At 45.9% G+C, this 113612-nt stretch overlaps 1 protein-coding gene across 1 annotated transcript; it reads right to left on the reverse strand.

Moving 5' to 3' along the window:
- Nucleotides 1–1265: 1265 nt before the first annotated feature.
- On the reverse strand, nt 1266–97193 carry LOC311102259 (unconventional myosin-XVIIIa-like). The gene is made up of 38 exons (XM_084143538.1): nt 97112–97193; nt 96819–96925; nt 95606–95782; nt 94764–94974; nt 92193–92335; nt 92000–92100; nt 91769–91832; nt 91478–91622; nt 75736–75909; nt 75445–75535; nt 74970–75162; nt 72912–72998; nt 70807–71108; nt 70494–70680; nt 69606–69813; nt 69358–69467; nt 63506–63571; nt 60820–60948; nt 48004–48147; nt 45991–46080; nt 45641–45760; nt 45087–45198; nt 40990–41117; nt 34839–34993; nt 33582–33705; nt 31086–31286; nt 30762–30872; nt 30453–30557; nt 30112–30258; nt 29703–29816; nt 27115–27231; nt 26472–26555; nt 16993–17130; nt 14035–14220; nt 13662–13801; nt 12679–12723; nt 7733–7852; nt 1266–3696 (listed from the first exon to the last, which is right to left on the reverse strand). Exons 3-38 carry the CDS (start codon nt 95711–95713, stop codon nt 3525–3527), a joined length of 4872 nt encoding a protein of 1623 aa, XP_083999664.1. The 5' UTR covers nt 95714–95782; nt 96819–96925; nt 97112–97193; the 3' UTR covers nt 1266–3524.
- Between the last annotated feature and the right edge of the window lie 16419 nt (nt 97194–113612).

Here is a 113612-nt window from a genome sequence, read left to right on the forward strand (position 1 = left end):
CCTACTCTCCTGTCCCCATCTTAACCTTCCATTCCCTACTCTCCTGTCCCCATCTTAATTGAATATTGACTGCTTGACAGATTCGATCTTGCTCCTCCCCCAATGTAAATCCAATGTCCTTCTAGCAATTTCCAGAACAATTTCTATCTTGTCAGCAATTCTCAAAGACCAGACAATTATATAACAGTGCTATGATAGAATAAGGCCCATCATAAAAATATTGCTCATTGACATTCTTCACAGTGTTCTTTTATCAAGTTAAAGTGTTCCCCTATATAGGTCCATGGAGAGTTATATCTTATGTGCTATGTATTGTAGCATTTCAAAGACAATTCTGTGTGTGAATGAAAAGTACAGTACGATATAGTAGGGTTGTATCACATTTAGTGCTGAAGGACGTTGTGCGACCACTTTTCAAACATAGTAAACTACAATGAGAGAGACCATGATTGAGTGGCTACTTTATAAACTAGCGTGCAGTAGCCCTGTTGTAGAGAACATGTATTGATTCTGAACAATGGTATTTGGAAGGTGCAGGATTAAAAGGTCACCTTGGCAATGTGGGCGTGGCTGTCATATTTGATAATGGTGGAAAGGGGAGATGATTATTTCCGTTAATGGTTATCTGTTGGGAGATACAGTAATGTAATGCTACAGTGGGCTTCTTCCCTTTTGTTCCTTGGTGATAGCAGTAATTGGCTATCTGCTGCGCCGTGCTTCTAGTTACATAGGGAGGTGACGATTCTGTCAAACACTAACCAGGATGGAACCTTCATCTTTTGGTACATACAGTAATGGTAATGAAGTACACATAATTACAATGGGCTTCCAATTGTTCAGTTCAGTACTCCGCTATCTGCTGTGCCTTGCCCCTATAGTTACGTACAGTAGGTCTAATGTTAACATAATGGTGGAATCTGATGACATTTTCCGTGGTGGTTGTGGCGTCTCCCACACAGTAATCAAGGTTTCCCTGCTAATAGCTGTTGTGTTGTAGATTATGAAGAAAGCACTATGCTTGGTAGACTAAACAATGTAATAGTGCCGGGTCTCTCCTTTGCTGTATAGTGAATCACTCCATTTCTCCTCGCACTGAAAACCATTTGCCATGAAAACGTACACAAGAGAGGGAACAGATTTCTTTGAAAACAATATAAAGGCCATATTCAATATGAACATGTGTTCCTGTTTTGAAAGGCCTCAGAGTCAGTGATAGTGTTGACATTTCTCAAACCTGCAGAAAACATCAAATTGGATGCATCAGAGAACAGAATTAATTTTTTATTTTCCTTTCATACATTTTTTTCCACAGTATGCCCTCCAGAAATGTTAAGTGCGAGACTATTTTCTAATGTGCATATTTAAGTCTGAAAAGAGAGCTTGGAGGCTGAAACACCAATGCAGAAAATATCAAACAAAAACCCACAGAGAAAATAAAATTACAGTCTGGAGTCATTTATTTACAATATATTAAACTGTAATGCAAAATTATTACTCATAACAAGTGGTCATTTTGTTCAATAACTAAAATAAACGAAACTATTTTGAAAGCTAGCATGAATCAGTACAGATATTTATATAAATATTAATGTGTACAGTCAGCATTGTTATGTTAGCTCATTTCTTTGTTTTGCCTGGTGTTTTTATGATGACTCAGGTTTAAGAGTATCATAAAACGAGATCATAAAACAGTTTAAAATTCCTTTTAAAACTCATGTTGACTGCATAGAGCAGGGTTTCCCAAACTTGGTCCTGGTGCCCCCCTGGGTGCACGTTTTGGTTTTTGCCCTAGCACTACACAGCTGATTCAAATAACCAACTCATCATCAAGCTTTGATTATTTGAATCAGCTGTGTAGTGCTAAGGCAAATACCAAAACGTTCACCCAGGCAGGCCCCAAGACCGAGTTTGGGAAACCCTGGCATAGAGAAAAAGGTGATGTGATAGATGTGTCTTTAAAAAAACGCTCCAAACTTCTCCCTTCACCAAGAGTATCAACAAAATCCTTTCAGCCCCACTTGCCATGTACAGATGGATAATAGACATTTTGGAAGGCCTGCTCAATTCATTAACGCTAATTCATAAATACTAAAGAGACAGCCAAAGGGTTCAATGTAACACCAAGCAACCGTAAAAACATGGGTCTTTAATATCTTCCTGGTTAAACTGCTGCACTGTTATAAAGGGTAGCATTGGTTCAGGACAGAATACTGATGAATCCTACATAACAATTAGGCTTCAGAGACACTGAAAAGGATTTGAATGCATTATATCCAGATTACAGAGTGGTGATGCAACACAGGAGGATTTAACATGCTGGTTGAGGACACCCAATCCTCACCAGTCAGAAAAAGAAGACGTGTGTGTGTGTTGTAGGAGATAGAAAATAAAGGCAAACCACCATAAAGCATGGTGTTGAATATCGTTCCCTTTAGAAAGCAAAGCACATCAAATGGAGAAAAAAAAGAGTGAAAAGCATGAGAACAACCACAACCACAGAGAAAATAAAACAGCTGAGCCAAAGACTCTCACCCCAAAAGCATTTCTGCAAAGTACTTAGTTCAATTCAAGTTGAAATAAAATGAGACAAGGCATTTCATAGGGTACGCTACGCTCGAACCTCCTGGAAATTCATTTTCTTGATGGCAGGACTCTCAAAAACAAAAGGATGAAAAAAATAAGAAGAGAAAGGCCTAAACTTTCATCACAAAGCAGTTTGGTGCTGTAGCTCTCTTCTTCCCCTGGTAGGAAACATTATTCTCCTGCTAAAACCAAACAATAAAAAACAATCAGATGAACAGATGAAAGCGTCTTCTTTTGGGGGGTGGCGGAGCTCGGCGCTGCAGCCAGAATCTAAGCACAGCTGTAGAGGACCCTACTTACTGTATATCAATGGAACTCCCAAAAAGAAACTCTGGGCTTTTTACCAGGACTCAGCGTTTATAAGCAATAACACTGTGTACACACATACTTGCAACAAAGGCTTTTTTGGTACTTATTTTCTTTCTGGTCCCCCGATGCAGTGATAAAACACAAGGGAACATAACTAGTTATTTGGCTCAGTTACAACCATGATGATGATAATAGAGTCTAGGAAGGAGGAGACGATGGCGCCAGCCAAGCAGCAGCTGTCCTCATGCAGCCAGCAGAGACAAGCCATTATTAATGGAGGCGCTGTTCAACTGGAGGGGTCAGATCCAAGATGGAGACATTGTCACATATGACTTGTGAAATACACCAAGAGAGGGTTTTGCACAGTGGAGTGGAGAGTGAGCGAAACCATTAGTATTGTGTACTGTACATTGACGTACTATGGCACCTTTTGTAGATCTTAGCAATGCAAGCTGCTTTGTAATAGTAGAATAATAATGATAGTAATAGTATCATTGCCATGTTGCAGGGTTAGAAGAACAGTAGAGTGTTTGTGTGTGTGAGTGTGTGATGACAGCACAGTGAGTCCAATCGTGCGCCACTGGGGCCCTCTCAACATGCAAGATGTGTTGGCTGGTGTGTGTGTGTGTTAACTACGTTGTCTCAGAGGGCTTGTCTTTGCTGTCACTGTTGTTCAAGTAGCTGCCGCGTGTGTATCTGGAGCGGTAGGACCCTCGGGACACACCACCTTCTGCTTTTTCTTCTTCCTCCTCCTCTTCTTCTTCGTCAGATTTGTCAAAGCAGAACCGTCTTCGGCTAGGAGGACTGGAGGGAGAGAGAAAGAAATAATCAAAGACAGGCCCTGAGATAGTTACACAGTGGGGCATGATCATTACCAAACATTGATCCAATTTTCTTATCCTTTATGTAATGTTCGACATATTGTGCTTCAACCAACTAAATGTACACAAACCCATGCACGGATGCATACTACCGTACCTCTAGTAATAAAACAAAATTAGGTCCGTTTGTATTCCATTTTTAGACACAACTTATTACACAGAGAGAATGTGATGGATTATGGTTCTGGTTTGTGGTTGAATGAATCTGCTATGCACTGTGGCTTCCTCTCCAAAAACAGAAGAATGGCACACCTACACTGCACTGCCTGGCTTCACTTCAAGTGTAGGACAATCAAATACCATTCAGTTTAAACAAAACACCAGTTACCCTTTTATTCACTCTAATGACTTCTAATCAATAGATAAAATCTTCCTCATGAATCGTCAGTAGAGCATACTCTGACGTACCCTCTCTCTGTCATTAGATATTCTACCTGCCTACTGCTACTGCGTGTTTGAAGCTGATTTAACATTCAAGCCCACTTAAATTATGCAAACCTAGGGTTAATTACTGTAAATCGTGCAACTTAAATGTACTTGCTGCTTGTGTAAATCGATGCATTGGGTCTAATTACGCCCAGAGTTAAGGGGTTGGAGGGGAAAATCTATGGTGGCCATCTTAATTGACGACTCCTGGTATTTTCCTATTTCCGGCGCCATAAATCACGCTGAAGTTTGGGTGGAGAATTAGCGAGCAGCACTACAGCTACACCCACGTGAGCTTAGTCTTTTCCTTGGCTCTAACCCCCATGCTGCTAGGCTAATCAGCATTGTAATGCATCCACAACACGCTTATACCCTTCTCTCTCTCTCTCTGTCTTTCTTTCCCCCGAAAATACCGTAAGGGAATTACAGCAGTGCAAAGCAATGTCACAATAATTGCCATTGAAGAGATGTAAATTCAAATTGCTTTCAGATGAGCTCCTGTGAATTAAGGACCTCAATTACCTCAATTAGTATTTAGGGATTGAGAGTGCAATTAAAAAACAAAAATGTCTTGAGATGAACCGAGTGAAATTCTACATTTCTACAGTAATGTTGAAGCCCTAACAGGAATAAGTCAAGTAAGTCAAAGTGATGTATCATTCATAACACAACTGACGTTTTCAAAAGGTGACTGGATATTTGGGTTAGATTATAAAAGGGGGGGGTTGGTCCATTGAATGTGAGACTCAGCAGGAGAGGATTGACTGAGGTACCTCTCTCTGTGGTTAGCCACATCACACCATGCAGTAGACACACTCCACACCAGGCATCACCTACTGCAAGCCTCAGTCACTGTCTGGTCTGTACAGATACTTCATCATCAGGTTGTCCACTTTCTTCTTCCTACTCTTCTCCTCCTTCTTGTTAGGAGGGGGCTGCCCCTCAGCAGGTGTCCCAGCCTCCCTCTCCCCCTCTGGACTAGAGGCCTGGCGGCCAGGGGCTCTCTTTACACTGTTGGTGCTTTTGTAGGAGATTGTGGAGGCACCAGAGCTGGAGCCAGACTCTGAGTCAGATGATGAATCCGAGGATGAGGAAGAAGAAGAAGTAGTCTCCTTTTTGGACTTCTTCTTGGACTTCTTCTTGGACTTCTTGCCCTTCTTCTTGGTGCTGCCCTTCTTGCTGCGGCGGTCATCATCGGAGCTGTCTGACTCGGAGCCGTGGCTCCTCTTCTTCTTCTTGCCTTTGCTCTTCTTTGCGCTGCGGCTGTGGCTGCGACTGCGGCTGCTCATGCTGCTGGAGGACCTCCTACAGTCCACGGCCGAAGCTGAGCGTCTCAGACTGCTGGTGCTGCGCCCGCTGTCCACCTCCCGGTCGCCTCTCCCCCTGACGCTAAGCACACTCTTCCTGTCATCCTCTGTGTCCTCCTCTTTCTTCCCTGCCTCGGCCTCCGAGTCTTCCAGGCTGGTGCGTTTGAACTTGATGGGTTTGAAGTTGAGCACCTCGCTGATGGCCTTCTCCAGGTCGGGGTCCAGGTAGTTGCGGTGGCTGACGGTGGCCGGCTTGACGTCCGAGGTGTCAGGGATCTCGTCATCATCTCTGAAGGAGGAGCGAGCACGTGGCGGGGGCATGGACAGGCTGCGTCCTGTGGAGGAGTGGGGGCTGTAGGCCGAGGAGCGCTCGGTGAAGGCCACGCTGTGCCCGTCCTCCATGTCATCAAACTCACTGAGGCGGCAGCTGCGGAAGTCAGATATGCGTGAGTCAGCACGGCTCATGCTGCCAGGGCTCCTGCCCCCAGAATGGCGACTGAGAGAGGGGCTGCTGGGGCTGCAACCGCTTTTTCCATATGACTCGTCCATACGGTGTGCGGAGGTGCTGCGGCGGCGGCTCAGGGGACTGGACATACCCAGGCTGATGGTCGACTTGGTGTCGTCGCCTGGTCTCAGGCCACGGCGCGTGGTGGCGACAGTGGCCCTGCTGGGGGCCATGGAGGACACGGTGGACTCTTTGTCGAAGTCTCCCCAGCGGCTGTCCATGCCCTTCCTAGCCCTGCTGGTGGCTTCAGTGTAGGCCTGGGAGATAACCGAGCCACGGTCATCATCGTCCCCAGTCTGGGACTTCCTCCAGGAGCTGGAGCTGACTGAGTAGGAGTCATCCTGGGGTAAGGAGCCTTTGGGCTTGGCCTTACGAAAAGAGGTGATAGACTCCTGGGAGTCCTGGTCCTTCTTGAGGGAACTGAAGAGGGAGCTGTCATCCCCTTTACCTCCGATGGAGTCATTGATGTTGGAGCGCTTCCTGTAGCTCAGGGAACTCATCACAGACACCGGCCTGCTCTGATCTACCTCTTTCTCTTTGCCCTCTTTGTTCAACTCTTTCCATTCCTTACCCTCTTTCCACTCTTTCTCTTCCTTTGCGTCTATGTTTACGGCAAATCTAGAGAGGACAGAGAACCGTTCATGTAGATGGATATAGTGGAAGAGGAGGAAGAGAAAGAGAGAAAGAATGATAGATGGAATTACAAACTTAAAAGGAGAGAGATTAATGATACTTAAAACAGGAATAAGATGAGCAACAGATTTAATTCAGTAGGAAGAAAGTAAAGTAGATAGAACAATTATTGAAATGAATGTGGGGTAGAGAATGCCTTTTTGGATTCACAACTTCAGCACAGAAAAAAAACAAATAAGACAAAACACAGACAAGACATGTACTGACTGGAGAAAACACCTGTGCTGTCTTGTCCTAACCAATTTCTTTATGCAAAATCAAAATCTCTGTATTGAACTAGGTTATTATGGGATATTCATTTGAATTTGATGTGTGTAAATGTTACACTGAATTCTAGTCAAGCATCTCATTGTGGTTAAATATGTTGAGTGATTCAGCAAGAGAGCTGAACACACACTTCCCGTGTGTGTGTGTGTGTTGTGTTGTGTGTGTGTGTGCACATCTTAACCAAAACACAGAACTGAGATCAAGGAACTGAGCTCTCCTGAAGGAAGGGAGGGAGTCCGTGGGGACACACAGTCAAGAGAGATTTAAAAACTCTTAAAAGTTGTTCAAACTTGTGAGCGTCTGAAGTGGGGGTGTGGGACAGTTCAATCTTCTGGTAAGGAGACAAATCTAGGGCAATCGAAGCTGTCAGCTGGCAGATACATCCATTAATCTTAGGAAGAGGGGAGAATGGGAGAGAGGAGGGGGGGTAGGTATGCATACCAGCTGGCCACCGGGCATGTCGATAACTCTGCCAGGGAGGCGGCTGTCATCAAGGCAGTGACAATAAAAGACAAAGAGGCTGGAGGAAACACCAGTAATAATAATAACACCCCCCTATGTCTAGCCAAGTGTTCCCTTCCAAGTGCTATGCTGGATGGACCACGTAAAATCCTGATAGGGGGTGACTGGATACTAAAACCAGTTTGGGCTGCTTTGTAAGCAGGGGGAATGTGTGTGTGTGTTTGACAGTTGTGAAGATAGGACCCAGTGGTGAAGATAGGGGGATCCAGGGGGATGGAGGAAGGGGGTGCCATACTGACCTGGAGCTCTTGAGGCTGCCGTCATCTGAAAGGTTCTTGGTCGAGCCTTTGTTTTTGGACAGCCAGGACTTGACCCCGTCCACACGGTCTTCCACCTCCGAGTCAGATGAGTCTCCCTCACTGTGTGGCAGGGAGGGACAAAACACAACGTCAGTGGGAGGAGAGAGTAGAGAAAAAGAGAGGTGGGGAAGAGCTGAAAGAGAGTGATGGAGAAAAGGTATAAAGAGGAAGCAAGAGAGGAGATTGAGGAGGGGTGAGAGGAGATTGGGGGAGGGGTGAGAGAGGAGATTGGGGGAGGAGTAAGAGAGGAGATTGAGGGAGGGGCGAGAGAGGAGATTGAGGGAGGGGTGAGAGAGGAGATTGGGGGAGGGGTGAGAGAGGAGATTGAGGAGGGGTGAGAGGAGATTGGGGGAGGGGCGAGAGAGGAGATTGAGGAGGGGCGAGAGGAGATTGGGGGAGGGGCGAGAGAGGAGATTGAGGAGGGGTGAGAGGAGATTGGGGGAGGGGCGAGAGAGGAGATTGAGGGAGGAGTAAGAGAGGAGATTGAGGGAGGGGTGAGAGAGGAGATTGAGGGAGGGGTGAGAGGAGATTGGGGGAGGGGCGAGAGAGGAGATTGAGGGAGGAGTAAGAGAGGAGATTGAGGGAGGGGCGAGAGGAGATTGAGGGAGGGGCGAGAGAGGAGATTGGGGGAGGGGCGAGAGAGGAGATTGAGGAGGGGCGAGAGGAGATTGGGGGAGGGGCGAGAGAGGAGATTGGGGGAGGGGCGAGAGAGGAGATTGAGGAGGGGCGAGAGGAGATTGGGGGAGGGGCGAGAGAGGAGATTGAGGAGGGGTGAGAGAGGAGATTGAGGGAGGGGTGAGAGAGGAGATTGAGGGAGGGGTGAGAGGAGATTGGGGGAGGGGCGAGAGAGGAGATTGAGGGAGGAGTAAGAGAGGAGATTGAGGGAGGGGTGAGAGAGGAGATTGAGGAGGGGTGAGAGGAGATTGGGGGAGGGGCGAGAGAGGAGATTGAGGGAGGAGTAAGAGAGGAGATTGAGGGAGGGGTGAGAGAGGAGATTGAGGGAGGGGTGAGAGAGGAGATTGAGGGAGGGGTGAGAGAGGAGATTGAGGGAGGGGTGAGAGAGGGATGGAGTGAAGTTGAGGAGAGAATGATGAAGGGAAAGAGAGAAAAAGACAGGGAGAGAAAGAGGGGGAGAGAAGGATTCTGTATTGGAAGTGTTAGTGAGGCAACTGAGGAGGATCACATATTTTATTTTGGGAGAGAAGACAGAAGAAAACCACATGCACTAGATCACAGGAGCCCTAGGAAACACACACAGACACGGTCACACTTGTTGTCACTGTTAGGAGTGTTATCACTGTGGCCCTGTGGTTAGCTGGCAATGGGGCACAAAGAGGGCTCAATTCCATTCACTCTGATCCAAAGCCACTCCAGTTAAGGCGGCGCATAAGGAGAGAGACCAGGAATGGGATGAAGTGGAAAGTGAAGAGAGTAAGGCACAAAATGAAGGGATTTTCACTTTCCTCTCTCTCACTTATCTATTCCCTCCACAGTCCCCCAAAATTGCAGTTGAGCTCTTGACAAAATGATTTGGTGCACAGCTTGGTTGCTGAGCTGTTTTCTCTCTAAATTATCATTACTGCGTCGACAGCCTACTGCGAAGCGTGAGGAGAAATGGAGGGTTGTTCGAAATTTGACACGGTTGAAAAGAGCATGACACTCATTAAGTGCCGCAGAGCCCAATGCTCATGTGGTGCTGCGAAATTAAGCTGTTACAGCTTAATAATAAAACAGAGACATCGATTGGGGGGGGGGGGGGGGGGGGGTCAATCTCCACTACTGCTTTTAAAAACCTTGTCTTGCTGTGGAGTAGAGAGAGCAAATAGCGTTTTCTTTTTCTGCACTTAATCTGGCCCACCACCACATTCAGTAGCTACAATTAAAATCGTTAAGAGGCAGAGATACAAAAGCCTCCCCTTATCGCAGAAGGATCTCATATTTAATTATGGGTTCGGTCATAACTAGCCCACTCTGTTTTAAACTGTACAATAACATCAAATACTAGGCACTAAGATGGCAGTGTTTAGAAGGGAAAGAGAAAGGAAAGGTTGGGAGTCGAGATAAAAGCATTTCTCTAGGAGGGAGGCTGTAATTAACTTTGCAGGCCATGCCTGGCCTATTAGACAATGTGGGGAACGTCAGTGAGAATTGTTATTGTGACAGAGTGAGCGGCTGGCTGGCTTTGGCACAGAGGCCTTGTCAATAAGGGTGTAAACAAAGAGTGAAGGAGCCCTGGGAAAAAGGAGCTAACGTTAGCTAACCGGAGCAGACAATTCCAAGGCTGTTTGCTCATCTCCTCTTGTTGGGCTTTGCGAGTCAACACCTCCCCAGCCTCTTAAGATTAGTTTTTTATCCGTTCACTTATCTGGCAACATACTGCTTTAAAGAACTATCGCCGCTCCAGGAATACTAAGAGCACTGATGTTGCTTTGAAGAAAGAAAAAAAGGAAAAGCTATATTGTTTTTGAAGAATCTTTTTTGGTATTTTATTCTCTTGACCCTGATGACATCGCTTGCGTTCCCCAGGGCAAAATTACACTAGCTGTCATTTTGCAAAATCAATGCCGAAACCCTCTGTACAAAATAGTCAAAAATCCATTACTTCATGGAGAGAATTTCCTTAAGCACTAATTTTTTTTCCATTTATACAGGTACAATCCTGTTGAGATTTAAATATTTTGGGGGGGTGAGGGAGACCTGTCCTCTACTTGAAGGATGTGCATCTCTTTCCACATGTGCATTTTGTCCAAGGAGGAGCCACTGGGTAAATGGAGGTGATGTATTCAGATCACAGAGGCCTTCCCTCCCCGGGCCGGGGCCAAAACAAAACCGACGGGACGATGGGCCCTTTGTAATCGAGCGCTTCACACATGGTGTCACACACGATTTATATCCTTGACCGCCATACCATTAATTAAGCCGTGCCGAGAGCCCAGGGGAAGCAAACAAACACAGAGTGTGGAGGGAGACATTAATTGTCTGTGACAATCTGCCTCCAGTGGTTGTACATCTCTGTTACACACTATTACATTCATCATTAGCTCCTATGGATCCTCTTCTGCTCCCTCTGCACTGCTCCTCCTTGGTGTCCCTGGGTCTTACAAGCGTCTGTGTTGATTCCCAGAATATTGGGACTTTTATTAGGCAACTCAGCCTAGACAGCAGCTCCCTATGGGGCTTCAACACAGCCAGCCAGGCATACGCATCTGTTCAAAACCTATTAAGACACATATACTGGGAGCATTGCTGTGATCTCCAATACCAGATTAAAAGGGGAGATTGTGACGCAAAGAAACCTCTCTGACTTTCTTTCATCCTGACGTTGTTCATTTAGTATAAAATCACTTGGCACCTTTTTTGTGATCGAACAACGACAGACATGGGTTACATTTCCAATCAATTTGCAAACAGAAATTAAAACATAGCACGTTGAAATAACTAAATCCTGTGTCAATCAATAGTCTCCAATTATTCGTATGTATTGTGTACATGCCCATTCAACAAAACATTGTTATCAAATCAGTAGCTATTATTACTATTACTGCCTAGTACTGAAAAACATAAAGAACATGGTTATTATGATTCAATAACAAAAACCCTGGAAAGAACAGCTGGGGTCTCCCATCCAATTACTATGTAAAAAACATGAATTTCCCAACACCGTATTCTCTACTGTAATGTACCAGTGTTGTACAAGCCCATCATTAAAGGTAGACTCAGCGAAATGACGTTGCCACGAGCAGCACCACAGATAATGAGATGAGTGAGATGCAAGACTTCGCTCTCAGACAGTCACATACAGTATCTGCGCATGTGCACGGGTTCGTTTCATTCTGTTCACAGTGTGGCATCTACGGGACCAAAACAGCAGAGAAGTTTATCCTCATGCTTCAACACTCTTAATTGGTTTGGAAAATGACCCACTATGCTGTTTACTTTCTGCATCTACGTCATATCGCTGAGTCTACCTTTAACATTCAGAACCCTTTCTGCTTTAACAAAAAGCAGCACTTTACAATACTGCTTAACAAGGGTTTAACAGCTGAAACGGCAGTGACTGCTGTGAGTGAACATTGACATGGGACTGGAATGGCCCAGAGCCAGAGGTTAACACTGTGTGTGAGCCACTTTCCAGACTAGCAGAGAGCTTTTTGTAAGACATTTGAGGTTTCTGCATTATATAGTGAGTGTAAAAGATTGATGAGGAACACACCCCTCGTCTTTCCGTCGTCGGAGGCAGACAGTCACATCTCACATCCACCCCAGAGCAAGGCTCTGAAATATTCAGTAGGCCATGAGAGCGGGGGGTTGCCGCTGGGCACAGAACACTGTTCAAACAAGGCACAGTGGTGTCCAACAGACCCCCAGAGGTCCAAGAACCGAGCCCTGTGGGACACCACAATGACTGACCAGTGGGGCAAGACACTTACCCAGCGATGGATGCTTACTACACCAGTTAGATATTATATGTTACATCTGTTACCCTCAGTTGAAGGGGTTACTGGATGAATAACCACACGTACACTCTGGGGAAGGGGTTGTTTCATGCTTGGTTTAGAAAAGCATGTTGTCAATGGCATTCATGCAGTTCAACATGTGGCATCATGCAGTGAAGTGTAGAGCAAATTGGGTTATGGGGGAATAGATGAGCCCTGGAATAATGATGCAGTATCACTGAGCTTGTTCGTTGAATGGTATCCCATAGTTAAGTCCATATGCAGTGACATATGAACTATGCCATAAGTCATAAACTTGAACTTATATGAGATGGCTTGAACATTGACAATAGATCTGCTGCTTGATATTGCATCTTTTCCAATGAAGGGCAACAGGCTATTCCAAAACCGTGCTTAAAATAATGTCAAACACGAGCTCCAGTTCCTCACGTTTTGTTCCTTCTTTTCTGATACTTTGTCACCATGTCTTGTAAACTGGTCATGATGAAGGATGACAGACAGAGACACAAAGAAACAAAGAATACAAACACAAAACAAACAAAAGAAAAGTGAGACCGGAAGTAGGTAAGTAGTCCAGTAAACCAAAAGAACGTGATGATTAGGCTAATGCTTGAAGGATCTACATCCTAAATCATTGTGGATATCACGGCTGATGTTATGGTGGTGATGATGACGACCATAGAGATCCTATTCAATTACTATTATTCTAATTCCTAATTCTATGATGATGACCCTGTTGTTCTATTAAAGATATTTCCTCCCAGAGGGAGAGATTCAACCACTGCATATTGCACGCCACATATGACTGTAAGTCGCTTTGGATAAAAGCGTCTGCTAAATGGCATATTATTATTTATTATTATCATCCTGATCCACATCCTGTTACTGTGTGGAGAAGAAAGAGTACACAGTATACTCAAACCTGTTTTACAGAGCTATTTACTGCTGAAAGGCCTTCTCCCCGGGACTGCACTCATAAACAAACAAATAAACAAACAAGGCTCGGCAGGAGCGAGTACATAAATAAGGAACGGGAGGAGACAGAACTCAATTTCATTGATGTAGCTTTAGCTAGCCGCCTATCTCATCGAATACAGGAAACAGAGTAATATTTCCCCCCAAAAAATGCCAGAAAATTAAGCCCAGCATTTTTCAGGGCATAAATCTTTCAGTGTGTGAATAAGAAATGACGGCGTCGGGGGAGAGTTCTGTCTGATTGCTTTATCCAAGGCCTCTTTCAATGGAACATCCATCTTCCAATCTACAGTTTAACTGTGTAACAGTAGCTGCTCTCTATGCTGAGTGTGTGCTGACTAGCCTATACTTGCTGTCATGAGAGGACAAGAGGTAAATTAATCAATTCTTTCTATTAAGTGAATGTATATGTTCGGCCACTAAATAGACAGCTATACCTGTTGATGAGGTCCTCGTTGTCGTCACTCTCCATCTCGTCCTCGATGGCGGCCTGGAGGTCACCAATCCTCTTGAAGGCTAGTTTAAGGTCCGCCTGCAGGCTCTGATTGGCTGCCTCCAAGCTTTCAATATCCATTTCCTGTTGGAAGAGAGTGAGACACTCTAAACTAAGGTCCCAGCATTACACCTACATCTGACAATTTCTGAAGTCTCTTTGTCAGTCTCATTTCCCTAAATGTCTACTACTCCTGAACAAAACAAGGTTGATGGGAACTGCAGCCGTTATTTCATATCTTCAAAGTGCGCCACTGTAAAAAGCCAGTCTGTACACTGTCCCAGTCGGCTTGGCCCATTTGTGACTTTGGGTCTTACCAGCTCATGTTTCTTGCGGCTGGCCTCTCCCTCCTTCTTGGCCAGCTCTCCCATCTCCTCCTTGATATCTCTGATCTGTCTCTGGAGCCGCTTGTTCTGCTCCTTCTCCCGAGTCTCGCTGGTGCTGCGGTGATCCCGCTCCTCTGTTAGCTTCTCAAGGTTCTCCTTCAGACGGGCAACCAGGCTCTGAATGACCAACAGCAGGGACCATGTTAGAAGAACCACTGCACTCACAGTCTATACAGTATCTGGCACAGGCGAGAGACCTTATCATACATGCAGCTATGAGAGATGCTCCATATCTAAAAGGGGATTCAGTTGAGGAAAAACCTACACTTACTTGCATTTGAGATATTTCCCCAAATAAGGGCAAGAAACTGGGCATACTCATTAAACAGCCTACCTGCAAAACATAGTTCTGCTACATACTGTATTTGCACCACAGAGGAATTCTCCAGCATTTCTTACGAGCACTTATAACAACTTTAATGCACTAAAAAGGCTAAATCCAGCCTCCATACCAATACTAAACAGCCAACTTTGTTAAAGTATACCATTAGCCTTCAGCCCCTCCATGTTTCACACTGTGAGTTCTGCTCGCTGTCTGCTAAGATGAGATGTATCCAGCCACTCACAGTGGTTTCAAATGCCATGCGTAGCAAAAAGACATGGCTAAACACGACCTTAAAACCCCTTATAACTCTGGATGTACAGTGAGGGAAAAAAATATTTGATCCCCTGCTGATTTTGTACGTTTGCCCACTGACAAAGAAATGATCCGTCTATAATTTTAATGGTAGGTTTATTTGAACAGTGAGAGACAGAATAACAACAAAAATCCAGAAAAACGCATGTCAAAAAAGTTATAAATTCATTGCATTTTAATGAGGGAAATAAGTATTTGACCCCCTCTCAATCAGAAAGATTTCTGGCTCCCAGATGTCTTTTATACAGGTAACGATCTGAGATTAGGAGCACACTCTTAAAGGGAGAGATCCTAATCTCAGCTTGTTACCTGTATAAAAGACACCTGTCCACAGAAGCAATCAATCAATCAGATTCCAAACTCTCCACCATGGCCAAGACCAAAGAGCTCTCCAAGGATGTCAGGGACAAGATTGTAGACCTACACAAGGCTGGAATGGGCTACAAGACCATCGCCAAGCAGCTTGGTGAGAAGGTGACAACAGTTGGTGCGATTATTCGCAAATGGAAGAAACACAAAAGACCTGTCAATCTCCCTCGGCCTGGGGCTCCAGGTCCCCCTGCTCAAGAAAGCACATATACAGGCCCGTCTGAAGTTTGCCAATGAACATCTGAATGATTCAGAGGAGAACTGGGTGAAAGTGTTGTGGTCAGATGAGACCAAAATCGAGCTCTTTGTTATCAACTCAACTCGCCGTGTTTGGAGGAGGAGGAATGCTGCCTATGACCCCAAGAACACCATCCCCACCATCAAACATGGAGGTGGAAACATTATGCTTTGGGGTATTTTTCTGCTTAGGGGACAGGACAACTTCACCGCATCAAAGGGACGATGGACGGGGCCATGTACCGTCAAATCTTGGGTGAGAACCTCCTTCCCTCAGCCAGGGCATTGGAAATGGGTCGTGGATGGGTATTCCAGCATGACAATGAACCAAAACACATGGCCAAGGCAACAAAGGAGTGGCTCAAGAATAAGCACATTAAGGTCCTGGAGTGGCCTAGCCAGTCTCCAGACCATAATCCCACAGAAAATCTGTGGAAGGAGCTGAAGGTTCGAGTTGCCAAACGTCAGCCTCGAAACCTTAATGACTTGGAGAAGATCTGCAAAGAGGAGTGGGACAAAATCCCTCCTGAGATGTGTGCAAACCTGGTGGCCAACTACAAGAAACGTCTGACCTCTGTGATTGCCAACAAGGGTTTTGCCACCAAGTACTAAGTCATGTTTTGCAGAGGGGTCAAATACTTATTTCCCTCATTAAAATGCAAATCAATTTATAACATTTTTGACATGTGTTTTTCTGGATTTTTTTGTTGTTATTCTGTGTCTCACTGTTCAAATAAACCTACCATTAAAATTATAGACTGATCATGTCTTTGTCAGTGGGCAAACGTACAAAATCAGCAGGGGATCAAATACTTTTTTCCCTCACTGTATCTTTCCCAAAGCTGAACAATGCTTAACCAGTCTTAGATGGTCTTTGTATTATTCCAGCCAGTGGAGAACATCGAAAGAGAGGGATTCTCGGAGAGAGTTTTACTTTTATTTGTTTATTTCTTTGTTCTTTATTTATAGATTTTCAGATATAAGAACAGAAACAGAAAAACCCAAACCCCTCCCTCCCTCCCTCCCTCCCTCCCTCCCTTTTAGTTTTGAGTGTAAAAAGTTAAAGCAGTGTGTCTGGAACATTGCTGGTAATTACAAGTCTAAAAGTTGCCAAAACAAGCAAAGATGCATTTGTCAGTGAGGCAGAAAATTGATTAAAATGTTTCCCTGGCTGTGTGCGAACAGTAACCTTTATCCTTCACTTAAACGTTTGTCCCAGAATGTAATTTGAAACTGACAGAATAACAAATTATTAAATTATATTGTGGAGTGAATAGAATAGAACAGAGCAGAAGGTGTTTTCTAACTAACTGTGATAACAGTCCGAGCTAGAAGAAGGTTATGTGAGGCTGAACCCAGCACTGAGTGGGCAATACTTGCATGGTATAACAGAGGGGGGTGGAGGTAGTGGGAGTCAATCGTCCTGAGGAAATGTTTTTCATTTACTCCAAAAAAAGTAGCCCATTCATCCCCTGGGCAATTCTTCAGCCCTAACCTTCCACAAACACACACACACACACGCACGCACGCACTCACACACACCCACCCACACTCAGGCACTCACGCACGCACACACTCGACAGGCCGCCAGACGCAAACCAGCGCTCCTCCTCTAGAAAATCCCTCAACCCCCTGATTGCACTCACCTCCAAGCGTTTGACCTGCGTCTTCTCAAACTCCATCTTGGTCTCCATCTCTCGGATCTTGGCCTCCTGCCTGCTGACCAGAGACTTCTCCACCATAGAAGTCTCCTGGAACTCCAGCTGGCTCTGCAGTGCCGAGAGCTGAGGGAGTGAAACACACGATTAGGAACACACACACAAGGCAGAGTTTTAGAATGAACAACATACTGTACCAGCAACAAACTGATATCATACAGTATTCAGACCCCTTGACTTTTCCAAAATGTTGTTACGTTACAACCTTATTCTAAAATGGATTAAATTGTTTTTTTCCTCATCAATCTAGACACAATACTCCATTATGACAAAGCAAAAACAGGTTTTTAGAAATGTTTGCAAATATATATATACACACTTCCGTTCAAAAGTTTGGGGTCACTTAGAAAGAAAAGCAAATGTTTTTGTCCATTAAAATAACATAAAATTGATCAGAAATACAGTATAGACATTGTTAATGTTGTAAATGGCTATTGTAGCTGGAAACGGCTGATTTTTAATGGAATATCTACATAGGCGTACAGAGGCCCATTATCAGCAACCATCAGTCCTGTGTTCCAATGGCACGTTGTGTTTTAATCCAAATTTATCATTTTAAAAGGCTAACTGATCATTAGAAAACCCCTTTTGCAATTATGTTAGCACAGCTGAAAACTGTTGTGCTGATTAAAGAAGCAATAAAACTGGACTTCTTGAGACTAGTCGAGTATCTGGAGCATCAGCAATTGTGGGTTCGATTACAGGCTCAAAATGGCCAGAAACAAAGAACTTTCTTCTGAAACTCGTCAGTCTATTCTTGTTCTGAGAAATGAAGGCTATTCCATGCGAGAAATTGCTAAGAAACTGAAGATCTCGTACAACGCTGTGTACTACTCCCTTCACAGAACAGCGCAAACAGGCTCTAACCTGAATAGAAAGAGGAGAAAAAAATAATAAAAATAAAAAGAGGAGTGGGAGGCCCTGGTGCACAACTGAGCAAGAGGACAAATACATTACAGTGTCTAGTTTGAGAAACAGACGCCTCACAGGTCCTCAACTGGCAGCTTCATTAAATAGTACCCGCAAAACACCAGTCTCAACGGCAACAGTGAAGAGGCGACTCCGGGATGCTGACCTTCTAGGCAGAGTTGCAAAGAAAAAGCCATATCTCAGACTGGCCAATAAAAATTAAAGTTTAAGATGGGCAGTGAAATATCATATTCACATAAGTATTCAGACCCTTTACTCAGTACTTTGATGAAGCACCTTTGGCAGCAATTACAGCCTCGAGTCTTCTTGGGTATGACGCTACAAGCTTAGCACACCTGTTTTTGGGGAGTTTCTCCCACTCTTCTCTGCAAATCCTCTCAAGCTTTGGATGGGGAGCGTCGCTGCACTGCTGTTTTCAGGTCTCTCCAGAGATGTTCGATCGGGTTCAAGTCCGGGCTCTGGCTGGGCCACTCAAGGACATTCAGAGACTTGTCCCAAAGCCATTCCTGCATTGTCTTAGCTGTGTGCTTAGGGTCGTTGTCTTGTTGGAATGTGAACCATCGCCCCAGTCTGAGGTCCTGAGCGCTCTTGGAGCAGGATTTCATCAAGGATCTCTCTGTACTTTGCTCTGTTCATCTTTCACTCGATCCTGACTAGTTTCCCAGTCCCTGCCACTGAAAAACATCCCCACAACATGATTCTGCCACCACCATGCTTCACCATAGGTATAGTGCCAGGTTTCCTCCAGACGTGACGCTTGGCATTCAGGCCAAATAGTTAAATATTGGATTCATCAGACCAGAGAATCTTGTTTTTCATGGTCAGAGTCCTTTAGGTGCCTTTTGGCAAACTCCAAGCGGGCTGTCATGTTGTCACGACTTCTGCTGAGGCTGCCTCCCCTCCTTGTTCGGGCAGGTTTCGGCATCACCGGCTTACTAGCTACTGCCGATCCATTTATCAACTCTCCATTTGTCTTGTCTTCAATCACACACACCCGGTCCTTATTACCTCATTAGTCATTGTATACAGTGGGGGAAAAAAGTATTTAGTCAGCCACCAATTGTGCAAGTTCTCCCACTTAAAAAGATGAGAGAGGCCTGTAATTTTCATCATAGGTACACGTCAACTATGACAGACAAAATGAGATTTTTTTTCTCTCCAGAAAATCACATTGTAGGATTTTTTATGAATTTATTTGCAAATTATGGTGGAAAATAAGTATTTGGTCAATAACAAAAGTTTCTCAATACTTTGTTATATACCCTTTGTTGGCAATGACACAGGTCAAATGTTTTCTGTAAGTCTTCACAAGGTTTTCACACACTGTTGCTGGTATTTTGGCCCATTCCTCCATGCAGATCTCCTCTAGAGCAGTGATGTTTTGGGGCTGTCGCTGGGCAACACGGACTTTCAACTCCCTACAAAGATTTTCTATGGGTTTGAGATCTGGAGACTGGCTAGGCCACTCCAGGACCTTGAAATGCTTCTTACGAAGCCACTCCTTCGTTGCCCAGGTGGTGTGTTTGGGATCATTGTCATGCTGAAAGACCCAGCCACGTTTCATCTTCAATGCCCTTGCTGATGGAAGGAGGTTTTCACTCAAAATCTCACGATACATGGCCCCATTCATTCTTTCCTTTACACGGATCAGTCGTCCTGGTCCCTTTGCAGAAAAACAGCCCCAAAGCATGATGTTTCCACCCCCATGCTTCACAGTAGGTATGGTGTTCTTTGGATGCAACTCCGCATTCTTTGTCCTCCAAACACGACGAGTTGAGTTTTTACCAAAAAGTTATATTTTGGTTTCATCTGACCATATGACATTCTCCCAATCCTCTTCTGGATCATCCAAATGCACTCTAGCAAACTTCAGACGGGCCTGGACATGTACTGGCTTAAGCAGGGGGACACGTCTTGCACTGCAGGATTTGAGTCCCTGGCGGCGTAGTGTGTTACTGATGGTAGGCTTTGTTACTTTGGTCCCAGCTCTCTGCAGGTCATTCACTAGGTCTCCCCGTGTGATTCTGGGATTTTTGCTCACCGTTCTTGTGATCATTTTGACCCCACAGGGTGAGATCTTGCGTGGAGCCCCAGATCGAGGGAGATTATCAGTGGTCTTGTATGTCTTCCATTTCCTAATAATTGCTCCCACAGTTGATTTCTTCAAACCAAGCTGCTTACCTATTGCAGATTCAGTCTTCCCAGCCTGGTGCAGGTCTACAATTTTGTTTCTGGTGTCCTTTGACAGCTCTTTGGTCTTGGCCATAGTGGAGTTTGGAGTGTGACTGTTTGAGGTTGTGGACAGGTGTCTTTTATACTGATAACAAGTTCAAACAGGTGCCATTAATACAGGTAACGAGTGGAGGACAGAGGAGCCTCTTAAAGAAGAAGTTACAGGTCTGTGAGAGCCAGAAATCTTGCTTGTTTGTAGGTGACCAAATACTTACAGTGGGGGAAAAAAGTATTTAGTCAGCCACCAATTGTGCATGTTCTCCCACTTAGAAAGATGAGAGAGGCCTGTAATTTTCATCATAGGTACACGTCAACTATGACAGACAAATTGAGGGAAAAAAATCCAGAAAATCACATTGTAGGATTTTTAATGAATTTATTTGCAAATTATGGTGGAAAATAAGTATTTGGTCACCTACAAACAAGCAAGATTTCTGGCTCTCACAGACCTGTAACTTCTTCTTTAAGAGGCTCCCCTGTCCTCCACTCATTACCTGTATTAATGGCACCTGTTTGAACTTGTTATCAGTATAAAAGACACCTGTCCACAACCTCAAACAGTCACACTCCAAACTCCACTATGGCCAAGACCAAAGAGCTGTCAAAGGACACCAGAAATAAAATTGTAGACCTGCACCAGGCTGGGAAGACTGAATCTGCAATAGGTAAGCAGCTTGGTTTGAAGAAATCAACTGTGGGAGCAATTATTAGGAAATGGAAGACATACAAGACCGCTGATAATCTCTCTCGATCTGGGGCTCCACGCAAGATCTCACCCCGTGGGGTCAAAATGATCACAAGAACGGTGAGCAAAAATCCCAGAACCACACGGGGGGACCTAGTGAATGACCTGCAGAGAGCTGGGACCAAAGTAACAAAGCCTACCATCAGTAACACACTACGCCGCCAGGGATTCAAATCCTGCAGTGCCAGACGTGTCCCCCTGCTTAAGCCAGTACATGTCCAGGCCAGTCTGAAGTTTGCTAGAGTGCATTTGGATGATCCAGAAGAGGATTGGGAGAATGTCATATGGTCAGATGAAACCAAAATATAACTTTTTGGTAAAAACTCAACTCGTCGTGTTTGGAGGACAAAGAATGCTGAGTTGCATCCAAAGAACACCATACCTACTGTGAAGCATGGGGGTGGAAACATCATGCTTTGGGGCTGTTTTTCTGCAAAGGGACCAGGACGACTGATCCGTGTAAAGGAAAGAATGAATGGGGCCATGTATCGTGAGATTTTGAGTGAAAACCTCCTTCCATCAGCAAGGGCATTGAAGATGAAACGTGGCTGGGTCTTTCAGCATGACAATGATCCCAAACACACCGCCCGGGCAACGAAGGAGTGGCTTCGTAAGAAGCATTTCAAGGTCCTGGAGTGGCCTAGCCAGTCTCCAGATCTCAACCCCATAGAAAATCTTTGGAGGGAGTTGAAAGTCCATGTTGCCCAGCGACAGCCCCAAAACATCACTGCTCTAGAGGAGATCTGCATGGAGGAATGGGCCAAAATACCAGCAACAGTGTGTGAAAACCTTGTGAAGACTTACAGAAAACGTTTGACCTGTGTCATTGCCAACAAAGGGTATATAACAAAGTATTGAGAAACTTTTGTTATTGACCAAATACTTATTTTCCACCATAATTTGCTAATAAATTCATTAAAAATCCTACAATGTGATTTTCTAGATTTTTTTTTCTCATTTTGTCTGTCATAGTTGACGTGTACCTATGATGAAAATTACAGGCCTCTCTCATCTTTTTAAGTGGGAGAACTTGCACAATTGGTGGCTGACTAAATACTTTTTTTCCCCACTGTATTTTCCACCATAATTTGCAAATAAATTCATTAAAAATCCTACAATGTGATTTTCTGGATTTTTTTTCTCAATTTGTCTGTCATAGTTGACGTGTACCTATGATGAAAATTACAGGCCTCTCTCATCTTTTTAAGTGGGAGAACTTGCACAACTGGTGGCTGACTAAATACATTTTTTCCCCACTGTAAGTGTTCCCTCTGCTTCCTTGTCTGTGTGGGTGATTGTTTATTGTGGAGGTTAGTGAAGCTCGGTGGAGCTCGTGTATTTTGTATTGACGGGAGTATTTCCCATGTGCCTTCTATTTTCCAGTGCGCCTGTTTTGTGCCCTGGAGTGTGTTTGACGCATTTCTGCGTAAACCTGTATTTTGCGGATTAAAGCCTGTTATTCTGTGATTTACCCTCCTGCGCCTGACTCCTTCAACACCACCTCATCACACATGTGCCTTTTACTGAGGAGTGGCTTCCGTCTGGTCACTCTACCATACAGGCCTGATTGGTGGAGTGCTGCAGAGTTGGTTGTCCTTCTGGAAGGTTCTCCCATCCCCACAGAGGAACTCTGGAGCTCTGTCAGAGTGACCATCGGGTTCTTGGTCACCTCTCTGACCAAGGGGCCCTTCTCCCCCGATTGCTCAGTTTGGCCAGGCGGCCAGCCCATGAAGAGTCTTGGTGGTTCCAAACTTCTTCCATTTAAGAATGATGGAGGCCACTGTGTTTTGGGGGACCTTCAATATTGCAGAAATGCGTTTCCCAGATCTGTGCCTCGACTCAATCCTGTCTCGGAGCTCTACAGACAATTCCTTCAAGCTCATGGCTTGGTTTTTTCTCTGACATGCACTGTCAATTGTGGGACCTTATATAGACAGGTGTGTGCCTTTCCAAATCATGTCCAATCAATTGAATTTACCACAGGTGGACTCCAATTAAGTTGTAGAAACATCTCAAGGATGTTCATGGAAACAGGTTGCACCTGAGCTCAATTTCGAGTCTCATAGCAAAGGGTAATACATTTGCAAAAACTTCTAAAAACCTGTTTTCACTTTGTCATTATGGGGTATTGTGTGTAGATTGATGAAGATTTGTATTTATTTAATCCATTTTAGAAAAAGGCTGTAACGTAACAAAATGTGTAAAAGGGGTCTGAATACTTTCCGAATGCACTGTATTAATACTGAACAAAAATATAAACGCAACATGCAACAATTTACAGATATGCATCTGTTGGTCGCAGATACCTTAAAAAAAATGGGCCTCAGGATCTCGTCACGGTATTTCTGTGCATTCAAATTGCCATCGATAAAATGCAATTGTGTTTGTTGTCCGTAGCTTATGCCTGCCCATACCATAACCCCACCGCCACCATGGGGCACTCTGTTAACAACGTTGACATCAGCAAACGGCTCGCCCACACAACGCCATACACATGGTCTGCGTTTGTGAGGCCGGTTGGATATACTGCCAAATTCTCAAAAACGACGTTGGAGGCGGCTTATGGTAGAGAAATTAACATTAAATTCTCTGGCAACAGCTCTGGTGGACATTCCTGCAGTCAGCATTCCAATTGCACGCTCCCTCAAAACTTTTGACATCTGTGGCACTGTGTTGTGTGACAAAACTGCACATTTTAGAGTGTTATTTTATTTTCCCCAGCACAAGGTGCACCTGTGTAATGATCATGCTGTTTAATCAGCTTCTTGATATGCCACACCTGTCAGGTGGATGGTTTATCTTGGCAAACGAGAAATGCTCACTAACAGGGATGTAAACTAATTTGTGCACAACATTTGAGAGAAATAAGCTTTTTGTGCATATGGAACACTTCTGGGATCTTTTATTTCAGCTCATGAAACATGGGACCAACACTTTACATGTTGCGTTTATATTTTTGTTCAGTGTATATTATGTTATCATATATGAATGCAACAGCCTACAGTAATAGTGCTAATGTTCTCAGAACACTAGTGTTACAGCCCACCAATGCTGAAACACAACCTCCACACAACTGGTGATCTATATCCACACCAGGGCCTTAGGCCTGAGGGCTACTCTCTATATCCACACCAGGGCCTTAGGCCTGAAGGCTACTCTCTATATATGTATGAAAATGTATGCACTCACTAACTGTAAGTCGCTCTGGATAAGAGCGTCTGCTAAATGACTAAAATGTAAAAAATATATATCCACACCAGGGCCTTAGGCCTGAGGGCTACTCTCTATATCCACACCAAGGCCTGAGGGCTACTCTCTATATCCACACCAGGGCCTTAGGCCTGAGGGCTACTCTCTACATTGACACCAGGGCCTTAGGCCTGAGGGCTACTCTTTATATCCACACCAGGGCCTTAGGCCTGAGGGCTACTCTCTACATCAACACCAGGGCCTTAGGCCTGAGGGCTACTCTCTATATCCACACCAGGGCCTTAGGGCTACTCTCTATTTCCACACCAGGGCCTTAGGCCTGAGGGCTACTCTCTATATCCACACCAGGGCCTTAGGCCTGAGGGCTACTCTCTACATCGACACCAAGGCCTTAGGCCTGAGGGCTACTCTCTATATTCACACCAGGGCCTTAGGCCTGAGGGCTACTCTCTATATCCACACCAAGGCCCGAGGGCTACTCTCTATTTCCACACCAGGGCCTTAGGCCTGAGGGCTACTCTCTATTTCCACACCAGGGCCTTAGGCCTCAGGGCTACTCTCTATTTCCACACCAGGGCCTTAGGCCTGAGGGCTACTCTCTATTTCCAAACCAGGGCCTTAGGCCTGAGGGTTAGTCTCTATTTCCACACCAGGGCCTTAGGCCTGAGGGCTACTCTCTATTTCCACACCAGGGCCTTAGGCCTGAGGGCTACTCTCTATATCGACACCAGGGCCTTAGGCCTGAGGGCTACTCTCTATTTCCACACCAGGGCCTTAGGCCTGAGGGCTACTCTCTATTTCCACACCAGGTCCTTAGGCCTGAGGGCTACTCTCTGAGCCATGCACCTCTGTCATTGTTCTCTCCCCTGAGTGAAAAGTTGAAAACACTTCACATCTCTACAGGGGTTCCAGATCCAGATCAACCTTCCTCTTTAGGAGTAGCCCGGCATCTCTCTACAGAGCGCTTCAGAATTTTAACATAGTTCAGACCAGGATAGGGCTTCAAACACCAGACATCGTTACAGGCATTTCATTTATATTATTCAAAGCGTAGAGACGTGCCCCAGACTGAATTCCTTTTCATTCTTTCTAAAAGTTGCTCCGCTGTTTCAAAACAGACAGAAACTATTTGCTAGGAATAGTAATTTCCAGAATATTGACTTTGGGATGTGTGTGGGCGGTCAGACGAGGCCTCTTTGTTTAATCTGAAACCAATAAACTAACATCTAGCTTTATGCCCGCCAGTCCAACTCAAGTCTTTAAATAGGCCTAAAGTAATCTTCAAGGAAAGAAAAGTTGACCGTTTTAAAACATACTGACTATATAATTATTATTATTATGTATTTCGAGGTGAAGTGAAAGAAACTGTCCTTTACAAGCTCCTGTATGAGGGAGCCCCTGGGAGCACCGTGTACGTTCAATAAGATGACAGCTTCCCTGTCATAATGACTGACTAGGTATCAGAGAGAGAGTGGAAGAGAGAGAGAGAGAGCGTGAGGAGAGAGAGCGAGAGAGAGCAGGGGGGGAGAGAGAGAGAGGGGGCGAGAGCTAGTGGAAGAGAGGGGGGGAGAGGCAGCTAGAGAAAAAGGGGGATTTGGACACGGTCCTCTTAGCCTGATGATCATAGATCCCCCATCCCCCTCCCTCTCAGCGACAGCGGGGATAATTGTTTTCCGAGGCCAGGGTCTCTGATGGTTATCTCCAGATTGGAGCACCACACCGTGTGTCACGCTACAACAAAATGTCCCATGTCTGGGTGGGATCACGGGGCAACAGACAGAGAGAGGTAAAGGTATTACAGGCTTGATCCCTTGCAGGGTCACCTTGATTTGATGTTGACAAGAACAGCCACACAGACTGTGACCACACTACACGACTCTACAATGAAATCACTAGGACTGAAGGGTGCATATGCTAAAGCTGTGGGCTACTAAAGCCAAACGTCACAGCCTGACTGGGCACCGTGACAGACAACAGTCAGACAGACGTTCTCCATCTTCAACTGTCAAACGGAGTTGACCAATTCTGTTATTCTGATACACATCTTTCAAAAATGACACATTGATTATACCATGTCAATCATTTGTAAGGACTACCATGCAAAGAGAGGGGATAGAGGTGGAGGAATTTAAATTCCATGAGGCAGATGACTTATGTCAGCAAGCTAGTCCTGCTCAATGAGTCCCATTATGTTGTTATAAGTGCAGACAAAGCGCTGCATTAGGATAGGATAGCCCTGTCTATTCCCTATACCCTCCCGGCTAAACAACTGTGTTCCAGTGAACTGTACCTTCTCCTGGACATCCTGCTTCTCCTTGAGGGCCTCCTCCAGCTGGGCTTGTAGGTCAGAGATCTGGGCTAGGTTCTGAGTCGACTACACGTACGCACGCCCGCCGGCCCGCCCACACACACACACACACACACACACACACACACACACAGAGAGGTTAGCTACTGGTCTGTCTGATCGGTTTAACACTAAGTTATCTCTACAGTGTACTGCATGATGTTTACTTTAGTATCACAGTACAACATAATATATTCATTCCCATTTTGTCTACACAGCCAACAGATTGATAAACAACCATAAACAAACATATTGATGGGGACAATGTCACAGGGATATCTTTTTAAAAGCAAGAGCAAGGAGGGGAGACATCAATACATCTAATTTCAATGTGACCGATGTGAAAGCACTTCTTAGAGATTAGGGACGGGATACATTCATTTGGAACTAGTGGAAGCGGATCACTCATATTTCCACCAGTGTCAGACAGAGCTCAATTTTCATTTCCACTTGATAGCAATCTGCTCTACACAGATACATTAACACTAATGGAGAGCACTAAGCTGGTGCCAAATACTACTTACACCATTGAAATAACGCAGAATTACCCTCGCATTGTGTGTGTGTGACTGTGTGTGTGTGTTACCTGGGCGACAGCTGACTTGTGCTTCTTCATGAGCTCGTTCATATCCTCCTGGTCCTCCTCCATACGAGACTGCAGATCATTCTTCTCCCTCTGCAGCCTGCTCAACTGCTCCTCCAGCTGAGAGAGAGAGACAGAGAGAGAGAGAGAGAGAGCGGGAGAGAGAGATATAAAGAATGTGTAAAATAGGATGCTGACTTCTGTAACTGTACATTCAATATTGTGAAACGGATATTGATGAAGATTTTTCAGTAAACTATTGGATAAACAAAGTTAATCACAGACATGACGAACATATAGTCAGAATTCTCTGTTGCTGGGCAAGAACTTAATTGGTTCCTTTCACTGGGTTTGTGTGTGTGTGTGTGAAATGGGGATCTGACCTCGGGTCGAATTCCTCGCTCTTACCTAATCCATGGCTGTCCTACTTTATCAGAGACTGAAACCAGACTGTTGCCTTTTGCCTCTCTCCTCAAACAAAGTCCTGAGAGCGGAGCCAGAGTTGAACAGAGTTCAGACTAATCATGAGTAATTACAGCATGACGGGAGGGGAGAGAGGAGTTGGGTTTGGGTATGTTTGAGAGATTGAGTGTGGACCTGTCATGTCCAACAAACAATCTTCAGGTCAAGCCAGGGTTGAACAGAGTTTAAACTGAACGTGATTGTTTTTGCATGACAAGGGCTTGATTGATTGTACTACTATTGTTTCTAAACTGAAGAGAAGTCAAATGTAGCCGCTATCATAGACTAAGGACGTGGGCGGAGCGGTCGAGAGGGGGAAACTGAAGATAATGATGGGGGAACCTAAGAGGGAGGGTCTTTAAGCTAAGATGTATGTGAATATGACTATATAAACGGAGAGCTGAGAGGTAGACGGGAGATGCTTTACAAATCATCTCGGCTTTTGTCTATTTGTAATAAAGTCTATCTTAATTCTACAAAAACTCTGAAATACTTTGATTCTTTGATTAGTATAAGGCCAAACTTTTCCACATCAATATTGAGCCAACCAACTGACCCTAGAATAATATTGTTTCAGGATATATTCACGATTTACTCCATATGTTATAAACCATAAGAATGCTTAGCAGTACAATAGAATCTTACAGTGGAGGCATATTACCCCTCCCACAAAGACTCTCCTCTGATCATGGGCTAACACACTGTCTGTTCCCAGTCATTATCAACCTAGCCAATTAGCGGCTAATGCTAGCAGGGTGCTCCTAACTGACTTCAGTGGGAACGTCAGAGGCGTAATCCCATTTCTATAATTACTTCAACAATGCAGAGAGGTGCAGCAGGGAGATGAGCGGGGCTGGGGACAGTCAGGGGATGTATTAATACATGATGAATAATGTGGATATCAGAAAAGGCTAATGAATCCATTAGTACATAGCTGAGGGATGAGAGGACTTGTAAAGCACGCTGGCACAATGACATCCGTCTTATTAACATGGAGGGGAAAACGACCTGGGGAATAGAACCAACAGAATTCCTTGGAAAGAAATTGCAAGATTTCATACTGGTATTAATTACATGGTTGTTATTTTAATAAGGAGATACCCATTCAATGTTTATTTCCTATGTTTGACCAAATAAATGCCCTCATTTCCAAAAAATATGTGCAAGTAAAGTAAATATCAACCCCAACCTTGACTTGTTTGTTCCTGCTGTACTTCCATGCCAGGAAAACATTAAATAAACCATAGACAATCATGTCATTAAAATGTACATTTAGACTGATGAAATCAGTGTGTGCTGCAACCTGCAAAACATCTATCCATCCATTTCTCCATCCATCTCTCCTAGTATCTGTTGTTCCTGACCTGCTGCTGTGTGAACTCAATGACCTTTCCCTCTCGCTGCGGAGATAATATTCACCCAACGACTGCTGTATTAAACTGTAATGGATTTCAAGGTGATACGTCTTGTTCAAATTAGAAATGTTTAGGGAAACATGCCATCATGGGCGAAAATAATTTCCCTGCACTCATAATGGCAGTCTCAGAGGTGGACCAGTATGAAAAAAATAAATGTATGCACTCACTAACTGTAAGTCGCTCTGGATAAGAGCGTCTGCAAAATGACTAAAATGTAAAAAAAATTGATGTCACAGCAAGAAAGAGGTGAGGACGTGGGAGGGAAAGAGAAAGGGAGAGAGATTCACTCCACTGGCTTCCAGTTGAAGCTCGCATCCACTGCAAAACCATGGTACTTGCCTACGGAGCAGCAAGAGGAACTGCCCCTCCCTACCTTCAGGCTATGCTCAAACTCTACACCCCAACCCGAGTATTCCGTACTGCCACCTCTGGTTTCTTGGCTCTCGCTCAGCCCAGTCCAAGCTCTTCTCTGTCCTGGCACCCCAATGGTGGGACCAGCTTCCCCCTGAATCTAGGACAGCAGAGTCCCTGCCCATCTTCCGAAATCATCTGAAACCCTTCCTCTTCAAAGAGTATATTCAATAATCCCACAGCACCGCCCCACCCCTCCTCCCCAACATCTTGTGCGCTCTGAATAAATGTTATTCAACCGCTGAAAAGGTCATGATGTATGAAATAGGTCAGTGGTAGGAAATGGTGTACTGTACTCACAGCCTGTTTGGCTTTGGAGATGTCATCCATCTGCACATGCAAGTCCTCAATCTCCACCTCCATAGATTTACGGGCCTTCACTGCTGCCGCACAGGTGAACTCTGACTCCTCCAGCTGAGACAAAGGAGAGAGAGAGAGAGAGAGAGAGAGAGAGAGAGAGAGAGAGAGAGAGAGAGAGAGAGAGAGAGAGAGAGAGAGAGAGAGAGAGAGAGAGAGAGAGAGAGAGAGAGAGAGAGAGAGAGAGAGAGATATAGAGAGATAGACAGGCAGACATAGAGAGAAAGAGATTCAAATCCATTATCGAAATTCAATTGAAATCTTATTGTGATGTTTCTTGACTTTCCCAGTATCTCTGTGGTGTGTCAGGGAGGTGTAGGAACTGGACGAGTGTGCTAGGGGTACTACCTACCTGGTTTTTGAGCTGGGCGATCTCTCTCTTGCTGGGGGCGTTGTTCTTCATGTGGTCCAGCATGATCTGGGCGTCGGCCAGCAGGGCCTTGGTACGCTTCAGATCCTTCCTCAGCCTCTTCTCTGTCTCCACATCTCTGGGGTTCACCTGGGGACAGCAGCAACACAACCAGATTACGACCAGCTGAACACCTTACACCACACACTAAACATAGTACGAACAAAAGCCTGCATAATCTGTAACTATCCAGTAGGAGGGTTGACAACCACTGGACATATAACTAGTCTGGGGAAAGCCTGTACAAGGTAGACGGTAGACTGGTAGGGAGTGTGTGACTGTACCTGGTCCTGGGCAGACAGTAGCTTGGTCTCCAGGTCTCTCCTTTCACGTAGGACCTTCTGTTTGTCATCATACTCCTCCTCCAGCTGGACTTCTATCTGCTTCAGCTGAAAACACAGGAACACACACTATATGGTGACCCATGAAATGTGATCCAACTGAAAGAGACATGTTTACATAATAAAACTGAGTCATCGTCTATGTTTGTGCTTTGGTGACGAAACCAGCTATTTGTGGCTACTATAGTCACACATTGCCACAACTAATCATTTGCCTTTAGAGTCATGTAAGGTTGTCGGTGTGTGCTGTACCTTCTTACTGCAGGACTGTCTGATCTCCTCCACCTCCTCGTCTTTACTTTCAATCTCCTTGGAGTGTGTCTGGCGCAGTCTTTCTGTCTCCATCTCCAGACGCAGCTTAGCCTGCACAACACAAAGACAGAGTATATGAGTGTCATCCTCAGTGGAGTGTGTGTGCACGCATCTGCATGTGTGTGTACAAGTGTGAGTCTCTGTGTGAGTCTCTCTGTGTGTGTGTGTGTGTGTGTGTGTCTGCATGTGTGTGTACACGTGTGTGTCTCTCTGTGTGTGTGTGTATGTGTGTGTGTGTGTATGTGTGTGTGTATAACTCTGTACCTGCTCCAGCATCTGTATAGTTCCGGCCTGTTCATCCAGCTCCTCTTCCTGGTCTTTGACCTTGGCCTCCAGGTCACGCATCGTCTTCTTCACCTTGGACAGCGACGCCTCGTCCTTGGTCTCCTGGGATGACAGGTCCAGCAGCTCCGCCTCCAGCTGTTCTAACTTCACGTTCTGCGCACACATTTCCAGGTCCTTGTCCTATAGAGGGAGAGGGGACACATTAAGACACACATCTCCAGGTCCTTGTCCTATAGAGGGAGAGGGGACACATTAAGACACACATCTCCAGGTCCTTGTCCTATAGAGGGAGAGGGGACACATTAAGACACACATCTCCAGGTCCTTGTCCTATAGAGGGAGAGGGGACACATTAAGACACACATCTCCAGGTCCTTGTCCTATAGAGGGAGAGGGGACACATTAAGACACACATCTCCAGGTCCTTGTCCTATAGAGGGAGAGGGGACACATTAAGACACACATCTCCAGGTCCTTGTCCTATAGAGGGAGAGGGGACACATTAAGACACACATCTCCAGGTCCTTGTCCTATAGAGGACAGACTATCATGGGCAGACTATCATGGGCATTAATATTGAGTTGGTCCCCCCATTGCTGCTATAACAGCCTCCACTCTTCTGGGAAGGCTTTCCACTAGATGTTGGAACATTGCTGTGGGGACTTGCTTCCATTCAGCCACAAGAGTATTAGTGAGGTCGGGCACTGATGTTGGCCGATTAGGCCTGGCTCGCAGTCGGCGTTCTAATTCATCCCAAAGGTGTTTGATGGGGTTGAGGTCAAGGCTCTGTGCAGGCCAGTCAAGTTCTTCCACACCGATCTCGATAAACCATTTCTGAATGGACCTCGCTTTGTGCACGGGGGCATTGTCATGCTCAAACAGGAAAGGGCCTTCCCAAAACTGTTGCCACAAAGTTGGAAGCACAGAATTGTCTAGAATGTCATTGTATGCTGTAGAGTTAAGATTTCCCTTCATTGGAACTAAGGCGCTTAGCCCGAACCATGAAAAACAGCCCCAGACCATTATTCCTCATCCACCAAACTTTACAGTTGGCACTACGCATTCGGGCAGGTAGCGTTCTCCTGGCATCCGCCAAACCCAGATTAATCCGTCGGACTGCCAGATGGTGAAGCGTGATTCATCACTCCAGAGAACGCTTTTCCACTGCTCCAGAGTCCAATGGCGGCAAGCTTTACACCACTCCAGCCAATGCTTGTCATTGCGCATGGTGGTCTTAGGCTTGTGTGCGACTGCTCGGCCATGGAAACCAATTTCATGATGCTCCTGACGAACAGTTCTTGTGCTGATATTGCTTCCAGAGGCAGTTTGGAACTTGGTAGTGAGTGTTGCAACCGAGGAGAGATGATTTTTACGCGCTTCAGCACTCGGTGGTCCCGTTCTGTGGCCTACCACTTCGTGGCTGAGCAGTTGTTGCTCCTAGATGTTTCCACTTCACAATAACAGTGCTTACAGTGAACGGGGCAGGTCTAGCAGGGCAGAAATTTGACGAACTGACTCGTTGGAAAGGTGGCATCCTATGATGGTGCCACGTTGAAAGTCACTGAGCTCTTTAGTAAGGCCATTCTACTGACAATGTTTGTCTATGGAGATTGCATGGCTGTGTGCTCGATTTTATACACCTGTCAGCAACGGGTGTGGCTTAAATAGCCAAATCCACTAATTTGAAGGTGTATCCACATACTTTTGGCCATGTAGTGTATTTGATGAGAATCAAACATAGGATACAAAATCAATTCTAGCTCTTAAAGGGGCAGTAGCCTACATTGGGTGTACAATTTTCAATTACAGCATTCTTTATTCTGCAGTTATTGATGTGCTATTTATTCTGTTACCAATCAAATGTACATGTTAATAGTATCTTCTGATTACAATTATTATGTCTCATCTTTTAACTAAATGCAATCTATTAGCTTCCAAAATGTATGTAGGTATATCTAGCTGTCCGATAACACATTCTGATGGAATGGCTTGTCCTGCACTTGAGTGCATTGAGTGAATGTTGGAAAAAGATATTGGTTTCTTTCTAAACATAGCAATGTGAAATTCAAATAGGACTCGGACCACAAAATAGGTGAAGTGAACTGGCAAAAGAGTTGAGTCCTCATCCAAAGGCAAGGGCAGTGTGAATACAAAGGGAACTGAGTTATTTTACCACAGAGTTGACTATATGTGAAAACACCCTAAACACATATCTCCAGATCCTTGTCCTATAGGTGGATACACACACAATCCAAAAGTATGTTCATTCAAATAGCTGTGCTTGATTGAGCTTGCCATGGAGCCAATGGAATGGTCTCAAAAATGCAACCCCAGCCACCTGACACTCCGGGAAGACTAAAATGCTCAAAGTACTTGAAAGATTTCAAATAATATTTGAATCCATTTTTGGCACACACACAGAGATGTGGTAGGCCAGTAGTGTTGGTGTTTGTACAGTAGAGTACAGTACAGTACCTGCAGTTGCTGTCGCAGGCTGAACACCTCTCCAGTCAGCATGTCCTTCTCTCTGCTCAACTTCTCTCTAATATTCTTCTCCCTCTGAACCTCCTCCTGAGAGAGGTTCTGCTCCGAGTCAAACCTGACACACACACACACAGTCATGTTAATACCCTGTCTGGCTAGACACACACCCTGCCGTGAGTCCTCTATCGACATAGAACAACATACTCATACTGGTACAGTACATGTGCACACACACACTCCCCATAGCCGTGACAGCCACGGGGGGAGTATCTGTCGTCCTGTTTACTTATTGAACTAAAGGGGCTTAGACAGCAGGGGCCTCTAACCAGCACAGCCAAGCTTAGAGACCACACATTTTTGCAGCATCCCAAGTAAGTTTCCTAGCCTTTACTGATCTCCTAGATTCATTTGTATTATATCTCTCCTACTCTGCTGAGGTGTGATATCACTCAGTAACCATTACCACAGAGAGATAGAGAGAGAGAGAAAGAGAGAGAGACAGAGAGAAAGAGAGAGAGAGAGGGGGTGGGGAGACAGAGAGAGAGGAGAGAGAGCGGGAGAGAGAGAGAGAGATTGAGAGAGTACTGTGGTGTTTTACCCAGGACTTTAAAGATTTAAAGTTACAGTGAAGATCTAAGGTAGTGAGCTCTGTTTCTTCTTCAAGTCACAGTGAGAGAGTATGAGTAATATCAGGTTGTAGTTGCAGATCTGAATGTACTGTTTGAGTTATGTGTATGAGTGTGTGGCGCACACCTGTGTGTATTTGCGTGTGTCTGCATCATAGACTTAGATAGACATCGCATCATTGTATCTGTCTTATTACGGTGTCTAGGAGAGCATAGACAGTGCCATTGAGGCCATCTCCATTTTGAAGTAGACCATTTTCTTCTTCTTCTTCTATGAGTTGGTAAACAAACTAAAAGGGTGCACCATGTCACCTATGTGTTGTTTAAACAGGTATAAAGCCAAGGTTGGCAATTTACTGCCAACTGCAGTTATGGAATATTTCCTCATGAGTATAATTCATTGGCTGATCCGTCCTGGTGACCTGGATGGAATTATATGAAACCATCCTTAACCCATAGAAAGTCCCACCCAGTTGACTACTTCAAAATGGTGAAAGTCCTCAATGGTGCTGCCCATGCTACAACAGACTTTTGAGTACTAGAGTCCTCTATCTATCTCTATGGTCTGTGTTCACGTGTGTTTGTCGACCTACAGAGTGTGTGCATTATGAACTGAACTCACTTCCTCTGTTTCTTCTCCAGGTCATGGTTGCGGCTCTGCTGGCCCTCCAGGTGTAGCTTGGTGTCCTGTAGCTCAGCCGTCAATCTCTGACACTTCTTCTTCAGCTGCTGGGCCGTACGCTGCACCTCCTCACTGTCTGCCTGGAGGTCACTTAGCTGGAGGGGGACGGAGGCAGGGAGATAGAGAGAGAGATGTGTAACATTTAAAATCTTTTTTCAAAATAAGCAGAGGCATGAAATAGGTCAAAGCGTCTGTTAGCTTCTGTCAAGCTGTCCGTCTGAGTGGCCGACCAGGTGAGACGGACAGAGAGAGAAAGAAAAGACTAGTTATTGCTTCACTGCTCCTTTTACGAGTGAGCACAGAGGAGTTGTCAAAACAGAGAAAGGGGCTGAGAAAAAGACAGAGATAAAGAAAAGCCAGACAGAGATAGACAAAGACAGGGACAGACAGACAGACACCTGCCCAACAATGAAGAAAGGAGATATAAAAGGAGAGACAGAGAGACAGACAGACCCACCGACGACAGTAGTCAACTACTTCTGTGTTTGTAGCTAGATGAGGTAAGTGTAAATCCCAACGTGCAAGTGTGTGTAAGCAGGGCGAGGTTGAGTTAGAAGTGTGTGTGTGTAGCTAGATGAGGTAGGTGTAAATCTCAACGTGCAAGTGTGTGTAAGCAGGGCGAGGTTGAGTTAGATGTGTGTGTGTAGCTAGATGAGGTAGGTGTAAATCCCAACGTGCAAGTGTGTGTAAGCAGGGCGAGGTTGAGTTAGAAGTGTGTGTGTGTGTCACGGTTTCGGCCGAGGCTGCTCCTTCTCCTTGTTCGGGCAGGCTTCGGCGGTCGTCGTCTCCGGAGTACTAGCTGCCACCGTTCTATGTTTCTATGTTTGATTGGTTTTGTCTGTTTGTTACACCTGTTCATTGTTAAGTGTTCATTATGCGTCCTATTTAGTTCTCTTGTGTTTGGTCAGGTGTTGTGTGTATTATTCGATGTCACGTGTAGTAGTTGGTTCGCTGTTCTGTGCTCTCTGTATTTCGTTTTGTTTGAGAGAGTCCTGCACGTTGTGCGCATTTACTTTGGTTCTTACCAGTGTGCGTATGTTTCGCCTGTGGCCTGTTGCTGTGTTTGGCTTGTATTTTCGGACTTCACTAAAGACATCTGTTTCGAATCTCTGTGTGTCCTGCGTGTGATTCCACGTTACCTCTACACTCAACCCTGACAGAATTACACACCATCTCTATGGAATCAGCAGGAGCACCCACACCCACAGAGATCATCGAGGAGCGCCTTCGTGGACAGGAGGACAGGATCAACCAAATCGGGCACGCCCTGGACCGAGTGATGAACACCCTCCATCGATGGGAGACCAGCGGGGTACCCACACCCCACCTACCGCACCATCACCATCGGTCAGCCCGCCTGTCCAACTTCCGGAACCCAGTGGGATTCGGCTCTCGCTCCCGAGGGCGTACGACGGCACCGCTGCCGGGTGTCAGGGGTTCCTGTTGCAAGTTGAACTCTACCTCGCCACCGTACACCCGGCGCCCTCGGGACACGAGAGCGTTTCCGCCCTCATCTCCTGTCTCACCAGCAAGGCGTTGGAGTGGGCCAACGCCGAATGGAGGAGAATAGACGCCGCTACTATCACCTATGCGGAGTTCTCCCGCCGCTTCCGTGCAGTGTTTGACCATCCACCGGAGGGGAAGGCGGCGGGGGAGCATCTATTCTACCTCCGGCAGGGGATGAGGAGTGCTCAGGAGTTTGCACTGGAGTTCCGGACTCTAGCGGCAGATGCGGGGTGGAATGAGCGGGCACTCATAGACCACTTCCGCTGCAGCCTCCGGGAGGACGTCCGCAGAGAGTTGGCGTGCAGGGATACCACGCTTTCATTTGACCAATTGGTTAACATGGCCATTCGGCTGGACACCCTGCTCGCTACCCGCGGGCGTCCCAGGTGGGGGTCGCCCATTCCACCCTCCAGCACCTCCGAGCCGAGCCCTATGGAGCTCGGAGGTGCTGGCGCTAGAGGAAGGAGAAGAAGGAGCCCGAGGGGGGCCGTCCCCTGCACCAACTGTGGCCGTGGAGGGCACACCGCGGCTAGGTGCTGGGGAGGGTCTCCTGGTGGAGGAGAAGGCAGGCCACACATTGGGGAGTCCTCCCAGGTGAGTAGGCGCCCCACTTACCCAGAGCTTTCTGTCGTACACATAACCATACCTGTTTGTTTTCCACAGGTTGCACCTCGTTCCCAGCATAAGGCGCTAGTAGATTCAGGCGCAGCTGGGAATTTTGTAGATCGCAAATTCTGTGTAGAGTTAGGGATTCCCCTCCTTCCGGTAAATAATCCTTTCCCTGTACATGCCCTAGATAGTCGTCCGTTAGGATCTGGGTTGATTAGGGAGGTCACAGTGCCACTTAGGATGGAGACGCAGGGGGGTCATGAGGAGACGATTCAGCTCTATCTGATCGACTCTCCTGCGTATCCGGTGGTACTGGGGCTTCCCTGGTTGATTACCCATGATCCTACTATTTCGTGGCGAGAGAGGGCTCTTAAGGGGTGGTCTGCTCAGTGTGAGGGGCTATGTCTGGGTGTTTCCGTAGGGGCGACCTCGGTGGAGAGTCCGAACCAAATGCCCGCATTGCACATTCCCCCCGAGTATGAGGATTTGGCACTCGTGTTTAGCAAGACGAGAGCGGCGCGGTTGCCACCTCATAGACAGGGGGATTGTGCGATAGACCTCCAGGCAGGAGCTGCGCTCCCGCGGAGCCATGTGTATCCTTTGTCACAGGAGGAGAAGAGGGCAATGGAGACATACATTGCCGAGTCTCTGAGACAGGGATACATACGGCCCTCCACTTCACCCGCGTCCTCGAGCTTCTTTTTTGTGAAGAAAAAGGATGGAGGTTTGCGCCCGTGTATTGATTACCGCGGTCTCAATCAGATTACTGTGAAATATAGTTATCCACTCCTGCTGATTGCGACTATGACTGAGTCATTACACGGGGCACGGTTCTTCACAAAATTGGACCTCAGGAGCGCATATAACTTGGTGCGCATTAGAGAGGGCGATGAATGGAAGACAGCATTTAGTACTACCTCCGGTCATTACGAGTATCTCGTCATGCCATACGGGTTAATGAATGCTCCATCAGTCTTCCAATCCTTTGTAGATGAGATTTTCCGGGACATGCAGGGGCAGGGAGTAGTCGTGTACATAGACGATATTCTGGTGTACAGTTCTACCCGGGCCGAACATGTAGCCCTGGTGCGCCGAGTATTGAGGAGGTTGTTGGAGCATGACCTGTATGTCAAAGCCGAGAAATGTCTGTTCTTCCAGGAGTCGGTCTCCTTTTTGGGTTATCAGTTGTCTGCGTCAGGGGTGAGGATGGAGGTTGACCGTGTGTCAGCAGTGCGTAATTGGCAAACCCCAACCACGGTTAAAGAGGTGCAGCAGTTCTTGGGTTTTGCGAATTACTACCGGAGGTTTATCCGGGGTTTTGGACAGGTGGCAGCTCCCATAACGTCCCTTCTGAAGGGGGGTCCGGTGCGCTTGCGGTGGTCAGCTGAGGCGGACAGGGCTTTTGGGAGACTGAAGGACCTGTTTACCTCGGCTCCAGTGCTGGCGCACCCGGATCCCGCTTTACCATTCCAAGTGGAGGTGGACGCGTCTGAAGCCGGTATCGGGGCTGTTCTCTCACAACGGTCCGGCACACCACCTAAACTCCGCCCCTGTGCATTTTATTCGAAAAAGCTCAGTCCGGCGGAGCGTAATTATGACGTAGGGGACAGGGAGCTGTTAGCCGTGGTACAAGCCCTAAAGGTGTGGAGGCATTGGCTTGAGGGGGCTCAACACCCTTTTCTCATTCTGACTGACCACCGTAACCTGGAATACATTCGGGCAGCTAGGAGACTGAATCCTCGCCAGGCTCGGTGGACTATGTTTCTAGCCCGGTTCGTGTTTAAGATCACTTACATCCCTGGGTCCCAGAACGGGAAGGCAGATGCCCTGTCTCGGCGGTATGACACGGAGGAGAGGTCCGTTGAGCCCACTCCCATACTACCTAAGTCTTGTCTGGTTGCACCGGTGGTATGGGAGGTCGATACGGAGATCGAGCGGGCATTACGCACCGACCCTAGCCCTCCACAGTGTCCGGTGGGTCGGACGTACGTCCCGCTCGAGGTCCGGTATCGGCTCATTTATTGGGCTCACACGTCACCCTCCTCTGGGCATCCAGGTATTGGCCGGACAGTGCACTGCCTTAGCACAAAGTACTGGTGGCCAACGTTAGCCAGGGATGTGAGGATTTATGTCTCCTCCTGCTCGGTGTGTGCCCAGTGTAAGGCACCCAGACACTTGCCCAGGGGTAAGTTACAACCCCTGCCCGTTCCACAACGACCCTGGTCTCACCTCTCGGTGGATTTTGTTACAGACCTTCCCTCCTCACAGGGGAATACCACCATCCTGGTCGTTGTGGATCGGTTCTCGAAGGCCTGTCGTCTCCTTCCCATGCCGGGTCTTCCTACTGCCCTACAGACCGCTGAGGCTCTATTTACCCACGTCTTCCGGCATTACGGGGTACCCGAGGATATAGTGTCTGATCGAGGCCCCCAGTTTACCTCCAGAGTCTGGAGAGCGTTTATGGAACGGTTGGGGGTTTCGGTGAGCCTTACCTCGGGTTACCACCCGGAGAGTAATGGGCAGGTCGAACGTGTCAACCAGGATGTGGGTAGGTTTCTGAGGTCATATTGCCAGGGCCGGCCGGAGGAGTGGGCGAGATATGTTCCCTGGGCCGAGATGGCACAGAACTCTCTCCGCCACTCCTCCACTAAACTAACCCCTTTCCAGTGTGTGTTAGGGTACCAGCCGGTTCTGGCACCTTGGCATGAGAGCCAGATCGAGGCCCCTGCGGTGGATGAGTGGGTGCGGCGCTCGGAGGAGACGTGGAACGCTGCACACATCCATCTGCAGCGAGCCATCCGTCGACAGAAGACGAGCGCCGATCTCCACCGCAGTGAGGGGCCAGTGTACGCACCTGGAGATCGAGTCTGGCTCTCAACCAGAAACCTGCCCCTCTGCCTGCCCTGCCGGAAGCTGGGTCGGCGGTTTGTGGGGCCTTTTAAAGTCCTGAGGAGATTGAACGAGGTGTGTTACAGGTTACAACTGCCCATTGATTACAAGAATATTAACCCCTCGTTCCATGTGTCTCTCCTCAGGCCGGTGGTAGCTGGTCCACTCCAGGACTATGAGATAGAAGAGACTCCTCCGCCCCCGTTGGACATCGAGGGGGCTCCGGCGTACACTGTTCGGTCCATCCTAGATTCGAGACGCCGGATGGGGGGTCTCCAATATCTCGTGGAGTGGGAGGGGTACGGCCCGGAGGAGCGGTGCTGGGTGCCGAGGAGGGACATCCTAGACCCGTCTCTTCTGACCGAGTTCCATCGTGGTCATCCTACGCGCCCTGCTCCGCGTCCTCCTGGTCGTCCCCGAGGCCGGGGTCGGCGCACGGCTGGAGCCGCGCGTCAAGGGGGGGGTACTGTCACGGTTTCGGCCGAGGCTGCTCCTTCTCCTTGTTCGGGCAGGCTTCGGCGGTCGTCGTCTCCGGAGTACTAGCTGCCACCGTTCTATGTTTCTATGTTTGATTGGTTTTGTCTGTTTGTTACACCTGTTCATTGTTAAGTGTTCATTATGCGTCCTATTTAGTTCTCTTGTGTTTGGTCAGGTGTTGTGTATAATTGTTCGATGTCACGTGTAGTAGTTGGTTCGCTGTTCTGTGCTCTCTGTATTTCGTTTTGTTTGAGAGAGTCCTGCACGTTGTGCGCATTTACTTTGGTTCTTACCAGTGTGCGTATGTTTCGCCTGTGGCCTGTTGCCGTGTTTGGCTTGTATTTTCGGACTTCACTGAAGACATCTGTTTCGAATCTCTGTGTGTCCTGCGTGTGATTCCACGTTACCTCTACACTCAACCCTGACAGTGTGTGTAGCTAGATGAGGTGGGTGTAAATCCCAACGTGCAAGTGTGTGTAAGCAGGGCGAGGTTGAGTTAGAAGTGTGTGTGTGTGTAGCTAGATGAGGTAGGGGTAAATCCCAACGTGCAAGTGTGTGTAAGCAGGGCAAGGTTGAGTTAGAAGTGTGTGTGTGTCCGACGCTGCCTTACCCTCCTCTCCAGCTGCCGTTTGTTCTGCTGCTCCACCTCCAGCTTGTCATCAAACTCCTGCTGAAGCCTCTTCTTGGTGAACTCTATCTCTCTGATGGCCCTCTCATACTTCAGTCTCCACTCTCCCCCTAAAAGACACAACATGATACAGCACAGTTAGCAGACAGGTTGTGGACAGCACTACAAGAACCACACCAGTTCATTCAATCACAGGAGGTTGGTGGCACCTTAATTGGGGAGGATGGGCTCGTGGTAATGGCTGGAGCAGATTGGTATCAAATACATCAAACACATGGTTTCCATTGACTCCGTTCCATCCATTATTATGAGCCGTCCTCCCCTCAGCAGCCTCCATCGCATTCAACATGTCTTCAAATAGAACTAAGTTGAAATTAAATAGCCAGTTTGAAAGGAAGTCTGTTTGACCATGGAAGGGGTTTGCATTAGTCAGGAGGTAATGTATTAAGCTGTATTGAAGCCATATTAGAGTCGGTACAGTACTGTTATGGCCTGTACATGTACACTATATACACTGCTCAAAAAAATAAAGGGAACACTTAAACAACAAAATGTAACTCCAAGTCAATCACACTTCTGTGAAATCAAACTGTCCACTTAGGAAGCAACACTGATTGACAGTAAATTTCACATGCTGTTGTGCAAATGGAATAGACAACAGGTGGAAATTATAGGCAATTAGCAAGACACCCTCAATAAAGAAGTGGTTCTGCAGGTGGTGACCACAGACCACTTCTCAGTTCCTATGCTTCCTGGCTGATGTTTTGGTCACTTTTGAATGCTGGCGGTGCTTTCACTCTAGTGGTAGCATGAGACGGAGTCTACAACCCACACAAGTGGATCAGGTAGTGCAGCTCATCCAGGATGGCACATCAATGCGAGCTGTGGCAAGAAGGTTTGCTGTGTCTGTCAGCGTAGTGTCCAGAGCATGGAGGCGCTACCAGGAGACAGGCCAGTACATCAGGAGACGTGGAGGAGGCCATAGGAGGGCAACAACCCAGCAGCAGGACCGATACCTCCGCCTTTGTGCAAGGAGGAGCAGGAGGACCACTGCCAGAGCCCTGCAAAATGACCTCCAGCAGGCCACAAATGTGCATGTGTCTGCTCAAACGGTCAGAAACAGACTCCATGAGGGTGGTATGAGGGCTCGACGTCCACAGGTGGGGGTTGTGCTTACAGCCCAACACCATGCAGGACGTTTGGCATTTGCCAGAGAACACCAAGATTGGCAAATTCGCCACTGGCGCCCTGTGCTCTTCACAGATGAAAGCAGGTTCACACTGAGCACATGTGACAGACGTGACAGAGTCTGGAGACGCCGTGGAGAACGTTCTGCTGCCTGCAACATCCTCCAGCATGACCGGTTTGGCGGTGGGTCAGTCATGGTGTGGGGTGGCATTTCTTTGGGGGGCCGCACAGCCCTCCATGTGCTCGCCAGAGGTAGCCTGACTGCCATTAGGTACCGAGATGAGATCCTCAGACCCCTTGTGAGACCATATGCTGGTGCGGTTGGCCCTGGGTTCCTCCTAATGCAAGACAATGCTAGACCTCATGTGGCTGGAGTGTGTCAGCAGTTCCTGCAAGAGGAAGGCATTGATGCTATGGACTGGCCCGCTCGTTCCCCAGACCTGAATCCAATTGAGCACATCTGGGACATCATGTCTCGCTCCATCCACCAACGCCACGTTGCACCACAGACTGTCCAGGAGTTGGCAGATGCTTTAGTCCAGGTCTGGGAGGAGATCCCTCAGGAGACCATCCGCCACCTCATCAGGAGCATGCCCAGGCGTTGTAGGGAGGTCATACAGGCACGTGGAGGCCACACACACTACTGAGCCTAATTTTGACTTGTTTTAAGGACATTACATCAAAGTTGGATCAGCCTGTAGTGTGGTTTTCCACTTTAATTTTGATGGTGACTCCAAATCCAGACCTATCTAGAACTATTTCAGCCACATGTCAGTGTTTTGGGATTTCACATTCAATACTGATCTATTTGTGAGGGGATTAGACTACCATGCTGTGAGTTTCTTTGATAATCATGTTATGTCATGTCAGTTAGGCTGTGTCAATGATTCCCTTAGTGGAGCTCCTTTCCCTCCTTCGAGATCAAGATGAGCAGGAACACCTCATTACTCAAAGAGTAGGTCTGACTCACTTAACCCTAATTGCTCCTGTAAGTCACTCTGAATAAGAGTGTCTGCTAAATGACTAAAATGTAAATGTAGGTATGTGAAACTTACAGTAGAATGGCCCGTACTGAAGAGCTCAGTGACTTTCAATGTGGCACTGTCATAGGATGCCACCTTTCCAACAAGTCATTTCGGAAAATTTCTGCCCTGCTAGAGCTGCCCCAGTCAACTGTAAGTGCTGTTATTGTGAAGTGGAAACGTCTAGTAGCAACAACGGCTCAGCTGCGAAGTGGTAGGCCACATAAGCTCACAGAACAGGACTGCCGAGTGCTGAAGCGCGTAGTGCGTAAAAATTGTCTGTCCTCGGTTGCAGCACTCACTACAAAGTTCCAAACTGCCTCTGGAAGTAACGTCAGCACAATAACTGTTCGTCGGGAGCTTCATGAAATGGGTTTTCATGGCCGAGCAGCCGCACACAAGCCTAAGATCACCATGCGCAATGCCAAGTGTCGGCTGGAGTGGTGTAAAGCACGCCGCCATTGGACTCTGGAGCAGTGGAAACGCGTTCTCTGGAGTGATGAATCACGCTTCACCATCTGGCAATCAGACAGACGAATCTGGGTTTGGTGGATGCCAGGAGAAAGCTACCTGCCCGAATGCATAGTGCCAACTGTAAAGTTTGGTGGAGGAGGAATAATGGTCTGGGGCTGTTTTTCATGGTTCGGGCTAGGCCCCTTAGTTCCAGTGAAGGGAAATCTTAACACTACAGCATACAATGACATTCTAGACGATTCTGTGCTTCCAACTTGGAGGCAACAGTTTGGGGAAGGCCTTTTCCTGTTTCAGCATGACAATACCCCCGTGCACAAAGCGAGGGCCATACATAAATGGTTTGTCGAGATTGGTGTGGAAGAACTTCACTGGCCTGCACAGAGCCTTGACCTCAACCCCATTGAACACCTTTGGGATGAATTGGAACACCGACTGCAAGCCAGGCCTAATGCCCGTCCTCACTAATGCTCTTGTGGCTGAATGGAAACAACTCCCCGCAGCAATGTTCCAACATCTAGTGGAAAGAAGAGTGGAGGCTCCACCCAGAAGAGTGGAGGCTGTTATAGCAGCAAAGGGGGGACCAACTCCATATTAATGTCCATGATTTTGGAATGAGATGTTCGACGAGCAGGTGTCCACATACTTTTGGTCATGTAGTGTATCTCTTAAACAGGGTTGTCTATTCCACCTAAAATGTGGGGTGTTGAAACTTTCAAACAAAACACTGAGAAAAAATCTATTCTACATTCAGAATAGCCAAACAAAGACTGCATTCGCAGTCTAGATGGAAGTCTGTTCGGCATGCGATCAAATATAATTTGAGGACGCCTGCTGTCTTTTATAATCCATTTCTACGCCATGTCTTACAAACCTTTTGTCTCCTCATTCATTTCAGGCAGCACTGCAGTCTACGGGTGGTCAGCTTGATCCAACCAAACAACTGAAAGGACTCAACCAGAAACAGCCTACTTCGATCCTGATCTTGGGGTGTACATTTGTGTGCTGGTTTTCATGGTGCTAAGTTGTCACTATGGCAACAGTGTGTGTGTGGTTTGGTTTTACTATCCTTGTGGGGACCCAGAAGTCCTCACAAGGATAGTACAACAAGGACAATTTGGACAAGTGGGGACATTTTGTCGGTCCCCACAAGGAAAAATAGTATTTTAGGCTGAGGGGTTAGGTTTAGGGTTACAATTAGGGTTAGAATTAAGGTTGGGTTAGAGGTTAGGTTTAGGAGTTAGGGTCAGGTTTAGTTTTAGGCGTTTGGGGTTAAGGTTAGGGTTAGGATAAGGGTTATGTTTAGGGTTAGGGAAAATAGGATTTTGAATGGGAATAAATGTTTTGGTCCCCACAAGGATAGTAAAACAAAGGTGTGTGTGTGTGTGTGCCGCTGACCTGTGTCGTCGTCGTCCATCTCTCCGTTGAGCTCTGAGGATCTGAGGAGTCTGGCCTCCATCACCTCCATCTCCATAGAGTCCATAGACTTCTTCATCGAGTCAAACTTAGTCTGGGGAGAGAATCAGAGGCCATGCATTAAAACACAAGATAGACATAATGACAGATAGACCTCACATTGCACTTGCACGTACACACACAAACGCTCATTGCACACACACACACACACACACACACTTCCTCTAAATGACCAATCGCTCATTTCTAGAAGCGAGGTCATTTGTACCCAGCCCAACCCATCAGTATGTGCTATCTGAACAGTCAGTGGAAAAATCTATGTCAAATGCCAAATAGAAAACTAAAAGGCTGGGGAAGGCAGGGTCAACAATCTGATTACACCATTACGTTTCAGCCAACAGAACTGTCAAGGTCGTCATTGCAAATAAGAATCGGTTTTCCATTTACCTATCTGGTTCAAATAATGGGTTGAATGAAATAATTGTGTACATCCTACAACAGTTAAGGATGTCTCATTTCTCCTTGGCAGTGTTTACCTGCATGTCCTTCATGTCTTTCTCCAGTCTCAGTCTCTCTGAGGTCTCAGACTCCAGCAGCTGAGAGGCTGACTCTCCTGTGTTCCTCTCGTCTGCCAGCTCCGTCGACAGCTCTGTGATCTGGCATACACACAATTGCAATTAGCAAGAGGGTTACACATGCACCCTGTCTTATGCATATAGTGCAATACAGTTAAACTTCATGACATACTTACAACCTTTATCTGTTCATCCTTTATTTATACATACAGATCCGCTGGTACAATGTGTTCTTATATTAGTCTGCAACGCAGTGTGTGTGTGTGTGTGTGTGTGTGTGTGTGTGTGTGTGTGCGCGCGCACGCGCGTACCCGGCTCTCCAAGCGGTCACTGTTGAGTCTCAGCTCGTTCCTCTCCTTCTCCACCTTCTCCAGCCTCCCTTTCAGCTGCTGGATCTCCTCCTGGAAACGGATAGACCGAACGAGAGGGAGGGGGAGAGAGAGAAAACGTATTACAGTATTAGAGGGAGGTAAATCTGTATAGCCTCTATAAAGCAGGGGGAGGGAATCAAATGCAGGGGTGTAATCATTACTCAAAACAGTTGCAAAATATTCAGTTTTGCGATGAAAACTAGCATTTCTATTGGACAGATTCAGGTACAGTGAGGGAAAAAAGTATTTGATCCCCTGCTGATTTTGTACGTTTGCCCACTGACAAAGACATGATCAGTCTGTAATTTTAATGATAGGTTTATTTGAACAGTGAGAGACAGAATAACAACAAAATAATCCAGAAAAACGCATGTCAAAAATGTTATAAATTGATTTGCATTTTAAATGAGGGAAATAAGTATTTGACCCCTCTGCAAAACATGACTTAGTACTTGGTGGCAAAACCTTTGTTGGCAATCACAGAGGTCAGACGTTTCTTGTAGTTGGCCACCAGGTTTGCACACATCTCAGGAGGGATTTTGTTCCACTCCTCTTTGCAGATCTTCTCCAAGTCATTAAGGTTTCGAGGCTGATGTTTGGCAACTCAAACTTTCAGCTCCCTCCACAGATTTTCTATGGGATTAAGGTCTGGAGACTGACTAGGCCACTCCAGGACCTTAATGTGCTTCTTCTTGAGCCACTCCTTTGTTGCCTTGGCCGTGTGTTTTGGGTCATTGTCATGCTGGAATACCCATCCACGACCCATTTTCAATGCCCTGGCTGAGGGAAGGAGGTTCTCACCCAAGATTTGACGGTACATGGCCCCGTCCATCGTCTCTTTGATGCGGTGAAGTTGTCCTGTCCCCTTAGCAGAAAAACACCCCCAAAGCATAATGTTTCCACCTCCATGTTTGACGGTGGGGATGGTGTTCTTGGGGTCATAGGCAGCATTCCTCCTCCTCCAAACACGGCGAGTTGAGTTGACGCCAAAGAGCTCCATTTTGGTTTCATCTGACCACAACACTTTCACCCAGTTATCCTCTGAATCATTCAGATGTTCATTGGCAAACTTCAGACGGGCCTGTATATGTGCTTTCTTGAGGGGGGACCTTGCGGGCGCTGCAGGATTTCAGTCCTTTACGGCGTAGTGTGTTACCAATTGTTTTCTTGGTGACTATGGTCCCAGCTGCCTTGAGATCATTGACAAGATCCTCCCGTGTAGTTCTGGGCTGATTCCTCAGCGTTCTCATGATCATTGCAACTCACGAGTTGAGATCTTGCATGGAGCCCCAGGCCGAGGGAGATTGACAGTTCTTTTGTGTTTCTTCCATTTGCGAATAATCGCACCAACTGTTGTCACCTTCTCACCAAGCTGCTTGGCGATGGTCTTGTAGCCCATTCCAGCCTTGTGTAGGTCTACAAACTTGTCCCTGATATCCTTGGAGAGATATTTGGTCTTGGGCATGGTGGAGAGTTTGGAATCTGATTGATTGATTGCTTCTGTTGACAGGTGTCTTTTATACAGGTAACAAGCTGAGATTAGGAGCACTCCCTTTAAGAGTGTGCTCCTAATCTCAGCTCGTTACCTGTATAAAAGACACCGGGAGCCAGAAATCTTTCTGATTGAGAGGGGGTCAAATACTTATTTCCCTCATTAAAATGCAAATCAATTTATAACATTTTTGACATGCGTTTTTCTGGATATTTTTGTTGTTATTCTGTCTCTCACTGTTCAAATAAAACTACCATGAAAATTATAGCCTGATCATTTCTTTGTCAGTGGGCAAACGTACAAAATCAGCAGGGGATCAAATATTTTTTCCCCTCACTGTAGGTCCATCCCTGTTTGCTGAACCTGTCCAATAGAAACGCTAGTTTCCATCCCTGTTTGGGTAATGATTATGCCCCTGATCAACAGTAGATGGAGGGTGTGTATAGAGTTTGTGTACTCACGTCTTTGCCGCGTATCTGCTCCTCTGTGAGCTGGACCTCTATAAGGGGGCGTACTGTGGTGAACACCTTCCACCAGGGCCAACCCTTCACTCCCTTGTTCTTCTTGATGTTCTTCTGGATGCAGCGGATAGCCAGGTCCTGGATCTGAAACACACACAGAGGAGCAGAGGGACTTACAATGAAGGAAACTGTGTGTGTGGGTGTTTGTGTCTGCCAACATGTAGGATTCTTCAAGTTCTTTGACATGGATATCTATATGTATCACAAATATTTATCAAATATGTAACTTGTGATAAATAAAGAAAATAAGAAATGATACTGCTTAGGGTCATTGTCTACTGGCACGATAACAGGCACTTGCATCAAGTGTGACAATTTGGGCGAGCTAGAATCAAGACAATCCAAAGGTCTTCTGGTTTCTCATGGCTTTAAGAGCAGAGACAGAGGTCTTCAGAGAAATTAAACCAAACATCGATACCACTTTGGCAGCCTGTTAAAAAGGCATTAGGAGGAGCTGCATGCTCCCGCAACATGGGCATCTCCAATAAACCACCCATTATCTGGCAACCCAATTAGAGCAGCACAATGCAACCACATCCACTGGGGTTGCCATGACGGAGAACACGATTCGTATTCGTCACGCCGTGAGAGCACCTAAATGCTGCTTAGCCATCCTGGTCACTGACTGAACAGGCATGCAGGTTATGTCCCCTAAAGCTTGTTTGTCATGCTTAGACCTAAACAAGTCTAACAAATCCTGTGTAGACTCAATAAGGGATGGGGGGGGGGGGGGCCTTGCAGCCTTTAGAAAGAGGATCTGTCTCTGTGTCAAATAGGTATTGATGGTCTTACAGAGACACAGGAGCAGAATGTATTCATTTATCTCTTTGTCTCTCTCTCCCTTTTTACTCTGCCTTCTGCCTCTCCTTTACAGAGTTCCCTTTGAGTGTCTGTGCAGCTACAAGGCCTTTGCTGAGCACACGAGGCCATATATGTAACACATCCATGCACTGACACACACATACATGTTCCCAGTCGGGGAGGAAGCTTTGTCTTAAGGCAACTATTTAATTAGACACACTATGGGCCGACTGGCTGACGGAGGAATCCCCCATGCGCCTCCATCCTTTTCTTCACCATGCCGCCGCTCGTTCATTCCACAAAATGTCAAAGAGAGAGGAGGCTGTGGGCTTCAAACGCCATGCTGGATCCCTTCTATTCATCTAATCCCTCATGGTGAAGCACCGTTTCAGAGAAGCGACACTCTCTTTCTCTCTCCCTCTTTCTCCCTCAAAGCACTTTGAAAACAAATCCCTGTGAGGGTTTGGCTCAGGCTGAGAGGACTTCAAGGTGCGGGGAGCCCCCCGGAGCAATCAAACAGACAGAGAGAGAAACAAACTAATAGATTTTTTGGCAGAGGGGACGTCAGTGTTCAGTCGAGGAAGTCAACACTTGCATGGTCATGTCTTGTGTCTCTGAGAAATATGGGCCAAAGGTTCAAATGTAACACCCTATACTGCCTTGTAATCAAGTGTGAGTCTGCTTGCTTAGCTGTACATAGAGAACATTTTCCTGTAAATATCAAACCAGCTTACCTCGATACGACACAAGCCTCACAGATATTCACCACTACCACTCTCCTCAACACACATTTTCCTCTAAAACATGCCTTAGCTAGAATTGTGCAAATTCTTCATTGTGTGTGTAAATAGATACTTAATTGTTGAGTTCAACTTAAATAAAACAACAATATTCAACTTACTCTTTCTGTCTCAACTTCCTGAGAATCAGATGATCAAATGAAAACACATTGAACTAAACCTTACTGTAACTACCTTTCATAACTGCTGGAGGGTAGGGTCCTGTCCTGTACCTTTCATAACTGCTGGAGGTTAGGGTACTGTACTGTACCTTTCATAACTGCTGGAGGTTAGGGTCCTGTCCTGTACCTTTCATAACTGCTGGAGGTTAGGGTCCTGTCCTGTACCTTTCATAACTGCTGGAGGGTAGGGTACTGTACTGTACCTTTCAGAACTGCTGGAGGTTAGGGTCCTGTCCTGTACCTTTCATAACTGCTGGAGGTTAGGGTACTGTACCTTTCATAACTGCTGGAGGGTAGGGTCCTGTCCTGTACCTTTCATAACTGCTGGAGGGTAGGGTCCTGTCCTGTACCTTTCATAACTGCTGGAGGGTAGGGTCCTGTCCTGTACCTTTCATAACTGCTGGAGGGTAGGGTACTGTACTGTACCTTTCATAACTGCTGGAGGGTAGGGTACTGTACTGTACCTTTCATAACTGTTGGAGGGTAGGGTCCTGTCCTGTACCTTTCATAACTGCTGGAGGGTAGGGTACTGTACCTTTCATAACTGCTGGAGGGTAGGGTCCTGTCCTGTACCTTTCAGAACTGCTGGAGGGTAGGGTCCTGTCCTGTACCTTTCATAACTGCTGGAGGGTAGGGTACTGTACCTTTCATAACTGCTGGAGGGTAGGGTCCTGTCCTGTACCTTTCATAACTGCTGGACGGTAGGGTACTGTACCTTTCATAACTGCTGGAGGGTAGGGTTCTGTCCTGACCTTTCAGAACTGCTAGAGGGTAGGGTCCTGTACCTTTCATAACTGCTAGAGGGTAGGGTACTGTATTGTACACAGAAACACATTGTAAAGCAGAACTTTGGCTCACAAAAGCCTTTTGAGAAATGTTCTAGAGCCAATAAGTGGTGATATTTTTCCATTGCTGCCCCCTGGGCCTCCCAGTAGAGGTCTTCACGGATCCACCTGTACCCAAACACCCAAGACCCAATCCGGGACCGGATCCAGAATTCTAAATAATGTAAAGCATCTGGGTCAGATCTGATATGATTGTCACGGGTCTCTGACTTGTCCAGAAGGGCCCGTACAGATCTGAACGTGACTGCTGCAGTAGAGAGAGAGAAATTGTTAATTTACGCTCCTGCTCTTCATGAGAGAGGAGCGTGGCACGTGTAGCTTGTTGTTGGCTAATCATAAGTAATCAAAGCGGCAATAGGCTACAGTCATAAAGCCTCCGTGTGGCAAAGGTTAGAAGATATCTAATCAATGCAAGATGGAATTAAAAGTTAAAGGAGAAGGATAGGCTAATAATAATAATAATAATAATAATATGCCATTTAGCAGACGCTTTTATCCAAAGCTACTTACAGTCATGCGTGCATACATTTTTGTATGTCCTGGGGATCGAACCCACTACCCTGGCGCTACAATGACCAAGAACCACCAGGTAGGCTGCTACTTAATATTCTGAATGGAGTTGTTTTTATTTGTAACTGTCGGATGAGAAAGTGCATGCACTGCAGCCTCAATTAGCCTAGCTAGCTAACATTAGCTAGCTTAACTAGCTTCTCCCGGTTTGATGCAGTCAAGACAGGTACTAAGTAATCATTTTTGATGATAAATAACCTAGCTATGGCAGCTATTAGTCCACTGTAGTGAGAATCGGCTTAGTTGGTTGCAGTCTCTCGTCTCTCCCTCCCTCCTCCCCGTGTCACTCGCTCACAGCACAGCCCCTCCCCCGCCCTCTCGCGCTTTATCAGCTCTGGTTAATAAAGTAGTTTAAAAAGGGGATTTTCTGCTGCTTCCCTCACATGGATTGGGTCTGGATCCGACCAGGTCTACATGGAACGAGTCTAGTTATCCTCGGTCTGTCCGGACCAGGTCTCTATATTGAAAATATATATTTATGCATATCGGGTCAGGGTGGGAAAGCCCCAGGTCCATTTCGGAACGGGTCCAACTTTTTGAACCCGTGAAGACCTCTACCTCCCAGCATTACACAACACTCTCCAGTCCAGACTGACCCTCAGTCAGCCCCACTGTGAGGAATGACAAGGAATAACAATCACTCTTAATAGAGACGTTTACAACTACAACTAAACACGTCTCAAACAAAGGAAACTATCAATATCCTATTCCTAAATCAAAACAAACAATCAGGATAAACAACTTACAAAGAGAGGCAGCACTCAAATGAAATAGGCAGGACTCCTTCACAGGAGGCAGAGCAATAAAGAAAAGCCCACCCCTCCTTGAAAAGCAATTTACAGACAGCAACCTTGAGCCCAGCTCAGCACCAAAGAACTGCCAGAGCTGGGGATGGCAGGGACTGGGAAGACACAGCGGTCGAAGCCCAATCTCTCCAAACACACATGGACACACCAAGACTCATATGTAGGTTACTGCTACACACGTACACATCGCATACTCATACACAGGTCTATGTTAGTTCACACATGCTAACCACTCTCTCTCCCTCACACCCTCAGACAAACACAGAGACAAGCACACACACACACACACACACACACACAGACAAGCACCCACACATGCACATACAGACAAACACACACTACAGGACAGTACAGGACAACACACAGAGCTGAACAGATCCCCACCGGTGGTTCCAGTCACTCAGTGGAGGGTGTTATATTCCTGGTCGTCAAGATCACTCTGGTGCGGTGGGGCATGCAGGGTGGACTGTTGTCATCCGCCAAAAACATACACACACACACACACACACACAGCTCTGCCCCTGCCGTGTCTCTCTCCAGTCCCAAACCTCCCCCTTATGACTGGAGCAGGGATTATGACAGGCATCTACAATAATAATCATACCCTTTAGAAAGACCAGCCCCAATGTTTACCCCCCTCCAGTTCCCCCCACCACTCCACAGTGCCAGCCACCAAGAACATGCTATGACAGAAATATTGTTGGGAAAGGCAGGGTACAGGGGCTGTGACGTGTATAAATAAAGTTATTACTGCTCAAATAGGAAAGTAGAGAGACTGTACCATACTGTAGGTGTGTCCTATTATTTGTCAGTCCTTTCCTTTTCTTTTTGACCCTCATCACCACTACATACTGTAGATCAGAGGTTAGGTTATAGTGTGAGAGACAGAGGAAATGCTAAAAAGGAGGGAGAGAGTGAGAAGGGGATAGGGCGAGGTGTGTGTGTGTTCTGGTGCGGTAATCGATAAGGCTGTGATTGAGGGGACGTGGGGGAGTGTGTGTGTGTCCCAGAGGAGCAGCAGATTGAAGGCTATCTTCCAGGCCGGGGGCCAGCGGTGGCAGGATGGATTTATGACACTATGCTCTGATGAACTTTTGATTTAGTGAGCCGCTAAACCGCCCCACAGATGTGGGTGGCAGAGCAATGGAGCGAGAGCATGCCATTAATACGAGGCAGTGAGAGAGGGGGGAGAGAGAGAGAGAAAGAGAGAGAGAGAAATAGGGGAGAGAGATAGAGAGAGGGTAGAGAGAGAGAGAGAGCGAGAGAGAGAGAGGGTAGAGAGAGAGGCGAGAGGAGGAGAGAGAGAGAAAGGGGGGAGAGAGATAGAGAGAGGGTAGAGAGAGAGAGAGAGAGAGAGAGAGAGAGAGGGTAGAGAGAGAGGCGAGAGGAGAGAGAGAGAGAGAGAGAGAGAGAGAGAGAGAGAGAGAGAGAGAGAGAGAGAGAGGCGAGAGAAGGGTAGAGAGAGAGAGGCGAGAGGAGGAGAGAGAGAGAGGGTAGAGAGAGAGAGGCGAGAGGGGGAGAGAGAGAGAGAGAAAGAGAGAGAGACAGGGAGAGAGAGAGAAAGAGAGAGAGGGACAGGGAGAGAGAGAGAGAAAGAGAGAGAGAGAGAGAGGGACAGGGAGAGAGAGAGAGAAAGAGAGAGAGAGAGAGAGAGAGAGAGAGGGACAGGGAGAGAGAGAGAGAGAGAGGAGACCATCATTCTAATGTTTCCATATATATGGAATATTCTCTTCCTCTCTGAAAGAAGCACACGTGTCTTCTCTTTAGTTTTCATGACATCACATAGACCAACTTCACTATAATGGAGGAGAAATTAAAAAGTGTCGGAGGAGACAAATAACTATATGATAGAATAGAAGCTTCAGTCCCTTTCTGAGCTTTCCCAAGACATTAGCTGTGTTTGAATACTCATACTAACTGCACTAACCGTACTATTTGTGACGTAAATCGAGTGTATAGTATGCTTATTGGTCATAGTATGGACATAATTAGTATGCCAAAAGTTCCCGGATATCGTACTATATTCGCCAAAATATGAAGTATCCAAGCATTGGGCACTATTTCCGTGCTTTTAGCGCCCATAATGCAGTTCTTCAGAAAATGGGCGTGGTTTCACAACGTTTTCAGATTTGAAGAAAATGGGGGAAAATACGCAGCCGAAGTCCAACGAGAACGGATACAAATTCAATGCTTTAACGATTTATGACAAATGTTAAGAAAATGTTGAGCAATGTAATAAAGTAATGACTTTTCAAATAAGTTACCTTACACGTTATGTTGGCTGACAATTTGTTAGCTACGCTATCCTTACGAACTGCATATCATTACAGCAGTATGTACCGGTATGTTAGCTAGCTACTTAACGTTAGTTGGCTACTAATACATCAAACTTGCCAGTATATTAACTATATGCTATCTAACTAACTATCCAACATTTATTGACTTGATTATTCCCGTCATTCTTAGTTTAGCTAAGTGGTATAGTTGTGCGTTCTCAATGGACATTCGGGTGCGTTCGTAAATTCGCTCTGGCTATCTATGTTATGTGGGCAGCTTGTCTCTCCCTTTTCTGTTTCCCTTCCTCCTTGTTTTGTCCCCTCTTTGTCTGTTGTATCTGTATGTGTGTTTGTCCCCATTATGTGGGTGTGTCTGGAGTGGATCGGGGGGCGTGCTCAGGATCTGCCTCTCCTGTGCAGCTGCGGGTTGTTTCCAGTGATTCCTGCCTACGCAGCTGCATCCTATTCTCTCATCAACCTGCACTACTAATTCCTGGGCATGGCTCTCCACCGGCGCCAGATCGTTGTTCTTACCAGAGCGTTCAGACATACCTCCCAACCTGCCTGCCTGCCTGCCTGCCTGCCTGCCTGCCTGCCTGCCTGCCGGCCTGCCTGCCTGCCTGCCTGCCTGCCTGCCTCAGCCTCTCCTTCCTCCGTAGCCGACTAGCCCACTCTGTTCCTTTTCTTCAGTTGTTTTTGGACTAAGACAAATTGAACGTTTCTTCCACTCCCTTAGTCGTGTTTGTTTCTCTGAGTGCTGGGTTAAACCATAGCCTAACAGAACGATCTGGCCCTGTACCCAACAGAGAAACAGCACGGGGCAAACGAAGACAGCTTCCAACAAGCTATCCAGGCTCAAGGAACGTTGCTAGGACAGCATGACCAATTGATTCGGACTCTTTTGGAAGATAATCATCAACTGCTGAACCAGGTGACTCAGTTAACTACACAAGTCTCTAAATTGTCTGTTATCAGTTCTCCATCTCTCTCTGATCCCCAGTTTGATGCACCCCAAGTTGTTTCCTCTGACATTATGCAGGCTTCGTTCCATCGGGAACCCCCTGTCACGTCGCCTGAACCGTTCAATGGAGAATTGGACAAGTGCCGGGGATTTTTGCTTCAGTGTGACTTGATTTTTCGGCAGAGACCACTGTCGTTTTCTACTGATTCCTCTAAGGTACATTATGTTCTGGGGCTGTTAAGAGGGAGAGCTCTGGTTTGGGCTGAGGCTGTGTGCTCAAATCAAACTTTGACTGGATTGACTTTTGCTGATTTTTCTGCTAAATTGAAGACTGTTTTTGACCATCCTGACCATGTGGGTAATTCCTCCAAGATACTTTTTAATTTGAGGCAGGGTTCTAACAGTGTGGCTGAGTACTCTATTGAGTTCTGGACTTTGGCAGCGGACTCCAAGTGGAACAATGTGGCACTTCAAGGAGCATTTCTAAACGGTTTGAATGAAGCCATTAAGGATGAACTGGCTGCTCGTGACGAGCCACATGATTTACATTCTCTCGTTTCCCTGTCCATTAAGCTAGACAACCGGTTGCGGGAGAGGCGTCGGGAGAGAGGCGGTCGGCCACATCTAGGAGGACGAGTTCCCCAGCCTTCAACCACTCGAGTCTCGCCTCCCCGGAGCCGGCAGCTTCTTGTTCCTGATCCCATCCCGAGCACAGAGGAGGAACCAATGCAAGTGGGTCGAGCTCGACTACCTCCAGCAGAGCGGCAACGGCGCCTCCAGGCGGGTGAGTGCCTGTACTGTGGAGACGCCACACACATTCTGGCTACATGCCCTAAGCGACCAAAAGACAAGGCTCGCTCGTAACGGTGGGTCTACTTGCGAGCCCAGAGTTAGATCCTGAACCCATCATTCCCCGATTACAAGTACCTGTAACCTTACGTTTCCAGAGTCATTCCCTGCCACTCTCAGCTCTCATAGACTCAGGTGCAGAAGACAACTTTATTAGCCACCAGTTCGTTACACAAGCTCGTATCCCCATGGAGCCACTACCTACCCCCATTCGGGTCACAGCCCTTGATGGGCGCCTCCTCGCGGAGATAACTCATCAAACCACCCCCGTTTCCCTAGTGATTTCTGGCAATCATTGTGAAAGCATTCAGTTAAGAGTTATGTCTGGATCAGCTACCTCCCTAATCCTTGGCTTCCCCTGGTTGGCTCTTCACAACCCACAAATGGATTGGACACGTCACACCATTCTCAGTTGGAGCACTAACTGCCATTCAGAGTGCCTTAGGTCAGCGGTTCCCCCCACTAAGTGTAACCCAACTCATCCCTCAGCTCCTCTCGATCTGTCATCTGTCCCCAAAGAATACCATGACTTAGCGGAGGTTTTCAGTAAGGACAGGGCTCTGTCTCTACCACCACATAGGCCTTATTATTGCCCTATTGAACTGCTTCCTGGTGCTCCCTTGCCCTCTAGTCGCTTATACAATCTGTCCCGACCGGAAAGAGAGGCAATGGAGCAGTATATTGGTGATTCTCTGGCCTCGGGCATAATCCGTCCCTCGTCGTCTCCTTTGGGTGCAGGTTTCTTTTTCGTTGAAAAGAAAGACAAGTCGTTACGCCCCTGTATCGATTTCAGGGGTTTAAACAACATAACTGTTAAAAACAAGTATCCCCTTCCACTCATCAACTCAGCTTTTGAACCTCTGCATGGCGCCACAGTTTTCTCCAAGCTCGACCTCAGGAACGCTTATCACCTTGTCAGAATCCGAAAGGGAGATGAGTGGAAAACCGCTTTCAACACTCCACTGGGGCATTTTGAGTATTTGGTCATGCCCTTTGGGCTCTCAAACGCCCCTGCTGTATTCCAAGCCATGGTGAACGATGTTCTTAGGGATTTTTTGAACCGTTTTGTCTTTGTATACCTGGATGATATTCTTGTTTTTTCCAAGTCACCCGAGGAGCATGAGTCACACGTCCGTCAAGTCCTTCAACGGCTCTTGGAGAATAAGCTGTACGTCAAAGCAGAAAAGTGTGAGTTCCACAAACAGTCTACATCGTTCCTTGGTTTCATCATTGAGAGCGGGCAGGTGAAGGCGGACCCCGAGAAGATCCGGGCAGTGACGGAATGGCCCACACCCACCACCCGTAAGCAACTTCAACGATTTTTGGGCTTTGCTAACTTCTACCGTAGATTCATTAAGGGTTTTAGTAAAGTGGTGGCACCCCTTACTAGACTCACATCCCCAAAAGTCCCTTTTCTGTGGTCCCCTGAGGCGGAGCAGGCGGTAGGGGTTTTGAAGGAACTGTTTTCCACCTCCCCCGTGTTGATACACCCCAATACCTCTCTGCAGTTTATTGTGGAGGTGGACGCGTCTGACTCAGGTGTGGGAGCAGTCCTCTCCCAGCGCTCCCCCACTGACCAAAAGCTTTACCCCTGTGCTTTTTTCTCCAAGAAATTGTCACCCACAGAACGGAATTACGACGTTGGAAACCGGGAACTGCTGGCGGTCAAGCTAGCACTGGAAGAATGGCGGCACTGGCTGGATGGAGCTGAACTGCCGTTTGTGGTCTGGACAGACCACAAAAACTTGGCTTACATCCAAGCCACTAAGAGACTCAACTCACGCCAAGCCAGATGGGCCCTGTTTTTTAGTAGGTTTAACTTTATTCTTACATACAGACCGGGGTCAAGAAATGTTAAACCAGATGCTTTGTCCCGCCAGTTTGCTGACCTACCTTCCTCATGCGTCGTGGCGGCAGTACAGTGGGAGATCGAGTCTCTTGTGAAGACTGCACTTGCCACGGACCCGGGACCGGGTGATGGACCTCCCAACCTACTCTTTGTTCCCGAGACGGTCCGGTCTCAGGTGTTGCAGTGGATTCACACCTCCCGTTTTGCTGGTCACCCTGGGATGAGACGCACGTTGACGCTGCTTAGGAGACATTTTTGGTGGCCTTCAATGGAAACTGACGTTCGGGCTTTTGTGGCAGCCTGTTCAACCTGTGCTCGGGGCAAAGCCTCCCATCAGTCCCCTTCGGGGCTGCTGCTACCCCTCCCAGTTCCCAGCCGTCCCTGGTCCCACATAGCCATGGATTTTGTCACCGGCCTACCCAAGTCTGAAGGTAATGATACTATACTTACCATTGTGGACAGATTCTCTAAATCTGTTCACTATATAGCATTACCAAAATTACCGTCTGCCAGTGAGACAGCGGACCTCCTAGTCCAACATGTATTCCGTCCCCATGGAATACCTGTGGACATCGTATCTGATAGAGGCCCACAGTTTACTTCCCGTGTTTGGAAGGTGTTCTGTTCTGCTTTGGGTGCTTCCGTTAGTCTGTCCTCAGGGTTTCATCCCCAGACCAACGGTCAAACAGAAAGAGCCAATCAAAACCTCGAAGCAACCCTTCGTTGTGTGGCTGCTCAACATCCATCATCCTGGGCCAAACATCTGCCTTGGATAGAGTACGCCCACAACTCCCTCACCACCTCTGCCACCGGCCTTTCACCCTTCGAAGTAACCATGGGTTATCAACCCCCTCTGTTTCCTGCTCAGGAGAAGGAATTGGCTGTTCCTTCGGTTCAGGAGAACCTCCGCCGCTGCCAGAGAGTGTGGAGCGACGCTTGGGAAGCGTTGCTTCGGACCACCGACAGGAACAAGACGACAGCGGATAGGAGCAGGACTCCCGCACCTGTGTTTCATCCTGGTCAAGAAGTTTGGCTGTCATCTAAGAACGTACCTCTTCGTACCAAATCACGCAAGCTGTCTCCTCGGTACCTGGGTCCGTTTGTGGTGGAGTCCATCGTTAACCCCGCTGCGGTTCGTTTGAAGTTGCCTTCAGCCATGAAGATACACCCTACTTTCCACGTCTCCCAACTGAAACCTGTGTCCTCCAGCCTTTTGTGTCCGCCGGCAGATCCACCTCCACCTGTTCGCCTCATTGACGACCATCCGGCCTACACCGTCAGTAGGCTCCTGGACTCTCGGAGGCGGGGTAGGGGTCTCCAATACCTAGTCGATTGGGAAGGTTATGGACCAGAGGAGAGGTCTTGGGTCCCTAAGCGTTTTGTGTTGGATCCTCAGCTGATCACGGACTTCCATCACGACAACCCTGACAGGCCTGGTGGGTCGCCAGGTGGCGACCATTGAGGGGGGGGTACTGTTATGTGGGCAGCTTGTCTCTCCCTTTTCTGTTTCCCTTCCTCCTTGTTTTGTCCCCTCTTTGTCTGTTGTATCTGTATGTGTGTTTGTCCCCATTATGTGGGTGTGTCTGGAGTGGATCGGGGGGCGTGCTCAGGATCTGCCTCTCCTGTGCAGCTGCGGGTTGTTTCCAGTGATTCCTGCCTACGCAGCTGCATCCTATTCTCTCATCAACCTGCACTACTAATTCCTGGGCATGGCTCTCCACCGGCGCCAGATCGTTGTTCTTACCAGAGCGTTCAGACATACCTCCCAACCTGCCTGCCTGCCTTCCTGCCTGCCTGCCTGCCTGCCGGCCTGCCTGCCGGCCTGCCTGCCTGCCTGCCTCAGCCTCTCCTTCCTCCGGAGCCGACTAGCCCACTCTGTTCCTTTTCTTCAGTTGTTTTTGGACTAAGACAAATTGAACTTTTATTAAAATAATTTTTGTTTCTTCCACTCCCTTAGTCGTGTTTGTTTCTCTGAGTGCTGGGTTGAACCATAGCCTAACAATCTACTCCGATTTCAGAGCACTCTCGTCTGAGTGTGCCAGTGCGCAGAATAACTGATGAATTTATGAACGCTCAACACCAGTTGAATATTGCCGGTGTCAGTAAACGTTGACAAAAAAAACGTAATTAAATTGTTACAAGCAGCACAGTTACAGTCACCAACGCTCTGGATAACACGAAAACAGCCTAACCAGCTCTACTAGGGCGATTAAAATGGTCAGAGTGAGGTGTTCTCTCATTTGTGTCTGGAAGTAGCTAGCAAGTTAGCCAGTTAGCTTGGGTGCTTGACTGCCGTAGGTCAGAACGCTCTGATCAATTTAATAACACACCAGAAGTCGTAAAATGTCTAGCTAGTAATTTGTTACACTAACAACCTAGCAAGAGATGGCATAACAACAGCATCAACTTCTGGTAGACAAGCGAAGCGCTAGTACGCTCAATTGAAAGGATACCGTTCGTTTACAGTATAATAAAATGAACTAATAGTATATAGTATGTAGTATATACTCATTATATATGTAGTATGTAGTATACAGTATGTTAGTATGGGTATTCAAACACAGCTATTGTCTGAGGCAGAGAACAAAGAGAGCAGCAAAGCAACACTGACACAAGCACTTTCTGTACTGGCAAGGGATACACAGCTCTTCAATGTCAACGACAGGCATTTGAAAGTGTAGGCATTAGGTACCAAAACTGCACTGTGTGACGTGGTTGAGTGGCAAGAAACGGTCAGTATTGCTGATCTAAAGTCAGTTTTGCTCCTTTCGCCATCTAATCTGAGCTGGGCTTTGGGGTGGTAAGAACTACTTTTCCGGGTTGAGAGCGCTCACTCACCTTCCTCTTCTTGAAGGCCTGTCTGGCCAGGTATCCTCTGCAGGCAGCCTGGAACATGGTGATGTTGCGTCGGGTCTGGACGTCTCTCCGCTCCTCCAGTTTGGCCAGGGTCCCCGCTCTGAAGAACACCTGGAGAGAGACAGGGACGGTTAGATGCTGATTATTCATGACACTAAAGTGAATTGTATTGAAGTCAGACAGGGAGCATGTGTGTCTGTTTATGGATGTGTGCAAGGTTGCACAATACTATGGAATAGAAGTACAGTAAACATAAAACTGAATATTTGTTTGGGGGCATTGTGGCATACAAATGAAAAATTACCTTAATTTGTTTTTACATGATTTAAAGTTGCCGAGTTGGAATCCGCCTAGAAATCTGCAACCATACATCGGGGATTCAGGGATTGCATATCAACTACATCACGTCCTGCGTTTACTTTGCATTTCAATGGCGTTAACAGCGGTGTCGTTTAATTGAGTTGGATTACCTCAAACGCTTTAGAGTAATTTCCATTCTCTGATCTGCTCTGGGAGATTGGGTGGGGAGCTGGTGGTGGACTTCCCTACAGTTTCTCAGGCCAGAGCTGAGAGCTCATCAAACTCTTTGAATGCTGCCTAATTGCATTAGCATGCTAATAGTGTTAGTGGGAGAGCTATGCTTAACTTCACAAAATCCTCATTAAAACTACCTTGTGTTAGCAACACATGTGGCTGCCGTGGTTACAGAAAGGAAACTAACAAAGACAGGATGTTTCTGGGGAAACTACTCTTGGATTTAGCCGTCATCTCCAGTTTGTCAGAGGCACTGTGTTTTCTTCAACTCTAAAACAATTGAGATGGTTAGTCCACAGAGTGATTTGTTCAGATTTCACCAAGTGGCTCCTCAAGACGAGAGCTGTGGTGGTCTTATGCAGCAATTGCATCATGATGCATCTGGATTGGTCTAACACAGTACTCCAGGGCCCTTAACAACCTATTATCCTCTATCAGAAGCACAGGATGAGAGAAAATACTTTACCCAGAACAGACAATCAAAGCTCAGAGCCCAGCTCTCAGGGAAGTGTGTGTACAGCCAAGAGAGTAGGCTGGGCGCGGTAAAAACACACGGCACCCACACTTCTCTGCCGTAGGGCAACGCGTCAGACTGGAGAGGGATGTCTTTACCTCCAGAGAATAGCACATCGGATTGAATTTGCTACCTCTATTCAGTAGTAGAGGACTTATCATACACTGTACGGGCATTCTGTTATCATACAAGTTAAATGGATCCAAAATGGCATGTTAACAAATCAACAGCTTGCATGGTATGCTTGCATTAATAATGCACACTTCTAACTGCTCCCTGGGAGCCGATGACATGGATTGTTGATTAAGGCAGTCCCCCGCACCTCTCTGATTCTGAGGGGTTGGGTTAAATGTGGAAGACACATTTCGGTTGAATGCATTCAGTCGTGCAACTGACTAGGTATCCCCCTTTCTCTTTACCTATTCCTATACAGTAGACTGAGTAGAACACACAGACACACTATCACATCACGACGAGGAGCTGAGAGAATACTCTCCAGCCTGGGACTTTCCCACCCACCATCACGACCCGCTAGTGATGCAACCGCTGAGCAACGCCAATGGGATGTGTGATGTGTCACAGTAAAAGGCCTAGTCACACAGGCCTTCCCCCAGAGCGGGATGACCTTCTGCATAGCAATGAGTGTCAGCGTGGGTGAAGGAACATGGGGAACATATTGGACCTCTTTGTCTCTGAATGCAACTCTAAAGGTCGACTGAGATCACTTGGGGCTTGTTGTTTTGTCAGTAACCGCAGCCTCTCGTCCATTTTTCTCAGCATGACGAGAGATGGGAAGGCACGCACACACACGCACACACATTGCCAATGTCAAACTTCCCTAAACACCCTTTTCCTACTGTTTACTTCAGAACAATACTTCCCGCTGTCCTCTATTCCGGAGACATTCTGAAAAAGCCTCCTCCGCTAATTAGCAATTTATCAGCCTGTCATTTCCTTTGGATTTTCTCTTTTGCATCTGAAAGGATTGAATCTCACTGTGCTGATTGGTGTTTGTGGAGGGTTATCGGCGTGCCACGGCGAAGCGCCACAAACAAAGAGAGCTATCGCCTGCCAAAATCAATGGCTACAGGGGGCAACAGGAGGGAAAACAACAAAGAGAAAGCCAGACTTCTTTTCTTCTGAAGAAGCAGAAGAACTGTGGAGCAACCTTTCCCCCGGCCCAACTTAAAGTCAAGCCTGATCAGTGTGTGTGTGTGTGTGTGTGTGTGTGTGTGTGTGTGGGGGGGGGGGGGGGGGGGGGGTAATTGTCTCCCAGTGTTACCAACCGCCAACTAACAGACAAAGGCTGCCAGCCCAGGGACCCAGCATGGAACCACCCATGATTCCAGAGAGAAGGGCATGCTGGGTAAACAGCTGTGCCTCCCAGGCAGAGACAGAACACCTAGGGCCTAATTTAGATTGTGCTAAGCCTTCACACCTATTGTCATAGTGTCACCTGTAGTCATTACACTTTTACGAATAATTTATTAATGGTTTATACATAGTTCATTATTAGTTTACATATTCTCTCCTAATGTGAGTTGTTCTCTTAACTTTTGAGACATAGACAATTTGTGTTTTGAGATGCAGAGTGTCTGTCTGTGTCTGTGTGTTACTTACCCTGCTCAGGCCCATGTGGTAACTGCTGTTCTCCAAGTCCAGAGACTCCAACAGCTCCTCCACAGCCTGAAACAAACAGATGGACAGACAGACAGATCAATGAAGAGATCAACAGCAATGGACAAACAGACAGACAGTGCTCTGGTAAAGTCAGCTCCCCTCTGTCGTCACCCCAAAGGACTGCACACAGCGTCATAGCAACAGGCACGCTCCCCTAACATCAGCCTATACAACAGGAGACCACAGACCAAAACAACCAAGCGAACAAAGCTACAGCTAAGGCACCAAGCTAGCTAGCTATCTGTAACCTCCATGTCTCTTTGTTTTTACACTGCTGCTACTTGCTGTTTATTATCTACGCATAGTCACTTTACCCCTACCTACATGTACAAATTACCTCGACTAGCCTGTACCCCCGCAAATTGACTCGGTACCGTTACTCCCTGTATATAGCCTCATTATTGTTAACTTTATTTAATTTTTTTACTTTAGTTTATTTTGTAAATATATTTTCTTAATTCTATTTTCTTAAAACTGCATTGTTGGGTAAGGGCTTGTAAGTAAGCATTTCACGGTAAGGTCTACACCTGTTGTATTCGGAGCATGTGACAAATAACATTTGATTTGATTTGATTCAGGTCACTAATGGTCTAAATATGGACTGTGTACTGTCTCTAAATCAGTCACTGGAGAGGAGGAGGAGGGTCTTTAAAGTTTGAGTACAAAGTGAAGTTGGAAGATAGCTGGAGCCTCAAGGGGGAGGGTGGGAGTTGAGTTGAATAGAATTAGCTGTTTTAAAAGTAACTGTCCAGTGTTTCCAGATTTCTATGAAATATGACCAATAATGAATTATAATATGAGTGAAATAGTTTTATTTAAAAAAAACGTAATGAAGTATGTTAAAAAGCAGCTTTTCTGTGTTCTCTTCCCAACAACAGAATGGTGTCGGCGTAGACTGGTCATTAAAAGTATTCATACGAGTAGCCCACTGATTGGCCAGCTCATCCTCCTCAGGAGGATGACATCATCCTCTCTGAGGAAACAGCAAGCATTTTTTAAACAGTCTGTATGAGGTGTTTAAAAACAATAGTATTTTATTTATTTATGCTCTGGCCACAAATATGAGTATAGGATGAGTCAACCACATTATATGAACTTTTAAAAGTGGACAGTGGACAGTTACTTAAAGGACTTTTTGCAGAGAGGATATCAGCAGGAGTACTGGGTTTGGTAGGTAAACAGGCTCAGTGGAGGATGAAGTCACTACAGCTACAGTAACACAGCTACAGTAACACAGCTACAGTAACACAGCTACAGTAACACAGCTACAGTAACACAGCCACAGTAACACAGCTACAGTAACACAGCTACAGTAACACAGCCACAGTAACACAGCCCAAGCTAAGAGGAAGTGACAGACATGCTTCCAGCTCTGAGAGAGAGGCTTTGTTTGAGTTCTCTATACAGTGGCTTGCGAAAGTATTCACCCCCCTTGGCATTTTTCCTATTTTGTTGCCTTACAACCTGGAATTAAAATGGATTTTTGGGGGGGTTGTATCATTTGATTTACACAACATGCCTACCACTTTGAAGATGCAAAACATTTTTTTTTGGGAAACAAACAAGAAATAAGAAAACTTGAGCGTGCATAACTATTCACCCCCCAAAGTCAATACTTTGTAGAGCCACCTTTTGCAGCAATTACAGCTGCAAGTCTCTTGGGGTATGTCTCTATAAGCTTGGCACATCTAGCCACTGGGATTTTTGCCCATTCTTCAAGGCAAAACTGCTCCAGCTCCTTCAAGTTGGATGGGTTCCGCTGGTGTACAGCTATCTTTAAGTCATACCACATATTCTCAACTGGATTGAGGTCTGGGCTTTGACTACGCCATTCCAAGACATTTAAATATTTCCCCTTAAACCACTCGAGTGCTGCTTTAGCAGTATGCTTAGGGTCATTGTCCTGCTGGAAGGTGAACCTCCGTCCCAGTCTCAAATCTCTGGAAGACTGAAACAGGTTTCCCTCAAGAATTTCCCTGTATTTAGCACCATCTATCATTCCTTCAATTCTGACCAGTTTCCCAGTCCCTGCCTATGAAAAACATCCCCACAGCATGATGCTGCCACCACCATGCTTCACTGTGGGGATGGTGTTCTCAGGGTGATGAGAAGTGTTGGGTTTGCGCCAGACATAGCGTTTTCCTTGATGGCCAAAAAGCTCAATTTTAGTCTCATCTGACCAGAGTACCTTCTTCCATATGTTTGGGGAGTCTCCCACATGCCTTTTGGCGAACACCAAACGTGTTTGCTTCGTTTTTTCTTTAAGCAATGGCTTTTTTCTGGCCACTCTTCTGTAAAGCCCAGCTCTGTGGAGTGTATGGCTTAAAGTGGTCCTATGGACAGATACTCCAATCTCCGCTGTGGAGCTTTGCAGCTCCTTCAGGGTTATCTTTGGTCTCTTTGTTGCCTCTCTGATTAATGTCCTCCTTGCCTGGTCTGTGAGTTTTGGTGGGCGGCCCTCTCTTGGCAGGTTTATTGTGATGCCATATTCTTTCCATTTTTTAATAATGGATTTAATGGTGCTCCGTGGGATGTTCAACGTTTCGGATATTTTTCTATAACCCAACCCTGTTCTGTACTTCTCCACAACTTCGTCCCTGACCTGTTTGGAGAGCTCCTTGGTCTTCATGGTGCCGCATGCTTGGTGGTGCTCCTTGCTTAGTGGTGTTGCAGACTCTGGGGCCTTTCAGAACAGGTGTATATATACTGAGATCATGTGACAGATCATGTGACACTTAGATTGCACACAGGTGGACTTTATTTAACTAATTTTATTAATTTACTAATTAACTTTATTTAACTAATCCCGAGTGGCGCAGTGGTCTAAGGCACTGCATCGCAGTGCTAGCTGTGCCACTAGAGATCCTGGTTCGAATCCAGGCTCTGTCGTAGCCGGCCGCGACCGGGAGACCCATGGGGCGGCGCACAATTGGCCCAGCTTCGTCCAGGGTAGGGGAGGGAATGGCCGGCAGGGATGTAGCTCAGTTGGTAGAGCATGGCGTTTGCAATGCCAGGGTTGTGGGTACGATATATATATATATATATATATATATATATATATATATATATATATACACAGTGGGGAGAACAAGTATCCAGAAAATCACATTGTAAGATTTTTAAGTAATTCCTTTGCATTTTATTGCATGACATAAGTATTTGATACATCAGAAAAGCAGAACTTAATATTTGGTACAGAAACCTTTGTTTGCAATTACAGAGATCATACGTTTCCTGTAGGTCTTGACCAGGTTTGCCACACACTTCAGCAGGGATTTTGGCCCACTCCTCCATACAGACCTCCAGATCCTTCAGGTTTCGGGGCTGTCGCTGGGCAATAAGGACTTTCAGCTCCCTCCAAAGATTTTCTATTGGGTTCAGGTCTGGAGACTGGCTAGGCCACTCCAGGACCTTGAGATGCTTCTTACGGAGCCACTCCTTAGTTGCCCTGGCTGTGTGTTTCGGGTCGTTGTCATGTTGGAAGACCCAGCCACGACCCATATTCATTGCTTTTACTGAGGGAAGGAGGTTGTTGGCCAAGATCTCGCGATACATGGCCCCATCCATCCTCCCCTCAATACGGTGCAGTCGTCCTGTCCCCTTTGCAGAAAAGCATTCCCAAAGAATGATGTTTCCACCTCCATGCTTCACGGTTGGGATGGTGTTCTTGGGGTTGTACTCATCCTTCTTCTTCCTCCAAACACGGCGAGTGGAGTTTAGACCAAAAAGCTCTATTTTTGTCTCATCAGACCACATGACCTTCTCCCATTCCTCCTCTGGATCATCCAGATGGTCATTGGCAAACTTCAGACGGGCCTGGACATGCGCTGGCTTGAGCAGGGGGACCTTGCGTGCGCTGCAGGATTTTAATCCATGACGGCATAGTGTGTTACTAATGGTTTTCTTTGAGACTGTGGTCCCAGCTCTCTTCAGGTCATTGACCAGGTCCTGCCGTGTAGTTCTGGGCTGATCCCTCACCTTCCTCAGGATCATTGATGCCCCACGAGGTGAGATCTTGCATGGAGCCCCAGACCGAGGGTGATTGACCGTCATCTTGAACTTCTTCCATTTTCTAATAATTGCGCCAACAGTTGTTGCCTTCTCACCAAGCTGCTTGCCTATTGTCCTGTAGCCCATCCCAGCCTTGTGCAGGTCTACAATTTTATCCCTGATGTCCTTACACAGCTCTCTGGTCTTGGCCATTGTGGAGAGGTTGGAGTCTGTTTGATTGAGTGTGTGGACAGGTGTCTTTTATACAGGTAACGAGTTCAAACAGGTGCAGTTAATACAGGTAATGAGTGGAGAACAGGAGGGCTTCTTAAAGAAAAACTAACAGGTCTGTGAGAGCCGGAATTCTTACTGGTTGGTAGGTGATCAAATACTTATGTCATGCAATAAAATGCAAATTAATTACTTAAAAATCATAAAATGTGATTTCCTGGATTTTGGTTTTAGATTCCGTCTCTCACAGTTGAATTGTACCTATGATAAAAATTACAGACCTCTACATGCTTTGTAAGTAGGAAAACCTGCAAAATCGGCAGTGTATCAAATACTTGTTCTCCCCACTGTATATATAATGTATGCACTCACTAACTGTAAGTCGCTCTGGATAAGAGTGTCTCCTAAATGACTTAAATGTAAATGTAATTATGTGACCTCTGAAGGTAATTGGTTGCACCAGATCTTATTTAGGGGCTTCGTAGCAAAGGGGGTGAATACATATGCACGCACCACTTTTCCGTTATTTATTTTTTAGAATTTCTTGAAACAAGTTATATTTTTAATTTCACTTCACCAATTTGGACTATTTTGTGTATGTCCATTACATGAAATCCAAATAAAAATCCATTTAAATTACAGGTTGTAATGCAACAAAATAGGAAAAACGCCAAGGGGGATGAATACTTTTGCAAGGCACTGTATAATAATAATAATAATAATAATAATAATAATAATAATAATAATAATAATAATAATAATAATATGCCATTTAGCAGACGCTTTTATCCAAAGCGACTTACAGTCATGCGTGCATACATTTTTGTGTATGGGTGGTCCCGGGGATCGAACCCACTACCTTGGCGTTACAAGCGCCGTGCTCTACCAGCTGAGCTGTATCTCCCTCTCTTTCTCTTTCTGTCTCTCCTCACTCTCTCCCTCTCGGTCTGTCTATCCCCAGAGAATGAAGTACCTTTTTGTCCATTAATTATTTCTGAGCAGGCTATTCTTCCTAAGCATGTCTCCAAGGAGTCTTGTTTCCTCTTTAACGCTTCCATAGCTCACTGTATGTTTTAGCTGTGACAGAGAGGACCTCTTTAACTGCTCTACTTCAAAAACACAACCTCCTTACACAACAATGAAAATAACACATTTCAGCCAAGAGACTGTCTATTCCATTTCTTCAATTCCAGCTACATCAGTAGATATTGAACATATTTCATATTTCTACATCTGAAAATATTTTTACTAGATTCCTAAGTTTTATCCACACATCTGAGTAGGTAGGGTAGGTTAATAGCTTTAGTACTATTCCACTATACAGTAGGTACTGAAGACAGAGAGAGAGGAAGAAGAGATGAAGGGAAGCACAGAGAGAGAGAGCTATCTCTCTGTGCTGCACGTAATTCATCAGCACACCAACCATATGCTGCCAGCCAGTGTAATCATAATTAATTACACACAAGAGCAGATCTAGGAGGGGGAGGGAGGGGGAGAAGAGAGGGAGGAAAGGAGGGAGGCCTTTATATTATCACTCGTTTACGAGGTGGAGGGAACGCCTCGACACTCACCCTCTTCTCGTCTGTGACAATGTAGTGGCGCCCGTGCTTTTTGGTCAGGTGGGGCGCCAGCACGTCGAAGCGCCGTCGGAACTCGGAGAACACCATGTGATCAGGGTATCCTTTATGGAAAAGACAGAACAAGGTCAACATTTATTTAATCATTTTGATGAATTATACAATTCAATAAGAATAATTAATGGGGAAAATGTCCCTCCCATGACTCAGCTTGACTTGACTTGGGTGGTGTCCAGTCCTACCTTGCCTGTAGATGCGCAGGGCGTCGATAAGCTTAGATCCACGGAGCTGAGCCCTCAGAAGGCCCACATCCAGCTGCATGAGGCCTGAGTCGCAGCTCTCTCCATGGGCCACGCGCGGCTCCCCACCCACCCCCACCGCATCTGCCTTGGGCAGCAGGCAGTGGACAAAGTGAACCCTGGACCTGCGCACCGTGTCCAGCAGAGCATCCTGGAGAGACGGAGGACAGGGAGTTAAAGCACTTACACTCACACACAAAAACACACATTCATTAAAACAAAGACTTAAGTTTGTACACATTTGAATGTACCGTAATTTTCGGACTATAAGCCGCGCCTTTTTTCCAATTTTTCGACCCTGCGGCTTATATAACGGTGCGGCTAATCTATGGATTTTTTACAGCTAACGGCCACTAGAAGACCTCCAAAATCTACGGATTTTACAGGTTACATTCCACCAACTTTAACTCTATGGGCTCTATGACCGGTCCGCGGCCCCCACCTTTAAGCGGCGGGCTCCAGCAGGAAAAGCTGGAGGCCGGAAAAGAGTGAGACAGGTAGCGCGCAAAAGTAAAAGTGGAACCGAGAGTGGTACGAGAGACAGAACGAGAGACAGAACGAGAGCAAGACAGACAGACATTACGAGAGCGAGACAGTTTGTCTCTTTCCCGACAATCCCCTCTGTGCACGAACCCTTACATATGGTAATTAAACATTAAAACACCTGCGGCTTATAGTCCAGTGCGGCTTATATATGTACACATCATTCAATATCATTCAATTTAGCTGCTGCGGCTTATACTCCGGTGCGCCTTATAGTGCGGAAAATACGGTATATCTTTTTTTTATATATAGTTTTATTTGTATAACGCTTAATTGTCATACACTCACCACTTGCAGTTTGATCTGGATGCAGAGGCTCTTCTTCTTGACGGCGGCCATGCCGGTTGTGAAGGTCTTCCTCATGCTAGTGGCTCTGCGGAGGGCCAGCTGAGATCCCCCCTCCAGCCCTGCGATGGAGCCAGACAGCACTGTGGGCCCTCCACTACGACTAGAGAACAGACTGCTGATGTTTTTCCTGTTAGAGAGAGAGAGACAGAGAGAGAGAGCGAGAGAGAGAGAGAGAGAGAGACAGACAAATAGGTAAGTATATTTTCTTTGTAAAGTGCTACTTTGGAGAACAATCAGTGAATTAAATGCGTACTTCTGTGAGTCCTGCAGCAGAGTGGCAGCGTTCTGGGAGGCGGGGTTCTGCTTGGCGTGGCTCAGCCAACCCTGAGCATCGTACTCCACCCAGTCCGTCCCGTGGCTGTGGCCCAACAGGAAATGACGTGGCTTGTCGCTCTTCAGGAGTAGGGCGTGTCCCTTGTTGTCCCCCTGGTCGGGGCCATAGTAACTGAAGAGTCTCTCCAGCAGAGTGTCCTCAGAGCCCCCTGGCTGCACAGCCTCCTCCTCCATCAGCCACAGCAGACCTCGAGCCTCATCTGTCCTCGCCAGGGTGCGCACCTGGGACCACCGCAGAAACACACACAGGTTAGAGAGGTGGGGATCTATCACTTGAGTCTAACACAAACACAAGTGAAGCAGCTGTGCAGAAAGCTTAGGGCCACAGCTCAGTCCAACATGCAGGTGCAGCTTTCACAAGCACCTCAGACACACACATTAGACCACAACAGCACAGAGACGCTCACCCATCTCCACTCCACCAGTCATCAACAGCTCCTCTCATCCATCCATTCACGACACTGTTAACTCCATACACAGCAACACTCTCCAAAACCAATAAAGCAACCTAGTCTCCAATTATTATGTTTTACTCCTCGTTTAAATGTCACAACACAGCCTTTAGCCCTGGCCCAGTGTTGCCATAACATTACACCTGCTTTGCTGTGACATTTGTAGAAACTCTTAATTATGCACCAGCACTGTGTTCAAACGGCCTAATATGATTCAACATCTCTGTTGTACATTTCTGTAACAAAACAAGTCATTTTGTAAAGGCAATCACAATGTTTTGGGAAGTAGAAAGCTATAAGAGAGATGAGTCTGTCCATGGCTTCCTCATTATAGAGCTGGTATTCAAATAAACTCCTGGGCAGTGGAGCATTTTGAAACCTTGCTCTCTGACAGTCCACTTTGATAATGAATGGTGGTATTAGTCTATGTGAGAGTGTAGACACCTCTTTGGTGGACTCATTAAATCTCTTTGTGGCTGGAGGGAGGTGCAGGCAAGGCTACTTCACAAGAACAAGCTACTGAAGCTAAAGCCTTTTTTAATTATTTGCCAATTTAATTATTTAACTGCTAGAAGCACTGCAGATCTGTTGTACTGTGTTGGTTTCTCGAGTAGCAGTCAACTAATTAATTGCCAAGTCAGGTATATCTCCAGATCCTTTTCAGAGAGAGATGAGAAATAAGAACGTCTTATTCAGAACGATCCTATACCCTTACAGATGTTTTGACACTGCAAACTGGATGTGAATGACCTGTGGATATAACTTGGATTCTAATATGGCATTTTTTCAGGCACTCCACATCTAGGTCTATAGCTCTCTTGTTCTTTTCTTGGAGTTTGAGCTGGTTTCCAATAAGTCTGCCGCTGGTTCAATGCTGTTTGTTTGTTTGTCCGACTTACAGCTGTGTTTGGTCCTGCGTGCCCTTGTGCACTCATTCAATCACATACACACAAACACACAAGCACACACTCGCAAACCCACGCACACACACAAACAGTTATTTACTTTCGTCTCTACTTTTCAATAAATTCCTGTGAACCCCATCCTCATTCACTTTTGATCTAATTCTTGTTAATGTCACTTTCGCAGGCCAATACACATCAATGCAACACACTTCGGTTAAGAGCGCGTGCCATGCAGAGTCGTCTCATAAATAAACTGAATTGGATGGCTTTGCTCTGAGAAGCCAACCCTGACTGAAAAAGGCTCTCAACTCATTGAGGGGGAAAGGAATCAAACTGACTGCAATTAATATCTTTGATGATGTGGGATGAATTCCAAAAACTAAACTGCTAGGATAAAACATAAATAAAAACAAACAAACAAACAATCAAAAGCCAAGTTAATTGGATGGAGGTAATAAGCCTGACATGGCTTACACACAGTCATTTGTCTGACAGAGTCAAAAAGTTCAAGACTCAATTTGAATTAGGGGAGCCCTATCATTGGCAAAGAAGAGATAGAGTAAGGACTGTGTTTAACCCCACTTGACGCTCACAACATGATGAAATCCAAGATAAAGTCCACTCCTGATACTGTACATTCAAAAGAGGCACAGAGAGATTCTCCTTACCAGCGCTTGGGTTGATGCTTGGTCTATAGCTGCTACAGACATTGAGGTACTGGACTCTATGTCATCTAATGCAAGCTCTATGTTTTCCTAGATGGGAATAGAGGGGTTGGTTAAATGTGATTGAGTCAGTGATTTTCAGTTATAGATCCGCTTATGTAAGAGTCTATAGAATTACACATTTTGACAACAATGACATTACAATCAAAAAAGCTAAATCTGACGTTCTATGTTATTTTCACACTAAAACAATACAGGTATGTTAATGACGTTTATGATTGGATTTCTAGACAGACATCTCTTCAGGAAAGTTTGAACAGAGGGGGAGAGGGTTTGAGAGTTTCAAATCATTGGTATCCTGTTAGAAATAATACTTCTACTATGTAATGGTGAAGGTATTTGTCAGAGTTGTACAGTGGCTTGCGAAAGTATTCACCCCCCTTGGCATTTTTCCTATTTTGTTGCCTTACAACCTGGAATTAAAATGGATTTGTTGGGGTTTGTATCATTTGATTTACACAACATGCCTACCAATTTGAAGATGCAAAATATTTTTTCTTCTGAAACGAACAAGAAATAAGACAAAAAAAACAGAAAACTTGAGCGTACATAACTATTCACCTCCCCAAAGTCAATACTTTGTAGAGCCACCTTTTGCAGCAATTACAGCTGCAAGTCTCTTGGGGTATGTCTCTATAAGCTTGGCACATTAATTGAATTTTGCCTATTCTTCAAGGCAAAACTGCTCCAGCTCCTTCAAGTTGGATGGGTTCCGGTGGTGTACAGCAATCTTTAAGTCATACCACAGATTCTCAATTGGATGGAGGTCTGGGCTTTGACTAGGCCATTCCAAGACATTTAAATGTTTCCCCTTAAACCACTTGAGTGCTGCTTTAGCAGTATGCTTAGGGTCATTGTCCTGCTGGAAGGTGAACCTCTGTCCCAGTCTCAAATCTCTGGAAGACTGAAACAGGTTTCCCTCAAGAATTTCCCTGTATTTAGCGCCATCCATCATTCCTTCAATTCTGACCAGTTTCCCAGTCCCTACCTATGAAAAACATCCCCACAGCATGATGCTGCCACCACAATGCTTCACTGTGGGGATGGTGTTCTCTGGGTGATGAGAGGTGTTGGGTTTGCGCCAGACATAGCGTTTTCCTTGATGGCCAAAAAGCTCAATTTTAGTCTCATCTGACCAGAGTACCTTCTTCCATATGTTTGGGGAGCCTCCCACATGCCTTTTGGCGAACACCAAACGTGTTTGCTTCGTTTTTTATTTAAGCAATGGCTTTTTTCTGGCCACTCTTCCGTAATGCCCATCTCTGTGGAGTGTACGGCTTAAAGTGGTCCTATGGACAGATACTCCAATCTCTGCTGTGGAGCTTTGCAGCTCCTTCAGGGTTATCTTTGGTCTCTTTGTTGCCTCTCTGATTAATGCCCTCCTTGCCTGGTCCGTGAGTTTTGGTGGGCGGCCCACTCTTGGCAGGTTTGTTGTGGTGCCATATTCTTTCCATTTTTTTTATAATGGATTTCATGGTGCTCCGTGGGATGTTCAAAGTTTCTGATATTTTTTTATAACCCAACCCTGATCTGTACTTCTCCACAACTTTGTCCCTGACCTTTTTGGAGAGCTCCTTGGTCTTCATGGTGCCGCTTGCTTGGTGGTGCCCCTTGCTTAGTGGTGTTGCAGACTCTGGGGCCTTTCAGAACAGGTGTATATATACTGAGATCATGTGACACGTAGATTGCACACAGGTGGACTTTATTTAACTAATTATGTGACTTCTGAAGGTAATTGGTTGCACCAGATCTTATTTAGGGGCTTCATAGCAAAGGGGGTGAATACATATGCAAGCACCACTTTTCCGTTATAGATTTTTTTGAATTTTTTGAAACAAGTAATTTTTTTCATTTCACTTCACCAATTTGGACTATTTTGTGTATGTCCATTACATGAAATCCAAATAAAAATCAATTTAAATTACAGGTTGTAATGCAACAAAATAGGAAAATACGCCAAGGGGTATGAATACTTTTGCAAGGCACTGTATATCACTGCACCTCCTTATATCTCTCCAGCTCCTGTACAAAGGTGCGTTCGTGGAACAGGGTCTGCAGGCGCTCCTGGGCGTAGTTGTGGCACAGCTCCTCGAAGGTGGCACCGCGCTGGCGCTTGGCCATGCGAGGGTTCTGGAAACCCGGTGTGTCCACGATGAGCAGAGAGCACAGAGAGTGCTGACTGGACTTCAGAGCTCTGACACACAATACAAAGGATCAGAACACAGAAAGAGAGAGAGAGAGACAGACAGACAGACAGAGACAGAGAGGAATGGGTTAGAGCAAAACGTACAAAAGCAGAGAGAGGGAGTACTGAAAGACAGGGAGTGAGAGAAAAAAACAGAGACAGAGGCAAATGGAGAGAAAGACGGAGAAAATGATGGAAATCAGAGCAATAGAAAGAAAGAGATACTGTAGATAAATAACGGTAAAGTAAGAAATATGAGAAAGAGGAGAAAAGAGAGATGAGCTGACAGACCTGTTGACGAGGGAGATAACGAGGGTGAAGAGCTCTGAGTACAGGCCTGAAGCCATGGCCTCCAGACAATCCAGGGCTGTGATCTTAGAGCCTGAGAGAGTGAGAGAGAGAGAGAGAGAGAGCGCGAGAAAGAGGGCGTGAGAGAGCGAGCGCGCGAGAGAGAGAGTGAGAGAGCGAGAGAAAAGGAGTTGTGAGTTAAAAAGCACACGCATAGCCTTTAGTTTGTCATTCTATTCTATTTATTTCATTCAACTTCATATTGGAGACTGGTGGTCACTGAAGGTCCCTTACCTGAGCTGTCTCCTGCCCCGGCCTCGTCGGGCCCCCCGCGGAAGGAGGTGGACCTCTGTATGGGCCCCTTGGCCTGGTGCTTGAAGATGGAAGAGGAGAGCTCCTCCAGGGTGCAGCCCAGCAGGTAGGCTGCCTTCTGGGCCCACTCATGACGGGCAAACTGCTTACGGCCAGCTGGGGACCAGGGACAGGATACACAATTCAGAACTTTCAACTACAAAAGCTTGTACCCAACCTAGCCTTTGCAGAACAAGAATTCCCACCCCTAATCACAGGCTATTAGAATTAACTCAATTATCTCTTCCATACTGTAGCTCAAAGATAAACACATTGGTTTTGTGGCTAAGTTGGTTGGAGCCTTGTGTTTTTCTATCACAATAAAGGTACATTAATAAACGCTAACAAACAACTTCATGTCTGCAGTCCAAACACTTTATTTTTACCCCCTCAGCCCTCGCGCTAGCCACTTTCCCTTGGGGGAATCCCTGTCGAAACCAGTTCATAACACTAACGTTGCCCCCTCGGCCCTCGATTTAGCTCGAGGGAGCGAGTGAAGAACTTTGATCACTTGTGGGGTTAATATGACCCACAATTAAACGCAAACTGTACTCACGTGTCATACTGCGGTGGCCGCGAAGTGTCATATTTAATCAACACGGCTGCATTTTCGGCATGTCAGACAAAATTATGATGCTAGCTTGCTAAATAAAATATATATACACTACCGTTCAGAAGTTTGGGGTCACTTAGAAATGTCTTTGAATAACATCAAATTGATCAGAAATACAGTGTAGACATTGTTAATGTTGTAAATGGCTATTGTAGCTGGAAACGGCTGATTTTTAATGGAATATCTACATAGGCGTACAGAGGCCCATTATCAGCAACCATCCGTCCTGTGTTCCAATGGCACATTGTGTTTGCTAATCCAAGTTTATCATTTTAAAAGGCTAATTGATCATCAGAAAACCCTTTTGCAATTATGTTAGCACAGCTGAAAACTGTTGTGCTGATTAAAGAAGCAATAAAACTGGCCTTCTTGAGACTAGTTGAGTATCTGGAGCATCAGCGATTGTGGGTTCGATTACAGGCTCAAAATGGCCAGAAACAAATAACTTTCTTCTGAAACTCATCAGTCTATTCTTGTTCTGAGAACTGAAGGCTATTCCATGCAAGAAACTGCCAAGAACCTGAAGATCTCGTACAACGCTGTGTACTACTCCCTTCACAGAACAGCGCAAACTGGCTCTAACCAGAATAGAAAGAGGAGTGGGAGGCCCCGGAGCACAACTGAGCAAGAGGACAAATACATTAGAGTGTTTAGTTTCTGGTTTCCTTTCGAAAACAATGACATTTCTAAGTGACCCCAAACTTTTGAACGGTAGTGTATATATATATATATATATATATATATATATATATACATACACTGCTCAAAAAAATAAAAGGTAAACTTAAACAACACAATGTAACTCCAAGTCAATCACACTTCTGTGAAATCAAACTGTCCACTTAGGAAGCAACACTGATTGACAATAAATGTCACATGCTGTTGTGCAAATGGAATAGACAACAGGTGGAAATTATAGGCAATTAGCAAGACACCCCCAATAAAGAAGTGGTTCTGCAGGTGGTGACCACAGACCACTTCTCAGTTCCTATGCATCCTGGCTGATGTTTTGGTCACTTTTGAATGCTGGCGGTGCTTTCACTCTAGTGGTAGCATGAGACGGAGTCTACAACCCACACAAGTGGATCAGGTAGTGCAGCTCATCCAGGATGGCACATCAATGCGAGCTGTGGCAAGAAGGTTTGCTGTGTCTGTCAGCGTAGTGTTCAGAGCATGGAGGCGCTACCAGGAGACAGGCCAGTACATCAGGAGACGTGGAGGAGGCCGTAGGAGGGCAACAACCCAGCAGCAGGACCGCTACCTCCGCCTTTGTGCAAGGAGGAGCAGGAGGAGCACTGCCAGAGCCCTGCAAAATGACCTCCAGCAGGCCACAAATGTGCATGTGTCTGCTCAAATGGTCAGAAACAGACTCCATGAGGGTGGTATGAGGGCCCGACGTCCACAGGTGGGGGTTGTGCTTACAGCCCAACACCGTGTAGGACGTTTGGCATTTGCCGGAGAACACCAAGATTGGCAAATTCGCCACTGGCGCCCTGTGCTCTTCACAGATGAAAGCAGGTTCACACTGAGCACATGTGACAGACGTGACAGAGTCTGGAGACGCCGTGGACAACGTTCTGCTGCCTGCAACATCCTCCAGCATGACCGGTTTGGCGGTGGGTCAGTCATGGTGTGGGGTGGCATTTCTTTGGGGGGCCGCACAGCCCTCCATGTGCTCGCCAGAGGTAGCCTGACTGCCATTAGGTACCGAGATGAGATCCTCAGACCCCTTGTGAGACCATATGCTGGTGCGGTTGGCCCTGGGTTCCTCCTAATGCAAGACAATGCTAGACTTCATGTGGCTGGAGTGTGTCAGCAGTTCCTGCAAGAGGAAGCATTGATACTATGGACTGGCCCGCCCGTTCCCCAGACCTGAATCCGATTGAGCACATCTGGGACATCATGTCTCGCTCCATCCACCAACGCCACGTTGCACCACAGACTGTCCAGGAGTTGGCGGATGCTTTAGTCCAGGTCTGGGAGGAGATCCCTCAGGAGACCATCCGCCACCTCATCAGGAGCATGCCCAGGCGTTGTAGTGAGGTCATACAGGCAAGTGGAGGCCACACACACTACTGAGCCTCATTTTGACTTGTTTTAAGGACATTACATCAATGTTGGATCAGCCTGTAGTGTGATTTTCCACTTTAATTTTGAGGGTGACTCCAAATCCAGACCTCCATGGGTTGATAAATTTGATTTCCATTGATAATTTTTGTGTGATTTTGTTGTCAGCACATTCAACTATGTAAAGAAAAAAGTATTTAATAAGATTATTTCATTCATTCAGATCTAGGATGTGTTGTTTAAGTGTTCCCTTTATTTTTTTGAGCAGTGTATATATATATATATATATATATATATATATATATATATATATATATGACATTGATTTTAGAGTTCGCAAATTGGCTTAGTCTCGGAGTGCGGAGCCTATAAAACGTAGCTAGCTTAATACAAATATTTTGGGGAATTCTGAAATGTATTGGAATAAATGACCAAACTATAAAACTAGCTAGCCTGCTAGTATGGGTAACTCTAGCTAGGTAGCTATGTTAGCTTGCTAGGTACATTAATAGCTTTAGGTTGGTTGTTTTTTAGCTCAACTTCAAGATTTCCACCAAGGACGTTGCCTCTTCGATCATCACTCTCCCTCGCTTGGACAACGGACATTTAAGGTACACTCGGCTGAGGGTTTAGGGCCGAGGGCTGTCTACTTTCAGTTTGGACTGCAGCCAATCTTTTGAGCTTTGAGGCCTCCTCTACCAAAGACTGGTAGACTGGAATAACCACCATGGGTAAAAGGGCAGGATTGAACTGAACAACCCTGAGACTAGACTGCTAAGCACTGTTAGCTGGTTTTACAACAACTCTCAGTCTCCCCATGTTACTGGCTCCGTGTGGCGGATCACCCCCACTGTTTTCTGGAGCGCTTTGAAAGACACAGAGACACAGCGACTCAGGCAATATGGTCGCCTCTAACCTCTCATCAAACAACACTCTGCCACAGAGCCCAAGAAGAACATTCTAGACTAGTGAGACAGTTAGAACATAGAGAATCAAAACAATGTTCTGACACAAACAACTAGAAAGTTCCCCTGTGGGTTGGGGAGGGGATGGGGGGACAAACCAAACAGGTTCAAATGAACAAGCTTTGCTTTTGGTTTGGGTCTGAATAATAATAACAGTGCTGTGGAATTGGAAGTAGGCGACATGGAGAGAAATCAGACAGAGAACTTTAAAGGACAACAAAGTTCTGATTCATGAGACAAAGTAAGAGAGAGAGAGAGCGAGGGAGAGCGAGAGAGGAAAGAAAACAATAAAAAAACGCTAGTGACAAAACGTGATAAATGCATTAAGAAAGACGACATAACAACAAGTCTATGTTAGAAAAAAAGAAAGAAAGATAGGTTTTAATGTTGTTGTTTTTTTCATTACCTTCATCAGCCTCTGCATGTAAAGGGCGCAGCATGCAAACATGCAAGTAGAGAGAGGGGGTTAGAAACACAGTTCATTTTTTTATGGGGTAGATCAGCTTTAATATTTCAGATAGATTGTAACTTCCATCAATGTAATTGTCTGCATCACTTCCAACCCCCCTTATGTATTTTTTCTCGCAAATATATAGATACATACACAGTGAGGGAAAAAAGTATTTGATCCCCTGCTGATTTTGTACGTTTGCCCACTGACAAAGAAATGATCAGTCTATAATTTTAATGGTAGGTTTATTTGAACAGTGAGAGACAGAATAACAACAACAAAATCCAGAAAAACGCATGTCAAAAATGTTATAAATTGATTTGCATTTTAATGAGGGAAATAAGTATTTGACCCCCTCTCAATCAGAAAGATTTCTGGCTCCCAGGTGTCTTTTATACAGGTAACGAGCTGAGATTAGGAGCACACTCTTAAAGGGAGTGCTCCTAATCTCAGCTTGTTACCTGTATAAAAGACACCTATCCACAGAAGCAAATAAATCAATCAGATTCCAAACTCTCCACCATGGCCAAGACCAAAGAGCTCTCCAAGGATGTCAGGGACAAGATTGTAGACCTACACAAGGCTGGAATCGGCTACAAGACCATCGCCAAGCAGCTTGGTGAGAAGTTGACAACAGTTGGTGCGATTATTCGCAAATGGAAGAAACACAAAATAACTGTCAATCTCCCTCGGCCTGGGGCTCCATGCAAGATCTCACCTCGTGGAGTTGCAATGATCATGAGAACGGTGAGGAATCAGCCCAGAACCACACGGGAGGATCTTGTCAATGATCTCAAGGCAGCTGGGACCATAGTCACCAAGAAAACAATTGGTAACACACTACGCCGTGAAGGACTGAAATCCTGCAGCGCCCGCAAGGTCCCCCTGCTCAAGAAAGCACATATACAGGCCCGTCTGAAGTTTGCCAATGAACATCTGAATGATTCAGTGGAGAACTGGGTGAAAGTGTTGTGGTCAGATGAGACCAAAATGAAGCTCTTTGGCATCAACTCAACTCGCCGTGTTTGGAGGAGGAGGAATGCTGCCTATGACCCCAAGAACACCATCCCCACCGTCAAACATGGAGGTGGAAACATTATGCTTTGGGGTTGTTTTTCTGCTAAGGGGACAGGACAACTTCACCGCATCAAAGGGACGATGGACGGGGCCATGTACCGTCAAATCTTGGGTGAGAACCTCCTTCCCTCAGCCAGGGCATTGAAAATGGGTCGTGGATGGGTATTCCAGCATGACAATGACCCAAAACACACGGCCAAGGCAACAAAGGAGTGGCTCAAGAAGAGGCACATTAAGGTCCTGGAGTGGCCTAGCCAGTCTCCAGACCTTAATCCCATAGAAAATCTGTGGAGGGAGCTGAAGGTTCGAGTTGCCAAATGTCAGCCTCGAAACCTTAATGACTTGGAGAAGATCTGCAAAGATGAGTGGAACAAAATCCCTCCTGAGATGTGTATAAACCTGGTGGCCAACTACAAGAAACGTCTGACCTCTGTGATTGCCAACAAGGGTTTTGCCACCAAGTACTAAGTCATGTTTTGCAGAGGGGTCAAATACTTATTTCCCTCATTAAAATGCAAATCAATTTATAACATTTCTGACATGCGTTTTTCTGGATTTTTTTGTTGTTATTCTGTCTCTCACTGTTCAAATAAACCTACCATTAAAATTATAGACTGATCATTTCTTTGTCAGTGGGCAAACGTACAAAATCAGCAGGGGATCAAATACTTTTTTCCCTCACTGTATATATACACACATACACATATACACATACACATACACATATATACATACATACATACATACATCCATACACACATACATATCCTTTTTTAAATGATATTTCCCTTCATTACTTTCCAACCCCACCACCCCTTCCCCAATTGGAGTAAACTAGTGAACAACAACGCTTAGGCCTCTACTTCCAGCCCATACATACTATATACATTTTATGGACACAGTCAAATTCTACAATAATTATATTTTGTTTGTTTTTACTCCTGAACTTCCTCCGATCATTTTCATGATGTCCATCTGGTTTGCTTCTATATGCCATATTTTTCTAACTGTGCTCTTTCACAAAAGCTCTCAACCTATAACCTATATATTTATTATGGACACAGAATGCTTTACATTAGTTATCTTGTTGTTATTAGTTGTTGTTATTAGTCCCATCCTTCAGCGCCATTCAACAACTCCCATCTATCTCTTAACACCATCCATATTGGATTTCTATTTGCCATATATTTTTCAACTGTACTGTGATGTTTTACAAAAGTTCTGAACCTTTCTATTCTCATTGTTTCTACAGATCTTTTCAGATCACCCAGTAGTTCTATCTGCAAGGTTAGCTCCAGGTAAATATTGCAATCCTTTAGCCATTCCTGGACCTGTGTCCAAAAACAAGCTACAAATGGACAGTACCAAAACAAATGATCTAATGATTCTGTCTCTTCGCAGCAAAATCTGCAGAGCTGGGAAGATTGTATCCCCCATATAAATAACATTCTATTGGTAGCAATAATTTTATATAATAATGAAAAAATTTAACAATTCTAAGTTTTGAATCCGGCGTCGTTTTGCGTATCAATTCATAAACACTATGCCATGGAATCGGTACGTCAAAAATCTCTTCCCAACTATTTTGCAATCTATATGGGACGGCTGTCAATCCTTTGGTCCTTAAATTAAACTGGTATACTTTTTTATTTATCACAATTTTCTTTAACCAATTATATTATTTAATGCAGGGCCGACAGACAAGTTCCTTACTTTTTCCCCCTTCCACTTTCCTTTTCCATTTTTGCGGTAATGCTGCAATTATTTGGTTGTAATTTTGGGTAGAGCAGACATTTCCATATGTAATATCATTTACGAAGATTATACCTTTTTTAAACATTTTGTCAAAAAAAAAGGTTTTTTATCAATTAGTATATTTGAGTTTAACCACAATATTTGTTGCATTATTTGTTCTGTCGTTTCTGGAGGATTAAATTGAAATTGCAAACAACTTTCTATGGCTTGTTTTAGAAATAGTGATATTTGGGAGATTATTTCCTTTTCAAATAACTTAAAGTGAGAGGTTGTAATCTGAATAAAGGGAAAAGGGACATTCTTGAACATTGGGTGAGACAATCTTACTCATTTGCTAGAGAACCAGTTCGGATTTAAGTATAACTTTTGTATGAAGTCGCTCTGGATAAGAGCGTCTTCTAAATGACTAAAATGTAAAATGTAAACGTATGACTGAAGCTTTTAGTGATAGGTCTAATACTTTAATATTTAATCATTTCTGTCCTCCGAATTCATATTCATTATACAAATAGGCCGGTTTAATATTGTCTGGCTTGCCGTTCCAAATAAAATTGAATATTATTTTCTCATATAATTTAAAAAACTGTTCGCTAGGCGTAGGCAAGACCATAAGCAAATAGGTAAACTAGGATAATACTAAAGAGTTAATCAGGGTGATTTTTCCACAAATTGACAGGTATTTATCTTTCCGTGGTAGCAAGATTTTATCTATTTTTGCTAACTTTCTATTAACATTTATTGGAGTGAGATCATTTATTTCATTTGGGATATGTATTCCGAGTATTTCCACATCACCATCAGACCATTTTATTGGTAAACTACATGGTAATGTAAAAATTTAATTTTTTAGTGATCCAATACGTAATATAGTACATTTATCATAATTTGGTTGTAATCCAGAGAGGTTCGAAAATGTATCTAGATGCTCTATGAGGCTGTGGAGGGATTCAAGTTGTGGATTTAAAAGAAAACATGAATCATCAGCGTACAATGGCACCTTTGTTTTTAAGCCCTGGATTTCTAATCCCTTGATATTATTGTTGGATTTGATTTTAATAGCTAAAATCTCGATGGCAATAATAAATAGATATGCCGATAGTGGACAACCTAGTTTCACTCCTCTTGACAGGTTAAAACTTTCTGAGAAACAGCCATTATTTACTATTTTACACCTAGGGATACTATACATGATTTTAACCCAATTTATAAGAGATTGTCCAAAATTGAAATGCTCCAGGCATTTATATATAAACCACAGTCGTAATTTATCAAATGCCTTTTCCAAGTCTGCTATGAATAGCAGGCCTGGTTTCCCAGATTTTTCCTAGTGTTCTATTGTTTCCAGTACTTGCCTTATATTACAGTGGGGAAAAAAAGTATTTAGTCAGCCACCACTTAAAAAGATGAGAGAGGCCTGTAATTTTCATCATAGGTACACGTCAACTATGACAGACAAAATGAGAAAAAAATATCCAGAAAATCACATTGTAGGATTTTTAATGAATTTATTTGCAAATTATGGTGGAAAATAAGTATTTGGTCACCTACACACAAGCAAGATTTCTGGCTCTCACAGACCTGTAACTTCTTCTTTAAGAGGCTCCTCTGTCCTCCACTCGTTACCTGTATTAATGGCACCTGTTTGAACTTGTTATCAGTATAAAAGACACCTGTCCACAACCTCAAACAGTCACACTCCAAACTCCACTATGGCCAAGACCAAAGAGCTGTCAAAGGACACCAGAAACAAAATTGTAGACCTGCACCAGGCTGGGAAGACTGAATCTGCAATAGGTAAGCAGCTTGGTTTGAAGAAATCAACTGTGGGAGCAATTATTAGGAAATGGAAGACATACAAGACCACTGATAATCTCCCTCGATCTGGTGCTCCACGCAAGATCTCACCCCGTGGGGTCAAAATGATCACAAGAACGGTGAGCAGAAATCCCAGAACCACACGGGGGGACCTAGTGAATGACCTGCAGAGAGCTTGGACCAAAGTAACAAAGCCTACCATCAGTAACACACTACGCCGCTAGGGACTCAAATCCTGCAGTGCCAGACGTGTCCCCCTGCTTAAGCCAGTACATGTCCAGGCCCGTCTGAAGTTTGCTAGAGTGCATTTGGATGATCCAGAAGAGGATTGGGAGAATGTCATATGGTCAGATGAAACCAAAATAGAACTTTTTGGTAAAAACTCAACTCGTCGTGTTTGGAGGACAAAGAATGCTGAGTTGCATCCAAAGAACACCATACCTACTGTGAAGCATGGGGGTGGAAACATCAGGCTTTGGGGCTGTTTTTCTGCAAAGGGACCAGGACGACTGATCCGTGTAAAGGAAAGAATGAATGGGTTCATGTATCGTGAGATTTTGAGTGAAAACCTCCTTCCATCAGCAAGGGCATTGAAGATGAAACGTGGCTGGGTCTTTCAGCATGACAATGATCCCAAACACACCGCCCGGGCAACGAAGGAGTGGCTTCGTAAGAAGCATTTCAAGGTCCTGGAGTGGCCTAGCCAGTCTCCAGATCTCAACCCCATAGAAAATCTTTGGAGGGAGTTGAAAGTCTGTGTTGCCCAGCGACAGCCCCAAAACATCACTGCTCTAGAGGAGATCTGCATGGAGGAATGGGCCAAAATACCAGCAACAGTGTGTGAAAACCTTGTGAAGACTTACAGAAAACGTTTGACCTGTGTCATTGCCAACAAAGGGTATATAACAAAGTATTGAGAAACTTTTGTTATTGACCAAATACTTATTTTCCACCATAATTTGCAAATAAATTCATTAAAAATCCTACAATGTGATTTTCTGGAGAAAAAAAATCTCATTTTGTCTGTCATAGTTGACGTGTACCTATGATGAAAATTACAGGCCTCTCATCTTTTTAAGTGGGAGAACTTGCACAATTGGTGGCTGACTAAATACTTTTTTCCCCCCACTGTATCTCCAATGTATCGCCCATGTAAAAAACCTGTCTAATTAGAATGAATAATGTCCGACAATACCTTTTTAATTATATGCGCTATACATTTTGTAAGAGTCCTCCAATTTTTTTAATGGACTGGAACAGGATTATATTTTCCACTTGTATCCTGTTTCAGTAATAATGAAATCAGACCTTCTTCTTGAGTGTCTGATCACCTACCATTTACATAGGAGTGGTTAAAACATGTGAATAACGGTCCTCTGAGTATATCAAAAAAGGTTTGGTATACCTCAACTGGTATGCCATCCTACCCTGGAGTTTTCCAGGACCTAAAGTCTTTAATTGCATCCAGAAGTTCCTCCTCTGTAATTTCACCTTCACATTAGTCTTCCTGTATGGCTGTTAATTTTACATTATCAATAGAAAAAACATCTCTACAATTTGCTTCAGTTAAAGGAGATGGAGGCGACTGAAACGAAAACATATCCTTAAAGTACTTTGTTTCCTCCTTCAAAATATAATTTGGTGAATCATGGGTGACTCCGTCATTTGTAACCAGTTTCAATAAATTATTTTTGGTAGCATTCAGTTCATTTATTAACAACTGACATGTATCACTGGAGAACAGACATGTTACCATACACAGTGTACAAAACATTAAGGACACCTGCTCTTTCCATGACATAGACTGACCAGGTGAATTCAAGTGAAACTATGATCCCTTATTGATGTCGCTTGTTAAATCCACTTCAAATCAGTGTAGATGAAGGGGAGGAGAGAGGTAAAAAATTATTTTTAAGCCTTGAGACAATTGAGACATGGATTGTGTACAGTATGTGTGCCATTCAGAGGGTGAATGGGCAAGATAAAATATTTAAGTGCCTTTGAACAGGGTATGGTAGTAGGTGCCAGGCGCACCGGTTTGTGTCAAGAACTGCAACGCTGCTGGGTTTTTCACGCTCAAGAGTTTCCCGTGTGTATCAAGAATGGTCCACCACCCAAAAGACATCCAGCCAACTTGACACAACTGTGGGAAGCATTGGAGTCAACATGGGCCAGCATCCCTGTGAAACGCTTGACACCATGCCCCAACGAATTGAGGCTGTTCTGAGGGCAAAAGGCGGTGGAGCAACTCAGTATTAGGAAGGTGTCCTTAATGATTTGTACACTCAGTGTATATAATAGAACTAACACCATCCATGCTCTGAGGCGCAGGCAGGAAAACCATGTGAGTGAAGATACCGTGGGCATGCTAAGAGGAGGAAAGACCTGCTCCTGGTCCTGGAGAGCTGCAGTTTGTTCCAGCCCATCTCTAACACACATACATCTACTAATCATGATCTTCAAATTAGAACGTGTCTAGTTTTCTCAGGCGTGTTGGTGCTGGGCTGGAACAAAAGCCTGCAGTCCCCAAACACTGTCGTTAGCCACCCCTGTTGTAAAGATAAAATTGTGCTAAGGGACCAAGGAACACAGGGAGGTTGGTTAAAATCACCCTTTTAACAGGTATGGAAAAGAGGACATTATAGCGTGAAGTGAAGTGTTAAATAGATGGATGGACGCTAATCCTTTAGTTCCCACAGCGTTGATCAATCAACAGCATCATGCCATGGAGAGAAGCATGTACACACTGCCCTCTGCTGGTAGGACCAAACCCTGCTGTGGAACCAATCAGCTGATGAGAGCAGATAGTAGTAGTAGTCGTAACAGTAGTAGTAGTAGTAGTAGTAGTAGTGGTGGTAGTAGTAGTAACAGTAGTACCAGGAGTACCAGTAGTAGTAGTATTATTAGGAGCAGTAGTAGCAGTAGTAGTAGTAGTAGTAGTAGAAGTGGTGGTAGTAGTAGTAACAGTAGTACCAGTAGTAGTAGTATTATTAGGAGCAGTAGTAGCAGTAGTAGTAGTAGTAGCCATAGTAGTAGTAGCAGTTGTAGTATTATTAGGAGCAGTAGTAGTAGTAGTATCTGTAGTATTAGTAGTAGTATACTGAACAAAAACAAACGACACAACATGCAACAATTTCAACAATTTTACTGAGTTACAGTTCATATAGGAAATCAGTCAATTGAAATAAATAAATTAGGCCCTAATCTATTGATTTCACATGACTGGGCAGGAGCGCAGCCATGGGTGGGCAGGGAGGACATAGGCCCACTCACTGGGGAGCCAGGCCCAGCCAATCAGAATGGATTTTTCCCCACAAAAGGGCTTTATTACAGACAGAAATACTCCTCAGTTTCATCAGCTGTCCAGGTGGCTGGTCTCAGATGCTCCCGCAGGTTAAGAAGCCGGATGTGGAGGTCCTGGGCTGGCGTGGTTACACGTGGTCTGCGGTTATGAGGCCAGTTGGACGTACTGCCGAATTCTCTAAAACGATGTTGCAGGTGGCTTATGGTAGAGAAATGAACATTACATTCTCTGGCAACTGCTCTGGTGGACATTCCTGCAGTCAGCATGCCAATTGCACGCTCCCTCAAAACATGAGACATCTGTTGCCTTGTGTTGTGTGACAAACGGCACATTTTAGAGTGGCCTTTTATTGTCCCCAGCACAAGGTGCACCTGTGTAATGATCATGCTGTTCAATCAGCTTCTTGATATGCCACACCTGTCAGGTGGATGGATTATCTTGGCTAAGGAGAAATGTTCACTAACAGGGATGTAAACAAATTTGTGCACAAGAGAAATACGCTTTTTGTGCGTATGGAAAAATTCTGGGATCTTTTATTTCAGCTCATGAAACATGGGACCAACACTTTACATGTTGCGTTTATATTTTTGTTCAGTATAGTAGTAGTAGTAGTAGTAGTAGTAGTAGTAGTAGTAGTAGTAGTAGTAGTAGTAGTAGTAGTAATAATAATAATAGCAGTAATATTATCAGTATTAGCAGTAGTAGTAGAAGGGGAGTGGTGTGAGATAGAGATAGAGATAGATAGAGAGATAGAACAAGAGAGAGATAGTCAGAGAAAGAGAGAGAGCGGGGGAGGGAGAGAATAAAATAGTATGAGTTTGAGAGAACAGCCAGTAGGGACATGACAGAATGTGTGAGTGAGTGCAAGCGTGGCAACGGTTGTTGACATGAGACTGGTCTTCCCCCAGCCCACCCCCCGCCCGCTTCATGATTCCACCCAACTCAAAACCCTGCTGCAGCCCTGTGTATATGAAAGAAAAACAGCACACACGCACGCACACAGAGAGTACAGTCTATGGAGATGGGGCAGTCTGGAGCCTAATGATTCTAAAAAGTTCATTACCACATTCGTCTAGGTCTGTGACTGCGGGGGAGGCAATATCAGAGAGCATTAATAAACATTCTCTAGACTAGCAGCACAGAGACACAGCTATTATATCGGTCTTTATTAACATAAGAGAGATATCTGCACACATTCAACACTCCAACAGTTTTATAAATTAAACAACTTCAAAAGGACTTTATGCACAGCGAGAGAACAAAGTTAGCACTCCTCTCTCGGAGGCCTAATGAATGGCTCGGCATGTGCGCCTGTTCATTTCTTTGAACTCATTATTTAATTAAGCGACTCATGGATGAGAAGCAAATATAATTTACGACGCAATCGCGCTTCATTTGAGTATGTATTCCTTATCTCTGGGAAATAACACACACACACAAACACACTGTACATACACACACACGCTGTACATACAGTGCATTCGGAAAGTATTCAGACCCCTTCCCTTTTTCCACATTTTGTTACGTTACAGCCTTATACTAAAATGGATTAAATACAAAAATGTCCTCATCAACCTACACACAATACCCCATAATGACAAAGAAAAAACAGGTTATACATTTTTGCAAATGTATTAAAAATAAAAAACAGAAATACCTTACATAAGTATTCAGACCCTTTGCTATGAGACTCGAAATTTAGCTCAGGTGCATCCTGTTTCCATTAATCATCCTTGAGATGTTTCTACAACTTGATTGGAGTCCACCTGTGGTAAATTAAATTAATTGGACATGATTTGGAAAGGCACACACCTGTCTATATAAGGTCCCACAGTTGACAGTGCATGTCAGAGCAAAAACCAAGCCATGAGGTCGAAGGAATTGTCCATAGAGCTCCGAGACAGGATTGTGTCGAGGCACAGATCTGGGGAAGGGTACCAAAAAAAATACAGGTGTGCCAAGCTTGTAGCGTCATACCCAAGAAGACTCAATGCTGTAATTGCTGCCAAAGGTGCTCCAACAAAGTACTGAGGAAAGGTCTAAATACTTAAGTAAATGTGATATTTCCGTTTTAAATTTTTAATACATTTACAAAAAAAACAATTTAATCAATTTTAGGATAAGGCTGTAACGTAACAAACTGTGGAAAAGTCAAGGGGTCTGAATACTTTCCGAATGCACTGTACAGTGGGGAAAAAAAGTATTTAGTCAGCCACCAATTGTGCAAGTTCTCCCACTTAAAAAGATGAGAGAGGCCTGTAATTTTCATCATAGGTACACGTCAACTATGACAGACAAATGAGGAAAAAAATTCCAGAAAATCACATTGTAGGATTTTTTATGAATTTATTTGCAAATTATGGTGGAAAATAAGTATTTGGTCACCTTCAAACAAGCAAGATTTCTGGCTCTCACAGACCTGTAACTTCTTCTTTAAGAGGCTCCTCTGTCCTCCACTCGTTACCTGTATTAATGGCACCTGTTTGAACTTGTTATCAGTATAAAAGACACCTGTCCACAACCTCAAACAGTCACACTCCAAACTCCACTATGGCCAAGACCAAAGAGCTGTCAAAGGACACCAGAAACAAAATTGTAGACCTGCACCAGGCTGGGAAGACTGAATCTGCAATAGGTAAGCAGCTTGGTTTGAAGAAATCAACTGTGGGAGCAATTATTAGGAAATGGAAGACATACAAGACCACTGATAATCTCCCTTGATCTGGGGCTCCACGCAAGAACTCACCCCGTGGGGTCAAAATGATCACAAGAACGGTGAGCAAAAATCCCTGAACCACACGGGGGGACCTAGTGAATGACCTGCAGAGAGCTGGGACCAAAGTAACAAAGCCTACCATGGGCCAAAATACCAGCAACAGTGTGTGAAAACCTTGTGAAGACTTACAGAAAACGTTTGACCTGTGTCATTGCCAACAAAGGGTATATAACAAAGTATTGAGAAACTTTTGTTATTGACCAAATACTTATTTTCCACCATAATTTGCAAATAAATTCATTACAAAATTCTACAATGTGATTTTCTGGATTTCTTTTTCTCATTTTGTCTGTCATAGTTTACATGTACCTATGATGAAAATTACAGGCCTCTCTCATCTTTTTAAGTGGGAGAACTTGCACAATTGGTGGCTGACTAAATACTTTTTTCCCCCACTCTACATACATAGTTATGTTTTTTTTTATGTATCACTGAAAGCTTTATAAGAGATCCCTGGTGGGAGCAGTAAACAGTGAGCGGACAAGAGCAAGCTGCCCCTCCCTCCTTCCCCTGCACCTCCTCCTCTTCCAAACTCTTAAAGGGATACTTTGGGATTTTGGCAATGAGGCCCTTTATCTACTTCCCCAGAGTCAGATGAACTCTGGGGAAGTTGATAAAGAGCCTCATTGCCAAAATCCCAAAGTATCCCTTTAACATCCACTCTACCCCATGTCTACCTCTCTGGCTGGCTGGCTGGCATGTTGGAACTGCACTTTATCTTACCCTACTAACTAACACACACTTACTGCATCCTAACATGGCTGGATTACTGCTGAGTTCTCAGTCAATTAGTTAAACAGTGAGTAGGGTAGTGGTCCAGTAGATATCCTACAGCGAGTAGGACAGGGATACGGGTCCTTACCTTTAGTGGCCCCTGCGGCCCCCAGGTGGTAGATGGCCCCTAGGATGAGCCACAGAGCCCTCTGCTCCTCCACTGAGATGCCCAGCACCTTCATGGCTGCCTGCAGCTTGGTGAACTGCTGAGATGACTTCTGTTTGTCCTCCGGCTACAAGGAGGGAGGGATGGGGGGAGGGAGGGAGGGAGGGAGAAGAGGTGGAGGGGTTAAGACAGTTTACCAGTTGTCCCACACACACAATTCAGAAAAGGACATATAATACACATAATAATAAGAGCATAAAAACAGCAATTTACTTTAGACTGAGGCACAATTCCGAAGGCGCTGTTCTCTGCAAAGTGGTTAAAGTGCAGCTCCGTTCTGAGAGGAAACAGGGGAAATGAACAGGTTGAAATCACCGTAAATAGCTAGTTTACACCACAAGGTTAACATGAGAACAAGATGATATACACAAGACCAAGCTTCTGCAATCTACTGCAACCACCCACTTCAATTCAATCCCAATTGAGAGGTGGTAGAGGGCTCACCTGAGTGTGGTGTCAGCTCCGGCCATCAGGTAGTAGAAGACGTTGAAGGTGGACTCAGTCTCTGGCCGTTTGGTCACTCTCAGCTTCTCAAGCAGCATGGTCTGAGGTACAGGAAGAGGACAACAAGATGTCAATATGTGTGTGTGCGTATGTCAGTGTCCATGCCCGTGTGTGTGCGCGTGATACTGCCTACCTGTATGGATGCTGAGGCCACCTGGCCAGCCTGGTCGAAGTCCAGAGAGACAATCTGAGAGAAGCGGCTGGCGTTGGTGTTCATGCAGGTGGAGCTGTTCCCAAATGCTTCCAGGATGGTGTATACTGCCTGCCACTTCTCCCCTGCAGGGATGAAGGGAGGTAGGGCATGTGGTCGGGGGACAAGAGGAGGGAGGAAGGAAGGGGGTGGACAGCGAGGGGGACAGAGGACAGTTAGAGGACAGTTAGAGGACAGCTTTATTTATTTCAAATATCATGTCAGTGTTTTGGGATTTCACATTCAATAATGATCTATTTGTGAGGGGATTAGACTACCATGCTGTGTGTTTCTTTGATAATCATGTTATGTCATGTCAGTTAGGCTTTGTCAATGATTCCCTTAGTGGAGCTCCTTTCCCTCCTTCGAGTTCAAGATGAGCAGGAACACCTCATTACTCAAAGAGCAGGTCTGACTCACTTAACCCTAATTGCTCCTGTAAGTCACTCTGGATAAGAGTGTCTGCTAAATGACTAAAATGTAAATGTATGTATGTGAAACTTACACTACATGGCCAAAAGTATGTGGACAAATTAGTGGATTTGGCTATTTCAGCCACTCCCGTTGCTGACAGGTGTAAAAAATTGAGCACGCAGCCATGCAATCGACAAACATTGGCAGTAGAATGGCCCACACTGAAGAGCTCAGTGACTTTCAACGTGCCACCGTCATAGGATTGCCACCTTTCCAACAAGTCGGTTCATCAAATTTCTGCACTGCTAGAGCTGCCCCGGTCAACTGTAAGTGCTGTTATTTTGAAGTGGAAACATCTAGTAGCAACAATGTCTCTGGCCGCGAAGTGGTAGGCCATACAAGACCACAGAACAGGACCGCCGAGTGCTGCAACCCTCCCTCACTAATGAGTTCCAAACTGCCTCTGGAAGCAACGTCAGCACAATAACTGTTAGTCGGGAGCTTCATGAAATGGGTTTGCATGGCAGAGCAGCCGCACACAAGCCTAAGATCACCATGCGCAATGCCAAGCGTCGGCTGAAGTGGTGTAAAGCTTGCCGCCATTGGACTCTGGAGCAGTGGAAAAGCGTTCTTTGGAGTGATGAATCACGCTTCACCATCTGGCAGTCCGACGGACGAATCTGGGTTTGGCGGATGCCAGGAGAACGCTACTTGTCCGAATGCACAGTGCCAACTGTAAAGTTTGGTGGAGGAGGAATAATGGTCTGGGGCTGTTTTTCATGGTTCGGGCTAGGCCCCTTAGTTCCAGTGAAGGGAAATCTTAACGCTACAGCATACAATGACATTCAAGACGATTCTGTGCTTCCAACTTTGAGGCAACAGTTTGGGGAAGGCCCTTTCCTGTTTCAGCATGACAATACCCCTGTGCACAAAGGTCCATACAGAAATGGTTTATTGAGATCGGTGTGGAAGAACTTGAAGGACTGCACAGAGCCCTGACCTCAACCCCATCGAACACCTTTGGGATGAATTGGAACACCGACTGCGAGCCAGGCCTAATCGCCCAATATCAGTGCCCGTCCTCACTAATGCTCTTGTGGGTGAATGGAAGCAAGTCCCCGCAGAAATGTTCCAACATCTAGTGGAAAGCCTTCCCAGAAAAGTGGAGGCTGTTATAGCAGCAAAGGGGGGACCAACTCCATATTAATGCCAATGATTTTGAAATGAGATGTTCAAGCAGGTGTCCACATACTTTTGTGGCATGTAGTGTATATAGCCTACTGTACCTCCCATAGCAGCTCCCCTGTTTAACAGTCTAGTCTAGTAGTGGCTGGGTTCTGGAGCTCTCATTAGCCCATTACAGCTAACCAGGAGAAGCTGAGGAGTTTTGATAAGCTTTGCTAATTATCCCCCAGCTCCACAGGGCATCATTAGGGGCTCCCTCATCCATCACACACACACATGCACACACACACACAAATGCACAGGAGCACATTCTCACACGCACGAACACACACACACACACCTGGAATACTGAGCCAACCACAACCAATCTTCCAACCAAAGTTTCGAAGTCAGCTTCCTCCTCCTCCTCCTCTCATTACCACCCCTACACTCTCCCCCATGCCTACCTCTCTGGCTAGCATGTTGGAACAGCTCTTTATCTTACCCTACTAACTAACACATCTACTGCACCTGGATTTCTGCTGAGTTCTCAGTCAATTAGTTGACACTGATCTAAATCAGTAACAACTCAGTGAATGTCCTCCTGTGTACAAACACATGCACAATCTGTGTGAAGTCATTAGATTATTTACTTAATTAGCTATTAAGCTATTAATACTAATTACCTACAGAGTAATTAAGTGAATTTAAGCAACCACGGTCATCAAGTAACACTTAAGTAACTAAGCCACCATCCCCAACAATCCTTCAACATTCTTTACATTTCATTTATAAATTTCCCTCAGTCATTTAATAGACAAAAATCCCTGAACACTAGCTTTACTGCTTGCTGGGCGTAAAGGAGCAATTTTGGTAGAGTCCAGGACCAGTTCAAAAGGAGAGCGATTAACTCATCATAGCTGAGGACTCTCTCACCAGAGAAGATCTTTCCGGTGCTGCCAGCGATGGAGACCAGGTACTGGACCAGGTGTTGACAGTTGGTCGTCTTGCCGCTGCCGCTCCGCCCCAGCAGCACGATGGACTGGTCCTGACGCGTGGTCAACAGGTTCCTGTAGGCCGACTGGGCCACCGCGTAGATGTGAGGTGCTGTGTCCTCTCGCCTGCACCCCTTAAACATGTGCATCACCTGATGGGACAGAGGAGAGGGAGGGGAGAGAGAGAGAGAGAGAGAGAAGGGATGGGGGAGAGCGAGGTACACAACATTTTAACTGTAGTTCACCTCATGTCCTCCCAGTGACTCCTGTACGGTCCTCAGAGGGGGTCTGTGTGTGTGTGTGCGTGCATGCGTCTGTGTGTGTGTCCTTAAATCGCCACCATCCCAGCTAAGCACCCTGTCTGTACCGTCTAATGGGAAGTCGTTCCAGTATGTTAAGTAGATATTACAGCCTGCAGGCCTCCTCAATACTGTAACCTCTAAATCTCATTAGGATAATTGGATTTCATTGTCATGCTGTGGACCTCTGAAGACTTCCCCCTCTATCCTCCTAGTCATCTCTCCTGTTTCAATTCATCCATCCTCCTCTCCCTAACAGGAAATGACATAATAGCAAGGAAATACACAACAAATTCTAGCATTTAGTAGACCCCAATGTGTACATCAAATAGCATGCATGATACCATTCTAAACAGTGAATAAACCAGAATCATGTCAGTGGAGTGGTACAGGTATGTTCTCAAAGGTCATGAAATGTGCGTCTGCCGGTATGTGCGTGTGTGTGTGAAGACATGTATCTGCTGTGTGTGTCCTCTCTCCTCACCTTCTCTGAGTACATGGAGGGTGCGCTGAGGGGGTTGATGATGACCATGTTGGGCCCGGCCTGTGTGTGGATGAGGTTTCCCCCGTAGCGCTGGCGCAGGGAGTGCATCACACTGGACTCATTGAGGTACTGCAGCGAGGCCAGGTCCTCAGAGCGGTCAAACGACGGGGGGTTCGCCTGGGACAGGAGCAAAAGTCAAAGGTGAACGATTAATGACTGAGGAGTATTGTAATACTAGAGCTTTATTAAAGGTACACTCAGCAATATGAAAACATCATACATACTGGGACTCTGGTTGTCTGAAGTGGGACTGCTTACAGAAATGACCAACAACAGAATTCAAATCTGCCAAGACCTTGCCTTTTGATTAGACAGGTTGAAGTTTCTCCAGGTTGCCTACACCTATTTTGTATTGTCAGATTGATCTAAACAAAGAGCCCTCTGTAGGGGTAGAGGCTAGGGGTCCATTTGAGACTGGCAATCTGACTGGTAATATCTTGAGTTTCACTGAGAAGTAGAGGAGCAGTATTAAGAGAAGTCGAGCAGGGACTTAGTATGCCGCACCGTGACTTGCCACCAGCCACCAGGAACCTGATGCCAAGTCTTTGATGCAATTAAAACAGATGTCTCCCTCCAACCTCAGACGGGTACAAGTTTGCACTTCCTTAATCAAACAGAATTAAATGTATGATTAGATGGCGACCTTGACGCCTTTGAAAACACTAACTGTTCAAAGTCACCCTTATTATCAGTTCACCCTACGACAGTTAAATGACTGTCCATAACACCAGGTGGAGATTTCTTATTTTTCTCCATCCTGAAAGCAGCGCAGACATCCTCTAGTCAAGGTCTTGGAGACAGCATGTTGTGAATGATGGGAGGTTTTTGATGCTTTGTGCCAAAACTGTTTTTAAAGCGTCCTGTCACTGATCTCTCTGTGATTCGAGCCTGGTGCCATGTCTGTGTGAGTCACCTGATCGAGGCCTGCCAAACTCACACCTTTTCCACTCTAACCTGTCCCCCTCTCCACAGATGTCCCACAATCCCCTGTGTCTGGGGACTGTCTGCGTCCCGGCTGACCATCTGTGTCTGCTACACGCTCCAGGCAGGCTGACTGACGGGTGCAAAGACCCCCTCCCTTCTTCTTGGATCTTTCCCCTACATGCCCCCCACCCCCCCCCCCCGTATTGAAGGTGTAGTTCCTCCTCCCCACCTTCTCCACGTCGTCCTCATCTACGTCCAGTACTGTCCCGTCATGTTCCAGTTTGATCTTCACCTTCCCCTCCGGTAGAGAGCCTGCCTCAGTCTTCAGCAGCGTCGCTATGGATACACACACACACAGACACACACACAAAAAAACGTATTGGGATATAACGTATTTGCTGGAGTGTGCACAGACATGGTTTCAGGAAAAAACTATAGCCCATAGTTTAAAAGCAATGGTAAATATTAGCATGGCCAGAGCTCTGCACCCCTCCTGGACCAAGATGTAAGACAGGAACTTACCCAGGGAGAAGCCATCCTTGTGGACCAGCCAGACCTTCTCTGAGCCGTACCATGCCTGCTCTGTGGTTATCTGCTCCTCTGTCTTCACCTGGAAGAGATGGGGAGAAGACAACAGTCACACACACAGCACAACAATGACCTTAGGCCAGGTCAGCTTTCACTGGGCTGCAGTAGCTACCACTCAGCAGTTTTCAACCACAGTGAGGTCTTTAGACTTGAGAGGACACGTGCTCCCTACAAAGACACCTGTTCACATCAATAACATTCACTCACGTGTGTTTAAAGTATCTGGTTATCAGGCCAGCGTTGAGAGCTTATAGCATGTTACACAATTATGTACAGTAGCATTGGAGATAATGGGCTGACAGTGGGCATGCAGTGGAGTTGCTAATAGTGCATCATGTGATGAAAGGCAGGGCGCTGGAGAGGCGTTGGTGGAGCAGGCAGAGATAAAAACCAGTTAGGAGTCCCAGATCACAGAGAGACATTTCTCCAGCTCAGCTCTGCTCGGAGTGTCGCCTAGAAACGCCTGACCAATCCGTGTTACCACGCTTGACCTTCCCAAAGCCTCTCACACTCCACTGGACATGCTCCTTCCGGCTGTGTGTGTGTGTGAGAGTGTGAGTGAGCGTGAGAGAGAGAGAGAGAGAGAGTGAGAGAGTGAGAGAGTGAGAGAGAGCAGGAGTCAGTGAAATCTGACAGAGAACATGAATTATCAGTGAACCGAATCTGGACAAAGACACTGTTGGATGCACATCAATGTTACACAGCATGGTGGTGAGAGGAGGGAGGAGTATGAGGGGAATAAATACACTATCCACACAGCACAGCAGCACAACACACACCAAATGCTAGAGATTGACCGTATCCCGAGGGATGACAACAAGACATTATAAAGTAAAACATAAACACAGGGATAAAAAAAAACATATGAAATTCACATTGTGTGAAATGTAGGCCTATATAGCTTATTTCTAATAATGCATAATCAGCCACAATCAGGTGATGTTTTTTGCAGCGGGTCTGTCTCATTGTCTCCTAACTGGAAAACTGCCGTCATGTAATGACATCTACACCAGACAAAATGTGATGGTATGATTGATCCTATGGAATCCAGACAACCACAAATCTTATGTGCCATCGAAAAAGCTTCATTTTGAGTGTTGATTTCCCCAGAAATGTTTGTAATTAGGTGAAAGATGGCCAAAGGAGTGCGGGTGGCTTGGCTTTGCGTGAATACTACGCAGATGTGTTTGGTGGGGGGAAGGGTGGGGGACGACACTGCAACGGAACACAACACACAGAGTACACAGCACTCCAGGGGTCGGTGGTGGGAGTGGTGGAGGGGGTGAATTACACACAGGCACAGCAAAGACCAGACCTTGGGTTGTTGGGCAGCGGCGTGAGACGCCTGAAGGATGGCCACAGGGTCCTCGTCCACCTGTCCCTGGAGGACGGCATGCGTGAGGGGAGGAGAAGGGGTCAAAGGTCATAGTTAGAGAGGAGCTACAGTGGAAAGATGGATAGCAATCCACTAAACAACACAAAACATCAAGCATGTCCAGTAAGTCATCATCCTTCATCATCATGGGCTGCTGGAATGGACAGATATATAGGGACAGAGAGAGTAGGAGTCATCCTCGAGGAGAGCGATATCCCTACAGACTGTTCACTTATGGACTGAATGAACATGGCTTGAGCAAATCTGGACCAAATGATAGGCTAACTCATCCTTCATTATTCTCTAAAGTAACGAGTACATTATGTAAGTCATCAGGGTCAAGATCAGGGAGGGATGGGGAGGAAAAACTGGGGGATGGCAAAGAACGAGAAGTCAGGCTCTATGTCTGTGAGATGAGCTAATCATGTCATAAAGGGGAGGCAGAGAGAGCAACGAGACAGGAACACCTGACAGTCATAAATCACACACAGCTGCGATAACCCCCCACCCACCGCCATTCACTCACACTGCGACTGGACACCACATGGGGCTTACAAACATGCAGCCATCCATTCCACTGCCATGCTATTGACAAAACAAAAACTGCACATTGAAGTCCTTTGTCTGGGTTGGTTTGTCAGTTTCCATGCAGGTCAAGGTCTGTTTGATTTCCCTTGAGGCATCTAGACACTATCACTGTTTAATACAGACTGTGTTCCAAAAACAGGAAGGGCAGGCAAGGATTGAACCAGGTAATATCAGGGACAAATATCAGAGAGTTCGGCGTCTGAAACAAATGAGGAAGAGCAAACGCCAAGCACCATTACAGATGAACCTTACATAGACAGGCAGGGTGAGAGAGGGGAAAGTTAGAAGAGGAATCTAGGCTTACGCTCCAACACGCCACACGAGCACACACTCCAACCAGGCCGCCAGAGGGGACGCCTGGGGGCCACAGTACCTGCGTGGGGGTTGGGGCTGGGGCCGGAGAAAGGCTTGGGGCTGAGGCACGAACCACCGGCTCCAGCTAGCATACAACAGCCACAGAAAGACGCAGCCAAGCACCAATTAGAAAGAGAGAGTGAGGGAGAGAGGGAGAGAGGGAGAGAGAGAGTGAGGGAGAGAGGGAGAGAGGGAGAGAGGGAGAGAGAGTGAGGGAGAGAGGGAGAGAGAGAAAGACAAAGAGAGATGAGAAACAGAATATAAAATGTTTGACAGGTGACAAAACAAGAATGGAAACAAAAAGCAGCAGACAGAAAATGATTTCAATGATTAGTGAACATGTGAACACAGTAACCCAGTCATGCATGGATATGGTTGCCTGACCACTCAAATTGACTTCCTCCGCTGCTCTATGTTCGATACATAATTCGGTCTGAGACTGCCATGAATGAAGTAATTTGTAGTGATGTCAAAATGAGGGGTGTTGTACAAAACAAAGTCATCAGCGATTGGACCCTTTCTAACTAATCAGTGTATCAAAGCCAATGACGAATTTTCAAAACGCTGCTTTATCCACGTGTGTTCTGGCTCTGGCCCAATCCATCCGTTTCTGGGACCAATCAAAATGGTTAGAATGTGTTTGCGTTCTAGAACTCGTCGGGGAGGTACTAAGATACAGATTAATTGTGGAGAAGAAACTAATGTTCGTGGGCGTAGCGTTTGGGTAGCCAGGCAATGGATATGGCCCAAATTAATAAATCTGTACTTTTAATTAAATGTGCCAAAAAAGAAAATTACAAATTACTATTAGCAATCAAGATAAAGATGTAAAGAGAGGAGGAGAGATAGAGAGCATGATGGGTTGTTAATGGAAAAGAAATAAGCACCTCTAAATTCATTTATGGAATGTTAATCAATGTGTCCTGTTAAAATGAATAAAGGAAAGAAAGTAAAGATTAAAAAAGTGAAAGACATGAGAGGAGAAGCATGTATCTACGCAGTCCAGAGGGAGAGAGAGAGAGAGAGGAAATAATAGAGAAATGTAGAGCGAGAGCAAGGGAAAGAGAGTGAGAGCGAGAGTGAGAGCGCAAGAAAGAAAGAAAGAAAGAAAGAAAGAAAGAAAGAAAGAAAGAAAGAAAGAAAGAAAGAAAGAAAGAAAGAAAGAAAGAAAGAAAGAAAGAAAGAAAGACAAGGAGACAAGGAGGGAAGGAGGGAAGGAGGGAAGGAGGGAAGGAGGGAAGGAGGGAAGGTGGGTCTTTACAGGCGTAGTGAAGATCCTCTCCAGGCGTCTCTGAGCCTCTTCAGTGGGACTGAGTGGCGCCTCCTGGAGGTCAGATCACCAACAGGATGAGCTCTGAAACTACTAGGCTATCAAAGCGCACTATTCTAGCGGACCACATACAACACTTAACACTGCTTCATAGATAACAGAAAAGTGTACTTTTCATGCTGTGAGATGTTAGCTAGATGCCGTGCCAATCCTGAACTCATACACACTTGGATACAATACCTCATGTCCACAGCATAGCAACAGTGACCTGTGTGAATGCTGTGGGGCACACCAACACACACACACACACCTTTTGGGTTATGGTTGGGGTAGTCTTTGATGCAACGGTTGATGACTTGTTCTGCGGTGAAGCCTTCTCAATGGGAACAGAGGACAGAGGAGAGGCTGCTAAAGCCTTCACCTTCAAATGATACACACAGACACATCCACACGCACAAGCACACCGTAAGTAATGTACACACACATACAAGTAGTCTATAAGATAAAGAAATTATACAACCATGCTGAACAAACTCACAACAAACCATGCTCTAGACGTCCAGAGTCTAGCTAAGCTATTGAGCGAATCAACAGTCGAGGGACACAAAAGCCCACTTGGATGTGAAATCATTCAGATCTCAACGCACAGGGCGAAGCCAAGCAAAACTATAACTAGCTTGGATAACAATCCACAAGCAAACTTTAGCCTTAGACAACTATATCAAACTCAGATAGCCACCGTAGCGGTCAAAGCCAGCCTGTGGTCTGCTAGCAAGTAAACAAAGACCCTGAGAGGCCGGTAATTGCCAAAACTCAGCAAGAATCCAGCAAAAAGACAAAACCTTTTTAACATATCTGGCATCTGCAAATTGTATAGATAGTTCTCTTATCCCAATGCCTGCCAAAGTGGCTGCAGCGCAGCTTTAAACTATTTCCCCAGAAAGACAATGTCACTATCGGTAATTAGCTCTGCGGGTCTCCCTGGAACTCCAGGTCACAGCGACAGAATATTCCACCCCGATACTCTTTTTCCTCCTTTGGAAACAATGTTTCCAAGCTGCAGACGACAGCAGGGTCTCTTGGGTTGAGGCTGGGGGAAAAAAAATAATTACTGAACTTGTTGTTTGTTTTACTGGAAGCTGTCTCAGCAGCCCTGGCGTCTCACAGGAGAGAGATGTGAGGAAGGAGAGCTGTGTGAGACAGGCTCCATCCCCCATGAGAAACTCAGAGAAAGATGGAGCTGGTATCAGAGCATCGAACACAACAAAAGCTTCAGCCCCATGAGACTGCGCCCTTTAACAAACTGAGAAACAAACTGACTTTGTGCAGATGAGAAAGTTCTGGAGAAACAAACAGTTCAATAGGGAGTTGAGAGCAATTTGGCAGGCTGGGCCCAACGTGGCCCCAAAATGTAGCCTAAACTCTGCTAACAAGTGGAGAACTCATAAAGATAAGTGAAGTTAGTTCAAATAACACCCCACACACACACAAAAAGAACTGGGGTTATCATGGAGACGCAATGAGTGCTTTCTGTGTATTAGCGATTAACGTCCGGTTTTTCACACAGTGTTCTCAAAAGTGATCCATGCAGTGTGGACAGTAAGCCTACCTCAGGCTTCTTCACGGCTGGTAGTTTGGGGGGCGGGATGAACGCCGGTGGTGGCGAGAGGGGACTCGCCTTGGGAGTGATGAAGGTGGGAGGAGGGGAGAGAGGCGAGGACTTGGGGGCTGGGATAAAACCTGCAGCGGGAGTACTGGGGGAGGACTTGGAGGTGGGAACGGATGCTGAAGGGGAAGTGACAGGGGAGGATTTAGAAGAGGGTACAAAACCAGCAGGTGGGGAAAGGGGGGTATATTTTGGGGCTGGTATGAACCCGGCAGGTGGGGACATGGGGGTCGATTTTAGTGGTGGGACGAAGCATGATGGGGGAATGGCTGGGGAGGATTTGGGGGCTGCAGTGGAAACTGAAGGACTAACAGCAGTGGATTTTGGGGCTGGTACAAACCCAGCAGGTGGAGAAAGGGAGGCTGATTTTGGTGGTGGGATGAAACCTGCAGGAGGTGAGAGCGGGGAAGGCTTTGAGGCAGGGATGAAGCCTGCGGGTGCAGACTTGGATGGAACCGAGGTCAAATTCGAAGTAGTAGGAGGAACTTTGGCAGGTGCAGTCGACACGGGAGTCTTATCCTCCTGTTTTGAAACTGGGCCGACTTTAGGGCTAGATTTAATATCAACCAACTTTGGGCTTTCTTTTTCCCCTCTTTTCACCGCTTCCTCTTGTTTTTTTTCAGGTGGCTCATCTTTGCGTGTGCGAGGGCGGTCCCTGGTCCTCCCGCGGACCATGAGGCTGGCCAGCCCAGCTGATATATCGTCCTTCTCCTCTGTCTTGATGGTGTCGTGCTTGAAAGAGAACAATGGAACCTTTGGGACCTTGGGCACAGATGTTGGCGCTTGCGATGGTACCAATTTAGGAGGTTCAGTAGCAGGTTTGGTGGGCTCAGGAGCTGGAGCATCCTCCTCTTCTGCAGGTAGTACCTTCCTCACCACTCGACGCACCACCTTCACTACCTTCTTACGGGTAAGGCTCTGATCATCGTTGTCCAGGTCTGGCTGGTTGGCACTGCCGTTGGCAGAGCTTCCATTGATGGCACTGCCGTTAACGGATCCGTTGGGCTTGCTGTTCCCATTCAGCACAGGCTCAGGGCTAATCATGGAAGCTCTGCGTGGGTCAGGGCTCCTGAAGCGCAGTGCTGGCGTCTGGATCGGAGGCACTGGACTTATGAAGCGTTCAGGGACCTTTACGGCCCTGCGTACCCTGGGTGGTGAGGGACTCCTGACCCTGACCCCGGGCTGTGTCTTGGCAGGCTCTGGGCTTTTGGTGCGGAATAGGCCCCTGCCAGGCTCCAGACTGGGCACGGACTGGGAGCGGCTACTCATACTGCCACTGTCGCTGTCTGACTACTCACACAGCAGGGAGGGAGAGAGCAGAGCAGCAAGACAAATGAGGAGAAACCAGAACAGACTTAAAGTAAAGTCACGCAGTTCAGCTTAAAGCATATGCAAACTCCACTTTGGTTACTCAACCAAAAACTTAATCTGAGCAGCCCTGGATTTGTCTGGATCGTCTCATAGTGTATGTATGGCTGACCAAAGGGATCACAGGTCCTACGCACTAGCAGGATTGTGGCTACTGTGCTTGTTTGCTCTCCTGGACAGGCGTGCTGTTATGCTCACCCAACTGCCACATGCCTGCCCAGGTCCTGAAATAGAACAGGATGGGTTGATATGAGAGGTGGTGGGTGGAGGTTTCAGACTGAGATAGTAGAGGTGTCTATGGGTGCAGACTTGGCCCCCTCTCTGCACTGCAGCACCTCGCTTCTAATGAAAGATCTAATGACACACACACCTTCACTCAGCTGCAAGCAAATCCTGCTATATCACTCAAACACACACACACACTTGTGCGGAATCCTTCTCCCAGCTGCATATCACACACTAACACACTGTCCTTCCTGACCTCACTCCCCACGCTAACTGAGCATCGTGCCAATGACACACATTCTTATCTCTCCCCTAGTATTTCACACTTGAATATCCCTGCCGTCTTACAAGCCTTGTTATAACCCAACATACTACACTGCCTTCCACAGACGGAGCCTACCTCCACCTAAGAGGCTAACCAACACTTCTGAAGGACAGTAACACTTTAATGCATTAATAACCTGCTTTAGTGTTTAATCTTCCCCTCCTCCTATGCTCCAGTCGCTACAGTACCTGGCATGGCTCCATGGCTCCGGGGGGGGGGGGGGGGGGGGCTTAGCTATGGATCCCCCGCCAGACAGGCGGCTGAGTGCTGGGGATGCAGCCCTTGGGATGCCGGCAGGCTGGGGATCAAGGCCTGGATCCCTGCTGGCTCTCTACTGTTCTTCTGTCTCTCTCTCTCTGTCTGCACTGCTGCAGAGTAAGTGTTAGACACACTGTCCTCTTTCGCCCTGCGCTGAACACTGCCTGGCTCAGCACATCAGTCTCCCTACAGTACCCGGCGAGGGAACACTGCCTGGCTCAGCACATCAGTTTGGGGTTTTAGGCTGGGTTTCTGTATCTGCTGATGTAAAAAGGGCTTTGTAAATCAATTTGATTTGATCCGTCTCCCTACAGTACCCGGCGAGGGAGCACTGCCTGGCTCAGCACATCAGTCTCCCTACAGTACCCGGCGAGGGAACACTGCCTGGCTCAGCACATCAGTCTCCCTACAGTACCCGGCGAGGGAACACTGCCTGGCTCAGCACATCAGTCTCCCTACAGTACCCGGCGAGGGAACACTGCCTGGCTCAGCACATCAGTCTCCCTACAGTACCCGGCGAGGGAACACTGCCTGGCTCAGCACATCCGTCTCCCTACAGTACCCGGCGAGGGAACACTGCCTGGCTCAGCACATCCGTCTCCCTACAGTACCCGGCGAGGGAACACTGCCTGGCTCAGCACATCCGTCTCCCTACAGTACCCGGCGAGGGAACACTGCCTGGCTCAGCACATCAGTTTGGGGTTTTAGGCTGGGTTTCTGTATCTGCTGATGTAAAAAGGGCTTTGTAAATCAATTTGATTTGATCCGTCTCCCTACAGTACCCGGCGAGGGAACACTGTGTGAGCTCTCAGACTGGGAGAGGAAAAAGGTCAACTGTGGTTCGCTATCTTCGCTTTCCAACCAAGCTGCATTAATAGAGAAAACTGGAAATGTGGAAGATATTCATAAACTCTTGAAGGACAATATAAGTTGAAACATACTTGTTTATTATCAAAACGAATACCCTTCATCAGGGTGTCAGAAACACGCTGGTTTTAATAATAAAGTATTGTCCCCCAAGAGTTGCTGAATATCTTTTATATTTGTGCGCGTGTTGCATATTATAAACTGTCTGTTTGTTAATATTTAGGCTACGTTGGGATATGGCTGCAATTCTCACAGCGAGGCTACAGACTTCAGGAAAAAACAGCGTCATTTAAAAATAAAGGAATTATACTATTTACAAAGCAATTACAGACGCCAAACACAGCACGGATCACCAGGCGTTTGTTGTGCAATTAAAAAGTGCATCCGTCTGTGACATTACATCCAGAATAGAAAAATAACAACGCTCTTCCACGTTGTGCCTGTTTTCACATCGGCTTGTTAATTAGTAACTGTTTCCTATCGTGGTGAGAAAGACAATTGTCTTATGTCAGGAGCTACCAGGGTGTGTCTGGTTCCAATGGCTCAACTGGTTGAAACACAGTACTGATGGCAAACCTCCAGGTAAGAGACCAGTGACGTGACAGGCACATCTCAATAGTCTGATGTGGCTTCCTCTCCTCATCTGTAAGGATACCATAATGGACTCCAATCCCCAGAAACCTGTGATCCCTTTAGTCACACACTCCACATTCCTGCTTAAACTGATACTTTGGGATTTTGGCTTTATCTACTTCCCCAGTCAGATGAACTTGTGGATACCATTTTTATGTCTCCAAGTCCAGTATGAAGGAAGTCAGAGGTAGTTTTCCAGTCACTGCGCTAACAATAGTTAGCAATTGCGCTAGTGCTAGTTAGCAACTTCCTTCAAACTGCACACAGAGACATAAAAATGGTATCCACGAGTTCATCTGACTCTGGGGAAGTAGATAAAGGGCCTTAATGCCAAAATCCCGAAGTATCCCTTCAAGCCTACAGCAGGGCTATTTGATTCCGGTCCTGGAGGGCTGAAACACTTCTGGTTTTTGTTTCTACCTGGTAGTTCATTGCACTAAATCAGTACCTGATTAGAAAAAGAGGATGAAATCTGGAAGTGTTTCGGCCCTCCAGGACCGGAATTGAATAGCCCTGCTCTAGAACTTCACAACATGAGAAAGATACCACTCAACTTACACCCTGGTTTGAGGTCTTGGAGCCTGGTGGTCTGACCTCTTCTTTGACCTAAAGAGTTCGGTAAGACAAGGGACTGAGGTCAAAACCTGGGACACTTAGAAGAAGTGGTCACTCGCCAGGGGTACTTGCAGGAAACACTCCCCTCACTGCACAACATGCAAAACACACACCATGCTGCAAACCTGGATGTATGCTATGTGGAAGAGCTATCTATCACTTACCATACCACACACCACACGGTGTCTACTTGAACGTTAAGGCTAATAATATTCACAGATACTAATCTGTAGCCACAAAGGAACATTAATATGTAATAGTGACACATGAGAACTACAAGGCCTGCTTAAAAAGGCTTCGGGTTTATTTATTTTTATTTAGCACTATGATCTTTTCTTTTGGGTAACAGTTTGGGGAGGCATCAGTTTACTGTGGAGCTACAGGATGTGTTGTGATGGTCAAACAAAATGGCAGTGAATCAAAATGAAATCAAAAGCCAGCTTGGCTGTCAGAGCTCCCCCAGAATAAAGTATTTGAAGCAATATCACGGAGCTTGTCATTTTGCCAAAGCACATTACTCCAGTCAAGGTTTTTCCACGGTGAGTCAAACACTGATATTGGATCATGCATCCGATGACAACGGTTACTTTTAGCACACCCCGTCAGAAAACCACGGCAAAGGCATGGCTGTCAGACCGCAAGCTTTCACCGACGTGACACTCTCAAGCCCCAAAATGGACGCTTAGTGGAGGTGTGATACATGCAGGGCACACATTTCTACAGGCAGACACACCAACGTAACCCACCCCATGTCCCCACACCGTGCAGTGCCGCACCAACTGTGCTGTGAGGAAAACTGAACAGGACTTCCCTTTTGCTCCCAGAAGGAAAAGCGCGATGAGAATGCCATGTTGGCTGCGCTGATGTCATGAGCTGTGCCGGATGAGGGGGGAAGAGGGGGGAGGGCAGGAATGGAAAGAAGTGCTGGACAGACGGATGGAAGGGTGGATCTTCACAATAGAGGCCAAAATCCCTGGTTCTTCACTCTAGGGGCCGTAACCAGTGGGATAGTGAAAGGACCACGTGTCGCAGGAAGTGAAGTGAACAAGTCTAGGGTACCAAGAAAAGCAAGAGGAGAGGGATAAGATACACAAACCTACATACAGGAACACACTGTACACAGAACCAAGACTCAACCATTCACTTATGATTGACAAGTGATTTGTCACACAAAAAGTATCTAGGAAATGTTGATGTCAATTCCGGAAATATCCCAAAGGTCATGTGTATGTATTGCTGTATTAATAATAATAAATAATAATAATAATATGCCATTTAGCAGACGCTTTTATCCAAAGCGACTTACAGTCATGCGTGCATACATTTTTGTGTATGGGTGGTCCTCTGTAGCTCAGCTGGTAGAGCACGGCGCTTGTAACGCCAAGGTAGTGGGTTCGATCCCCGGGACCACCCATACACAAAAATGTATGCACGCATGACTGTAAGTCGCTTTGGATAAAAGCGTCTGCTAAATGGCATATTATTATTATTATTTATTATTATTATTAATACAGCAATACATACACATGACCTTTGGGATATTTCTATAAAGAAAACATTCAATGCCAAATACCAGACTGTTGAGAAGCTGCAGTGAGGCGGGTTAGAACGCCTCCCTGTCCCTGCTGAGAGCATTCAATCTGTGGGTTAAGCGGGGGGCCCCTTCTCTTATCACATCCGGCTGTTGCTCAAACATGGTGCCAACCAAGACAGGCCCTGTCACTCCCTGCCCCATGCCCAGGCCCCATGCCCCATGCCCAGGCCTCCTGCCCCATGCCCAGGCCTCCTGCCCAGGCCTCCTGCCCCATGCACAGTCCCCTTGCTCTACTGTAGGTCTGTGTATTAGGAGCAGCCCTGGTCCTAATCCCCCCCAGTACAGAGCGCTTTAGTGGGGTCAGCCAGTCTGTAGCCTGGCTCTGGCTCTCCCACCACAGGCTCTAATGTGTCTATAACAGGGGGGTTGCTGAGGTCTGCTGCTTATCTGTGGACACTCGGCAGGCTCGGCCAGGCAGCGGCCAGGGAGACAGGACAGGGCTTTTTTTAGGAAGAGCCACGTGGGCATAATGCCTCAGAGGGAAACATCAGGTTGGACAGCCAGGTTGACTCTCTGGTTGACTCTCTATCTGAGGAACATACTTTAATGTCTATTAGTCACTGTGAAACATTACAACCGCTTTCTGACTGACTCTGACATGAAAAGCAGAGAAGTACGTAGCCTGATAACAAAGCTTATTGGAAACGTGATTTGATTTGATATGACAAGGAAGAGGGACAGTCATCGCAGGGGTCTACAACTCAACACACAACCAACAGTGACAAAACAACACTGATCTTGAGTAATCACTCGTCCACTGAGAGAGAGTTAAGAGTTAGGGCAGCCAGTTGGTGTTGACAGAGGAAACAGCACACACTCTTTCTGCATCTCAGATCCACTTTGTACTGTAGGCTAGGGTCAGGCTGGTCCCCCTACAATAGAAAAAGGAAGTCAACCCACAGATGGCACCCTACACAGGAAATCACAGGATAGCAGATCCATTTTCCACATCCAAACTTGGCAAACGTTGTTCTTCAATAGGTTATCCCTCAACAGTTGGTCAGAACAGTAGGCTAGATGAGGAAACTCACAAAAAATGTATCTGGAATTTCCACAAAAGACTATGGGTCTGCATTGCTAATAGCATAGCTCACTATACCAAGTACCAACACACACTGAACAGTTAACGTGACTTTTCCAACAGAGGCGAGACTCAAAAGACACAAAGGCTCCATTCAACTTCTGCCCAATCTGCCTATGAAAGCCAGTTCCAGACAGCTACCACCACAGCCTTCCTGGCAGACACACTCCTTTCACTTCTACTATTACAGTATTCTACTGTCATAACATGCTAAAGCACACAGATCAAACCAAATAAACCAAGTTACTTTCCCTAACACTACACCAAGGCTCAGGCAACAGGCTGTTAGCATAGCTACCTAGCATCTCCAGAGCCAAAATGGCTCCCCTTAGCTGAGCCTGAGCTCAGTTGCAGAGAGAGATGGTTAGTCCCCCTCACTTTCAGCCCTAAAAATAGTGTTACCGGCAGGGCCCTGGTAGAGACCGCACACTCAGCCCACAGAAGGCCTCTCGCTTTCCCCCAACAATCCTGGAACCACGGCTCCTCCTTTACCTGCTGTCCTGTGTAGGTGAGTAGTGTAGAGTTAGGTTTGGTAGAGCCAATCCTTCCCTGACTGAAATAAGCCCTTAAAACGTTGCCGGTAACGGGGGTTCAACCCAGAGTTAGTTGAGAGTGTGTGAAAGAGCTGAGATAGCCGGCGGACTCACGTCACGTCACACAGGGCACAGGCTGGAGAGAGGAGCCCACTGATAGGCTGCCTATTCTCAGAGAGACAAGGAGGGGACAGCTGTCACGATACGAGGGTCCAGGGGGCTAAAAATAGCTCCCCAGAACCAACACCGCTGTCACTAATGCCTCCCCTGGTTCCCTGGCTAGCCCCCCACCTCAAGAATTCAGGCCAGCTAGCAGCCCTCTCTCTCTCACGGCAGTTGCTGTCTCCTCAGTTGCTCCTTGGGGACCCCAGTCAAGTCAGTGTGTGTGTGTGTGTGTGTGTGTGTGTGTCTGTGGCCTATGTGTCAAATCTCTGTTGTGACTTATTTGAGGAGTGATGGATGTCTGATAAATGTAGTGTAATAAAGTGTTTTGCTGTTGTCAGACAGTCTACTGTAAGCGTGTACTACAGACCTGAAGGTGCATGTGTGTTTTGATTATGTGGGAAGCGTAGTCCTTTCTCCTGTGTGTTTTGGTAATGAGGGAAGCGTAGTCCTTTCTCCTGTGTGTTTTGGTTATGAGGTAAGCGTAGTCCTTTCTCCTGTGTGTTTTGATTATGAGGGAAGTGTAGTCCTTTCTCCTGTGTGTTTTGATTATGTGGGAAGCGTAGTCCTTTCTCCTGTGTATTTTGGTTATGAGGTAAGCGTAGTCCTTTCTCCTGTTTGTTTTGATTATGAGGGAAGCGTAGTCCTTTCTCCTGTTTGTTTTGATTATGAGGGAAGCGTAGTCCTTTCTCCTGTGTATTTTGGTTATGAGGTAAGCGTAGTCCTTTCTCCTGTGTATTTTGGTTATGAGGGAAGCGTAGTCCTTTCTCCTGTTTGTTTTGATTATGAGGGAAGCGTAGTCCTTTCTCCTGTGTGCAGGTCTGTCTGAGGCTGGGAGTGGCAGAACAAAATGCGGGAAAGGACGGAAACTGAGGAGAAAACCAGAAGTGCTATGACACGGGGCACAGGAAATGACAAAGGGCTGTAGTGCACACTGGGTACAACATTAGGTTTCAATCCTCAATCATTTTCTCTCTCTCTCTCTCTCTCTCTCTCTCTGAGGGGAACTGTAATAAACAGTCAACAAGTAAACAAACAGTGGTGCAGTGTCACTAAGGGAAGAGGCACAGAATACCATATTGATACAATCCAAAGGCACATAAATCAATGCTATTATCTACTCACACCCTCCTAACAAAACAAGACCTCAGGCCACTTAATTTAATATCAGAACTACTTCTCTTATAGAACTATTCTCAATGTTATATCACTAAACACCACTAGAGGGCAACACTTCCTATTTAAGGACTTGTATATGTATTCAACGCCCTCACATAGCCACTAGGCGGAGTAAGAACACTAAATATAAACAAGCCTGTACCGTGTGACCGCAGCAGCAGCACAAAGACAAAGAGCTGATTCTTCACCAATCACAACAAACTGCCGTCACGCTACAGAGGAAGAGAGGAAACAAATCCAAGTCATGTGCGCCACAAAAGCTTAGGAATAGTATGACACAAGGTTAGGAATAGTATGACACAAGGCTAGGCTAGGCTGTTATCCAGTTAGCTGTGTGGGGAATCTGAGCAGAGTGTTGTACTGTATACTGGTCAGTGCTGAGGGAGAGTGCTTCTAGAAGCTGGCCAGAGAGGTGTTGTGGGATGAAGGGTGGGAACTGCTGCACAAGGACGATTTCAGAACATGGAGCACAGAAATACAGTGATGTCACTGAGTTCGTGTGTATACATCACTGTTTGTGTGTGTGGTTGCATGCATGCTACTTAAAGTCCCAGGACATTTATAGTATTAGGCAAGACTGCCTTCTCCTCTTGTGCACCAGTGGCATGGAATAGTCTACAATCCATGCTTCATCTAGTTATGTTAGTGTCACTGAATTAATTTAAAATGTTGATGGGACACTGTTACAGAGGAGTGTAAATGCTTTTTTTAGGCTGGATCATGTTGTTGTATTGTATTGTTGTATGTTTTAATTCTGTAATGTATTGATTGTTGCTGCCTTCTTGGCCAGGTCTCCCTTGGAAAAGAGACTCTTGGTCTCAATGGGCTTTTCCTGGTTAAATACAGGTTAAATAAAAAATTAAAATAAATGCTCGCTGCTACATGTGTGCAAAATGTGCATGCAGTGTTTTTGTGTGTGTGTTTGTGTGTGTGTGTGTGTGTGTCTACTTGTCTGCTTGTGTAACGTGTGTATTAAAGCATAATAACCTTATAGATCAGTGGTACAGTATAGTACAGATAGATCTATCTGACTTCATGACATCAGCATTGTAACAGTAACAAGAAGTTGTTTCAAGGAACACTGATGGTGAGAGAGACAGAGCGGGCCTGGAAGTGTGTCCACTGGATGCTGTGTGAAGGCACTCCCATGTACGCATGGCAAACAGTAGGATCCAAAAGGAAATTAAGGTATGAGTTTGTCGGCTGGGAATAATATAATATAATATAATATGCCATTTAGCAGACGCTTTTATCCAAAGCGACTTACAGTCATGTGTGCATACATTTTTACGTATGGGTGGTCCCGGGGATCGAACCCACTACCCTGGCGTTACAAGCGCCATGCTCTACCAATTGAGCTACAGAGGACCACTAACAGGAATAACATGCTGCCTCTGACAAGCACAGAGCCGGAATGTCCAACCCCCTTTACACTCAACTGCAATGGTATTCAACACAATATTCACAGTACCCACGGCGGAAACAATGCCCTACATTTCACAATACATTTTCATTGAAAACACTAAATCTGTGTTACATTTGATTAAAATTCCTGCCAATTCAGAGATTGAATCTGTCGGTCCCCCCTCCGGACGAATTCCATGTCGTCCAATACAATTCACAGGAATGTAAAATGAATTGATCCATGCTCTGGTAACACACAAACACTATGATTTCCTCCCTAATCCCTAGTCTTCCAGGTTGATTGGTGTGTATGAACCAGGATGTGATGAGTGCTTCCGTAATAATGTGACCATCTGCTGCCCAGGCCTGTTGACAGGAGACCCTATCCTATCGAGGAAGGGTATTAAGGGAATATCACAAGTCATCGAGGAATGAACCCTCTCAAATCAGTGCCAAGCACTGTCCCTGTTGATATAGTGAACATGTTATGGCAGTGAGGTCATGGCTCCTAAACACATTGATTACTTCTAGCTTCAGAGCTCTGGTCATCAATGCCACTGACTCAAGCAGGATAATATCTCCCATTCATTTTGAGGATTGTTTTTGGTCAAACTGTGGTAGAAGATTGTATCTTCACAATATGTGTAGTCTTCCAACGCTGTAGGTCAGTTTTGTAACATAGTCATAATAACACAGTCCTCCAGTGGCTACTAACAATGACTGAGGGAGAAACCCAGTGACTAACCCAGTTGTCTGTCATCAGACATGTCCTGGCCAGCCTCTACATGGGTCCCAGCATACACAGACTAGTACAATTGAGGGCTGTGCCATAAGGCCAAAATATAATAATTTTCGTATTTTTTACGGTATGGCGGTATTTCATGCTTTTTTTAAGGTACCTAATCTGTTTTATGAGAAGTGCATGACCCTAGGATGGC

This window comes from Coregonus lavaretus (genome assembly GCF_964263955.1).
Source record: "Coregonus lavaretus genome assembly, chromosome: 26".
NCBI classification, from domain to species: domain Eukaryota; kingdom Metazoa; phylum Chordata; class Actinopteri; order Salmoniformes; family Salmonidae; genus Coregonus; species Coregonus lavaretus.

What these genes read in the sequence shown, in the direction of transcription:
- LOC311102259 (XM_084143538.1), bottom strand. Translation starts at nt 95,713, where the DNA reads ATGCACTCCCTGCGCCAGCGCTACGGGGGAAACCTCATCCACACACAG. An exon ending in GTTATCTCCCTCGTCAACAG is followed by an intron (nt 75,163 to 75,444) that starts GTCTGTCAGCTC and finishes ATTGTGTGTCAG; the next exon opens with AGCTCTGAAGTCCAGTCAGC. An exon ending in TCTCCAAAGCCAAACAGGCT is followed by an intron (nt 27,232 to 29,702) that starts GTGAGTACAGTA and finishes TCTCTCTCTCAG; the next exon opens with CTGGAGGAGCAGTTGAGCAG.